At 46.0% G+C, this 144,179-nt stretch overlaps 2 protein-coding genes across 2 annotated transcripts in view; both read right to left on the reverse strand.

The window, feature by feature from the left end:
- Nucleotides 1-25,499: 25,499 nt before the first annotated feature.
- LOC134911112 (cysteine-rich venom protein TEL1-like) lies at nt 25,500-101,081 on the reverse strand. Its single transcript, XM_063919483.1, has 9 exons — nt 101,063-101,081; nt 95,226-95,290; nt 89,020-89,061; nt 79,886-80,002; nt 72,368-72,458; nt 65,331-65,476; nt 36,261-36,355; nt 34,119-34,207; nt 25,500-25,930 (listed from the first exon to the last, which is right to left on the reverse strand). Exons 2-9 carry the CDS (start codon nt 95,286-95,288, stop codon nt 25,788-25,790), a joined length of 786 nt encoding a protein of 261 aa, XP_063775553.1. The 5' UTR covers nt 95,289-95,290; nt 101,063-101,081; the 3' UTR covers nt 25,500-25,787.
- A 36,771-nt stretch (nt 101,082-137,852) lies between these two features.
- The window catches only part of LOC134911113 (allurin-like), a 151,009-nt gene continuing 144,682 nt past the window's right edge, over nt 137,853-144,179 (reverse strand). The window contains exons 8-9 of the mRNA XM_063919484.1: nt 142,622-142,710; nt 137,853-138,443 (exon numbers count right to left, since the gene is read on the reverse strand). Of these exons, the coding sequence (XP_063775554.1) occupies nt 138,433-138,443; nt 142,622-142,710 (100 nt within the window). The 3' untranslated portion in view covers nt 137,853-138,432. The remainder of the gene's footprint in view (nt 138,444-142,621; nt 142,711-144,179) is intronic.

The following is a 144,179-nucleotide window of genomic DNA, read 5'->3' on the forward strand; positions in this document are numbered from 1 at the left end:
AATATTTGGGACACTGTCTAACACAAGGACTGAGACACCTGACCGCTGATAGAATCCAAGCCATTAGAGACATGACACTGCCACAAACCCAGCAACAGATCAGGACGTTTTTAGGAATGTGTGGGTATTGCCGTAATTGGATCCCAGGGTTTTCCATATTGGCGCTACCTTTGCAGGAAATGGTCTCCTCAAACAAACCTGATCGGATTTCGCATACAGACGAATCCGAAACAGCATTTGAGAGACTCAAACAGTGTCTAACGCAGGCACCAGCACTAGGTATGCCAGACTATGGGAAACCCTTTGAACTATACGGAACAGAAAGTGCTGGGTGCGCAGCAGGTGTACTAACACAAAAACACGGTGACGCCAGCAGGTCAATTGCATACTACAGCGCCCAGCTAGACACGGTAGCGCGATCCCTCCCCACATGCTTGCGTAGCGTTGCGGCGATAGCATTGCTAGTGACGAAAAGCGAAGATGTCGTGCTAGGCCACAACCTCACAATCCATACACCGCATGCGGTATCTGCCTTATTGAATTCTGCCCAAACCAGACACGTCTCATCAGCAAGGTTTACAAGATGGGAATTGGCATTAATGGCCCCAGTAAACATCACCATAAGGAGATGCAGCGCATTAAACCCTGCAACATTTCTCCCAGGTGTGCCTGGTCAGGCACAAAGGGTGGGAGGTGAGAGTGATGGGGAAGGAGGATTTAATGCAAAGGAAGATACACATGATTGTATGGAATATTTGACCCAAAATTTTACCGCAAGGCCTGACATCAGTGACAACCCACTGGAAGATGCAGAACTCACGTTCTACACGGACGGTAGTTGTCATAGACAGTCAGACTCGGGAGACTTGTGTACTGGATACGCAGTCGTAGATGACCAAGGCACCATAGAAGCGGAACCGCTAGGCCCACCTCACTCAGCCCAGGTTGCTGAACTGGTCGCCCTAACCAGAGCATGTGAATTGGCTAAGGGTAAGTCAGCCAATATCTACACCGATTCTAGATACGCCTTCGGGGTAGTACATGATTTCGGAGCGCTATGGCGGCTCAGAAATTTCATGACGGCGGCTGGTACACCGATAGCGCATGCAGCTTATATAAAAAGGCTTCTAACAGCGATACAGGAACCCGACAGAGTGGCTGTTATCAAATGTAAAGCACATACATATAGCCAAGACCCAGTATCCCTTGGTAACAGCCGAGCAGACGAGGCCGCAAAGCTTGCAGCTGCTACCCCCATACAGACAGACACCACACAACTGATGGTATTTAATACCATCAACACACAAAAGTTGTGTGAGATGCAGAATTTGTGTTCCACACAGGAAAGAGCAGTCTGGAAGGCAAAGGGATATGGCCAGGAGTCCTCAGGGCTCTGGACGGATGGACATGGTAAACCGGTGGCCCCCAGGGCATACCTTCCATGTCTGGCTGAAGCAGCTCACGGGCTGACTCATCTAGGCAAGGAGGGGATGTGCAAATTGGTAAGAGCATACTGGTGCGCCCCAGGATTCTCCTCTCATGCGGGTAAAAGAGCAATGTCATGCCTTACCTGTCTGAGAAAGAATATTGGAAAAGCAATACCTACAGAACCATCCCATATCCCACCTGCCGGCGGCCCTTTCCAGGTAATACAAATTGACTTCATTCAATTACCCCCATGTCGAAATTTGAAATATGTACTTGTTTGTATAGATGTTTTCTCAAATTGGGTTGAAGCTTTTCCAGCAGCTACAAATACCGCTATGTTTACAGCTAAGAAAATTGTGCAGGAATTTGTATGTAGATATGGTATCCCTAGAATCATTGAAAGTGATAGGGGTACCCATTTTACAGGTGATGTCTTTCAAGGAATGTGTAAGTTGATGGGAATTGATAGTAAGCTGCACACTCCGTACCGTCCACAGGCGAGTGCGAAGGTCGAAAGAGTGAACAGCACTATTAAAAATAAATTGAGTAAAGTAATGACAGAGACAGGATTGACGTGGCCAGAAGCTTTACCCATTGTTTTGTATAGCATCAGAACCACTCCCAGGTCCCCCCTTAATCTGTCTCCTTTTGAAATCTTGTTTGGTCGACAACCGCATGTCATGATTAACCCTCAGGATGATTTGAAATGTAACAATGAAGTAACTGTAAAGTACTTGATTAACATGAGTAAGCAGTTGAGGAGTCAAAATGATAATCTGAAGTTGGTGATTCCTGATTTACCAGATAGTAATTGTCATGACATTGAACCTGGGGATTATGTAATGATACGAAATTTTCTACGCTCAGGTTGTCTTATTGATAGATGGGAAGGACCATACCAGGTCTTATTGACTAGCACCACAGCATTGAAGGTTGCTGAGAGAGAGACTTGGGTCCATTCATCCCACTGCAAAAAGGTTGCCGATCCAGAGAAGTCCCGTGATAAGGAACAGACGGTAGAGGTTGTATCACTGGAGTGTCTGTTCCAGGAGGACTGAGGCGGCACCTGAGCCTTGAAGACCGAAAGCAGTTGTCGACTCCCTTCTCCCTTTTATTGTTTTTCTCCACTTCCCAGCCCCTCTCCCTTAAAATTTCTTTTTCCCCCTTCTCATTCTTCTCTATTTCCTCCTCAAAGATGGACTTGCCCCAAGAGACTGTGATCCGGATTTTGATGTTAACCATGATGTTGACCAGAGCAGTCTGTTCCGGCGAGAGTACCATAGAGGTCGAAAGAGGTTCTGGAATGGGTTCCGATTATGATGATGGAGGCGTAGTTTTCCAAGATCAACCAAACCAACAAGCAAAGGCGAGTATCAGAAAACGATCCGATAGAAGAAATTGTGATGGATTGTTAGCTGAAGAAAATTGTATCTGTAGGCTCTGTGATAATCTGGTTGAAGATGGGTGCATAAAGAAATGCCAATCCAGTTTTAATATCCATATGGACCGGCATCCATTGAGTGACTATCACTCCTTAGTGGGTAACGTGTTAAACCAAACAGATTGTTGGGTATGCTCTCAAGTACCTCAGGGTCACAGCAAATCAGGGCTAGTACCATTTCCTTTAACGTTAGGGGAGGTACTTGAGCTAAGTGGTGGGAGACCGGTGGACCGGAGGTTTAACATCTCCAGCCCTCCTAGTTTGAAGCTCCACCAATACCATGTGGATAGGTCCCTCATATGTTTTAACATCTCCAATCCCAGAAAACCGGGAAATTGGGAAGTGTCATGGAGCAACCTTACCATGACCTTTTCACACAGAGCAGATAGAATGCCAACAGATACAGAGCTCGTACGCCATATAGCCAGTAGAGGTAAATCTTTTCGGTATCGATATACCTTAGGAAATAGGATTACTAGAGTTGGAGAGGTATCACCAGGATACTGTGCACATATCGTACAAACCGATACGTGTGTTAAGCAGATGGAAGAATTAGGGTCAGGAGATTTCACCTGGAAGGTTTGTAACATGGTCATGTCCTTCTCCGTCCCTTATGTTCTCCCCGATGATGCATATTTCATATGCGGGAGAAAGGCGTACAAGTGGCTTGCCCCAAACTCTGAAGGATTGTGTTATATTGGAAAAGTATTGCCTGAAGTGATGACTGTTACACATGACAAAATGAAGGACATACACCGTGGTGCCCAAGCTCCTTATACTCACACTCATTACGAGCACCGAGTTAAACGACAACTGTCAGAAAGGTTAGAGCATCCGGCCTCTGATCTTATCCATGAATCCACCGGGATTCAGGTTCTGGTAGCGTTAGATTTCACTCGCACCGCTCGAGGTGTGATGAATTATAGATACATTTCCGCACTCGCCAATTTGTTAGATAATATCACTGAAATGTATGATGACACGTTTAGATACACTGGAAGAGAACTTCAAGCTTACAAAACAGAACTAGTTCAGCATAGGATGGTTCTTAATTATCTTACAGCAGTAACAGGCGGATATTGTGTTACATTGGCAACACAGTACGGCATAAAGTGTTGCACGTATATCACAAATAGCACCGAGGATCCGGTAGAGGTCATAGACCAAAAGATGGACGATATTCTCCAATTGAAGTGGGAATTTCGTCGAAAACACAATCTCACCCTTGCTGCTGTAGGTAATGAGCTGACTGGTTGGGTGTCATGGTTGAACCCGCGAAATTGGTTCTCCGGTTTAGGAGACTGGGCTCAAGGAGTCATAATGGATGTTGGAAAGTTTCTACTATGTATCTTGGGTGTCGTTATATCGATTGGATTGATATTTAGATGCGGGCAGGCTTTAATGAGGTGCAAACAAAGTACAAAAGTGATGAGCTTGAGGAGCGAGGAAACTGTAATTAACCTGGATTTGATTTATGACCCAATGATAGAAACCAGGATGTGATGAAAATGCGATTATACGGTCCGTTTCTTTCACCTGTTTTTCTGCTTTTCTCCCAGATACAAAGACCCCCTTGGACGAGGAAGCTGACGAGACGAGATGTATACAGACAACAGACAAGCACCAAAGATGAAGTTTTGACAACCTATGATATGGACACTTGATGAACTTTGCCATGGATCCCCAGTTTCCCTAGTACTTTTAAACTCACGCTAGCCCAACATTTTTTGTAAATCCGATGGCTCTGACAAAGCTATTTGCTCATGCCCAAGGAGCAATACAGCGCAAAGAAGACGACTCTCAACAGATACCGAACACAACTTCAACAACAGATGTACATTTCCCTGACATAGAATATCATTGCATTTTTCGTAAGTGTTCTTTATCTTCATCTCTACAACCCCCAGGTAACGACACACATAGACGATAGGGAATACAGGCACAGATAGCAGCAACCACATACCTCCCCCATTCATGTATCATCAACTAAAATGTGCTTCCCCATTTTGTTACAACCACAGCCGAAATGAGCTCGGTAGAGTTTGACAGCCCATCCACAGACCTGTACCACAGGATAAGAAGGAATTCAAATGTATACTTCGCAATACCTCGAAGCTTGATTTACCACACGTACGGCACGATGATACATGACCCTCCAAACATGGACTCATACACACATGCTTCTGCTTTCTCACTAGGTCATACCCTCTTCACACCTACTCCACTCTTCTCCCCTACCCAACCATGGAAATCAATTAACCCCTGACTTACATTTTTCTCCTTAAATATTTTAGAAGGTGGCAGTTATTATTGACTGCCAAAGGGTGGACTGTCAAAGTCAGAAAAATGTCTCTATGCACGTTGCCATATTTGCACCGCACACTGGTCCGCGCTGCGCATGCGTACGCTCTCCCGTGAAGGCGCATACCCGCGATAGCGTGCACTCGCAGGCGCGGTATGCGTATTTACGGTAGAGTTTATGTAGTCGTAGCGTGCGACTCATTCGTTACAAATGTTCACAATTAATGTAGTTTATAGATCATGGTCCCTTTGATAGATTCTGAAAGTTTGGTTAAAATAGAAGGTCCCTGTTTAAAGGAATCCCTCTTTGTATTGTACGAAGGGTCTGACAGGAATCATACAGCAGTGTTTGGTACCCATCGGAAGAGTATTTAATTAGTAATATTCCGGTGTTGGTTTGGAGCGTATTAATCGCTCGTGCGAATAGTTATGGACATAAGAAGTTTATGTCCATTTCTATTATTTACTCATACTCAGGTATGCGGCGGGAAACCTAGTTTCCCACCCACCTGAGCTGTTGGAAATCGTCACAGCCCACCTGTATGAATCACCCTATGACCTTTTGTTGTGATACAGGGTCGAATTCCTTCATCCAATGGACAATGGGATTGTAGGGACTATGAGATTGCATTGTGTGTGTGGCATAAATAGGCAGGCCGACCATATCCAACTCTCACTCTCTCATCAACGGTTATCTGCTGATAGCCGGGAGCTGGATATCGAGGCGCAGGCGATCATACCCTTTGTGCGTAAGTTTCTCTCCGTAATCATTGTCTTACTGTGAGCCAATTTCTCTCATCTCTCTCCGTCTCTCTCTCTCTCTCCTCTTTTCTCTTATATCTCTCATAGTATTATAGTATTGTATTGTATTGCATTTAGGTCAGTGTAGTATTGTCTTTTTGTATTTATTGTTTAGTTCTGTGGTTAGGAAGTCTTTGTTATATTGGAGTGTATCATTTGTACTGTTATCCCCTTTTTACAAGTATATTAGATATAATACAGTTAATAGGCTTCGGACCCTAAACCAGTATCTGTGTATTTTCTATAGTGTTAAGTGTTCACTTGAGCGTCGGTGACGCTCAAGCAGCTTTGTAGTTAGTCAGGTTACACAAGGTTGCACATACACCCTGTATGCACATTAAGGTATTCTGTGTATTTCATTGGTATAAGGTTTAGACATAAAGGTATAGCATTGTGAGCGTCTGCGCCGCTGGTGACCTCCTCGTGGTCTCGAGCGTAAGCTACGCCATAGCGAATCATTACTCTAGTCATAGCCAATAACGTGTCCTGTGATCACTGGGCCGTGAGCGAACGTGACGCTTGAGCGTCTCGCCTACGGCTGAGCGATCGTTACGCAACTAGCGTACCATTACGGTACTTCTTAAGCAAACAGCGTACAGTGTTCTTAGACTTCATAAAGGGTTGTTTATACGACAAAGGAATTTAGCATTGTCATCACACTGACCACCAATGTAATCACACTGACTTCCAATGTAATCACAGTGACCACCAATGTAATCACAGTGACCACCAATGTAATCACACTGACTACACTGACGACCAATGTAATCACACTGACCACCAATGTAATAATCACACTGACTACCAATGTAATCACACTGAACGCCAATGTAATCACACTGTCCACCAATGTAATCACACTGTCCACCAATGTAATCACACTGACTACCAACGTAATCACACTGACCACCAATGTAATCACACTGACTACACTGACCACCAATGTAATCACACTGACGACCAATGTAATCACACTGGCTATGTAATCACACTAACTACCAATTTAATCACACTGACCACCAATGTAATCACACTGAGCACCAATGTAATCACACTGAGCACCAATGTAATCACACTGACTGCCAATGTAATCGCACTGACCACCAATGTAATCACACTGACCACCAATGTAATCACACTGACTATGTAATCACACTGACTACCAATTTAATCACACTGACCACCAATGTAATCACACTGACTGCCAATGTAATCACACTGACCACCAATGTAATCACACTGACCACCAATGTAATCACACTGAGCTCCAATGTAATCACACTGACCACCAATGTAATCACAATGACCACCAATGTAATCACACTGACCACCAATGTAATCACACTGACTACCAATGTAATCACACTGACTACCAATGTAATCACACTAGCCACCAATGTAATCACACTGACCACCAATGTAATCACACTGACCACCAATGTAATCACACTGTCCACCAATGTAATCACATTGAGCACCAATGTATAAAAAATTATTGTTCACATTGTATTATTTTCCTGTGGGCCCGAAGTCATTGAACCCCACTACTGCCCATGTGTTTTCCCCGCCACTGTACCCAAATGGTGTACCATGTGTTTCTATGGGCAAAAAGTCATTTTAATCCCCAAATGGCCATGTGTTTTCACCGCCACTGTACCCCAATGGTGTACCATGTGTTTCAGGGGCCCCAAAGTCATATAAATCCCCTATTTAACCATTAGCACTATTGATGTTTGTGTAATGAGGAAAGTATTTACTTAAAAAAAACCTTAAAAAAAAATATTATTTCACAATAAACACCATGTAAACCAAAAACCATTTACCCATATTAACATTTTAACATAAAAACATTCAAACATATCCCTAAAATAAAACCATTTGTAATGTACTCCACTTTTTTAACATTACAGATATGTCCGCCATCGATTTTATAACTGGACTGTTGGAAATGTATCGCGGACACGAATGCCTCTGGAAGGTGAAGGCCAAGGGGTATTCCGACAAAGTACTACGGAATGTGGCATTGGACAAGCTAGTGGCCTACTGCAGGCCCTTTGTATCCACAGCGGATAAAGAATGGGTTAAAATAAAATAAAAATCCAGAACCTGCGCACAGTGGTGGTCATTCCGAGTTGTTCACTCGCTGCTATTTTTAGCAGAATTGCTAATAGGTTAAAATCCAGCAGTTCTGCGCATGCGTATGCACCGCAGGGCGCACGCGCTAAGTAATTTCACACAAAACTATGCTATTTTACTCACGGGCGAACAAAGCTTTTCAGTCGCACTGCTGATCGGTGAGTGATTGACAGGAAAGGGGAGTTTCTGGGTGGTAACTGAGCGTTTTCTGGGAGTGTGCTAAAAAAACACTGGCGTGCCAGCAGAAAACGTAGGGGTGGCTGGGTAAACGGGGGAGTGGCTGGGGAAACGGGGGAGTGGCTGGCCGGACGTTGGGTGTGTTTGTGACGTCAAACCAGGAACTAAACGGACTGAGGTGATCGCAATCTAGGAGTAGGTCTGGAGCTACTTAGAAACTGCAAGGAAATACTTAATAGCAGAATTGCTAATCTTTCGTTAGCAATTCTGCTATGCTAAGATACACTCCCAGTGGGCGGCGGCTTTGCGTTTGCAATTCTGCTAAAAGTAGCTAGCGAGCGAACAACTTGGAATGACCACCAGTGTTCCTGAAAGAACACAAAAAAATTGAGCAGTCAAAAAGGTCGGGAGCAGGCTCGGACCAAATCTACAAAACCACGCTGTTCATATTGGACATTAGAAGTCTCAGGAGGCCCTCAATGTGTCCTGATACTTGGGGCAGATTCCATTACAGCTCGCGGTGTGCCTCTGTCTGTGATTACAGGCTCACTCACCTCCATAGGCTGTGAACAGAGGGGGTAATTCCAAGTTGATCGCAGCAGGAATTTAGTTAGCAATTGGGCAAAACCATGTGCACTGCAGGGGAGGCCAGATATAACATGTGCAGAGAGAGTTAGATTTGGGTGGGTTATTTTATTTCTGTGCAGGGTAAATACTGGCTGCTTTATTTTTACACTGCAAATTAGATTGCAGATTGAACACACCCCACCCAGATCTAACTCTCTCTGCACATGTTAAATCTGCCTCCCCTGCAGTGCACATGGTTTTGCCCAATTGCTAACTAAATTCCTGCTGCGATCAACTTGGAATTACCCCCAGAATCAGCTCCTGTGAGGTTGCGCTTCTGGTGACTTAATGGAATTTTTTTTTTTTGTAATGTAAGATTTTTCCTTGCAGTGAATGTATTCTGCACTTCTGGTGCAGGTTTATAGTTACGTCTGTAATATTTGCTCTGTTTCCCTGATATTGGGTAATCACAATTTCCAGATTATGCAATAGACAAACAGTGCTGCTGACAAATAACAAACTCTGTTTATTCTAATTCACTGAATACGTTTCCTGTGACCTGTAACACTTTGGTGCCTGGTGACCTGTGCACCTTCACACCTAACCATTCATTGTGTAATAGTCTCTGCTTGTTCAGACATGGCCCTAGTAGAGTAAACTTAATCTACCAGCCCAGTGCTTTAATAATCCCACATCACTTGGATTTGAACATTGAGATGGGGCCCTGCCTTGAATAATGGAGACTACTGTGCACCATTATATGAATTGATATTATTTAGTGGCGACACCCCTTTCCCGTGAAGCCACGCCCCTATATTTTTTGCGCGCGCCTACGGCGTGTACTGCCACCGGTTTTACGTTAAGCGGGGGGGGGGGGGGGGGGGGGGAGGGGGGTGCGCCGATGCCATTTCTTGCACACAGCGCTAAAATGTCTAGTTACGGCACTGTAAATATATACATACTATTGATATTGGTAAATTGTTAATCTGTTGTTGTATGTGTGTTAGATGTTTTCTTTCAGTTTTCGTCCACTTTAAGTCCAGGCTTTGATATTAAAATTATATTTATCTTCACCCTTTGAGCCTACACCAGAGGTTCTCAAACTCGGTCCTCGGGGGCCTACACAGTGCATGTTTTGCAGGTCTCCTCACAGAATCGCAAGTGAAATAATTAGCTCCACCTGTGGACCTTTTAAAATGTGTCAGTGAGTAATTAATACACCTGTGCACCTGCTGGGTTACCTGCAAAACATGCACTGTGTGGGCTCCCGAGGACCGAGTTTGAGAACCTCTGGCCTACACCCTTAGAGTTCTGCAACCTGAAATAATCAGCCAGGCTTAATCAGCCAACTATTTTCTAATATGAACTAATAAAAACATGTGTAAGGTATAGGTTCACTGATATCCCATTCACACCGCCTGAGACAGGTTGCACCCGGGAGCCTGCACGGGAGCGGCCATGGTGCGACCCGCCTCAGGCACCTTTCACACCGCAGTCAGCAGCCTTGGCATATTGTCAGGTTGCTGACGTCAGCGGTGACAAGCGAGGATTGCACTTGGAGATCACAGAGAGTGAACGGGAAAAATGTTGCATTGACCCGACTCCCTTTCACATCACACAGTGAGCCGGGTTGAACACGTGTTCAACCCTGCTCACGACCTGGGTTGAACACTGGGTCACACGACCTGGTATTTCAACCCTGGCACCTTTTACACCGCACATGAACTCGGGTTCACGGGTGGCGGTGTGAAAGGGGTATGATTAAAACCCCAGCCATTGCCCCACACCCACTGGGAGGAGGACAACACAAATCCCCCCAAATATCTAACAATGAAACAGGCTAAAGTCTGCTTATAACAGTAACTCCAGTTTACCTACGCAATAAAGACAGTGCTGTGCAATAGTATCCTAGTTCACTGTGCAGCTTATAGCCCAAATGTAAAGCACAACAGAATATGCCAGCACTTTTGTTATGTAAGCAGTTTACCAGGATAAAGCAGTTTTTGGAGCTCCTTTGAAAAACTCGCTACCATTGAGTGGTTTTCTCTACCTCAACATGCAATGGATGGTATTATTGTAAGCTGACTCTGTGATAGGTACAGTTACAACTGAGCCCAAATATCTTTCTATACATCAGAGCAAATCTAAGATATTGATGTAGATATTGATTGACTCTCTTTCTTTACTATTCTATTTCTTTTTTTTTTTTTGCTTATTACCCTCCTTCACTAGTTTGTCCCCATTTTTATTTTTTTTACTGTCTTCTTCGCCTCTTTCTCCCTCCATTGCCCAGCAAACTCTAACCCAGCTGATCCTCAAAAACACAGGAGATTAAGGGGTCTATTCATGAAACAGTGAAAAGTGTGGAGAAATGAGCCAGTGGAGAAGTTGCCCATGGCAACCAATCAGCATTGATGTAACATTTATAATTTGCATACTATAAAATTATACAGAGCAGCTGATTGGCTGCCATGGGCAACTTCTCCACTGGCTCACTTCTCCACACTTTTCACTGCTTCATGAACAGAACCCTAAGAAAAGGACTTTAGTTTCAGTTGATAAAATCCAAACAGACATCTGGGGCGAAATGTAATCATGGCCCAGAATTATCAAGCCTTGGAGAGTGATAAAGAACCAACCAATCAGCTCTTAACTTCCATGTCACAGGCTGTGTTTGAAAAATGACAGCAGCTGGTTGGCTAGCACTTTGGGGGTCATTCAAATCTGATTGCTGCTGTGCGTTTTTGCACAGCGGGCGATCAGGTACTAACTGTGCATGCGTATGCACCACAATGCACATGTGCGTCGCCCATCAACAACGGGCATCGCTGGTCGGCAACGGGATAGTGCGAAAAATCTGTTTGCACGGGCGTTCGCAAGGTGATTAACAGGAAGAGGCCGTTTGTGGGTGGAAACTGACCGTTTACTGGAAGTGTCCGGAAAAACACAAGCGTTTTCAGGGAGGGTGTGTGACGTCCGCTGCGGCCCCCGATCAGCCTGTTGTGATCGCACTGTAGGAGTAAGTCCTGGGCTGTGCACAGATTGCACAAAGTGGATTTTAGCAGCTCGGCGCACACAGGCAATCACACACTTGCACGGCTAATATACACTCCCCCCTGGAGGCGGCGACTATCTGAACGCAGGTCAGCAAAATTAGCAGCCCAGCGATCAGGTCTGAATGACCCCCTTTATCACCGTACTGTTTAGTCTGAGTTCAGCGGCCATGCGGAATACCGGACAAACTCAGACCTTTTTTTTAATGGGGCAATCATTTACAAAGCTGAACCATGCCTTGTAAATGATTGCCCCTTTAAAGACAGTCAGAGTTCGACCAGGATCCCGCACGCCGCTAAACTCGGACTTCATTGCATTCCGCCCCACACCTCTAAATGAATGAGCACGGCAAACCTAACTTCCAGCTAAATTGTGTTTTTGCACGTGATAAAAGAGCTTCCTGCCCTGCCCTCTGATAAAGCTGCCCTGCTGTGCAGCGACACGTTAGAAGGTTAGAGGTGTACTACGCTATTCCCGGTGGACGCTGAATATACACTTCATTGCCGCATGACATACTGGTGCCGGACCCACGGGTAATAACAACTATAGCCAGACACCACTGCCCTACAGAGCTCGGTTCATTTCAGCTGCCGTGGTCATCAGCTTGAGACGGAAGCGCTCGTACCTTCTAGAGCTCTCATTGCCCGTCACGTCTCCCATTGCCCAACAACTACTTCAAGCCGCAGTGCTGATTACAACACACCAAGGATTAATTTGGAGGCTACTAAGCCACTTATGGGCTCAGCGGTGAGATAACACATTTATATCTGGCTAAATTCATTCACCCAGGTGACATACCAGGGGATCTGGCAGACTGTATAAAAACTAGAGATGAGCGGGTTCGGTTCCCAGAGAACCGAACCCTACCGGACTTCGCTATCCGAGCCCGGATCCGAACTCAAGCCCGGCTTGGGTTTTCCCGCCTGACTCGGAAACCAGAACGAGGCAAAACGTCATCATCCCGCTGTCGGATTCTCACGTGTTTTGGTTTCTATATAAGGAGACGCGCGTCGCCGCCATTTTCACTGCAGCATTGGACAGTGTAGCAAGAGGACGTGTCTCCGTCCTCAGCGTCTGTGCAGGAGGGAAAGTGGGGTGGCAATTCCAGTGCTGTCTTGTGCTGCGCAGTCTAGTGTAATGTCTTAGGCTGCATCAGTCCAGTCACAGTGGTGGTGTCCTCTGCTGCCATATGTCCAGTGTAGTTGTATAAGTCCAGTCCAGTGGTGCTGTGTTGTCCTGCATCAGTACAGTAGTAGTATCTTGTGCTGCATCAGTCCAGTCACAGTGGTGGTGTCCTCTGCTTCCATATGTCCAGTGCTGCTGTATAAATCCAGTCCAGTGGTGCTGTTTTGTGCTGCATCAGTCCAGTGGTGATGTCTTATGCTGCATCAGTCCAGTCACAGAGGTGGTGTCCTCTGCTGCCATATGTCTAGTGCTGCTGCATAAGTCCAGTCCATTGCAGTGGTGCTGTGTTGTCCTGCATCAGTCCAGTGGTGGTGTCCCTGTGCTGCTGTATAAGTCGAATGATACTGCCGTATATGTCCAGTGATACTGCCATATATGTCCAGTGGTAATGCCATATAATTCCAGTGGTACTGCCGTATATGTCTAGTGCTGCTGCCGTATAAATCCAGTGGTACTGGCGTATAAATCCAGTCCAGTGATACTGCCATATATGTTCAGTGATACTGCCGTATATGTCCAGTGGTACTGCCGTATAAATCCAGTCCAATGATACTGCTGTATAAGTCCAGTGGTACTGCCATATAATTCTAGTGATACTGCCGTATATGTCCAGTGGTGCTGCCATATAATTCCAGTGATACTGCCGTATATGTCCAGTGGTGCTGCCATATAATTCCAGTGATACTGCAGTATATGTCCAGTGGTACTGCCATATAATTCCAGTGATACTGCTGTTCAATTCCAGTGGTACTGGCGTATAAATCCAGTGGTACTGGTGTATAAGTCCAGTGATACTGCTGTATAAATCCAGTCCAGTGGTACTGCCATATAATTCCAGTGATACTGCCAAATAATTCCAGTGATACTGCCGTATAAATCCAGTCCAGTGGTACTGCCGTATAAGTCCAGTGGTACTGCCGTATAATTCCAGTGATACTGCCGTATAATTCCAGTGGTTTTGGCATATAAATCTAGTGATACTGCCGTATAAATCCAGTCCATTGGTACTGCCATATAGTTCCAGTGGTACTGCCGTATAATTCCAGTGATACTGTTGTATAATTCCAGTGATACTGTCATATAATTCCAGTGATACTGCCATATATGTGCAGTGGTACTGCTGTATAAATCCAGTGGTACTGGTGTATAAATCCAGTCCAGTGATACTGCCGTATATATGTCCAGTGGTACTGCCATATAATTCCAGTGATACTGCCGTATATGTCCAGTGGTACTGCCATATAAGTCCAGTGGTACTGCTGTATAAATCCAGTGGTACTGGCGTATAAATCCAGTCCAGTGATACTGCAGTATAAGTACAGTGACACTGCCATCCAGTGATACTGCCATATAATTTCAGAGATACTGCCGTATAAATCCAGTGGTACTGCCGTATAAGTCCAATGGTACTGCCATATAAATTCAGTGGTACTGGCATATAAATCCAGTCCAGTGGTACCAGTCCAGTAGTGCTGCCATATAAGTTCAGTAGTGCTGTCCTGTGCTGTATATTATTTACTACAAATAAAGGAGTTATTAATATTTAATCCAAATAATGTTTTCAGGGAATGCCCTGTGTGGTGTAAAGGTACACTCTCCTGTGCTGCATATTGTTATATAACTCCAGAAAAATAATGGAGAACAAAAATTTGGAGTATAAAATAGGAAAAGATCAAGAACCACTTCTTCCTAGTGCCGCTGCTGATGCCGCTGCTGTTGTTGCTGCTGGGAGTTGATCGTCATCCCAGAGGGGAAGTCGGAAGACCACTTGTACTACTTCAACTAAGGAAATGACTGTCCAACAGTCCTTTGCGAGTAAGATGAAATATGACAGCAGTCATCCTATTGCAAAGTGGATAACTGAGGCCTTGACAGCTATGTTGGTGTTAGATGTGAATCTGGTATCTGCCATTAGTGCAGTGGGACTGGAGTGCCAAACCTAGATGGGCCAGGTGTTTGTGCCGCACACTTGTGTCGCTTAGCTTAGTCATACAGCCACCTTGGTGCACCTCTTTTGGCCTAAAAACAATATTGTGAGGTGTTCGGAATAGACTGGAAATGAGTGGAAATGAATGTTATTGAGTGTAATAATTCTGTAGGATCAAAATTACCTCCAAATTCTTTGATTTTAGCTGTTTTTATGTTTTTTTCAAAAATCATCCAGATCCAAAACCAAAACACGAAAGGGTGGTTTTGGCAAAACCAATCCAGATCCAAAACAAAAACATGGAACCAAAACACAAAACACGAAAAGTGCCCACCACACATCTCTAATAAAAACTGAATGCCGCCGCTGTTTCCCTATGGACGGCTGACCAAGCGGTAATATATCCAATACCACTGGACACCTAGTGCACTTAAGTTCTATTCATTTAGCGAATAGGCGGTTTCATTTTATTTAATTCTGTATTTCTTGAATTTATTCTGTGAGATATACCATGGTATTTTTATATGTCTGTTAAATGCATTTTATATTTATATATATATATATATATATATATATATATATAAATGCAGAGGTGCGGCACTCAAACTAAATAACGGACTCTTAGAACTGTGGTAAAGTTTGCATCAACATTTCAATATTTACATATTGTCATCTGGATAAGGTACAAAGAGCATAACAAACCTTTTATACATGTCCACCCCACGTGAAGTGCTGGCGTCAGGGCCGGGACCGCACACCCACCCCGCCGCCGCGCTGATTGGTGACGTCATCCACACTGGACCGTACACCTGTGCAACAAAACTTAACCATTCACCATACAAATGTGTGAGACACAAAGGCTACGAGAACTAGAAACATGAATCACTGACTAAGCGTAACACATTAAAAAGATACAAAGTTAATAAAGTCAAGCAGACATATCGGAACAGGATGCATAATTCATACCAAATGTATAGAGAAAAGAACAAGCCATAGAGAGCATTGCCCCTTTTTTTGTAGTGCAATATGGGCATGGCCACAGCAATGCTCTCTATGGCTTGTTCTTTTCTCTATACGGGGTGGGTGTGCGGTCCCGGCCCTGATGCCAGCACTTCACGTGGGGTGGACATGTATAAAAAGTATGTTATGCAACCCCAGGTGGTTTATACATTTTTATTAAATATCATTCATCTATACTCACTGTGACGGATGCAGCCATGCCGGCGTCACATCACGAATTTTTTGGCCAGCCTGTTCCTGCATTCAGTATGTAAGCCCAAGATGCAGGATATAACTGAGTGTGACCATCTATGGCCCACTACCTGCGTGCTCAATGGAGTGGTGTATCCCCTACTAATGTGGACATTAACAGGACAATATATTGTTAATTGCTGAACCTGTCATCTACTATATGTATTTAGGTAATTGCCCCTCTCTTTCTATAGTTGTGCCCCTCAGGCAATATCTTTCAAGCCCTGATTTGCTCCCTAAAAAATGCCTATGAAATGTATACGTGTGATTGTATTGTATTGCACTAGCGGGTGCAAGTGCTTGTTGTCAGGTTTGTGCCCAGCCAGGTAAGCTGTATAGGACACCTGGCTGTGTGATGTACAGGAAGTGCAGGGCTGACCCCTCTCTGTCACAACCCCCCCTTACAGGAAGCCACAATCAGCTAAAGAGGATGTGACATCACAAATGACTCCAAGGGGTTAACAGTGACTCATTTTATTATCCTCTTATGGTCCACCACCCATCACCATAATTACCTGTCCTTTCTTCTAACAGGGCTCTTTCTAGACTTAGTGACTCCAAAGCCACAGGGGGTCCCTTCGGTGTCCCTGGACACTTTTAAATATTAGGATTGAAAATCCCACCAATCAGGACACCCTGCCACATCACCAGGTGAGCAAAGCAGCATGGGAGTTTAGGAGGTTTCAAAAGAGCCCACAGAGAGATTGGAGAGGGATTCTGACTAGAGAACGCAGGCTGCTGCCAGGAGAATGTCCTGTCAGCCTGTGCGTGGATACCTGAGGCCCAGCAGGCGATAACGTAGCCAAGCGTATTGCTCCCACCGGAGCTATCCTAGGTAACTGGCTTACTGTAAGTGTGCCAGCAGGAGCTGGGTGATTTTTCCAGGTTACCCTACTCGCAAGAGTAGTGGGTTCACACAGGCCATGCGGCCGGGATCAGCAAGACAGACGTCATCACCCCATCCAGGAACCAGTTTCCGCCAGGAGTTGCCAAACGCAAGTATTTCCTGAGGTGGCTAGTGACTGTGTAGGGGCAGGAGTTGATGCTTTTATGTGGTTCTTTCTCTGATATAATCTTAACTATATTTTTTACTAATACTACCTGTAAATAATGTATAAAGTGGGGTTACGGATTTTCCTGTATAATTAGTGTGTATGAAAATAAAGGTGCGTTTTGTACCTTGCTATTGTGTCCTTACTGTGTGATATCAGAACTCGGTAGTGACCCTGGGGCGCCGTGCAGAACTGTAAACGCTGCCTTTCTCAAGGCGGAGATGAGCGATAGGTGAGAATAATGCACACATGAACTCGGGGTCCTCACACTCATTATTGTCATATGTATTATTAAGCGCTACCTTGGTATTATATACATTGTGCTTTTTGTTTTAAGAGATTGACAATACTCTTTCCCAGGTGGCTGCTGATATACATTATTGTATTAGCACTATTCAGTACAACACCTTGGGGGGTGTATTCAATTCCTGTCAGATCCTTTCCGACGGAAAGGATCTGACAGGTCAGTATTCAATCACTCGGCCAAACTCGACAGGTTTTTGCCGTTCCAACAATGGCAACCCGACTTTTTTAAAGTTGGATTGACATTGTTGGAAATAGGGCTAAAACCTGTCGAGTTTGGCTGCGCTTCTGACAAAATACGTGGATTCCGATAATCCATGTGTTTTCTGACAAGTCGGGAATTCCCGACTTGTCGGAAAAAAAACCAAACCAATTGAATAGGTCGGAAACACTTCCGACCTAAAACAGTTGGAAACTGCCGTCTTTCCGACAAGATAGCAGTTTCCGACAGGAACTGAATATACCCCTAAGACTACTTTTTGTTTTTTAATGCAGGGAGTCCCTTGCAACCTTATCACCATTCATCCTTTACTGTTGCTAACTCACTGTGTGCTTTCCTAAGGGTATCCGTATGATAGTCCAGATCACAGGGCAGCACTGCAATAGGGAGGCATTTGCCCAGCATTCTGTGCCCCTGGAGGGCAGCGTGGACCGGCTCTCTGGACTGGTAAGTATATCGGTCTGCTGGGGGGGTCCGAGGAACGTATGGGTAGTCGTGAAGGGGGGGGGGGGGGGGGGTAGTCAACCGGGCGGTAGTGGTTATGTTGGCAGGGGGTGGCACATGCGCACCAGGATATTGTGGTATTTTTTCTGAAAAATACCACAATGATGCTGCGGAGTGTCATCGCAAGGACAGAGCTTGATTGCAAGCTCTGTCCCTGCATGTGATAATTGATACATCCCTGCAATGTAATCAATTATCGAAGTGCCAGTTTGGGACAATTTTATCACCTGTCATCCGCATCCTGGATGCGGATGGTGATAAACAGGCCCCTTATTCTCCATCTACTTGGTGCCAGCCTCTCCTAAAGCTACTAGAGGTGCATAACTATCAGGCATCCTTCCTTATATACCACCGAGCTAATATGCTCAATAAAAACTCAGATTAGAGCCTGTTTAAAGCAACAAATCCCAGGTGGAACTTTCTATCTTTTGCAGCATTCTCTAAAATAACCAATATTGCTAATAATTCACTGATCATGTTTTTACTGTCTCATTGCAAAATCAGTTTGACATTCCCACTGCCTAAAAGCCCATTTTGCTTAGAAAGATACCATTTAGTGAAATGCTTTCTTTCCATGAGGTCTCTTGACCAAAGGCGTAGCGTGGAGACATGACACCTGGAGCAGGGTCATGTCACGGCACCCCCACCCACCACCACACACAAATACATACATAGATTCACACACACACACACACACACACACACACACACACACACACACACACACACACACACACACACACACACACACACAAATATACACACACAGATATACATAAATACACACACAGATATACATAAATACACACATATATACTAGAGATGAGAAGGTTCGTTGAGATCCGACCCCCCCCCCCCCTTCACGAACTTAACCTATTTTACACGGCTCCGAGGCAGCCTCGGATCTTCCCGCCTTGCTCGGTTAACCCGAACGCGGCCGAACATCATCATCCCGCTGTCGGATTCTCACAAGATTCGTATTCTATATAAAGAGCTGCGCGTCGCCGCCATTTTCACTCGTGCATTGGAGATTGAACGGAGAAAACGTGGCTACGTTCTCTCCCTGAAAAGCTCAGTATCTGTGCTCAGTGTGCTGCAAATATCTGTGCTCAGTGTGCTGCATTGTGGGGACCACCAGTATATAATTATAGTAGTAGTACAGTACAGTACAGTAGGCCATTGCTCTATCTTGCAGCTCCGTGTCAGACTCAGTTCTAGACAGTATCCTGACCATCAGTGCTCAATATCTGCTGCATTGTTGTGTGACCAGTATATATATATATATATAGTACAGTGCAGCATTTTGGTGACCAACAGTATATAGTTGTACAGTACAGTAGGCCATTGCTCTATCTTGCAGCTCCGTGTCAGACTCAGTTCTAGACAGTATCCTGACCATCAGTGCTCAATATCTGCTGCATTGTTGTGTGACCAGTATATATATATAGTACAGTGCAGCATTTTGGTGACCACCAGTATAGTAGTACAGTACAGTAGGCCATTGCTGTATCATTCAGCTCTGTGTCACTTCAAGTATACATATCTGTGCTGCATTGTTCTGAGTAGTATATAGTAGGATAGTGCAGCATTTAGGTGACCAACAGTATATAGTTGTACAGTACAGTAGTCCATTGCTGTATCTTGCAGCTCTGTGTCAAGTATACTATCCACATCTGTGCTGCATTGTTGTTGTGAGCAGTATATATTAAGACAGTGCAGCATTGTGGTGACCACCAGTATACATATACAGTAGTACAGTACAGTAGGCCATTGCTGTATCTTGCAGCTCTGTGTCAAGTATACTATCCATATCTGTGCTGCATTGTTGTTGTGAGCAGTATATAGTAAGACAGTGCAGCATTGTGGTGACCACCAGTAGTAGTACAGACAGTACAGTAGGCCATTACTTTTTATATATTACTGGCATATAATTCCACACATTAAAAAATGGAGAACAAAAATGTGGAGGGTAAAATAGGGATAGATCAAGATCCACTTCCACCTCGTGCTGGAGCTGCTGCCACTAGTCATGGCCGAGACGATGAAATGTCATCAACATCGTCTGCCAAGGCTGATGCCCAATGTCATAATAAGGACCATGTAAAATCCAAAAAACTAAAGTTCAGAAAAATGACCCAAAAATCTAAATTAAAAGCGTCTGAGGAGAAGCATAAACTTGCCAATATGCCATTTACGACACAGCTGAGGCCCTGGCCTATGTTCATGGCTAGTGGTTCAGCTTCACATGAGGATGGACGCACTCATCCTCCCGCTAGAAAAATGAAAATACTTAAGCTGGCAAAAGCACAGTGCGTTCTTCTAAATCACAAATCCCCAAGGAGAGTCCAATTGTGTCGGTTGCGATGCCTGACCTTCCCAACACTGGCCGGGAAGAGGTGGCTCCTTCCACCATTTGCACGCCCCCTGCAAGTGTTGGTAGGAGCACCCACAGTCCAGTTCCTGATAGTCAAATTGAAGATGTCACTGTTGAAGTACACCAGGATGAGGATATGGGTGTTGCTGGCGCTGAGGAGGAAATTGACAAGGAGGATTCTGATGGTGAGGTGGTTTGTTTAAGTCAGGCACCCAGGGAGACACCTGTTGTCCGTGGGATGAATATGGCCATTGACATGCCTGGTCAAATTACAAAAAAAATCACCTCTTCGTGTGGAATTATTTTAGCAGGTGTCAAGCCATGTGTTGCCTTTGTCAAGCTCTAATAAGTAGGGGTAAGGACGTTAACCACCTAGGAACATCCTCCCTTATACGTCACCTGGAGCGCATTCATCAGAAGTCATTGACAAGTTCAAAAACTTTGGGTGAAACTAAATCCCTTCCTCTTGTACCCAAGCTCCTGCAAACAACACCACCAACTCCCTCAGTGTCAATTTCCTCCTTAGACAGGAACGCCAATAGTCCTGCAGGCCATGTCACTGGCAAGTCTGACGAGTCCTCTCCTAACTGGGATTCCTCCGATGAATCCTTGAGTGTAACGCCTACTGCTGCTGGCGCTGCTGTTGTTGCTGCTGGGAGTCGATCGTCATCCCAGAGGGGAAGTCGGAAGACCACTTGTACTACTTCCAGTAAGCAATTAACTGTCCAACAGTCCTTTGCGAAGAAGATGAAATATCACAGCAGTCATCCTACTGCAAAGTGGATAACTCAGGCCTTGGCAGCTGTGTTGGTGTTAAACGTGTGTCCGTTATCCACCGTTAATTCACAGGGAATTAGAGAATTTCTTGAGGTAGTGTGTCCCCGGTACCAAATACCATCTAGGTTCCACTTCTCTAGGCAGGCGATACCGAGAATGTACACAGACGTCAGAAAAAGAGTCACCAGTGTCCTAAAAAATGCAGAAAAATGCAGTTGTACCCAATGTCCACTTAACAACAGACATGTGGACAAGTGGAGCAGGGCAGACTCAGGACTATATGACTGTGACAGCCCACTGGGTAGATGTATTGCCTCCCGCAGCAAGAACAGCAGCGGCGGCACCAGTAGAAGCATCTCGCAAACGCCAACTCGTTCCTAGGCAGGCTACACTTTGTATCACCGCTTTCCAGAAGAGGCACACAGCTGAAAACCTCTTACGGAAACTGAGGAAAATCATTGCAAAATGGCTTACCCCAATTGGACTCTCCTGGGGATTTGTGACATCGGACAACGCCAGCAATATTGTGCGTGCATTACATCTGGGCAAATTCCAGCACGTCCCATGTTTTGCACATACATTGAATTTGGTGGTGCAGAATAAAAAAAAAAGACAGGGGCGTGCAGGAGATGCTGTCGGTGCTCCAGTCTTCGGCATTCAGCCACCATGTGCCGAACACTGGAGCACCAGCAAACACTCTTGAACCTGCCTCTCCATCAACTGAAGTAAGAGGCGGTAACGAGGTGGAATTCAACCCTCTATATGCTTCAGAGGATGGAGGAGCAGCAAAAGGCCATTCAAGCCTATACATCTGGCCACGATATAGGCAAAGGAGGGGGAATGCACCTGACTCAAGCGCAGTGGAGAATGATTTCAACATTGTGCAAGGTTCTGCAACCCTTTGAACTTGCCATACGTGAAGTCAGTTCAGACACTGCCAGTCTGAGTCAGGTCATTCCCCTCATCAGGCTTTTGCAGAAGAAGCTGGAGAGATTGAAGGAGGAGCTAAAATGGAGCGATTCCGCTAGGCATGTGGGACTTGTGGATGGAGCCCTTAATTTGCAAGGAAAAGGCTAAGAATTCCGAGCCCACCCGCTGGCAGTGATGCAGGGCAGTCTGGAGCGAATGCTGACATCTGGTCCGGCCTGAAGGACCTGCCAATGATTACTGACATGTCATCTACTGTCACTGCATATGATTCTGTCACCATTGAAAGAATGGTGGAGGATTATATGAGTGACCGCATCCAAGTAGGCACGTCAGACAGTCCGTACGTATACTGGCAGGAAAAAGAGGCAATTTGGAGGCCCTTGCACAAACTGGCTTTATTTTACCTAAGTTGCCCCCCTTCCAGTGTGTACTCTGAAAGAGTGTTTAGTGCAGCCGCTCACCTTGTCAGCAATCGGCGTACGAGGTTACTTCCACAAGATGTGGAGAAGATGATGTTCATCAAAATTAATTATAACCAATTCCTCCATGGAGACATTCACCAGCAATTGCCTCCAGAAAGTACACAGGGACCTGAGATGGTGGATTCCAGTGGGGACGAATTAATACTTTGTGAGGAAGGGGATGTACACAGTGAAAGGGGTGAGGAATTGGAGGATGATGATGAGGTGGACATCTTGCCTCTGTAAAGCCAGTTTGATCAAGGAGAGATTGATTGCTTCTTTTTTTGGTGGGGGCCCAAACCAACCAGTCATTTCAGTCACAGTCGTGTGGCAGACCCTGTCGCTGAAATGATGGGTTTGTTAAAGTGTGCATGTCCTGTTTATACAACATAAGGGTGGGTGGGAGTGCCCAAGGACAATTCCATCTTGCACTTCTTTTTTTTAAATCTTTGCATCATGTGATGTTTGGGGCTAATTTTTTTAAGTGCCATCCTGTCTGACACTGCAGTGCCACTCCTAGATGGGCCAGGTGTTTGTGCCGGCCACTTGGGTCGCTTAGCTTAGTTATCCAGCGACCTCAGTGCAAATTTTAGGACTAAAAATAATATTGTGAGGTGTGAGGTGTTCAGAATAGACTGGAAATGAGTGGAAATTATGGTTATTGAGGTTAATAATACTATGGGATCAAAATTACCCCCAAATTCTATGATTTAAGCTGTTTTTGAGGGGTTTTTGAAAAAAAAACACCCAGAATCCAAAACACACCCGAATCCGACAAAAAAAATTTCAGGGAGGTTTTGCCAAAACACGGCCGCGGAACCGAATCCAAAACCAAAACACAAAATCCAAAAAATTTCCGGTGCACATCTCTAATATATACACACAGACATACATAAACACACACATATACTCACACATACTGTATACAAAGATATATATACACAAACACACACATACACGTATACACATTAGCACACTGACATACTGTATACCCACAAACACATTTACACACATATACACATAAACACACAGTATACACAGCAGTGACGTGCGGTGGGGTGAGGCAGGTGAGGCAGAGCCTTTCCTGCCTTACTAACGTTTGTACCAACGTTTTGAGTGTATAAAGTATATGGAAAATACAAAGAATTTGTTTGAAATATCTTCTTTGCATTATTCTAATAATTTTTATAGCCAAAACTCTGGAGTCAAAAATTTTTGGCAGGTGATTATGTTTTCCGCACATCTCTGATTAACACTAACCAAATTTGCAGGAGTTTATACTGCTGCACCTGTGTATAATGCCCAGATGTACCCTTTGGCTCATATATTGCATGTAAATCTGGCTCTGGTACTAGCCAGTGGCTCCTAAGCCATTTAGCTCACCGCACGTCCCTGATACACAGACATAAACACACAGTATACACAGACATAAACACACAGTATACACACATTAATTCTCACCAAGAGGGCAGCAGCAGGGCAGCAGCTCCTCGTTCCAGCCTGGAGGGGCGGAACTTCTATGTGATTGACAGGCTGGACCTCCGTGGGTAGAAGGAAAGGACAGAGGAGAGGGAAGGGGTGGCCACCACACTGCCTGCATGTTCCAGATCACTGAATGCAGATCACTGACAGCCAGGAAAGTTCTTCTGACAAGCCTTCAAACCTCCCCTCTTCCCTAAATACTAGTGATGAGCGAGGTTCGGTTTTACTCGGTTTTACTCGGTTCTCAAAACGGCATCTTATTGGCTATCCAAAACACGTGACATCCGTGAGCCAACAAGATGCCGTTTTGAGAACCGAGTAAAACCGAGTAAAACCGAATCCGCTCATCACTACTAAATACACACCACACTGCACTGCTCTGCACTGGACTCTCTGCACTTTGGAATCAGTGATATGCAACATGCAGGCAGTGTGGTGGCCACCCCTTCCCTCTCTTCTAGTCATCTCCTCCTACCTCTGCCAGAGATCCCGGCTCTCAGCTGTGCAGTGAGCCGGCGCCTTCCGTCCCCAGCGGCGCCTGGAGCTCAAGCTCCACTTGTTCCACCCTCCGTACGCCCCTGCTCTTGACACTCTCTGGACAATAAGTTTGAGAGATGACAAACTTTCATCCATGGCGGTATGTACAAAACATTTCCTTATATCCCGCCATCATAAAAATATTGCCATCTCCTTTGAGGAACTATGCCTCGGCCCTTGGCCAAAACATCATGGGGGTAGATTTGCTATTCAGCGGTTAGTCAGTGACTTTCACTAAAATAAAGCTGCAACAGAAATAAATTCTAAATCAGCAGCTCATTGGATAATCTGCTGTCCCCCAACCCAGTTTTTCTCTTTTCTCCTTTATAGTTGTTTATTGATATTTATTTATATACTGTAGCGCCAACATGTAGCGCCTTTGCTATGGAGAATAAACATACAGCAACTGCCGTGACGGCGCTTAAAAATAATGACGTCTTCTTCGGTGGGCTCCCAACAATAGGTAATAAATTATCGTTATCATCATCAATATTATTCATTTTGTATTTTCCATTTGTCTATTTAAATATTATTTAGACATTAAATTCAAGGAAAGTGACAGAAAATCACAAATTTAACAAACATGCGCGATAAATGATTTTGTTTTAATCTTTGAAAATCATCTCTTTAAACAAGTCTTTATTTGAAGTGGTCATAAAAGATTTGTGAATCAATTTACTGAAAATCTTACTATTGCATAAAAATTAGGATAATAAATTCAGGGAAGTCCGCTATAGCACACAAATAGTTTTATTTGCACATATTAGTGGCTTTTTATTTTTTTGACGCTATGTAAATTTGAGGGCGATAAGGTCTGCAAACGTTCAGATATATATGTTTTGCTACATGGTTTATCATTGAAACAACCAACCGAAATCATCAAATATGTGCATCGCAGTTGCACGTTTCTGCGCACACATTCTTAATCTTTTCTTCCTCTTCATATCCTTCCTCTTCTGAGTCGCAGAGATCCTTCATTGTTGGACATTCTTCATAATCATCCTCATAGGGGCAAGGGTTAGCTAAAATCAACCAAAGCGGAAGTTAGGTAAATCTGAAACATTTTACAATGAAGGTTATACACTTTTGGATTTTATGGAGGGTAGGTGTAAGAAGACGGATACAACCTTAATGAAAATATTAATTTATTGTTCCTCAGTTTTGGAACTCTGAAAAGTTTTGCCATTTTATACAGTATATCCTAAAAGTTCCTTGGAGACCTTTGCCATGCCCCGTATGTACAGTAGCTGTCACTGGACTGGAAAGTATCACTAGAAAATTGCTGATGGACATGCTGCAGCTGAAGTGCCAAAGGAGAAGATGGATCTTATTGATGTATTAAATAATGTGTTATCCCTAGCACTAGCTGCACTACATAGGTACAAATGTATTACCTACCAGCAACACTCCCCTCCTACCAGACACACATCCCTCCTAACAGACACATATCCCTCCTACCAGACACATCCCACCTACCAGACACACATCCCTCCTGCCAGTAACACATCCCTCCTACCACTAACACATCCCTCCTACCAGACACACATCCCTCCTACCAGACACACATCCCTCCTGCCAGTAACACATCCCTCCTACTGGTAACACACCTTTCCTACCGGTAACACAACCCTCCTACCAGACCCCCCCCCCCCATCCTACCAGTAACTCTTCCCTCCTACAAGATACACATCACTCTTACCAGACACACATCCCTCCTACCAGACACACATCCCTCCTACCAGACACACAACCCTCCCACTAGACACACATCCCTCCTACCAGTAACACATCCCTCCTACCAGTAACACATCCCTCCTACCAGTAACAAATCCCTCCTACCAGTCACACATCCCTACTGCCAGTAACACATCACTCTTACCAGTAACACATCCCTAATACCAGTAACTTATCCCTCCTACCAGACACATATGCCCCCTACCAGACACATATGCCTCCTACCAGTAACACATTCCTCCTACCAGTAACACATCCCTCCTACCAGACACACATCCCGCCTGCACAGTAACACATCCCTCCTACTGGTATCACACCCTTCCTACCGGTAACACAACCCTCCTACCAGACCCCCCCCCCCATCCTACCAGTAACTCTTCCCTCCTACCAGACACGCATCACTCTTACCAAACACACATCCCTCCTACCAGACACACATCCCTACCACTACACACATCCCTACCACTACACACATCCCTCCTACCAGACACACAACCCTCCAACTAGACACACATCCCTCCTGCTAGACACACTTCCCTCCTACCAGTAACACAGCCCTCCTACCAGTATCAAATCCCTCCTAACAGGCACACATCCCTCCTGCCAGTAACACATCCATCCAACCAGACACACGTCCTTCCTACCAGACACACATCCCTCTTACCATTAACACATCCCTAATACCAGTAACTTATCCCTCCTACCAGACACATATCCCCCCTACCAGACACATATCCCTCGCCCCAGTAACACATTCCTCCTAACAGTAACACATCCCTCCTACCAGACACACATCTCTCCTACCAAACACACATCCCGCCTACTAGACACATGTTCCTCCTACCAGGCACACGTCCCTCCTACCAGTAACACATCCCTCCTAGCAGTAACACATCCCTCTTACCAGACACACATCCTTCTACCACACACATCTCTCCTACCAGAAACACATCCCTCCTACCAGACACACATCCCTCCTACCAGTTACACATCCCTCCTACCAATAACACATCCCTCCTACCAGACACACATCCTTCCTACCAGACACACGTCCCTCCTACCAGACACACGTCCCTCCTACCAGACACACGTACCGCGTACCACACACACGTTCCTCCTACCAGACACACGTTCCTCCTACCAGACACACGTCCCGCCTACCAGACACACGTCCCTCCTACCAGACAAACGTCCCTCCTACCAGTAACACGTACCGCCTACCAGACACACGTCCCTCCTACCAGTAACACATCCCTCCTATCAGACACACATCCTTCCTACCAGTAACACATCCCTCCTATCAGACACACATCCCTTCTACCAGACACACATCCCTCCTACCAGACACATCCCTCCTACCAGACACACGTCCCTCCTACCAGACACATGTCCCTCCTACCAGACACACGTCCCTCCTACCAGTAAAACGTCCCTCCTATCAGACACATATCCTTCCTACCAGTAACACATCCCTCCTATCAGACACACATCCCACCTACCAGACACACATCCCTCCTATCAGACACACATCCCTTCTACCAAACACACGTCCCTCCTACCAGACACACGTCCCTCCTACCAGAAAAAGGTCCCTCCTACCAGACACACGTACCGCCTACCAGACACACGTCCTACCAGTAACACATCCCTCCTATCAGACACACATCCTTACTACCAGTAACACATCCCTCCTACCAGACAAACATCCCTTCTACCAGACACACATCCCTCCTATCAGACACACATCCCTTCTAGCAGACACACATCCCTTCTAGCAGACACACATCCCTCCTATCAGACACACATCCCTTCTACCAGACACACATCCCTCCTACCAGTAACACATCCCTTCTACCAGTAACACATCCCTCCTACCAGACACACATCCCTCCTATCAGACACACATCCCTCCTACCAGACACACATCCCTTCTACCAGACACACATCCCTCCTATCAGACACACATCCCTCCTATCAGACACACATCCCTCCTACGAGACACACATCCCTCCTACCAGACACACATCCCTTCTACCAGACACACATCCCTGCTACCAGACACACATCCCTTCTATCAGACACACATCCCTCCTACCAGTAACACATCCCTTCTACCAGTAACACATCCCTCCTACCAGACACACATCCCTTCTAGCAGACACACATCCCTCCTATCAGACACACATCCATCCTATCCAACACACATCCTTCCTACCAGACACACATCCCTTCTAGCAGACACACATCCCTCCTATCAGACACACATCCCTCCTATCAGACACACATCCCTTCTAGCAGACACACATCCCTCCTACCAGACACACGTCCTTCCTATCTGACACACATCCTTCCTATCAGACGCACATCCCTCCTATCCGACACACATCCTTCCTATCAGACACACATCCCTCCTACCAGACACATATCCCTCCTAGCAGACACATATCCCTCCTACCAGACACACGTCCTTCCTATCTGACACACATCCTTCCTATCAGACACACATCCCTCCTATCCGACACACATCCTTCCTATCAGACACACATCCCTCCTACCAGACACACGTCCCTCCTACCAGTAACACATCCCTCCTATCTGACACAAATCCCACCTACCAGACACACATCCCTCCTATCAGTAACACATCCATCCTACCAGTAACACATCCCTCCTATCTGACACACATCCCACCTACCAGACACACATCCTTCCTACCAGTAACACATCACTCCTATCAGTAACACATCCCTCCTATCAGTAACACATCCCTCCTATCAGACACACATCCTTCCTATCAGACACACATCCCTTCTACCAGACACACATCCCTCCTACCAGACACACATCCCTCCTACCAGACACACATCTTTCCTACCAGACACACATCCCTCCTACCAGACACACATCCCTTCTACCAGACACACATCCCTCCTATCAGACACACATCCCTCCTATCAGACACACATCCCTCCTACCAGTAACACATCCCTCCTATCAGACACACATCCTTCCTATCAGACACACATCCCTTCTAGCAGACACACATCCTTCCTGTCAGACACACATCCCTCCTATCAGACACACATCCCTCCTACCAGTAACACATCCCTCCTATCCGACACACATCCTTCCTACCAGTAACACATCCCTCCTATCAGACACACATCCTTCCTATCAGACACACATCCCTCCTACCAGACACACATCCCTCCTACCAGTAACATATCCCTCCTATCTGACACACATCCCTTCTAGCAGACACACATCCCTTCTAGCAGACACACATCCCTCCTACCAGACACACATCCCTTCTACCAGACACACATCCCTCCTATCAGACACACATCCCTTCTACCAGACACACATCCCTCCTATCAGACACACATCCCTCCTATCAGACACACATTCCTCCTACCAGTAACACATCCCTCCTATCAGACACACATCCTTCCTATCAGACACACATCCCTTCTATCAGACACACATCCTTCCTATCAGACACACATCCCTCCTATCAGACACACATCCCTCCTACCAGTAACACATCCCTCCTATCCGACACACATTCTTCCTACCAGTAACACATCCCTCCTATCAGACACACATCCTTCCTATCAGACACACATCCCTCCTACCAGACACACATCCCTCCTACCAGTAACATATCCCTCCTATCTGACACACATCCTTTCTAGCAGACACACATCCCTTCTAGCAGACACACATCCCTCCTACCAGACACACATCCCTTCTACCAGACACACATCCCTCCTATCTGACACACATCCCTCCTATCAGACACACATCCCTTCTATCAGACACACATCCCTCCTACCAGTAACACATCCCTCCTACCAGTAACACATCCCTCCTACCAGACACACATCCTTCCTATCAGACACACATCCCTTCTAGCAGACACACATCCTTCCTATCAGACACACATCCCTCCTATCAGACACACATCCCTCCTACCAGTAACACATCCCTCCTATCCGACACACATCCTTCCTACCAGTAACACATCCCTCCTATCAGACACACATCCTTCCTATCAGACACACATCCCTCCTACCAGACACACATCCCTCCTACCAGTAACATATCCCTCCTATCTGACACACATCCCTCCTATCTGACACACATCCCTCCTATCTGACACACATCCCTCCTACCAGACACACATCCCTCCTAGAGGTAACACATCCCTCCTATCAGACACGCATCCTTCCTATCAGTAACACATCTCTCCTACAAGTAGCACATCCCTCCTATCAGGCACACATCCCACCTACCAGACACACATACCTCCTACCAGACAAACGTCCCTCCTATCAGACACACATCCCTTCTACCAGACACACATCCCTCCTATAAGACACACATCCCTCCTACCAGACACACATCCCTCCTATCAGACACACATCCCTCCTACCAGACACACATCCCTCCTACCCGACACACATCCCTCCTATCAGTAACACATCCCTCCTATCAGACACACATCCCTTCTAGCAGACACACATCCCTTCTACTAGACACACATCCCTCCTACCAGATACACATCCCTCCTACCAGACACACGTCCCTCCTACCAGACACGCATCCCTTCTAGCAGACACACATCCCTCCTACCAGACACATATCCCTCCTATCAGACACACATCCCGCCTACCAGACACACATCCCTCCTACCAGACACACATCCCTCCTATCAGACACACATCCCTCCTACCAGTAACACATCCCTCCTATCCGACACACATCCTTCCTACCAGTAACACATCCCTCCTATCAGACACACATCATTCCTATCAGACACACATCCCTCCTACCAGACACACATCCCTCCTACCAGTAACACATCCCTCCTATCTGACACACATCCCTCCTACCAGACAAACATCCCTCCTATAGGTAACACATCCCTCCTATCAGACACGCATCCTTCCTATCAGTAACACATCCTTCCTATCAGTAACACATCCCTCCTATCAGTAACACATCCCTCCTATCAGACACACATCCCTTCTACCAGACACACGTCCCTCCTATCAGACACACGTCCCTCCTATCAGACACACATCCCTCCTACCAGACACATATCCCTCCTACCAGACACACATCCCTCCTACCAGTAACACATCCCTCCTATCAGACACACATCCCTTCTAGCAGACACACATCCCTTCTACCAGACACACATCCCTCCTACCAGACACACGTCCCTCCTACCAGACACACGTCCCTCCTACCAGACACACATCCCTTCTAGCAGACACACATCCCTCCAACCAGACACACATCCCTTCTAGCAGACACACATCCCTCCTACCAGACACACGTCCCTCCTACCAGTAACACATCCCTCCTATCCGACACACATCCTTCCTACCAGTAACACATCCCTCCTATTAGACACACATCCTTCCTATCAGACACACATCCCTCCTATCTGACACACATCCCTCCTACCAGACACACATCCCTCCTATCTGACACACATCCCTCCTACCAGACACACATCCCTCCTACAGGTAACACATCCCTCCTATCAGACACGCATCCTTCCTATCAGTAACACATCCCTCCTACCAGTAACACATCCCTCCTATCAGACACACATCCCACCTACCAGACACACATCCCTCCTACCAGACACACGTCTCTCCTACCAGACACACATCCCTCCTACCAGACACACATCCCTCCTACCAGACACACATCCCTCCTACCAGTAACACATCCCTCCTATCAGACACACATCCTTCCTATCAGACACACATCCCTCCTACCAGTAACACATCCCTCCTATCTGACACACATCCCTCCTACCAGACAAACATCCCTCCTATAGGTAACACATCCCTCCTATCAGACACGCATCCTTCCTATCAGTAACACATCCTTTCTATCAGTAACACATCCCTCCTACCAGTAACACATCCCTCCTATCAGACACACATCCCTTCTACCAGACACACGTCCCTCCTATCAGACACACGTCCCTCCTATCAGACACACATCCCTCCTACCAGACACATATCCCTCCTACCAGACACACATCCCTCCTACCAATAACACATCCCTCCTATCAGACACACATCCCTTCTAGCAGACACACATCCCTTCTACCAGACACACATCCCTCCTACCAGACACACGTCCCTCCTACCAGACACACGTCCCTCCTACCATACACACGTCCCTCCTACCAGACACACATCCCTTCTAACAGACACACATCCCTCCTACCAGACACACATCCCTTCTAGCAGACACACATCCCTTCTAGCAGACACACATCCCTCCTACCAGACACACGTCCCTCCTACCAGTAACACATCCCTCCTATCTGACACACATCCTTCCTACCAGTAACACATCCCTCCTACCAGACACACATCCCTTCTAACAGACACACATCCCTTCTACCAGACACACATCCCTTCTAACAGACACACATCCCTCCTACCAGACACACATCCCTTCTAGCAGACACACATCCCTCCTACCAGACACACGTCCCTCCTACCAGTAACACATCCCTCCTATCCGACACACATCCTTCCTACCAGTAACACATCCCTCCTATCAGACACACATCCTTCCTATCAGACACACATCCCTCCTACCAGACACACATCCCTCCTACAGGTAACACATCCCTCCTATCAGACACGCATCCTTCCTATCAGTAACACATCCTTCCTATCAGTAACACATCCCTCCTACCAGTAACACATCCCTCCTATCAGACACACATCCCACCTACCAGACACACATCCCTCCTACCAGACACATCCCTCCTACCAGACACACATCCCTCCTACCAGACACATCCCTCCTACCAGACACATCCCTCCTACCAGACACACATCCCTCCTACCAGACACACATCCCTCCTACCAGTAACACATCCCTCCTATCAGATGCACATCCCTCCTACCAGACACACATCCCTCCTACCAGACACACATCCCTCCTACCTGTAACACATCCCTCCTACCAGACACACATCCCTCCTACCAGACACACATCCCTCCTACCAGACACACATCCCTCCTACCAGACATACATCCCTCCTACCAGACACACATCCCTCCTATCTGACACACATCCCTCCTACCAGACACACATCCCTCCTACCTGTAACACATCCCTCCTACCTGTAACACATCCCTCCTATCAGACATACATCCCACCTACCAGACACACATCCCTCCTACCAGTAACATATCTCTCCTACCAGTAACACATCGTTCCCACCTGAAATTATTCCACAATCAAGATAAATAAGGGTGGCGGCCATGTGGGACATTTTTATGGGAAGGTTGTGGCCATGCAAGGGTGCATAAAGAGCATTTGACATTTTTGGTCATTTATTCCTGGATAGGAATGTAACGTAATAGACAAATGTACAATAAGGGTTGGAGTTTTGTAACACCCTTCTAGGTAAACAATAGGAACACTTACTACACAATCCATTACTGCAAGCATGGGTGCAGTTGGCACAAAGTTCTCCCGTTGTGTAGGGAACAAAAAGTGAATTTTTCTCGTTTCCTCTGCAATAAAAAAACATAATGTAAGTAAAGAAACAATTGCCATCTATGTTACATTTGTGATGTTATCAGCATCTTGCATCTGTTTATCTGTCTGAGCATAGCTGGGCAGGTGAAGGCCCCACCACTGTGGGCCAACATTTCTGTGTCTCCTCATTAAAATATTTAGTTATTGTCTGATGGTGTGGAAGATGTCAGTGGTGCGTCTTTGGGGCTAAATCATGTGTGGTTGGAGCTACTATCACTTCCTTGGAAGCAGCAGTGATAGCGCTGTATGGTTATGCAGCAGGAGGAGTCTATTACATGCAGAAACCCGGCCGCTGGAACTGCTCAAACTAGGCCAAGATGTCTGCATCCTAAGTCGCAGACCCTGGGTTCAGCACGTTATCCAGATACCCACTAACTGAAATATTCTGAAAACCGGAATATTTTAGCCCTGTAGTGATATCATAAAGCGGCCAATCACAGACAGATGAGGGAGTGACTATGCAGCCATTCCCTCACCGTCGCTACTCCCAGGATCTGCCGCCGATCTTCTGACTCTGCTAGGGTTACTAGGATTAACGATGACTGCCTGATGGTGATATGATGCTGTGTCACAGGTGCAGCAGCGGATACTAGAAGCCCAGCTGCTGCGTAAGGAAGCAGTGGCTGTGTGATTAGCGGCCAACTCAGGCCTGATATATGTGTGTGTGTGTTTACAATGTGACCAGTCTTGCCACACACAGAGAGCGGGGCTGGCCAATTGGTATACAGTAGCCTCACAGCTCTCTATTCACCCGCCTAGTTTGTGGAGGTTTCAACTGGGCCGATAGTGACTCGGCTACCGGGCAGCTGTAGTACAGTGACAGACTGCAGGCTAATCAGAGTGCAGCCCATTACTGCTAATGGGATGCGGTCAGGTGACCGGTGCCCGGGATTCCTGTTAACTCACTGCTGAAATGCAGAGTCTTGCTACGACTGGAAGACATATCCCTTCTGCCCCAGCATCCTGTGTATATACCCTGCTTACATGTTATGTGCTGCAGAATCCCATATAAGGGGCCTGGATGAATACCAGTCAGCAGAGCATGTTGCATGTTTTCACGCTGCGCATGGACTGGAAATGAGCGTCACCTAGTATTTGGTAGTTACAAGTGGCCACTGAAAATAATGGCTTACAGTATACCAAGCTTACACAGGGGGTAGGTGCACTGCAATATGCAGATCCCACAGTGCTGTACAGCAGATTTCTATCCAACCCTTCATCAGGCCCAATATACTCTCAGAATTAACAGAATAAGACAATTCTTATCACATATTACAAAAATAATGATTCAAATGTATTATATATCTTCACTGCCAGAGCCGGCCCTAACTAATATGATGCCCTAGGCAAGATTTTGGATCGTGCCCCCTAGCACCACCGCTATTTCCACCTCTGACCCAGTACCCCTTTCCCAGCACCATCACCCCTAATGTCGGGGGCCTTTTTTTGCTTTAAATGCATCTTATTAGTGTTGCTATGTGACTAGGATGCACAAGCAGCTTCTGCTGATTAAAATGATATGCTGCATACCTATATTCTGTATGCGACTGTATCTGCATACGAAATGCTATGTTACAGTGATTTCCAGGAATACACTGTAACGTAGCATTTCGTATGCAGATACAGCCACAGTCGCATACAGCATATAGGCATGCTGCATATCATTTTAATCAGCAGAAGCTGCTTGTGCCCCTATGCATTTGCCTAGTTTACCTATGCCTAGGGCCGGCTCTGTTCATGGCAATGGATTATACAGTACATAGATGTATCAGAGAGCATAACACTGAACTGCCAGGCCCCCTCGTAAAATTCAGGTTGGGGAGTCCACTCTGGAGGACTCCACGCATCTTCTTACCAACCCGTGGGGCTGGCCTATGCTCAGTGAGCCTTTCCTTCTGAAAGAGCAGAGTGGGGACATACAGAGTGCCAGGATCGCCTAGGACCCCTCCCCACCTGGGCTGGCCCGGCAGTGGTTAGTGGACACATGATATCAATGCCACAGTATTAAGAAGACATTGGGTTACTTACGCTGGGCAGTATTGACAAACATAATAGTACCGTAAGGCTTTATCCTTACACATGAACGATGCACAGCCTACCATCCACGTTTTATACCAGGATAACTGAAAGAATAAAGAAACAAAATGAGAGGTGATTAAACTGGTGTTTATGGAAGTCAAGTGAATGGCCCTGACTCAGAGATGTATGCGTCAGCTGTAGCTGCTGTGCTACAATCTGTAAAGGCAGCAGGAGGCGTTTGTAGTAGAACGACAGCCGCTGCCAGCTTATGTGATCTGCTGATGCATCCGAAGACGCAGCGTCAGGTCATCCGCTTTAACATCGGTCATCTAAGTAAGCCTCAGGTTCCTTAGGATGGCCATGAATGTCACCCTGCTGAAGCCAGTAAAGCTACACTCGAGGGCACAGCCACTGGCCTTGCCAACCCAGCAAACAGGGCCAGCATGCCGTCGATTTATGCAATGTTGCCCAGTAATTAATTCCTGCGCGGCATTTGGGGCACGGCAAGTAACATTGCAGCCCCATTATCTGTACAATGTGCTGTTCGGCTTCTGAACACATCAGGTCTGTGTACATCTCTGAATCAGGCCCCAATGTCAATGCAAAACTCACAATTTCAGTTAAAAGAGATGGCGACTATCAATAAACACTGCGCTTAAGTATTTAAACACTCAGATTACAGATTACAAATGGCAGGGCTAAGCTGGATGGAGACACGTCCGTGTCTGCTACTATTGGCGCTCGTACGTCTGCGACGTTATGCAGATTCCACTACAAAGCCTTTTCCTGGTGGAAATCCATAAGTCGGAACGTGCAAGGAATGTCAGCGCCCGAAAGCGCTTTGGCTGCACCATTGGTCGTCACCAGCCCTGTGGTAGTTGCAGTCTCTTTGTCCGAGTATGGCCTTCTATGTGTATGGTTGAGTGGGTGAGTGTCTATGTATGCAACCTCTTTCACCGACACACCCACGCTACTTCCATAATTACAGTATCTCCATGCGTGCACTAAGCCACCTGACTGTCCCCACCCAGGAACACCCTCACACGTGTCTGGGACCATGCGATACCCACGTGCCTTGATTGCCGCTCCTACTCTGTGTGCACAATGGCCCTCATTCTGAGTTGTTCGCTCGTTATTTTTCTTTGCATCGGAGCGATTAGTTGCAAACTGCGCATGCGCAATGTTCGCAGTGCGGCTGCGCCAAGTAAATTTACACAAAAGTTTGGTATTTCTCTAACGTCCTAGTGGATGCTGGGAACTCCGAAAGGACCATGGGGAATAGCGGGCTCCGAAGGAGGCTGGGCACTCTAGAAAGATTTAGGACTACCTGGTGTGCACTGGCTCCTCCCACTATGACCCTCCTCCAAGCCTCAGTTAGATTTTGTGCCCGGCCGAGGTTGGATGCACACTAGGGGCTCTCCTGAGCTCTTAGAAGAAAGATAGTCTTAGGTTTTTTATTTTCAGTGAGACCTGCTGGCAACAGGCTCACTGCAGCGAGGGACTAAGGGGAGAAGAAGCGAACTCGCCTGCTTGCAGCCGGATTGGGCTTCTTAGGCTACTGGACACCATTAGCTCCAGAGGGATCGACCGCAGGCCCAGCCTTGATGTTCGGTCCCGGAGCCGCGCCGCCGTCCCCCTTACAGAGCCAGAAGCAAGAAGATGGTCCGGAAAATCGGCGGCATGAAGACATCAGTCTCCACCAAGGTAGCGCACAGCACTGCAGCTGTGCGCCATTGCTCCTCTCACACTTCACACTCCGGTCACTGAGGGTGCAGGGCGCTGGGGGGGGCGCCCTGAGGCAGCAATAAAAACACCTTGGCTGGCAAAAATACCTCAATATATAGCCCCAGGGGCTATATATGAGGTAAATACCCCTGCCAGAATCCAGAAAAAGCGGGAGAATAGGCCGCGGAAAAGGGGCGGAGCTATCTCCCTCAGCACACTGGGCGCCATTTTTCCCTCACAGTTCCGCTGGAAGGAAGCTCCCTGGCTCTCCCCTGCAGACTACTCTACAGAAAAGGGTAAAAAAGAGAGAGGGGGGGCATTTAATTTGGCGCAGTATATAGTTTATATTAAAAAGCAGCTATAAGGGACATAACTCAGTTAGTCCCTGCCTTATATAGCGCTCTGGTGTGTGCTGGCATACTCTCACTCTGTCCCCCCAAAGGGCTTTTGTTGGTCCTGTCCTCTATATTGAGCATTCCCTGTGTGTGTGGAGTGTGTCGGTACGGCTGTGTCGACAGGTTTGATGAGGATAATGAGGTGGAGGCGGAGCAGATGCCTTTAGATGGGATGTCACCCCCTGGGGGGCAGACACCTGAGTGGATGTGCTTATGGAAAGAAATGAGTGCACGTATAGACTCATTACATAAGAAATTTGACGACATGCCGACTGCGGGACAGCCGAGTTCTCAGCTCGTGCCTGTCCAGGTGTCTCAAAAGTCATCAGGGGCTCTGAAACGCCCGCTATCTCAGATGGCACAAGTAGATGTCGACACGGATACTGACACCAGTGTCGACGACGAGGAGTCAAATTTAATGCCCATTAAGGCCATTCACTGTATGATTGAGGCAATGAAAGAGGTGTTAAATATCTCTGATTTACATCCAGGTACCACAAAAAAGGGTATTATGTTTGGGGAGAAAAAACTACCTGTAGTTTTTCCCCCGTCAGATGAATTAAATGAAGTGTGTGAAGAAGCGTGGGCTTCCCCTGATAAGAAATTGCTAATTCCTAAGAAAGTACTAATGGCGTTCCCTTTCCCGCCAGAGGATAGGTTACGTTGGGAAACACCTCCTAGAGTGGATAAAGCGCTCACACGTTTGTCTAAAAAGGTGGCACTACCGTCTCCGGATACGGCCGCCCTTAAGGAACCTGCTGATAGAAAGCAGGAGGCGATCCTGAAGTCTGTATATACACACTCAGGCATTATACTTAGACCAGCTATTGCGTCAGCATGGATGTGCAGTGTTGCCGCTGCGTGGTCGGATAAACTGTCAGAAAATATTGACACACTAGACAGAGACACGATTCTGCTAACAATTGACCATATCAAAGACTCAGTCTTATATGAGAGATGCACAGAGGGAAGTCTGCCGGCTGGCATCTAAAATAAGTGCATTGTCCATCTCTGCTAGGAGATGCTTATGGACTCGCCAGTGGACTGGAGATGCAGATTCCAAAAGGCACATGGAAGTTTTGCCTTATAAGGGGGAGGAATTATTTGGGGATGGTCTCTCCGACCTAGTTTCCACAGCAACGTCTGGGAAGTCAGCATTTTTACCCCATGTCCCCTCACAGCCTAAGAAGGCGCCATTTTATCAGGTTCAGTCCTTTCGGACCCAGAAAAACAAGCGGGGAAAAGGAGGGTCTTTTCTCTCTAGAGGCAGAGGTAGGGGAAAAAGGCTGCAACAAACAGCAGGTTCCCAGGAGCAAAAGTCCTCCCCCGCTTCCTCTTCCAAGTCCGCCGCATGACGGTGGGGCTCCACAGGCGGAGCCAGGTACGGTGGGGGCCCGCCTCATGAAATTCAGCGATCAGTGGGCTCGCTCACAGGTGGATCCCTGGATCCTTCAAATAGTATCTCAGGGGTACAAGCTGGAATTCAAGGCGGCTCCACCCCACCGGTTCCTAAAATCTGCCTTGCCGATTGCTCCCTCAGACAGGGAGGCGGTGCTAGCAGCGATTCACAAGCTGTATTCCCAGCAGGTGATAATTAAGGTACCCCTACTTCAACAAGGCCGGGGTTACTATTCCACACTATTTGTGGTGCCGAAACCGGACGGTTCGGTGAGACCCATTTTTAATTTGAAATCCTTGAACACATACATAAAAAAATTCAAGTTCAAGATGGAATCGCTCAGGGCGGTTATTGCAAGCCTGGAGGAGGGGGATTACATGGTATCCCTGGACATCAAGGATGCTTACCTGCATGTCCCCATTTACCATCCTCACCAGGAGTACCTCAGATTTGTGGTACAGGATTGCCATTACCAATTCCAGACGCTGCCGTTTGGACTCTCCACGGCACCGAGGGTATTTACCAAGGTTATGGCGGAAATGACGATACTCCTTCGAAAAAAGGGAGTTTTAATTATCCCATACTTGGACGATCTCCTAATAAAGGCACGATCCAAGGAACAGTTGTTAGTGGGAGTAGCACTATCTCAGGAAGTGCTGCGCCAGCACGGCTGGATTCTGAATATCCCAAAGTCACAGCTGGTCCCGACGACACGTCTAATGTTCCTGGGAATGATTCTGGACACAGTCCAGAAAAAAGTGTTTCTCCCGGAGGAGAAAGACAGGGAGTTGTCTTCTCTAGTCAGAGACCTCCTAAAACCAAAACAGGTATCGGTGCATCACTGCACACGGGTCCTGGGAAAGATGGTAGCTTCTTACGAAGCAATTCCATTCGGCAGGTTCCATGCCAGGATTTTTCAGTGGGACCTGTTGGACAAGTGGTCCGGATCGCATCTTCAGATGCATCGCTTGATAACCCTGTCCCCAAGAACCAGGGTGTCTCTTCTGTGGTGGCTGCAGAGTGCTCATCTTTTGGAGGGCCGCAGAGTCGGCCTACAGGACTGGGTCCTGGTGACCACGGATGCCAGCCTACGAGGCTGGGGGGCAGTCACAAAGGGAAGAAACTTCCAAGGACTATGGTCAAGTCAGGAGACTTCCCTTCACATAAATATTCTGGAACTAAGGGCCATTTACAATGCCCTAAGTCAAGCAAAATCCCTGCTCCTACACCAGTCGGTGCTGATCCAGTCAGACAACATCACGGCAGTCGCCCATGTGAATCGACAGGGCGGCACAAGAAGCAGGATGGCAATGGCAGAAGCCACAAGAATTCTCCGATGGGCGGAAAATCATGTACTAGCACTGTCAGCAGTGTTCATCCCGGGAGTGGACAACTGGGAAGCAGACTTTCTCAGCAGGCACGACCTCCACCCGGGAGAGTGGGGACTTCATCCAGAAGTCTTCCAAATGATTGTAAATCAGTGGGGTCGTCCACAGGTGGACATGATGGCGTCCCGCCTAAACAAAAAACTAGAGAGGTATTGCGCCAGGTCAAGAGACCCTCAGGCGATAGCTGTGGACGCTCTAGTGACACAGTGGGTGTACCAGTCAGTTTATGTGTTCCCTCCTCTACCTCTCATACCAAAGGTATTGAGAATAATAAGAAAGCGAGGTGTAAACACAATTCTCGTGGTTCCGGATTGGCCAAGAAGAGCGTGGTACCCGGAACTTCAAGAGATGATCTCAGAGGACCCATGGTCTCTGCCGCTCAGACAAGACCTGCTACAGCAGGGGCCCTGTCTGTTCCAAGACTTACCGCGGCTGCGTTTGATGGCAAGGCGGTTGAACGCCGGATCCTGAAGGAAAAGGGCATTCCGGAGGAAGTCATTCCTACGCTTATTAAAGCTAGAAAAGAGGTTACAGCAAATCATTATCACCGCATATGGCGGAAGTATGTTGCATGGTGTGAGGCCGAAAAGGCCCCAACAGAGGAATTTCAACTAGGTCGTTTTCTGCATTTCCTGCAAGCAGGAGTTAATATGGGCCTAAAACTAGGCTCCATTAAAGTACAGATCTCGGCTCTGTCGATTTTCTTTCAAAAAGAACTAGCTTCAGTACCTGAAGTTCAGACATTTGTGAAAGGAGTGCTGCATATTCAGCGCCCATTTGTGCCTCCTGTGGCACCTTGGGATCTCAACGTGATGTTGAGTTTCTTAAAATCACATTGGTTTGAGCCACTAAAAACCGTGGATCTGAAATATCTCACGTGGAAAGTGGTCATGTTATTGGCTTTGGCTTCAGCCAGGCGTGTGTCAGAATTGGCGGCTTTATCATGTAAAAGCCCTTATCTGATTTTCCATATGGATAGGGCAGAATTGAGGACTCGTCCCCAATTTCTCCCAAAGGTGGTGTCAGCGTTTCACCTGAACCAGCCTATTGTGGTGCCTGCGGCTACTAGGGACTTGGAGGACTCCAAGTTGCTAGACGTTGTCAGGGCCCTGAAAATATATGTTTCCAGGACGGCTGGAGTCAGAAAATCTGACTCGCTGTTTATCCTGTATGCACCCAACAAGCTGGGTGCTCCTGCTTCTAAGCAGACTATTGCTCGCTGGATTTGTAGTACAATTCAGCTTGCTCATTCTGTGGCAGGCCTGCCACAGCCAAAATCTGTAAATGCCCATTCCACTAGGAAGGTGGGCTCATCTTGGGCGGCTGCCCGAGGGGTCTCGGCTTTACAACTTTGCCGAGCAGCTACTTGGTCAGGGGCAAACACGTTTGCAAAATTCTACAAATTTGATACCCTGGCTGAGGAGGACCTGGAGTTCTCTCATTCGGTGCTGCAGAGTCATCCGCACTCTCCCGCCCGTTTGGGAGCTTTGGTATAATCCCCATGGTCCTTTCGGAGTTCCCAGCATCCACTAGGACGTTAAAGAAAATAAGAATTTACTCACCGGTAATTCTATTTCTCGTAGTCCGTAGTGGATGCTGGGCGCCCATCCCAAGTGCGGTTTATCTGCAATACTTGTACATAGTTATTGTTAACTAAATCGGGTTATTGTTGAGCCATCTGTTGAGAGGCTCAGTTGTTTCATACTGTTAACTGGGATTCATATCACGAGTTGTACGGTGTGATTGGTGTGGCTGGTATGAGTCTTACCCGGGATTCAAAATCCTTCCTTATTGTGTACGCTCGTCCGGGCACAGTGTCCTAACTGAGGCTTGGAGGAGGGTCATAGTGGGAGGAGCCAGTGCACACCAGGTAGTCCTAAATCTTTCTAGAGTGCCCAGCCTCCTTCGGAGCCCGCTATTCCCCATGGTCCTTTCGGAGTTCCCAGCATCCACTACGGACTACGAGAAATAGAATTACCGGTGAGTAAATTCTTATTTTTACTCACGGCGTAATGAGGTTTTTTCATCGTTCTGGTGATCGTAGTGTGATTGACAGGAAGTGGGTGTTTCTGGGCGGAAACTGGCCGTTTTATGGGAGTGTGCGAAAAAACGCAGGCGTTTCGGGAAAAAACGCGGGAGTGGCTGGAGAAACGGGGGCGTGTCTGGACGAACGCTGGGTGTGTTTGTGACGTCAAACCAGGAACGAAAAGGACTGAACTGATCGCAGTGGAGGAGTAAGTCTCGAGCTACTCAGAAACTGCTAAGAAATTTCTATTCGCAATTCTGCTAATGTTTCGTTCGCAATTCTGCAAAGCTAAGATTCACTCCCAGTAGGCGGCGGTTTAGCGTGTGCATTTCTGCAAAAAGTAGCTAGCGAGCGAACAACTCGGAATGAGAGCCAATATCTGGACGCATGTGCAGTACAACATGCGCACGCATGCACTGCATTTGACGCCGGCAGGGCATGTCGGCAGCGCTTGTAAGCTGAGCATGTCGGCAGTGCCTGTGATTTAGAATCAGGCTCAGAGGCGGATTGGGATGGAAAACCGGCCCGAGAAATCTATGAAAGCAGCCATAATGGGGGTGGGGTCTTTTGTGGGGGCGGGGTCTGTTGAGGGGGTGGGATTCCTCCTCATAGGGTCTGATTCTGAGTTGGATACAGTTGTGGGCTTCCTTGCATCTTTTGCTGCAGTTGCGTCTGTGACTTTATGCTAATAACGCTACAGTGCACTTTCCTGGTGGACGTCAACATCTATAAAGTCATTTATTTATTACATTTATTTAGTGCTAGCTTACAGTATTCCTCGGTTCTCAAAACGGCATCTTATTGGCTATCCAAAACACGTGACATCCGTGAGCCAATAAGATGCCGTTTTAAGAACCGAGTAAAACCGAGTAAAACCGAATCCGCTCATCACTAATTCCTTTGCACTTTCTTTCCACACCAGAGATATACCGTGTAACCATGGTGACAGCACCACTCCTCACACGTCAACAAACAAAATAGGACCCACTTGCCTGTCGGCCCTTCCTTGTGGGGCCGATTGACAATCCACCCCTGATCAGGCCCATTGATTTAGCTACAACAAACAAGCGCAATTATAAATGGTCTGTTTATTCATGTATGCCTATTAATTACCCACTTGATATGATAGTAAATACATTTTGGGGTAAATTTACAATCCATCAATTTTGGATTTTTGGGTGATTTTCCCTCAGTTTTGCAAATCGGAGATTTAATATATGGCCTAATTCTGAGTTGATCGCAGCAGCAAGTTGGTTAGCAATTTGGCAAAACCATGTGCACTGCAGGGGGGCAGATATAACATGTGCAGAGAGAGTTAGATTTGGGTGTGGTGTGTTCAAACTGAAATCTAAATTGCAGTGTAAAAATAAAGCAGCCAGTATTTACCCTGCACAGAAACTATATAACTCACCCAAATCTAACTCTCTCTGCACATGTTACATCTGTCACACCTGCAGTGCACATGGTTTTGCCCACTTGCTAACAAACTTGCTGCTGCGATCAACTTGGAATTACCCCCATAGTCAAAACCGGCATACAATTAACCAAAAAAAACAGCTTTAGAACAAGTAAGATGTCTTTAGAAACCGGAGATTTACTAATGGTCGGTTTCAAAGAATCAATCAAAAGCTGATAGGAAACACGACCAAACATGTTACATCTGCCCCACCTGCAGTGCACATTGGGGGTAATTCCAAGTTGATCGCAGCAGGAAATTTTTTAGCAGTTGGGCAAAACCATGTGCATTGCAGGGGAGGCAGATGTAACATGTGCAGAGAGAGTTAGATTTGGGTGGGTTATTTTGTTTCTGTGCAGGGTAAATACTAGTGATGTGCACCGGAAATTTTTCGGGTTTTGGTTTTTGGTTTTGGATTCGGACGCGTTTTGGCAAAACCTCCCTGAAAATTTTTTGTCGGATTCGGGTGTGTTTTGGATTCGGGTGTTTTTTTACAAAAACCCTCAAAAACAGCTTAAATCATAGAATTTGGGGGTCATTTTGTTCCCATAGTATTATTAACCTCAATAACCATAATTTCCACTCATTTCCAGTCTATTCTGAACACCTCACACCTCACAATATTATTTTTAGTCCTAAAATTTGCACCAAGGTCGCTGGATGACTAAGCTAAGCGACCCAAGTGGGTGGCACAAACACCTGGCCCATCTAGGAGTGTCACTGCAGTGTCAGACAGGATGGCAGATTTAAAAAAAATAGTCCCCAAACAGCACATGATGCAAAGAAAAAAAGAGGTGCACCAAGGTTGCTGTGTGACTAAGCTAAGCGACCCAAGTGGCCGACACAAACACCTGGCCCATCTAGGAGTGTCACTGCAGTGTCAGACAGGATGGCAGATTTTAAAAAATAGTACCCAAACAGCATAGTATAGTACTGCGCACAACTAAAATGCACCACAGGTATGGATGGATAATATACTTGACATCACAGAGGTAGAGCAGCGGACTACTGTACCGTACTGCTATATATTATATACTGGTGGTCAGCAAAATTATGCACTGTCCTACTACTATATATATACTGCGCACAACTTAAATGCACCACAGGTATGGATGGATAGTATACTTGACAACACAGAGGTAGGTAGAGCAGTGGCCTACTGTACCGTACTGCTATATATTATATACTGGTGGTCAGCAAAATTATGCACTGTACTCCTACTATATATACTACAATGCAGCACAGATATGGAGCGTTTTTCAGGCAGAGAACGTATAATACTGGTGGTCACTGGTCACTGGTCAGCAAAACTCTGCACTGTACTCCTCCTATATAATACTGCTGGTCCCCAGTCCCCACAATAAAGCAGTGTGAGCACAGATATTTGCAGCACACTGAGCACAGATATGGAGCGTTTTTCAGGCAGAGAAAGTATAATACTGGTGGTCACTGGTCACTGGTCAGCATAACTCTGCACTGTACTCCTCCTATATAATACTGCTGGTCCCCAGTCCCCACAATAAAGCAGTGTGAGCACAGATATTTGTAGCACACTGAGCACAGATATGGAGCGTTTTTCAGGCGGAGAACGTATAATACTGGTGGTCACTGGTCACTGGTCAGCAAAACTCTGCACTGTACTCCTCCTATATAATACTGCTGGTCCCCAGACCCCACAATAAAGCAATTAGCACACTGAGCACAGATATTTGCAGCACACTGAGCAGATATGGAGCATTTTTCAGTAGTGATGAGCGGGTTCGGTTTCTCGGAAACCGAACCCCCCCGAACTTCACCCTTTTTACACGGGTCCGAGCCATACTCGGATTCTCCCGTATGGCTCGGGTAACCCGAGCGCGCCCGAACGTCATCATCCCGCTGTCGGATTCTCGCGAGATTCGGATTCTATATAAGCAGCCGCGCGTCGCCGCCATTTTCACTCGTGCATTGGAAATGTTAGGGAGAGGACGTGGCTGGCGTCCTCTCCGTTATTGTTGAACTTGATTGTGCTGTGCACTATTGCTTAATTGTGGGGAGGATTGGGGAGCAGCTGTATAATATAGGAGGAGTACAGTGCAGAGTTTTGCTGATCAGTGACCACCAGTTATCCGTTCTCTGCCTGAAAAAAACACTCCATATCTGTGCTCAGTGTGCTCCATATATCTGTGCTCACACTGCTTAATTGTGGGGACAGGGGAGCAGCTGTATTATATAGCAGGAGTACAGTGCAGAGTTTTGCTGACAGTGACCACCAGTATACGTTGTCTGCTTGAAAAACACTCCATATCTGTGCTCAGTGTGCTGCTTTATTGTGGGGACTGGGGACCACCAGTATAATATTATATAGGAGGAGTACAGTGCAGAGTTTTGCTGACCAGTGACCACTAGTATATAATATATAGCATTACGGTACAGTAGGCCAATGCTGTACCTACCTCTGTGTCGTCATTAAGTATACTATCCATCTACATTCTATACCTGTGGTGCATTTTAGTTTTGCAGTTTGCTGACACAGTGACCACCAGTATACTATATATAATAGCAGTACGGTACGGAAGGCCACTGCTGTACCTACCTCTGTGTCGTCATTAAGTATACTATCCATCTACATTCTATACCTGTGGTGCATTTTAGTTTTGCAGTTTGCTGACACAGTGACCACCAGTATACTATATATAGCAGTACGGAAGGCCACTGCTGTACCTACCTCTGTGTCGTCATTAAGTATACTAACCATCTACATTCTATACCTGTGGTGCATTTTAGTTTTGCAGTTTGCTGACACAGTGACCACCAGTATACTATATATAGCAGTACGGAAGGCCACTGCTGTACCTACCTCTGTGTCGTCATTAAGTATACTATCCATCTACATTCTATACCTGTGGTGCATTTTAGTTTTGCAGTTTGCTGACACAGTGACCACCAGTATACTATATATAGCAGTACGGAAGGCCACTGCTGTACCTACCTCTGTGTCGTCATTAAGTATACTATCCATCTACATTCTATACCCGTGGTGCATTTTAGTTTTGCAGTTTGCTGACACAGTGACCACCAGTATACTATATATAATAGCAGTACGGTACGGAAGGCCACTGTGCCTACCTCTGTGTCGTCATTAAGTATACTATCCATCTACATTCTATACCTGTGGTGCATTTTAGTTTTGCAGTTTGCTGACACAGTGACCACCAGTATACTATATATAGCAGTACGGAAGGCCACTGCTGTACCTACCTCTGTGTCGTCATTAAGTATACTATCCATCTACATTCTATACCGGTGGTGCATTTTAGTTTTGCAGTTTGCTGACACAGTGACCACCAGTATACTATATATAGCAGTACGGAAGGCCACTGCTGTACCTACCTCTGTGTCGTCATTAAGTATGCTATCCATCTACATTCTATACCTGTGGTGCATTTTAGTTTTGCAGTTTGCTGACACAGTGACCACCAGTATATATAGCAGTACGGTACGGAAGGCCACTGCTCTACCTACCTCTGTGTCGTCAAGTATACTATCCATCCATACCTGTGGTGCATTTCAGTTGTGCGCAGTATATATAGTAGTAGGCCATTGCTATTGATACTGGCATATAATTCCACACATTAAAAAATGGAGAACAAAAATGTGGAGGTTAAAATAGGGAAAGATCAAGATCCACTTCCACCTCGTGCTGAAGCTGCTGCCACTAGTCATGGCCGAGACGATGAAATGCCACCAACGTCGTCTGCCAAGGCCGATGCCCAATGTCATAGTAGAGAGCATGTAAAATCCAAAAAAACAAAAGTTCAGTAAAATTACCCAAAAATCAAAATTAAAAGCGTCTGAGGAGAAGCGTAAACTTGCCAATATGCCATTTACGACACGGAGTGGCAAGGAACGGCTGAGGCCCTAGCCTATGTTCATGGCTAGTGGTTTAGATTCACATGAGGATGGAAGCACTCATCCTCTCGCTAGAAAAATGAAAAGACTTAAGCTGGCAAAAGCACAGCAAAGAACTGTGCGTTCTTCTAAATCACAAATACCCAAGGAGAGTCCAATTGTGTCGGTTGCGATGCCTGACCTTCCCAACACTGGACGAGAAGAGGTGGCACCTTCCACCATTTGCACGCCCCCTGCAAGTGCTGGAAGGAGCACCCGCAGTCCAGTTCCTGATAGTCAAATTGAAGATGTCACTGTTGAAGTACACCAGGATGAGGATATGGGTGTTGCTAGCACTGGGGAGGAAATTGACAAGGAGGATTCTGATGGTGAGGTGGTTTGTTTAAGTCAGGCACCCGGGGAGACACCTGTTTTCCGTGGGACGAATATGGCCATTGACATGCCTGGTCAAAATACAAAAAAAATCAGCTCTTCGGTGTGGAATTATTTAAACACAAATGCGGACAACAGGTGTCAAGCCGTGTGTTGCCTTTGTCAAGCTGTAATAAGTAGGGGTAAGGACGTTAACCACCTCGGAACATCCTCCCATATACGTCACCTGCAGCGCATTCATCATAAGTCAGTGACAAGTTCAAAAACTTTGGGTGACAGCGGAAGCAGTCCACTGACCACTAAATCCCTTCCTCTTGTAACAAAGCTCCTGCAAACCACACCACCAACTCCCTCAGTGATAATTTCCTCCTTACCCAGGAAAGCCAATAGTCCTGCAGGCCATGTCACTGGCAAGTCTGACGAGTCCTCTCCTGCCTGGGATTCCTCCGATGCATCCTTGAGTGTAACGCCTACTGCTGCTGGTGCTGCTGTTGTAGCTGCTGGGAGTCGATCGTCATCCCAGAGGGGAAGTCGGAAGACCACTTGTACTACTTCCAGTAAGCAATTGACTGTCCAACAGTCCTTTGCGAGGAAGATGAAATTTCACAGCAGTCATCCTGCTGCAAAGCAGATAACTCAGGCCTTGGCAGCCTGGGCGGTGAGAAACGTGGTTCCGGTATCCACCGTTAATTCAGAGCCAACTAGAGACTTGATTGAGGTACTGTGTCCCCGGTACCAAATACCATCTAGGTTCCATTTCTCTAGGCAGGCGATACCGAAAATGTATACAGACCTCAGAAAAAGACTCACCAGTGTCCTAAAAAATGCAGTTGTACCCAATGTCCACTTAACCACGGACATGTGGACAAGTGGAGCAGGGCAGACTCAGGACTATATGACTGTGACAGCCCACTGGGTAGATGTATTGCCTCCCGCAGCAAGAACAGCAGCGGCGGCACCAGTAGCAGCATCTCGCAAACGCCAACTCGTTCCTAGGCAGGCTACGCTTTGTATCACCGCTTTCCATAAGAGGCACACAGCTAACAACCTCTTACGGGAACTGAGGAACATCATCGCAGAATGGCTTACCCCAATTGGACTCTCCTGGGGATTTGTGACATCGGACAACGCCAGCAATATTGTGCGTGCATTACATCTGGGCAAATTCCAGCACGTCCCATGTTTTGCACATACATTGAATTTGGTGGTGCAGAATTAATTAAAAAACGACAGGGGCGTGCAAGAAATGCTGTCGGTGGCCCGAAGAATTGCGGGCCACTTTCGGCATTCAGCCACCGCGTACAGAAGACTGGAGCACCACCAAACATTCCTGAACCTGCCCTGCCATCATCTGTAGCAAGAGGTGGTAACGAGGTGGAATTCAACCCTCTATATGCTTCAGAGGATGGAGGAGCAGCAAAAGGCCATTCAAGCCTATACATCTGCCCACGATATAGGCAAAGGAGGGGGAATGCACCTGACTCAAGCGCAGTGGAGAATGATTTCAACGTTGTGCAAGGTTCTGCAACCCTTTGAACTTGCCACACGTGAAGTCAGTTCAGACACTGCCAGCCTGAGTCAGGTCATTCCCCTCATCAGGCTTTTGCAGAAGAAGCTGGAGACATTGAAGGAGGAGCTAAAACAGAGCGATTCCGCTAGGCATGTGGGACTTGTGGATGGAGCCCTTAATTCGCTTAACCAGGATTCACGGGTGGTCAATCTGTTGAAATCAGAGCACTACATTTTGGCCACCGTGCTCGATCCTAGATTTAAAACCTACGTTGTATCTCTCTTTCCGGCAGACACAAGTCTGCAGAGGTTCAAAGACCTGCTGGTGAGAAAATTGTCAAGTCAAGCGGAACGTGGCCCGTCAACATCTCCTCCTTCACATTCTCCCGCAACTGGGGGTGCGAGGAAAAGGCTAAGAATTCCGAGCCCACCCGCTGGCGGTGATGCAGGGCAGTCTGGAGCGAGTGCTGACATCTGGTCCGGACTGAAGGACCTGACAACGATTACTGACATGTCGTCTACTGTCACTGCATATGATTCTCTCACCATTGAAAGAATGGTGGAGGATTATATTAGTGACCGCATCCAAGTAGGCACGTCAGACAGTCCGTACGTATACTGGCAGGAAAAAGAGGCAATTTGGAGGCCCTTGCACAAACTGGCTTTATTCTACCTAAGTTGCCCTCCCTCCAGTGTGTACTCCGAAAGAGTGTTTAGTGCAGCCGCTCACCTTGTCAGCAATCGGCGTACGAGGTTACTTCCAGAAAATGTGGAGAAGATGATGTTCATCAAAATGAATTATAATCAATTCCACCGTGGAGACATTCACCAGCAGCAATTGCCTCCACAAAGTACACAGGGACCTGAGATGGTGGATTCCAGTGGGGACGAATTAATAATCTGTGAGGAGGGGGATGTACACAGTGAAAGGGGTGAGGAATCGGAGGATGATGATGAGGTGGACATCTTGCCTCTGTAGAGCCAGTTTGTGCAAGGAGAGATTGATTGCTTCTTTTTTTGGTGGGGGCCCAAACCAACCAGTCATTTCAGTCACAGTCGTGTGGCAAACCCTGTCGCTGAAATGATGGGTTCGTTAAAGTGTGCATGTCCTGTTTATATACAACATAAGGGTGGGTGGGAGGGCCCAAGGACAATTCCATCTTACACCTCTTTTTTCTTTAATTTTTCTTTGCATCATGTGCTGTTTGGGGACAATTTTTTTGAAGTGCCATCCTGCCTGACACTGCAGTGCCACTCCTAGATGGGCCAGGTGTTTGTGTCGGCCACTTGTGTCACTTAGCTTAGTCACACAGCGACCTTGGTGCGCCTCTTTTTTTCTTTGCATCATGTGCTGTTTGTGGACAATTTTTTTGAAGTGCCATCCTGCCTGACACTGCAGTGCCACTCCTAGATGGGCCAGGTGTTTGTGTCGGCCACTTGTGTCGCTTAGCTTAGTCACACAGCGACCTTGGTGCGCCTCTTTTTTTCTTTGCATCATGTGCTGTTTGGGGACAATTTTTTTGAAGTGCCATTCTGCTTGACACTGCAGTGCCACTCCTAGATGGGCCAGGTGTTTGTGTCGGCCACTTGTGTCGCTTAGCTTAGTCACACAGCGACCTTGGTGCTCCTCTTTTTTTCTTTGCATCATGTGCTGTTTGGGGACAATTTTTTTGAAGTGCCATCCTGCCTGACACTGCAGTGCCACTCCTAGATGGGCCAGGTGTTTGTGTCGGCCACTTGTGTCGCTTAGCTTAGCCATCCAGTGACCTCGGTGCAAATTTTAGGACTAAAAATAATATTGTGAGGTGTGAGGTGTTCAGAATAGACTGGAAATGAGTGGAAATTATGGTTATTGACCCCCAAAGTCTATGATTTAAGCTGTTTTTTAGGGTTTTTTGTAAAAAACACCCGAATCCAAAACACACCCGAATCCGACAAAAAAATTTCGGTGAGGTTTTGCCAAAACGCGTCCGAATCCAAAACACGGCTGCGGAACCGAATCCAAAACCAAAACACAAAACCCGAAAAATGTCCGGTGCACATCTCCATTTTTCAGGCAGAGAACGTAGATATTTGCAGCACACTGAGCACAGATATTTGCAGTACACTGAGCACAGATATTTGCAGCACACTGAGCACAGATATTTGCAGCACACTGAACACAACTGAGAGAACGCTGCACACGTCCTCTCCCTATCATCTCCAATGCACGAGTGAAAATGGCGGCGAGGCGCGGCTCCTTATATAGAATACGAATCTCGCGAGAATCCGACAGCGGGATGATGACGTTCGGGCGCGCTCGGGTTAACCGAGCAAGGCGGGAGGATCCGAGTCTGCCTCGGACCCGTGTAAAATGGGTGAAGTTCGGGGGGTTCGGATCTCGACTAACTGAACCCGCTCATCTCTAATATATATATATAATATATATTTACACACACACATATATATATATATATATATATATATATACACACACACACATTTATATATATACATATATACACATAGGGCTCAGCTGTGGAAGAACCAGGAGGCGGAGCTTATAATGGCCCAGAGACACAGCTTGGGATGGCATGGGAGGGGACCTTTTGCCAATCGTGAGCACAGCTGTAGATGGACAAGTAGGCGGGGCTTATTGTGATCTCGGGGAGGAGCCTATATCAAACCTGGGTATGATCTCCAGGTGACAGGGGGGAGAGAGAGCTTGTGCACAGCTGCTGGCGGCTTGGATGAGGATAGGTAAAGCTTTATCTCTCTGAGACATGGGTCGAATGAGTATATACTATTGGTTGTTGTGCGCAGTATATATAGTAGGAGGACAGTGCATAATTTTGCTGGCAACCAGTATATAATATATAGCAGTACGGTACAGTAGGCCACTGCTCTACCTACCTCTGTGTCGTCAAGTATACTATCCATCCATACCTGTGGTGCATTTCAATTTTGCACAGTTTGCTGACCGCCAGTATATAATATATAGCAGTACGGTACAGAAGGCCACTGCTCTACCTACCTCTGTTTCGTCAAGTATACTATCCATCCATACCTGTGGTGCATTTCAGTTTTGCAGTTTGCTGACCACCAGTATATAATATATAGCAGTACGGTACAGTAGGTACAGTAGGCCACTGCTCTACCTACCTCTGTGTCGTCAAGTATACTATCCATCCATACCTGTGGTGCATTTTAGTTGTTGTGCGCAGTATATATAGTAGGAGGACAGTGCATAATTTTGCTGACCACCAGTATATAATATATAGCAGTACGGTACAGTAGGCCACTGCTCTACCTACCTCTGTGTCGTCAAGTATACTATCCATCCATACCTGTGGTGCATTTTAGTTGTTGTGCGCAGTATATATAGTAGGAGGACAGTGCATAATTTTGCTGACCACCAGTATATAATATATAGCAGTACGGTACAGTAGGTCACTGCTATACCTACCTCTGTGTCGTCAAGTATACTATCCATCCATACCTGTGGTGCATTTAAGTTGTGCGCAGTATATATAGTAGTAGGACAGTGCATAATTTTGCTGACCACCAGTATATAATATATAGCAGTACGGTACAGTAGTCCACCTGCTCTACCTCCACCAGTGCTCTACCTCATGTGCTGTTTGGGGACTATTTTTTAAATCTGCCATCCTGTCTGACACTGCAGTGCCACTCCTAGATGGGCCAGGTGTTTGTGTCGGCCACTTGTGTCGCTTAGCTTAGCCATCCAGCGACCTTGGTGCAAATTTTAGGACTAAAAATTATATTGTAGGTGTGAGGTGTTCAGAATAGACTGGAAATGAGTGGAAATTATGGTTATTGAGGTTAATAATACTATGGGATCAAAATGACCCCCAAATTCTATGATTTAAGCTGTTTTTGAGGGTTTTTTGTAAAAAAACACCCGAATCTAAAACACACCCGAATCCGACAAATAAATTTCAGGGAGGTTTTGCCAAAACGCGTCCGAATCCAAAACACGGCCGCGGAACCGAATCCAAAATTAAAAACACAAAACCAAAAAAAGTCCGGTGCACATCACTAATATATATATATATATATATATATATATATATATATATATACACACAATATTATTCATCTATCGTGCATGATAATCAATAAAATTCCAGCCAGTATGTATTACAGACGCTACCGTGCGGTGTAATGTAACAAGCGGACACTGCCGTGAGGTGCAGTGGCGTCAGAAGGCGGGTGCGGGGGGATGCGGCCTGCATCTGGGTGTCACCCTCGGAAAGGGGTGACACCAAAGTGCCAGCTCTTCTGCAGTGACAGGAGCCGAGTGCTGCAGTTGGATAATCTCCTGCAGCACTCGGCTCTTGTCACAGATAAGAGCCGGCACTGCATGCTGCCCAGTCTCCGGGGGCAGCAAGCATCTTCCAGGAAGCTGGACATGCCCCGGAGTGAAGGAGAAAAGACATGTGAGGCACGCCATTTTAAATTAGGCCATGCCCCCTTTCCGGACGCCCGCGGCTCCGGCGGGCTGAGGCGGGGTGTGTGTGTTTGTGTGTAATAGTACAGAGTGCGCTCCGGGTGTCACCACACCCGGTGATGCCTCTGGGGAAGTGTAATGTGACTCGGACTTTACCATGTGGTGTAATGTAACGGACACTGCTGTGCAGTGTAATGTGACTAACGGATGCTACTGTGCTGCGTAATGTGACTAATGGACGCTGCCGTACGGTGTAATGTGACTCGGACACTACCGTGTAGTGTAATGTACCTAATGGACGCTTCTGTGCGGTGTAATGTGATTAACGGATGTTGCCGTCCAGTGTAATGTGACTTGGACACTACTGTGCAGTGTAATGTACAGTAACTAACGAATGCTGCTGTGTGGTGTAATGTGAAATGTGACTAACGGACGTTGCTGTGCGGCGTAATGTGACTAACGGACGCTACCGTGCGGCGTAATATGACTCAGATACTACCGTGTGGTGTAATGTAACTAACGGATGCTGCTTAGCGGTGTAATGTGACTAGTGACTAACGGATGCTGCCGTGCAGTGAAATGTGACTAACGGACACTTCTAGCGGTTTAATAAGACTAACGGATGCTGCTGTGCGGTGTAATGTGAGTAACGGACACTACACACTACTGTGTGGTATAATGTGACTGTCGTACACTAGCGTACAGTGTAATGTGACTAACAGACGCTGCCGCATGGTGTAATGTGACTAACAGACACTGCTAGTGGTATAATGTGACTAATGGACGCTACACACTACCGTGCTGTGTAATGTGACTGTCGGACACTACACACTACCGCGCAGTGTAATGTGACTGTCGACACTATTGCGCAGTGTAATGTGACTAACGGATGCCGTGCGGCATAATATGACTAACGGACGCTACCGTGTGGTGTAATGTGACTAACGGATGCTGTTGTGTAGTGTAATGTGACTAACGGATGCTACCGTGTGGTGTAATGTGACTAACGGACGCTACCGTGTGGTGTAATGTGACTAACGGATGCTGTTGTGTAGTGTAATGTGACTAACGGATGCTACCGTGTGGTGTAATGTGACTAACGGACGCTACCGTGTGGTGTAATGTGACTAACGGATGCTGTGTGCAGTGTAATGTGACTAACGGACACTACTGTGTGGTGTAATGTGACAAATAGATTCTGCCATGTGGTGTAATGTGACTAATGGATGCTGCCGTGCCCTTTATAAAATATAGAGGGTGGCACCAATGGACTTTCTGGCACAGGCACCAAAATGTTTAGTTATGGCTCTAGTGGTCATTGATGCTCTCTGTAGTATATGGGGGTCACTGATGCTCTCTGTAACATATGGTGGGCACTGATGCTCACTGTAATATACAGTGCTCACTGATGTTCTCTAATATATGGTGGTCACTGATGCTCTCTGTAGTAAACAGGGGTCACTGATGCTCTATGTAATATATCATGGTCACTGATGCTCTCTGTAATATATGGTGGTCACTGATTTTCTCTGTAATATATGGTGGTCACTGATGCTCTCTGTAGTATACAGTGGTCACTAATGCTCTCTGTAATATATAGTAGTCACTGATAGTCTCTGTAGTATACAGTGGTCACTGTTATGCACACCAAGCCTGCAGGAATGTACTGGTGTCTGAACTGTTATGCACACCAGTGCCTGCAGGAATGTACTGGTGTCTGAACTGTTATGCACACCAGTGCCTGCAGGAATGTACTGGTGTCTGAACGGATAGGGATGCAAAACAAATGAACTCACAGACAGACTGGGGAATATGACATTACGTACACAGAAGGTGATAGGGTAACAAAATAAACACAAAGTGAACAGAGAAGCCCAGAGGCTAAGAAACTGGGTGTCTCCCTAGTATTAGTAATGCTCAGATGGAAAAAGCAAGATGTTGTGTTTTAATACGTAGAGAACCCGAAATGCTGTTGCTAAGGGCAACAGCAAAACCCTAAAGGGTTACCAACGGGTGTGGCAGTAAACTCCTTGGTCAGAGATGGAATGATAGACACAAGGAGAGTCTCCACAATCCTAATCCTCACTTGCAGTGCACAGGTTCAGCTTACTGCCACTAAACTGACACCTGAACACCTTGCACAGTGAGACAGGATTTAGGCAGGCAAGTCTGAGAATACAGCCGCAAACTTGCTAAGTTCACAGAGTAGCAAAAGAACCCCAGCAAGTTAAACAACTGACTCCAGTCTTACTGCTAGGTCTGGATTGGCAGGGTGTAGTACCAAATCCCCAGGCCTATTTGCAGTAAGCAACAACAAATACAAAGCTACACAGTACTGGCTAACTTTCAGGAACTGACTAACCAACAAAGATTCAGCAGCATCTGCTTAACCTGAGAAGAGGCCTTATATAGCAGGTGCTGTCCACGCCCCACTCAGACCTCACAGACTGTGAGCACAAAAACCAGCACCGGATCCCCTGCCGTGCACAGAGCCTGTGTAACCACTGCACAGCAAAAGACCCGAACCGGAGTATCAGCTGCGCTCAGGTTACTCCGCTAGCACTTGTCTCCCGGTTGCCATGACGACGTGGCAGCACAGGGCAGGAGACCCTAACAGTACCCCCCCCCTCTGACGAGGGGTCAAAGAACCCCTACCACCGGGTTTATCGGGGAACTGCGAGAAGAAAGAGCGTATCAGTCTGGGGGCATGAAGATCACAACTGCGCACCCATGACCGCTCCTCCGGGCCATACCCCTTCCAGTGCACCAAAAATGACAGCCGACCCCGAACCATCTTGGAGTCAAGAATCCTTTCAACAACAAACTCCCTCTGGCCACGTATCAGAAGAGGGGAAGGTCTTCCACTGGAAGAAGGATTACTAATCGCCCGTTTTAAAAGGGAACAATGAAATGTTTTATTGATACCCAAAGAACGGGGCAGATCTAACTGAAATGCCACCGGATTGATAACCCTGGTGATCTTATAAGGGCCGATGAACTGGGGGCCTAACTTATGAGATGGCTGTCTCAACTTCAAATTCTTGGTAGACAACCAGACGAAGTCTCCTAATTTGAAGCTGCAGGGTCTTTTCCGCTTATCAAAAACCCTTTTGGTCACTAATGACACAGACACAAGGGCTTTCTTCACTTTCCTCCAAATACCTCTAAGGACCGAAACCACAGAGGAACCACCAGGCGTGGAGTCCAGGGGGTCAAAAGAATTGGCCTTAGGATGATGCCCATACACACAAAGGAAGGGAGAGATCCCTGTAGCAGAGTGAGCCGCGTTGTTATAGGCAAACTCCGCCATGGACAGATGAGCAACCCAGTCAGTCTGACACTTGGAGACATAACACCTGAGGAACTGCTCCAAGGACTGGTTCACCCTTTCAGTCTGCCCATTAGACTGCGGATGGTAGCCTGACGACAAGCTGACAGAAATCTGGAGATCTGAACAAAATGCCCTCCAGAATTTGGCCACAAACTGGGATCCGCGGTCAGAGACCACATCAAGTGGCAACCCGTGGAGACGCACAACATGCAGCATAAATAATTCAGACAGGCGTCTGGCCGATGGCAGCCCAACCAGTGGAACGAAGTGCGCCATCTTCGAAAACCTGTCAACGACAACCCAGATGGCTGTCATCCCCGAGGATTTGGGCAAGTCCACCACAAAATCCACTGAAATGTGGGTCCATGGCTTAGATGGGATAGAGAGTGGATGTAATGGGCCAACAGGAACCCCTCTAGGAGTCTTATTTCGGGCACAGATGTCACATGCCCGAACCCACTGATCCACATCCTTAGCCACCGAGGGCCACCACACCGCCCTAGATAGCAACTCCCGAGTTCTGGCAATACCCGTGTGACCTGCCGACTTCTTGGCATGGAATTCCAGGAACACTCGCTGTCTTAACCTAGGAGGCACAAACAAAAGACCTACCGGAAGGTCTGGAGGAGCCTGCTCCTGTGCTCTAAGGACTAATGATAAGAGGTCCTGGGTAATGCCCACTTTAATACATGATGGGGACACAATGGGCAACGGCTCCTCGGTGGTCTCCTGGATTGGAGCAAAACTCTGCGAGAGCGCATCAGCCTTGATGTTTTTTGACCCAGGGCGATATGTTATCAAAAAATTAAAGCGAGTAAAAAACAAAGCCCATTGTGCCTGCCTGGCATTGAGACGCTTCGCTGACTCTAAATATGCCAGATTCTTATGGTCGGTGAGAATTGAGACCACAAACTTAGCCCCCTCAAGCCAGTGTCTCCACTCCTCGAGTGCATCCTTAATAGCCAACAATTCCCGGTTACCCACGTCATAATTCATCTCGGCAGGCGAAAATTTATGGGAAAAGTAAGCACAGGGATGAAGGCGATTATAAGACACTCCCATCTGAGAGAGCACTGCCCCAATACCCATCTCAGAGGCATCCACCTCCACCACAAAAGGACGCTCTGGATCTGGGTGTCGCAGTACCTTGGCCGATACAAATGCCCTTTTGAGACGGGCAAAAGCCGCTTTAGCCTCACAAGACCAGTGAGCAACATCCGCCCCTTTCTTAGTGAGTGCCACCAAGGGCGCCACTATAAACGAAAATCCAGCGATAAATCGTCTATAAAAATTCGCAAAGCCCAGGAAACGCTGAAGCGCCTTCAAACAAGTGGGCTGCACCCAATCCAGGACTGCCTGTACCTTGGAACCCTCCATTTGGAAACCTTCTGGGGAGATAATATATCCTAGAAATGCGATTTGCTGAACTTCAAATTCGCACTTCTCCAGCTTCGCCCCAAGCCGGTGGTCTCTGAGTTTCTGGAGGACTAAGCGTACATGCTTCCGATGTTCCTCCAGGGAATGGGAGAAGATTAGGATGTCATCTAAGTATACAACTAAGAATCTATCCAAATATTCCCTGAGTACATCATTCATGAAATCCTGGAAGACTGCCGGGGCATTACAGAGCCCAAAAGGCATCACCAAATATTCATAATGCCCTGAGTGGGTATTAAAGGCAGTCTTCCATTCATCCCCCTCTCTTATTCGGATTAGATTGTACGCACCGCGTAGGTCAATCTTAGATAAATGGTGGCAGTACGAAGCTGGTCAAACAAGACCGAAATGAGAGGCAGTGGGTATGAGTCTTTAATCGTGATACGGTTCAATTCCCTGAAGTCGATGCAGGGTCACAACGAACCGTCCTTTTTACCCACGAAGAAGAACCCCGACCCAACTGGAGACTGTGAAGGTCTGATAAATCCCTTAGCCAAGTTCTCCTGAATGTACTCTGCCATAGCCTGAGTCTCAGGACGTGACAGGGAGTACAACCTGCTCTTGGGAAGCTTAGCATTTGGCAACAAATCAATGGCACAGTCATAGGGGCGATGGGGAGGTAGTACCTCTGCAACTTTTTTAGAGAACACGTCCGCAAAATCTGCATAACACCCTGGCAATCCTGGCAAACTTAGCTGCGAGAGCCTGACTGGAAGGCTCAAGCAACTCCTGAAACAATCAGTACCCCAACTAAGAATCTCCCCAGAGACCCAGTCAAATTGAGGATTGTGGGCCCTTAACCAGGGTAACCCCAACACCAATGGGGCAAAAGTACAGACAGTCACATAAAAGGACAATTTTTCAGAGTGTGTGGCTCCAATAAACAAAGAAATCTGGCTAGTGCAAGAGGTAATTTTACCTTGGGATAATGGTTCCCCGTTTAGCCCACAAATCTCAATTTCCGATGCCAAGGGTACTAAGGGAACAGAGTGTTTCAGGGCGAATTGGCGGTCCATAAAAACCCCGTCGGCCCCACTGTCCACAAAGGCCTCAGTCTTGACAGTTTGACCGAGGATCTTCAAGGTCACCGGAATGATAAAAGTCTTCTTGGGAAATTCTGACTTCTGGCCTGACAGGATATTTCCCATCACCCTCAGGCCCTGAAGTTTTCCGGCTTTTCTGGGCATGATACTACCACATGACCTTTATTCCCACAGTACAAACACAACCCCTGCTGTCTCCTCCGCGTCTTCTCACGCGAGGAGAGGCGGGTAGCCCCAATCTGCATAGGCTCCTCGGAAAATTCATCAGAGTCTGAGGTTCCCTTGGGAAAGAAGGAAACCTCGGTCTCCCTTTCAAGCCTACGCTCTCTCAGCCGTCTATCCACCCGGATGGATAACTGCATGAGCTGATCCAAGCTATCAGGCAAGGGATATTGTACCAGTTGGTCTTTTATCTGGTTAGAAAGACCTCTTCGGTACTGGTGTCTCAGGGCTGAGTCATTCCACTGGGTATCATGGGCCAACCTCCGAAACTCCGTACAGTAATCCTCAACTGGCCTTCGCCCTTGCTTAAGGATCGAAATCTGAGCCTCGGCTGAGGCCGTCTTGTCAGGGTCATCATACAACATGCCCAGTGCCGTAAAAAAAGCATCAACACTTTTAAGCGACGGACAGTCAGGCTGCAACCCATATGCCCAGACCTGTGGGTCTCCTTGTAGCAAGGAAATCACTATGCCCACCCGCTGAATCTCCGACCCAGAAGACTGAGGCCTAAGCCGGAAGTATAGCTTGCAGCTCTCCTTGAAACAAAAGAACTGCGAGCGATCTCCAGAAAAACGATCCGGGAGATTTACTTTCGGCTCCTTAACCCCTGAAGGTGCTGCTGCTGCGGGAGCTCCGCCAGCGGCCTGGGAGGTGTGCATTTTAATGGACAAATCATTAAATTGTCGAGTCAGGACCTGCACCTGATCGACGACCTGTTGCAACGTATTTTGAGGGGTATGCTCCATATTCCCACAAAATTTCAACAGGAGTATTAGGCTGCTGAATATGTTATGCACACCAGTGCCTGCAGGAATGTACTGGTGTCTGAACTGTTATGCACACCAGTGCCTGCAGGAATGTACTGGTGTCTGAACTGTTATGCACACCAGTGCCTGCAGGAATGTACTGGTGTCTGAACGGATAGGGATGCAAAACAAATGAACTCACAGACAGACTGGGGAATATGACATTACGTACACAGAAGGTGATAGGGTAACAAAATAAACACAAAGTGAACAGAGAAGCCCAGAGGCTAAGAAACTGGGTGTCTCCCTAGTATTAGTAATGCTCAGATGGAAAAAGCAAGATGTTGTGTTTTAATACGTAGAGAACCCGAAATGCTGTTGCTAAGGGCAACAGCAAAACCCTAAAGGGTTACCAACGGGTGTGGCAGTAAACTCCTTGGTCAGAGATGGAATGATAGACACAAGGAGAGTCTCCACAATCCTAATCCTCACTTGCAGTGCACAGGTTCAGCTTACTGCCACTAAACTGACACCTGAACACCTTGCACAGTGAGACAGGATTTAGGCAGGCAAGTCTGAGAATACAGCCGCAAACTTGCTAAGTTCACAGAGTAGCAAAAGAACCCCAGCAAGTTAAATGACTGACTCCAGTCTTACTGCTAGGTCTGGATTGGCAGAGTGTAGTACCAAATCCCCAGGCCTATTTGCAGTAAGCAACAACAAATACAAAGCTACACAGTACTGGCTAACTTTCAGGAACTGACTAACCAACAAAGATTCAGCAGCATCTGCTTAACCTGAGAAGAGGCCTTATATAGCAGGTGCTGTCCACGCCCCACTCAGACCTCACAGACTGTGAGCACAAAAACCAGCACCGGATCCCCTGCCGTGCACAGAGCCTGTAACCACTGCACAGCAAAAGACCCGTACCGGAGTATCAGCTGCGCTCAGGTTACTCCGCTAGCACTTGTCTCCCGGTTGCCATGACGACGTGGCAGCACAGGGCAGGAGACCCTAACAGTCACTGATGCTCTCTGTTATATATGGTGGTCACTGATGCTCTCTGTAGTATACAGTGGTCACTAATGCTCTCTGTAATATATAGTAGTCACTGATAGTCTCTGTAGTATACAGTGGTCACTGATGCTCTCTGTAATATATGGTGGTCACTGATGCTCTCTGTAGTATACAGTGCTCACTGATGCTCTCTGTTGTATATAGTTGTCACTTATGCTCTCTGTAGTATATAGTGGTCACTGATGCTCTCTGTAATATATAGTGGTCACTTATGCTCTCTGTAATATATGGTGGTCACTGATGCTCTCTGTAGTATACAGTGGTCACTGATGCTCTCTGTAATATATGGTGGTCACTGATGCTCTCTGTAGTATACAGTGGTCACTGATGCTCTCTGTAATATATGGTGGTCACTGATGCTCTCTGTAATATATAGTGGCCACTGATGCTCTCTGTTGTATGTGGTGGTCACTGATGCTCTCTGTGTCGTTTTCTGTAAAGTGACGGGGAACCCAAATTAGTGCACCGTGTCCCCTCGCATGGCTCGCCTCACTCGCCATGCTTCGGGCAAGGTGCCTCGCTCCGCTGCCACTGCACTCGGTACAGGTTACTATTCCAATTGTAGTCCACGTGGATCGTTAAGTATGAAAAAATCCAAAAATGTAAAAAAATGTGAAAAACTTATGTCGACCTTTTGACCCGTCGACCTAGTGCATGTAGACCTAGCGGCCCTGTTGACCTAATGGCAATATCAACCCTTCAGTGGTCGACCTAATGAGTGCCGACCTAAGTTGGGTCGACCTAATGACCGTATCCCGTTAATTTTATCATTTACTGCAGCGACTAGAAATGGGGTCTGAACACTTAAATAAATATGGCAATAACGAGTGAACATTTTGTATTTTTTTTTTATTTAAACTATTTTAGCGCCAAAGTAAAGGCAGACAATACAGTTCTCACCCTTTCACACACACCAAAAACCTTTTTCTTGATATACAGTAGCTACACCATAAAGTGGTTGTAGGTAGGTACCATCTATGCCCTAAAAATGTATCTAATATATTATATAAGCACAACGCTTTTCAGCAACTACTCCGCAGTCTTCCTTTTAATTCAAATTGGGTCTGATAAAGCCGATATTTGAAGTCCTCTGCTGCTCAACAGAGACGAAACGGAGCTGCAGCCATCTTTCCCTGCTCCTTCTATGTGATGCCTCCTCTAATGCCAAATGTAAATCAGCGCCCACCGCTGATGTGAGCTGACCATGTTGGGTACTGAGCTACAAGGTGCATGGTGGGAGTATTAGAGGAAACCACTGAACACATAGGGGAGGGGCTCTCCCACAGCTGAACTTCTTCATACAAAAAATTAAAATATGTGCAATCAGATAGTGGTTGACGGCAGGCATGGTGGGGCCCTTAGAGAGGGGGCCCCAGGATAACATATCCCCTGCTCCCCCCCCCCTCCTTAATCCGATCTGCTGCAGCGGTACACAATAGGCCTTTCATAAATTTCAGCTCCAGGCCCATGTGGACGTTAATCTGGCACTGCCACTCTCCCTCTTCGGCAACTAAGGGGGGACATGTACTAAGCAGTGATAAAAGTGGAGAAGTGAGCCAGAGGAGAAGTTGCCCATGGCAACCAATCAGCTGCTCTGTATATGTTTATAGTATGCAAATTATAAATGTTACGGCAATGCTTCTCCACTGGCTCACTTCCCCACTTTTATCACTGCTTAGTACATGTCCCCCTAAGTTTATGATACATCCAGGTACTAACTGACTCTGACTATTCCTCTACTCAATAATGGTCGAAGCAGGGCAAGACAACTTAGGATCGCTATGATCATTAATAATACATCTTCCCCCCCAGACTCAAACCTCCCACAGGTAACTCTCAAAAGGAAAAAGGTCTGCGTAAAACACCAGGAAAATGGCCGCCACACAATTTACCTGAAGATTTGTGCAGCTCTGCTGCCACCAATGCAGGACTCCAAAGTGGTAAATAATCAAGAAATGGGTGCAGGGTGTGCAGTGTGGTCCCCCTTGGACCCAGGGGCCCGTGTGCACCGCACACCTTACACCCATTATATATACGCCACTGATAGTAGGGTCTCATTTTTGCTAATCTTTTCTCAGCGCAGTTTTTGAAACTATAGTGTACAAACAAACTTTGGATCACAGTACTACTAGCCCAACCATATTTGTTTGGGATCCGGTCTTTAGGTCGGCACTGTCTAGCTCGACCACTATTGGACGACAGTAAGTAGGTCGACATGGTTTCTAGGTCGACAGGGACTCTAGGTCGACATGACAAAAGGTCGACATGATTTTTTAAATTTTTTTTAAAATATATTCATACTTTACAATCCACATGGACTACAATTGGGAATGGTAACCTGTGCCGAGTGTGGCGAGCGAAGCGAGTCGTGCATGGGGACACGGTGCACTAATTGGGGTTCCTGGTCACTCTACGAAGAAAACAACACCAAAACCTATTTAAAAACTCATGTCAACCTTTTTTCATGTCGACCTAGAGTCCCTGTAGACCTAGAAACCATGTCGACCTACTTACTGTCGACCAACAGTGGTTGACCTAGACACGGTCAACCTAAGTCTAGCCTATCTAACATACCACACCCATTTGTTGCTAAAAACATATATAATACATACCTGGGTGTAATGTCCAATAACTTTTCCTTTTGCTTTTGCTCCTACTCCGTATTCAAAGTCGTTACATTCATCATACCAACCTTGGATAACTTTGATCCAGTTGTGGGGTTTGTTAGACATGTATAAGTTTTCTCCACAATGGAATTCTGAAAATAAAGTTATGTAACATAGTATGAAATTATACATTATTAGCATTAGCCTATGATAATGTTTTAGAAATAGCTTACACATGTTGAGCTCTATTTATTTATGCTGTATGACCTCGGGATAGTACAGTGGTAAAAAATAGTGCCCCTCAGTTTTTCCATTGGAAAGGCAGGTCAGTAGTGTTCAAAGATCAGTGCCGTATGGGTGTGGAAATTATTTTAATTTACCTTTGTATGTAAGTTAATGTATGTCTTCTGAGAGGCGACTCTACATTTAACGTACAGATGTGTCCTTATATTGTTGCTCAAGTTGCACCAAATTGCCTCTCTCGGTGTTCCAGGGTCCGTGCAACTCAACCGTGCAGAGGGGACTATTTACTAAGCCTTGGGTGGAGATAAAGTACCAGCCAATCAGCATCTGACATGTTACAGGCTGTGTTTGAAAAAGGGCAATTATGAGCTGGTTGGTTGGTGGTACTTTATCTCTGTCCAAATGATCTCCACCCAAGGTTTAGTAAATAGACCCCAGAATGTCTTATTCACTCAAAAGGTAGGTCTTATTTGCACTGGTAAAACAACCAAAAGTGACAAAACTACATTGCTAGCATACACAGACCACTGGGACTTGGGGTACCTGTACATCTATGTACGAATGAGTCTCTAATATATGTAAAAGGGGTACTGATACGAGGGGCCACAGCCATTCCTCCCGATACGTTTCATTATGCTCTATCTGCAACTTAGTGTTTGTCTTATAGCAATTCCAATACCAAAATCACAGCCTATCATCTCTGGTTGACTGTGCGCGGTTTGGTCTACGGCTGCGATGAGACTAGGATGCAAAATTTTAAAAAAGGAACTCTAGCTAGGTGTCTTGCGCAAGACGTTAGGTAAGACAGGACACATCTGTAGACTTGGTGCAAGTTTCTGAGTTTATAATGATGTTGGCTCCTTGTTGGTGCTAGACATTGCTAGACATTTGATTTAAAGTTGCCCTTATCTTAAAATATGGGCAACTAAAAATCCAACTGTGGAAACGTATGTGTACATTTTATCTTGGTTTTATTTGTTGAAGAGCAAAGAGGTGGGGAAATATAAAGGAGAAATCTAAAGACCACATGCTATCCTGTTATCCTGTTATAACTTTCCCTTAGACATTTGAACGTTGACAGCTATATTTCAGGCTTGGCTTTGCAAACAGTATAATTTCAACAAAATGTCATAGAAACCTAATAGGTAAAAAAAAATGTAGGTCTGAAAATTTCCTAAAGAAAGCCATTGCGATGCCTCGGCATAAGACCAAAAAAGCCACCTCATGTGGAATTATTTTTACCCAAATTCTGACAACATTTCTGAAGGCATCTGCTCCATTTGTGAGGGCAAAGTTAGTAGAGGCAGGGACGTTAGCCATCTAGGCACCTCCTCCCTGTTACGTCAATTGCAGTGAGTTCAGTCAACTTATTTAACAAAATTATAATTATTTCAAAAATAATAACAAGTAATCCAGTATCAGCTACCAGCAGTTTGGACCAGCAAATACAATTTCCACAACCAAAACTGTCATCATCAACCTCCTCATTTCTGATCGGAGGTAGTCCTTCCAAAAAACTGTTTTATTGCAGCTCAAACAAAGCAAGCACTTCAGCCACAAATGGACAATTCCAACCTGCACCATTTATGAGCCTACATTTTGGAGAAAAAACATGGTATTATCCCTCAGACTCTCTGGTGAACCTCATAAATGTACTAAAGCAGTGGCAGAACTTGCAGCGGTGCAGCCAGTGCATTACACTGAAGGGGCCCACAACTGTCGGCATTACAGTGAGTCACTCTGACTCATTGTATACCGCCATTGCTGCCACAAGCACTGTGCCCGCTGCTAGTGCCCCTCCTGTTCTTCCTTTTAACAATAATGCAGCGGCAGCATGACTGGAGATGGAGAAGAGGTCCCGGGCCGGAGAGGGAGGAGGGCTGTTCTTCCCTCTCCTCCACTCTTGGGTGCCTCCTCCTCCCAGACGCCATGCTGCTGCTGCTGACAGATGCTAAGGGCCCCTCCAATGAGGAAGGAGGACCCCAGTTTCCGGCATCAGCGTGTCTGGCATATGAATCGCCAGTTCGTGAGCCAATCAGAGCTCGCAGACCGGCAGCCAATAAGGAGCCGCAACTGCTGGTCCACGAGCTCTGATTGGCTCATGAACTGGCGCTTCATTTGACAAGAGCGCCGCCGCAGCCAGAGACACAGGACGGACACAGAAGAGGCGTGCGCTGTGCCCTCCTTCCCGGACTCACACACAGCACAGCAGCACAGCAGTGAGCGGGGGCAACGTGTAGCTGGCACTGGAATTACAAGAATTACCCCCTGATAACAAACACGACACCCAGCTCATGAAATCCCTGGCAACAAGCATTACCCCCTAGCAACGAGCATGACACCCAGTGCATGAAACCCCTGGCAATGATTATTACCCCCTAGCAACGAGCTTAACACCCAGCACATGAAACCCCTGGCAACAAGCATAACACCCAGTGCATGAAACCCCTGGCAGCGGGCATGACACCCGGAGCATGAAAACCCCTGGCACCGTGCATGAAACCAAGAGCATGAAACCCCTGGCAATGAGCAGGTAATTTAAAAGTAATCAGAAGCCTTACTGTAGGGCTTAGTGTGTAATTGGAATTGCGGTGTGTGGCATAAAGTATAACGGACATTGCGGTGTGTGTCATAATGTGTCAGTAGCATTACGGTGTGTGGTATACTATATCACGGGCATTGTGGTATGTGGTATAATGTCTCAGGGGCATAGCAGTGTGTGGCATAATGTATAATGGGCATTGCGGCCTATGGCCTAATGTGTCGCAGGCATGACAGTGTTTGGTGTACTGTATCACAGGCATTGCATGTGCTATAATGTCTCAGGGTCATTGCAGTGAGTAGCATAATGTATAATGGGCACTGTGATGCGTGGCATAATGTGTCACAGGCATTACAGTGTGTGGCATAATGTGTCAGGGGCATTATGGTGTGTGGCATATTGTGTAATGGGCATTATGGTGTGTGGCATAGTGTCTAAGGGCCATTGCAGTATGTGACATAATGTATACTGGGCATTAGTATAAGGAGGAAAAATTACAGATAATGTAAGGGGCAAAGCAACACCCATTTCAGCAAGGCTACGCCCCATTTTTACGGCGCGCACAGATTCATCACTTTTCTAGTGTCAATTATGGGTCGGGGGCGCCAGAGAATGTTTTGGCTTAGGGGAGAAAAATTTCTAGTCACGCCACTGGCACTGGGGGTCTGACAGTGTCACACCAAGATCTTGTGACCATCCCAGTCACCTACTGTCGTAATGGGGGGTGGGGGCCCAAAACATATAGCTGCACCTCGGCCCACCACTCTCTATTTCCACCACTGTACTAAAGGGATGTGTTACACAATTAGGAAGGACATGGGGCAGTATGACCAACAGGCCAGCCTACTAATATTTGTTAGTGTAAGGCTAATTTGGAGTTTGCAGCTCTGCAGTGCAACTATGCATTTTCTTAGCTAGTTTTAGCAAATGTCAGGAATCCTTTACTATGAACAGTTTACTCTTTTATCAGGAATTTTGTCAGTGGCTGACAAACAGATTGTATTTTTTTTTAAATGATAAATTAATCAATTAAATTAACCCATAAATGAATCAGTTTTTTTCAACCCTTGTCAGGAATCCTTGTCTGTTAACAGTGTACTCTTTTATGGCCTTTTGTCAGTGGCTGCAAAACAGATTGTGATTTTTTTTTATAATTCTAAATTAATCAGTTAAACTAATCAATAAATTATTCAATCAATCAATCAATCAATCAATCAATAAATCAGTTCTTTCAACCCTTGTCAGGAATCCTTGGCTGTTAAGGTGCCCATACACTAGATGATATTATGAGCGATTTGGCCATTTCCGACGGATTGGAAATACAAATCGTTCATAATAGTGCAGATCGTTAAGTGTCTGTGAACGATAACGATCACGATACACGGTCCCGCTGGTCGTTGGTCAGATCTTCTGATCTTCCCTGCTGCAGGGAAGATCTGAAGTTATTGTCAATGACAGCATGCCCCTGGATGTAGCCACTCCCAGATCCTAAGTTATATCTTTAACCACTTAACTGACGATTTTTTGCTGGCAAAACCGGCCAGAAATTGTCTGGGTTTTTTTATGTAATATAGTTTAAAAAGTATTTTTAAAGCTATATTTAATTTAATTTGAATTTTTTTTATATGCTAAGATGGTGTCTTGCACCACCTTGTGTCTATTAGCCCCCATAAGAAAATTACTGGTCATTCCGTTTTTTTTTTTACCCCCCTCCTCCTCCTGTGGCTAGTGTATTTTTAAAAACATTTTCACTCCCCTCCCCACAGCATCATATTACTATTTTCCCATCCACACCACCTCCATAGGCATTACTCTCCCCCTTCCCCCAATATGCAGAGCGCAGCACAGCGTGTTCCCAGCGGCTGCTACTCCCACCGGTTACATTCGGCCGAGCAGCGCTTACATCCCGGCGACTGCTGCTCTCTGGTGCCTGTGTCAGAGCCTGGGGGTGGCAGCGTGTACCTGCCCACAACACAATGGGAGCAACCAATAACAGGTGCTTACTGATGGTGAGTGGGAATCCCACAGAGTGGTGAAGTACGCCCACTCAGGTAAATCAGGGAAGAGTAACCTCCTCTATTTCATAGGTAGAGTGAGGCCATACGGTCACACAGGCAAAGCTGATTTTCACACAAATAGTCAATGTTTTTCATCTAAGTCCCTAAAAAGTCACACGGCACATTCTTACCATTGTGTAGATGCCAAAAGATGCAGTTACAAGTGAGATGCATGGTATGTGAAATGTATTGGGCGTTTCCTGAGCAGTGACTGTAAGTTGATTATGCGGACATTTGCTGTCTCGATATTGGGTCAACTACAGGTGACTTACCTACCCCAATTAGCAAAGAGTGTATCCCGAGTTGACCGACAAAGACTCTTGCACCGCTTCTGTCCTTACCAGGACACCTTTCAGCCTACCTCATAATGTGGACCTTTGAGATTACATTCATGCCAGGCATTAACGTGATCTTTGGATGTTACATGGGGTGTAGTATGGCTGACCGGCGGTCTCCTGACCGCCGGTCAGCTTACCAACGCCGGGATCCCGGCAGCACACCGACGCCGGGATCCCGGCGGGGAGGGGCGAGTGCAGCAAGCCCCTTGCGGGCTCGCTGCGCTCGCCACGCTGCGGGCTCGATGGCGACCTGCGGTCGCCACGGGTTCTAGTCCCACTCTATGGGTGTCGTGGACACCCACGAGTGGAAATAGTCCCTGTTGGTCGGCATGCTGATAATCGGGATACTGAGCCGGCGGGATGGTGGAGGAGGTCATGTGACTGTCGGTCAGCAGACCGCCGGTCACATGAATACCACCCGTTACATGAAATCACAAGAGCCATACAGATTGAGTAGAAATTTGCAGTCCCTCTTTGGGGCTTTTGAACCTTGTCATTAGCTAAAATCTCTATCCAATCTTTTCTGCAAGACTGTAAACTCTCTAGATTTCTTGAGTGGCCCTGAGGTCTATGGCCACAGCTCTGGGCAAAGGGAGGGAGCTAACCATTCTGACTATCTGATTAGTGACCCTTACGTCACAGTGGCTGGACAGTGATCCTGATCCTTCCTCTCTGTTTCTCCTGGGACCTATTGACTGTGGCGATGACTGGTGATGAAGTTAGCTGTGGTAGCTTACCTGTATGTTCCCCTTACAGTCTTGTTGTGAGATCTAGACTCACTGGCATTTACAGTGGATGTTAGTTGGCCATTCTTGAACTTAGCACTAGTGACAACAAGAGCTGACACTTTCCATACTTTAGGCGTAGTATGCAGTTGAGCTTATCCAGTGTGGCTATGGCTCTTTCAGTTGTAATTTGTCATTCAATATTCACAACATATATTAATACATAACTGGGTAAAACCCAACTGGCTACTGATAGGAGAGGATGTCCCTGGTGGTCTTGACCTTGATTGAAAATGCCTAGTACCCCAGCTCTGTTGAACACAGGTAAAAAGTATCTGTGCCACAGTCCATTCATTGTGGAAAATAATTTACATCCAAGGTACAGTAGGTCCTGTTACAATCAGCAACACAGAAACAAAATCAATACAAATCTTATTTATGAATAGTGCTATAAGGATCAGTAATGAGCCTTTTTGTGCCACAGTAGTGTGTATGATGCAATAAATAAATGTTACACTCTATCAGTAATCTAGAAAACAAGGGTGTGTCAGTCCCACTCTCTGGCTTTGCCAAAGCAAGCGAGGACGCAGAGTCACTGGCCCCGGCAGCGTGATTTCACCAGATATCCTGAGGCTTCTGAGGGTTAGTCAGATGTCTGATGTTCACGCAGTTGATCCAATGCTGCGTCTTCGGTCACAGCAGCAAAACACAGAACCCGGCAGGGGACGTCTTTTTTACTTAAGATACCTCCTGCGGCTTTTGCATAATTTTGCACAGCAGCTCCACACAAAGACGCAGTGGCTGCATGCACAGCGTCCATGACTAAAAAGACCCCTCTAACCCTATAACAAGGCATTATTCAGCAGACAGAGTAAAGTGAGTATGAAATAAGAAAAAAGAATAGTAACACTACCAACGCGCGTTTCACCAAAGCAGCCTTTTCAAGACTACACTCATCTTTCAGATTTCTGAATTCTAAGATTATAAGGACTTGTTCTATTTGTAAATAACTTAATGTAGCAAACAATGTATTTATGAATTTAACTAATATTTTAGTAATATTAAGTCTTCTAATCTCATGCTGTCCTTCAGCAGGTCCTGGTACTCTATGGTAGAAGAGAAAATAAGAAATACATACCAGGCACTACCCTTTGTTCTGGTTTGCTGTGGACTTGTGCACATACTGCCGCCCATTTCGCTGCATTTGCTGCTGCTTCTGCACTCCATTGCTTGAAGAAACAAACACAGTCATGGGTGGTTATTTTTTGGGAACACTAGCTAAAGAGCAAGTAACGGTTGCTTGCAAAATAATGTTTGCAAATTTTTACAATGGTGTTATTTTTTAATGAAATACAGTAAGACTATTGCTGAGTTTGCAGACTGCCCATACAATCAGTGTGGCAAGGTCATGATATTGCGAAATGCGTAACCACCTGCATCGCCTGCCATGTTGAAGGATTAAAAACTTTGTCAGAGGCACACGAGGCCTTTAATACTTCTAGTACAATAGACTATAAAATGCTATTATAAACTATAAACCTTTCCTAGGCACGCCTACAAGTGCCCCGAGGCACCCCAGGCTGTCTAGAAAAGGAGAGTTATGGTAGACTTACCATGGTTAACTCTCTTTCTGTGAAGTACATTGGGTTCCACAGGGAAACATCGGAGTGTAGAGTGGATCTTGATCCAGAGGCACCAACAGGCTAAAGCTTTAGGCTGTCCCAGGATGCATTGGTGCCTCCTCTATAAACCCGCCTCCAGGCACTGAGAGCTCAGTTTCGTTAACCAGTCCAATGTAGGAGCAGGTAAAAGAGAATGCAGATGTTAGTCACATTCTCACGACAGGAGAAGGGAACAGCGGCCAATGCCATATAAACCCATAGAGGCTAGGTGCGTCAGGGTGGGCACCCTGTGGAACCCAATGTACTTTGCAGAAAGAGATTTAACATGGTAAGTCTACCACAAATCTCCTTTTCTGCAGCAGGGTACATTGGTTTCCACAGGGAAACATCGGGTGGTGTCCTAAAGCAGTTCCTCAAGGGAGGGGACGCACCTTAGCGGGTATGACAACCCGGCATCCAAAGGAAGCATCCTGGGAGGCAGGAGTATCAAAGGCATAGAACCTAATGAACGTGTTCACTGAGGACCACGTAGTTGCTTTGCACAATTGTTCTATGGGCGTGTCATAGCGGGCCGCCCAAGAAGGTCCAATAGACCGAGTCGAATGAGCTTTAATAGCAGCAGGAGCTGGGAGACCAGCCTGCACATAGGTTTGTGCAAACACCATTCTTACCCATCTGGCCAAGGTTTGCTTATTCGCAGGCCATGCACGTTTGTGAAACCAAACAGTACAAAAAGGGTATCTGACCTCCTGATAGAGGCAGTCCTCTCCACATATATACGGAGAGCCCTCACCACATCCAAAGACCGCTCTTTGGGGACAAGTCAGAAGAGAAAAAGGCCAGGACCACAATATCTTGGTTTAGGTGAAAAGATGACACCACCTTAGGTAAATAACCCGGGCAAGTTCTAAGAACTGCCTGGTCACGCTGAAAAATCAGAAAGGGTGGACGACAGGACAATGCACTTAAGTACAACACCCTTCTAGCAGAGGCAATAGCCAGTAGCAATAGGACCTCGGCCGTGAGCCATTTAAGGTCCACCGACTCAAGAGGTTCAAATGGTGACTCTTGCAGGGCATACAGGACAACATACATATCCCATGGAGCCACAGGAGGGACATAGGGAGGCTGAATCCTTAATACACCCTGAGTGAATGTATGAACGTCAGGGATAGACGCAAACTTTCTCTGAAACCATACCGACAAGGCAGATATGTGAACTTTGAGGGAGGCCAGACAAAGGCCTAAGTCCAGGCCTTGGTACAGAAAAGCCAGAATTCTGGAAGTTCCGAATCTGTATGCATCATAATTCTTATCAGCACACCAGGTGAAGTAAGAATTTCAGACCCTGAAATAAATCCGGGCAGATGCCGGCTTACGGAATTTCAACATAGTTTGTATAACCACCTCAGAGAATCCTTTGGCCCTCAGGAGAGAGGCTTCAAGAGACACGCCGTCAAAGCCAGTCTGGCCAGGTCTGGATAGAGACAAGGGCCCTGTATGAGGAGGTCTAGGAATTGAGAAAGTAGAAGAACACGCTCTGTTGATAGACCCTGCAGGTCTGAGAACCAATGCCGTCTGGGCCACGCAGGAGTGACTAGAAGTAGTATTCCTCCTTCTTGCTTGAACTTCCACAGGACCCTGGGCAGGAGTGACACTGGAGGTAACAACGTAAGGCAGCCGAAAGTTCCATTGAATGGCTAGTGCATCCATTAATGCTACTTGAGGATCCCTGGTCCTTGAAACAAAGACCGGAACTTTGTGAGTTTGTCGAAACGCCATCAGGTCTACATCTGGTAGGCCCCACATGTCCACTAGGAGTTGAAAGACTTCTGTATGAAGACTCCACTCTCCGGCGTGTAGATGGCGTTCCGCCCAACGAAGGATTTTTGACACTTCCAACATTGCCATGCAGCTTCGAATGCGCCTTGATGGTTTATGTATGCCACCGTGGTGGCGCTGTCTAACCGTACTTGAACAAGCCTGTTCTGTATCAGAGGCAGGGCGAGAGTTAATGCATTGAACACCGCCCGCAGCTGTAGAATGTTTATCGGGAGGTGTGACTCCTCCTTGGTCCAACAACCCTGGAAAGAGTGTTGCTCCAATCTTTCCAGGGTCGTTGGACCAAGGAGGAGTCACACATCCCGATAAACATTCTACAGCTGCGGGCGGTGTTCAATGCATTAACTCTCGCCCTGCCTCTGGTACATCATCCACGCAAACTGGCATCCATTATCAGCAGGACCCAGTCGGGGATCCAGAAGGGACTGCCCCTGCTCAATTGCTGGTCCTGTAGCCACCAGGTCAGTGACAGATGAACCTCCAGTGTCAAAGTAATCACGTGAGATCTGATCCGATGAGGTAGGCCATCCCACTTGGAAAGGATTAACCTCTGCAGGGAGCGGGAATTAAATTGAGCGTACTCTACCATGTCGATTGCCGACACCGTTAGGCCAAGTACTTGCATCGCCGAGTGTATTGACACTCTGGGGTGACAAAGGAAGCACCTTATTCTGCCCTGTCCGGAGACAGGAACAGACATTGACTGTGTGTGTCCAGGAGTGCCCCCAGGTGCACCATGCTCTGAGCTGGGACCAGTGAGGATTTCTTCCAATTGATGAGCCGCACGTGGGCTTTTAGTAAGCTTACCTTCAGTTGTAGGTGACTGATGAGGACATCGTGGGAGTTTGCCAGGATCAGCAAGTCATCCAGATAAGGCAGGATCCTGACTCCCTGGCGACGGAGATGTGCCATCATTACGGCCATGACCTCGGTGAAGAACTGAGGAGCCACAGCCAGTCCAAATGGCAGAGCCTGGAACTGATAGTGTAGGTTGCCAACAGCAACCATATAGTCCCCAGGTTCCATCGCCAGTACAATTGAGCACGGCATTTCCATATGGAACTTGGACACTCTCACAAACCTGTTTAGTGATTTGAGGTTGAGAATAGGCTGGAAAGACCTATTAGGTTTCGGAACTAGAAACAGGGTCGAGTAGTAACCACTGCCTCTCTGGGGCACTACGACTCCTGTATCCAGGCGAGAACTCACAATCTTCTGCAGCGTTTGCGCCTTTAACGGATTTTCAAAGGGATGGGCATGGTGCAAAACTGGCGAGGAGGACGTCTCTTGAAAGAGACTCGTACCCGTGAGAGACAACTCCTCGCACCCATGCATCTGCAGTGGTCTTTAACCAGATCTGGGTGAACTGCAGAAGTCGTTCTCCCACCCTGGGGTCCCCCAGGGGTAGGCCCGCACCGTCATGCAGCAGGCTTGTCTTGATTAGAAGCAGGCTGATGGTCCGCCCAGGACTGCTTTGCCTTGGGCTTCATGGTTTTGGGAGCACGAGATTGTCTCGGGTATGCCTGAACTTTTGCTTTCCCTTGAGGCCGAAAGAAACAAAGAGTGGTACCTCTTACCTTCTGTGCAGAAGGATTAGTATTTGGGAGAAAGGCAGTCTTAGCGGCCACCAGTTCAGACACAATTTTAGGAAAGTCTTCCCCAAACAAACCGACCCCTTCAAAAGGGAGAACCTCCTAGGTCTTTTTGGAGTCTAGGTCCACCTTCCATGACCTCAACCACAGAATACGGCGAACCAAGACAGACATATTCAATGCCTTGGCCGCCAACACAGCCGCCTCAGAGGACACCTCCTGAATGTAGTAGGTGGTGGTGGTGGTAATGTGAGACAGGTAATGTCTGGCATTGTGAGATACATCCTCAGGCGACTCATCCTCTAACGCCTGAACCCATGCTTCAATACCTTTAGCAGCCTAAGAGGCTGCAATAGTGGGTCTATGTACAGCACCTACAAGGCAGTAAACAGATTTCAGGCATGAAGTGACAGTGCTGACAGGCAGAGTAGATGACACCACTAGGCGGGTGACATGAGAGTCCACCGGCGGTTAATTTTCTCACAAGCTACATAACACTGCAGGGAGAGGATAGCGAGCTAAGGCCCGTTTAGACAGGGGGAATTTCTTCCCTGGATTAGACCAGGGTTCCTTCCTGATGTCCAGCAGATGGTCAGAATGGGGTATAGGTTTTTAACCACCTTCTGCTGTTTAAACATATCAGCTTTTTTAACTACAGTAGTGGGGGCCTCATCATCAGTGACATGTAGGATCTGCTTAATAGCTCTCACTAGAGCAGGGACATCAATTTGCACTGGAGAATCCTCATCAGAAACACCTGATTCAGTGTCTGATAGGACAGTACCCTCCTCTTCAGATGAAACATCTAAGAGATTTGTGGATTGTGAGGAGAAAGCAGCCCGCTTAGATGACCCAGAGACATGTGAGTGACCTGGAATAGATTTTTGTCTGACCAAGGAATGGTTTAACTGCTGCAACTGGTTAGGCAAGTTTTCCGCCAAAGGCCGATTGACCATAGGAACTATTTGTGTCTGTAATGGCACCAGTGGTCCCATAGGGGGCTATAGGCGTTCCACCAGAGTACCCAGTAGGTTTGAGAACGCGCCCCAGGGTGGCTCCTGATTGGTTACAGGAGCTGTGGACTGACTGGGAGATGTATGACACATAGTACACAGACCATCATACACAGCTTCCCCCTCTGGTAAATCCTTGGTGCATATTCTGCATGATGCAGGAGCGTCCACAGACTTACTGCCCTTCTTGTTAGACATTGTACGCAAAAGCAACAATAAAGCTGTTTGGTACATTAAATCCAGACATATATAAGAATAATACCTGCGAATAAATCCGGTATTATGTGACTGAGTACACAGTAGAATACACGTAATGGGTAAATACTGCAACGCATTATTTATACGACCCAGACGCACCTGGGCCCTCATTCCGAGTTGATCGCTCGCTAGCTGCTTTTAGCAGTAGTGCAAACACTAAGCCGCCGCCCTCTGGGAGTGTATCTTAGCTTAGCAGAAGTGCGAACGAAAGGTTAGCAGAATAGTGCTGAAATTTTTTCAAGCAGTTTCAGAGTAGCTGCAGACCTACTCCTTCCTTGCGATCACTTCAGACTGTTGGGTTCCTGGTTTGACGTCACAAACACGCCATGCGTTAGGCCAGCCACTCCCCCGTTTCCACAGGCACGCCTGCGTTTTTACCAGACACGACTGCGTTTTTAGCAAACTCCCGGAAAATGTCCAGTTACCACCCAGAAACACCCACTTCCTGTCAATCATTCAACGATCAACAATGCGACTGAAAAGCGTCGCTAGACCTTGTGTGAAATTGCATAGTTTTTTGTGAAAATACGTTGTGCGTGCGCACTGCGGCCCGTATGCATGCGCAAAAATGCCGATTTTTAGCCTGAACGCTGCGCTGCGAACAACGGCAGCTAGCGACCAACTCGGAATGACCCCCCTAGTCCCTTAGGGTACAGAATATAGTGATAGATATATCTGGGAAACACTGAAAGTGAAATCCACACAGCAGATACGGGCACACACAGTCACATTGGCAATGCAGATATTTATTATTATGACAATAAAACTGCAGTGAAATAATATATGTACATATATATATATATATATATATATATAAAAAACACAGCGCAGTCCTAGACTGGAGGTATATATCAGAATACTCGTACAACATATTCTGTAATTGGTACACTTTTTCTTAACTAACGCTGTCTGTATAAAGACATGTAGAATACTCAAGTGTTTGTAAAGTCACAGTGCTGTATAAAGGCGCTTTACAAGGGAGACCTTGCCCTGTAGTCCCAGAGACCAGCCGCAACTATACATATAAGATGGTGCCCAGCGTCTCAGTCAGGGAGTGAGGGAGAGTGTGAGGCAGCTCCAGGGCAGGAAAAACCTGCCGCAGAGGTCGCCCTGGGCTGGGGAGGGGCTACAGGTCAAGTGCCGACTCCCCTATGCTGGTCTCCCACCCCAGATACTAGTGAGCCTTATTAAATGGGGCGTTAGTACACCCGACCTGTGCTCTATTGCCCTGTTGGTCTAATGGGGTCCCTGCTTGGTGACAGTGTCCACGCCAGCGTCGCGACCCATCTTCCTAGGTCGCGGACGGAACGCAATTTAATGGCAGGTCCTGCCTGGGGGATCCTCTTACCCCCTCCCCGTAGCAGCCACGTGAACCAGGAGAGCGACTGCGACTTTGTGCCTAAAGCCGGAGCGTCTCCGCCGCAAGTACCCGGGAACAGGCTGCGGGAGTATGCAACCTCGTTTGGGAGGTGATGGAGCTGCAGCGCTGAAGTGTCACCATGACATACAGCGCTGACAGACCAATTTTGAAGAAATTTTCTGTCAGAAAAAGCTTTTTCAGAGCTGCCCAGTGCAGCCCTCCTGTTATTGTGACCTGCTGCTGCAGCACCAACTGAAAAACTGAGCTCACAGTGCCTGGAGGTGGGGTTATAGAGGAGGCCCCAGTGCATCCTGGGAGAGTCTAAAGCTTTAGCCTGTTGGTGCCTCTGGATCAAGATCCACTCTACACCCCGATGTTTCCCTGTGGAAACCAATGTACCCTGCTACAGAAAATAAGAACGGCAATTTGTTTATGACTGCAATCCTGTTTGTGGCTGGTTTCTTCTAAAGTCACCTTTTCACAAGAGATAAAGCATCCTTTGAGGAGGTATAAACATAAATGCGTATTAATGATCGCATGCTCACTCTGCATTCCCTAACCAACTCTGAATGTGCTTACTGGTTCAGCATCTACAGCGAGTAGACAATTTAAATAATGCTTAAGGCAGATTAGCAGGAATTACTAAACAGGGCTAATGGGGAACACAGCCTCATTCAGAGATGTTCACAGTTCATCTGAAGCCATTTTCTGTACTGCTTGCCCTGCATGCCCATTCCCCCGGCACCAAATGGCCGCAGAGAGACAATGATGCTGGGGCTTAGGGAGTACTGCGACCGTCGTATCCAGCGCAAGGGCAGGTCTACGCAAGAGATGTACTATACACTGAGCTACTGCCTGGAAAACCATGATCCATCACGTACGCAGCCATGTTGTTTCAATGTAAAGTGCCAGTAAGGAAAAAAATTTAAGCAACTTTTTTTTATCATTAATTTTTGAGGTAATCTTTACCATTTTCAACATGTTGCTGGGACGAGGAAACACTTGGGACCTTAGTTCATTGTGCCTGTCCACAATCAGTTGTTGTATCTCGGCTTTGTCACAGGAATGCTTTGCAAATATGTCATCCTGCAAAACAAAGAGAAATTAATATTAATATCGTCAAACAGTTCAGTGATACATTATCCGCCAATGTCCATTTCCAAATTGATATAAATGTAATGGCACAATGCATAGGTTTTGCTGAAAGGCGTATGAGCGTCCAGTATGCGCAGACTGTGACTGTCGCCTTTCCTCCGCCTTGATCACCGTCTCTCCCTCCCGCATCCTACGCTGACCCCTTCATTTGAAACTTGCTCCCCTACCCTATAAGACTCTCCGCCATCCTTCAAGGCTTCAAAGCGACGTGGAATTGTACCTGCGTATGACATACTACCAGCTCTCCTCATAATCTTATCTCAAGCCCTCAGCCCTTCCTCCTACCAGTTTACCCCCACTTACCTAGACTGTAAGCTGTTTATGGGCAGGGCCCTCCGCCTATTTGGAACTCACCCTGCACTATCCTTGTATACTTTTGACCCCCCTCCCCGCTTTGTTTAGTGTGTTGCTTTTGTACATTTTAATGTTTCATTATAATGGCTTTTGCATGAATAGACTAAGTTAATATAACATGCAAAATGTTCAGTGCGTATACCACGTATTTACCGCTATTTCTGTATTTATTTTTGCATCTTGTTACATTTTATATGTATTTAAATGAAAAGAAAATTAGTTTATCCAAAAACTCTTTCCACTGATAGACACAAAATACTCTATGGGGCAGATTCAATGAGCTGCGGGACTTACAACATGGCTGTATGGATGTATCCTCCTTTATTTTACACCCGATGCGTACGTACGTAAGTAAGTGCATAGGCATCGCGTGTAAGATTATCTGTGCCGAGCTGCATATAGTCACACCCGCGGTTATACAATTCTGTGCGCATGGGTTGCGGTTGCGAGCGTACGTACGCACCCGTTCACTCTTGCCGCGACTGCATTACCACGATGCACACACATTGCAAGTAAGACCAACGTGGACACAACTGCAGCTCCCAGGTTTAATTCCATGAGCTATTTAGTGACTTGCCGAATGCCATGTGCGGTATACTCGCTGCTAATGTGCGTTAACTTATAGCACCTAGATTTATAGATTCAGAGCCCAGAGTTATGGAATTACCCACGCGGTAAGCCCCAGGGAGTGCACTTAATACGGATTTTTCTCCACAGCGCCCCCAGAGGTTGCAAGGAGAAATACACTTGAAGTGCACCCTCTGCACTTGTGTGGATCATTAGATCGACAGTGTCTAGGTCGACAATGTTTAGGTCGACAGGGTTGGAAGGTTGACAGGGTTTCTAGGTCGACATGTGCTAGGTCGACAGGTCAAAAGATCGACATGAGTTTTTTTGGGGGGTTTTGTGTAGTTTTCTGCGTACAGTGACCGGGATGCCAAATTAGTACACCAGGGCCAATATTTACTAAAAAATCGAGTTTGTCCGATTTGTGTTTTTTTTTTTTCCAAAGTCCAATCCGGGAATTCACTAAGCACAGATCTCGGCAGTGTCTGGTCTATTCGTAATGGATTTAACGGCAAAGTTCTGAAATATGAATGAATAGACCATCGGTCAAACGCGGCTGTTATTTCATACAACACGGGTATTCACTATTCATTCGTATTTGGGTGTTAGTCTCTGAGGGCTCAAGTGCGGGTCTATTTTTTTGCGAATCGTTAAAAAAAGCAGCAAAAAAATAGACCTGCTTTTTCCAGTCGAGTTTGGATAACCATGCACGGATCAGTGAGATCTGTGCATGGTTATCTATGGGAAAGGGTCTGTTTAGTGTAAAAACAGAAAAAAAAATTGCGTGGGGTCCCCCCTCCTAAGCATAACCAGCCTCGGGCTCTTTGAGCCGGTCCTGGTTGAAAAAATATGGAGAAAAAATGACAGGGGTTCCCCCATATTTAATCAACCAGCACCGGGCTCTGCACCTGGTCCTGGTTCCAAAAATACGGGGGACAAAAAGCGTAGGGGTCCCCTGTATTTTTAAAACCAGCACCGGGCTCCACTAGCCAGGTACATAATGCCACAGCCGGGGGACACTTTTATAGTGGTCCCTGCGGCCCTGGCATTACATACCCAACTAGTCACCCCTGGTCGGGGTACCCTGGTGGAGTGGGAACCCCTTAAATAAAGGGGTCCCCCCCTCCAGCCACCCAAGGGCCAGGGGTGAAGCCCGAGGCTGTCCCCCCATCCAAGGGCGGCGGATGGGGGGCTGATAGCCAAGTGTAAAAAATGTGAATATTGTTTTTAGTAGCAGTACTACAAGTCCCAGCAAGCCTCCCCCGCAAGCTAGTACTTCGAGAACCACAAGTACCAGCATGCGGTGGAAAACCTGGGCCGCTGGTACCTGTAGTACTACTACTAAAAAAATACCCCCAAAAAAACAGGACACACACACCGTGAAAGTATAAGTTTATTACATACATGCACACCTCCAAACATACATACTTACCTATGTTCACACGAGGGTCGGTCCTCTTCTCCATGTAGAATCCTCGGGGTACCTGTGAAAAAAATTATACTCACATAATCCAGTGTAGCTTCTGTCCTTTGTATAATCCACGTACTTGGCAAAACAAAAAAACGAAAACCCGACCACGCACTGAAAGGGGTCCCATGTTTACACATGGGACTCCTGTCCCCGTCTGCCAGGACCCCCCCCTCACTCCTGTCAAAGAGGGTCCCTTCAGCCAATCAGGGAGCGCCACATCATGGCACTCTCCTGATTGTCTGTGTGTTCCTGTAGTGTCTGTGAGGCAGCACACGGCAGAGATACAATGTAGCGCCTATGCGCTCCATTGTATCCAGTGGTGGGAACTTTGCGGTCAGCGGTTGACTGAAAGTAACCTCACCGCTGACCGCAAAGTTCCCACCATTGGATACAATGGAGCGCATAGGCGCTACATTGTATCTCTGCCGTGTGCTGCCTCACAGACACTACAGGAACACACAGCCAATCAGGAGAGTGCCACGACGTGGCGCTCCCTGATTGGCTGAAGGGACCCTCTTTGACAGGAGTGAGGGGGGGTAATGGCAGACGGGGAAAGGAGTCCCATGTGTAAACATGGGACCCCTTTCAGTGCGTGGTCGGGTTTTCGTTTTTTTGTTTTGCCAAGTACGTGGATCATACAAAGGACAGAAGCTACACTGGATTATGTGAATATAATTTTTTTCACAGGTACCCCGAGGATTCTACATGGAGAAGAGGACCGAGCCTCGTGTGAACATAGGTAAGTATGTATGTTTGGAGGTGTGCATGTATGTAATAAACGTATACTTTCACGGTGTGTGTGTCCTGTTTTTTTTTAGTAGTAGTACTACAGGTACCAGCGGCCCAGGTTTTCCACCGCATGCTGGTACTTGTGGTTCTCCAAGTACCAGCTTGCGGGGAGGCTTGCTGGGACTTGTAGTAGTACTGCTACTTAAAACAATATTCACATTTTTTACACTTGGCTATCAGCCCCTCATCCGCCGCCCTTGGATGGGGGGGACAGCCTCGGGCTTCACCCCTGGCCCTTGGGTGGCTGGGGGGGGGGGACCCCTTGATTTAAGGGGTTCCCACTCCTCCAGGGTACCCCGGACAGGGGTGACTAGTTGGGTATGTAATGCCAGGGCCGCAGGGACCACTATAAAAGTGTCCCCCGGCTGTGGCATTATGTACCTGGCTAGTGGAGCCTGGTGCTGGTTTTAAAAATACGGGGGACCCCTACGCTTTTTGTCCCCCGTATTTTTGGAACCAGGACCAGGCGCAGAGGTGCTGGTTGATGAAATATGGGGGAACCCCTGTCATTTTTTCCCCCATATTTTGTCAACCAGGAATGGCTCAAAGAGCCCGAGGCTGGTTATGCTTAGGAGGGGGGACCCCACGCATTTTTTTTCAGAATTTTAAAGACTTTAAACAACTTTTTAAGGTACACAATGAAGCCCTGCATGGATCTCACAGATCCGGCCGGGATTCCTTGTGTTTTGTCAGGCAGTGTTTTACTCATCACTCCCGTAAAACACTGCCTGACATTACGAATCACATCGACATCGGAAAAAACGAATGTGCAAAACTCGGCAGCTTAGTAACTGACCGTATCAGGATTCAAAAAGTTGCAGTAAAATGCACCCGATACCATTCGAGTTCAAACACCCTTATAAAACGGCTAAAACACGAATATTAGTAAATATACCCCCATGTCCCCTCGCATGGCTCGTTCCAATCATAGTCCACGTGGATCATTAAGTATGAAAAAGTTTAAAAAAATAAAAAAAATGTGAAAAACTCATGTCGACCTTTTGACCTGTCGACCTAGCACTTGTCGAACTAGAAACCCTGTCGACCTTCCAACCCTGTCGACCTAGTGACTGTCTACCTATAGTAATCAACCTAAACATTGTCGACCTAGACAGTGTCGATCTTCCGACCGGATCCCCCCCTGCACAGCTGAATGTACTGTGATGTAAAACAGTGTTTTGTCTTAATCAGCTACATATAAAGGGAAAAAAGACAATTATATTTATCTCCATTATTTTAATACTTGCTTTAGCAACAGTCTGTAATCTATAAATCTCTGCCAGCTTTGTAAATATGGACACATCAATATTATTATTATTATTATTATTATTATTATTATTATTATTTGGCACTCCAATGGAGCTTTTGTTGTGTGTTTTTGCCCATTGTTCTGTTGAAACTTAAATCTTCTTGCAAGTCTTAGATCTTGTGCAGACTGCAGCAGGTATCTCCTAGAGATGAGCGGGTTCGGTTTCTCTGAAACCGAACCCGCACGAACTTCATGTTTTTTTCACGGGTCCGAGCAGACTCGGATCCTCCCGCCTTGCTCGGTTAACCCGAGCGCGCCCGAACGTCATCATGACGCTGTCGGATTCTCGCGAGACTCGGATTCTATATAAGGAGCCGCGCGTCGCCGCCATTTTCACACGTGCATTGAGATTGATAGGGAGAGGACGTGGCTGGCGTCCTCTCCATTAGAAATTAGATTAGAAGAGAGAGAGAGATTGTGCAGAGTCAGACAGAGTTTACCACAGTGACCAGTGCAGTTGTTGTTAGTTAACTTTTATTTATTTTAATATATCCGTTCTCTGCTATATCCGTTCTCTGCCTGAAAAAAAACGATACACAGCAGCAGCCAGTCACACAGTGTGACTCAGTCTGTGTGCACTCAGCTCAGCCCAGTGTGCTGCACATCAATGTATAAAAGGCAAAGCTTATAATAATTGTGGGGGAGACTGGGGAGCACTGCAGGTTGTTATAGCAGGAGCCCCCAGGAGTACATAATATTATATTAATTTAAAATTAAACAGTGCACACTTTTGCTGCAGGAGTGCCACTGCCAGTGTGACTAGTGGTGACCAGTGCCTGACCACCAGTATAGTAGTATATTGTTGTATGTATTGTATACTATCTCTTTATCAACCAGTCTATATTAGCAGCAGACACAGTACAGTGCGGTAGTTCACGGCTGTGGCTACCTCTGTGTCGGCAGTCGGAACTCGGCAGGCAGTCCGTCCATCCATAATTGTATTACAATATATACCACCTAACCGTGGTATTTTTTTTTCTTTCTTTATACCGTCGTCATAGTGTCATACTAGTTGTTACGAGTATACTACTATCTCTTTATCAACCAGTGTACAGTGCGGTAGTTCACGGCTGTGGCTACCTCTGTGTCGGCAGTCGGCAGGCAGTCCGTCCATCCATAATTGTATTATTATTATAATATATACCACCTAACCGTGGTTTTTTTTTCATTCTTTATACCGTCATAGTGTCATACTAGTTGTTACGAGTATACTACTATCTCTTTATCAACCAGTGTACAGTGCGGTAGTTCACGGCTGTGGCTACCTCTGTGTCGGCAGTCGGCAGGCAGTCCGTCCATCCATAATTGTATTATTATTATAATATATACCACCTAACCGTGGTTTTTTTTTCATTCTTTATACCGTCATAGTGTCATACTAGTTGTTACGAGTATACTACTATCTCTTTATCAACCAGTGTACAGTGCGGTAGTTCACGGCTGTGGCTACCTCTGTGTCGGCAGTCGGCAGGCAGTCCGTCCATCCATAATTGTATTATTATTATAATATATACCACCTAACCGTGGTTTTTTTTTCATTCTTTATACCGTCGTCATAGTGTCATACTAGTTGTTACGAGTATACTACTATCTCTTTATCAACCAGTGTACAGTGCGGTAGTTCACGGCTGTGGCTACCTCTGTGTCGGCAGTCGGCAGGCAGTCCGTCCATCCATAATTGTATTATTATTATAATATATACCACCTAACCGTGGTTTTTTTTTCATTCTTTATACCGTCGTCATAGTGTCATACTAGTTGTTACGAGTATACTACTATCTCTTTATCAACCAGTGTACAGTGCGGTAGTTCACGGCTGTGGCTACCTCTGTGTCGGCAGTCGGCAGGCAGTCCGTCCATCCATAATTGTATTATTATTATAATATATACCACCTAACCGTGGTTTTTTTTTCATTCTTTATACCGTCGTCATAGTGTCATACTAGTTGTTACGAGTATACTACTATCTCTTTATCAACCAGTGTACAGTGCGGTAGTTCACGGCTGTGGCTACCTCTGTGTCGGCAGTCGGCAGGCAGTCCGTCCATCCATAATTGTATTATTATTATAATATATACCACCTAACCGTGGTTTTTTTTTCATTCTTTATACCGTCGTCATAGTGTCATACTAGTTGTTACGAGTATACTACTATCTCTTTATCAACCAGTGTACAGTGCGGTAGTTCACGGCTGTGGCTACCTCTGTGTCGGCAGTCGGCAGGCAGTCCGTCCATCCATAATTGTATTATTATTATAATATATACCACCTAACCGTGGTTTTTTTTTCATTCTTTATACCGTCGTCATAGTGTCATACTAGTTGTTACGAGTATACTACTATCTCTTTATCAACCAGTGTACAGTGCGGTAGTTCACGGCTGTGGCTACCTCTGTGTCGGCAGTCGGCAGGCAGTCCGTCCATCCATAATTGTATTATTATTATAATATATACCACCTAACCGTGGTTTTTTTTTCATTCTTTATACCGTCGTCATAGTGTCATACTAGTTGTTACGAGTATACTACTATCTCTTTATCAACCAGTGTACAGTGCGGTAGTTCACGGCTGTGGCTACCTCTGTGTCGGCAGTCGGCAGGCAGTCCGTCCATCCATAATTGTATTATTATTATAATATATACCACCTAACCGTGGTTTTTTTTTCATTCTTTATACCGTCGTCATAGTGTCATACTAGTTGTTACGAGTATACTACTATCTCTTTATCAACCAGTGTACAGTGCGGTAGTTCACGGCTGTGGCTACCTCTGTGTCGGCAGTCGGCAGGCAGTCGCTAATCTTACTCACACAGCTACCTCATTGCGCCTCTTTTTTTCTTTGCGTCATGTGCTGTTTGGGGAGGGTTTTTTGGAAGGGACATCCTGCGTGACACTGCAGTGCCACTCCTAGATGGGCCCGGTGTTTGTGTCGGCCACTAGGGTCGCTTATCTTACTCACACAGCGACCTCGGTGCAAATTTTAGGACTAAAAATAATATTGTGAGGTGTGATGTGTTCAGAATAGGCTGAAAATGAGTGTAAATTATGTTTTTTGAGGTTAATAATACTTTGGGATCAAAATTACCCCCAAATTCTATGATTTAAGCTGTTTTTTAGGGTTTTTTGAAAAAAACACCCGAATCCAAAACACACCCGAATCCGACAAAAATAATTCGGTGAGGTTTTGCCAAAACGCGTTCGAACCCAAAACACGGCCGCGGAACCGAACCCAAAACCAAAACACAAAACCCGAAAAATTTCAGGCGCTCATCTCAAGTATCTCCAAGGTTTGCCTATGTCCATCAATTGCTCCCTCTTTGAAGCAGTGAAGCCTCCACGTAGCATGTAGCATTGCACTCCCTTGATAATGCTTCAAAGTAGACATGATGCCTGATTCTGAGTCTATCGCAATGCTGATATAATGGCCGATGTTTTTCAAGTTGCTAAAAGAGCATGCGTATGCATAGAGTGGCAATAGCGACTGAGACGCATGGTCTCAGAAATGTATTGGAAATATACTGGGCATATATTGCACTGTGGCTGGAGACCCGGGCCACATGGCCAAAATGGCGCCGCAGCCTGAGGGTTAACCCTTTCTTTGCCATGGCTAGCATCTTTGGCACATCTCTGACCAGACTCCTCCTTCACGCCCATGAAGGCCGCCAGCGGGCCATGTACCAAAGATTTGGCTCCTGGTCCTTCAGTCTCTTGGGGTTAAAGATAGGTACCCGGGTGGGCTCTGGCTCCAGCCTAGACAGTTCATCCATATTGCAGTGAGCCTTTCTTTGTTGGTAAACATTATGCAAATAGTAAGCCTGAAGTCCAAGGCTCCACCATAACAGTTTCCCCCCATAGTATGTTGCAGCCACTCAAAAGGAGAGTGGTCATATACCACTGTGGAGGGCCAGTTGCAGAAACCTGGTTGAGGTTGCCAAACACTCCATTTCAATTGTAACATATCCCACCCCCCGACAATAGCAGTTTCCTGCTCAATCAGGCTACAGGGTGCTCCTGTCTATGTGGCCCCTCCTGGCTCAGTGCTTTTTCCAGACCCATGCATCAGTTTGTAGCACAATGTCCCACTCATGAATTTGCACCATCAGCACTGGAGCTGGTAGCAGAGCACCCTTCAATGACTGGAATGAGAACTCACAAGTGGATGTCCACTAACTTGGGATGATCATTCCTAGTCAAATCTCTAAGGGATGTCATTACAGAACTAAAGTCAGGGACAACTTCATTGTGGGCTTCTACAGTTTCTAAGGTCTTTACCTGTCTCAGAGTTCTGGACTGGATGCAGTTTCTGGTTGCCTCTACCCTTGCTGGCAATACCCTGCCTTCTCCCACTCTATGCCCCAGGCACTGCACCTCTGTCGTTTCTACCCTGCATCCATCTGCCCTAACTGTAAGATGTGCCCTCCAATTCTCCTCTAAACAACTAATGACCCATGCAACCTACCTTGTTGAGACCTGCATCTTCTGGTGCCGTCAACTCTTCTTCCTGCAATAGCAAAAAATGCCAGAATTGGGTGCCAGTCTGAAACTAAAACGGTGCTGTTGTCTAAAAAGGAGGTATGTTCAGTATTCCACAGATATGTAGAGAAGGGGACAATATAGACTGTACAACTGTTTGAACATCAGATATGGTCTCAAATAGTCTCGTAAAATTAAATACATTTATTATACTACAAAAACACTTCAGAAAATGATTAGGCCCACATACAGAAAATGTAGGAACATTTGAACATGCCGTTGGTCACCATAACATCTAGCTCTCATGGTTCACCTCCTTCTTGGTCTCTACATCTGCCTTCTCTATGTAATCATGTAATTTGTGCTCATTGCCATTTTTCAGGGGGTGTAACAGCCGGAGGTGTATCAGCTGGAGGTGATCTGCAGGAGGTGAGTGTGGTCAGCAGCAGGGCCGGCAACAGGGTTGGTCAAAGGGGACACCTGTACCGGGCCTCAAGGAACAGAGGGGCCCCAAGAATACGCCCAGCAGGGATGCAAGCCGTTTTGTCCAAATAGGGCAGCGAGCTGTAGGAAATGTGGACACAGCCTCAAAGTGACAGGATCCTCTCACACATAGGGGGTAATTCTGAGTTGATCGCTGCAGGAACTTTGTTAGCAGTTGGACAAAACCATGGCCCTCATTCCGAGTTGTTCGCTCGTTGCAGAGTTTCGCTGTATTGCGATTAGTCGCTTACTTCGCATGCGCAAGATTCGCAGAGCGCATGCGCTTAGTTATATTACTCAAAAGTTAGGTATTTTACTCACGGCATAACGAGGATTTTTCATCGTTCTGGTGATCGGAGTGTGATTGACAGGAGGTGGGTGTTTCTGGCCGGAAACTGGCCGTTTTATGGGAGTGTGCGAAAAAACACTGGCGTTTCTGGAAAAAACGCAGGAGTGTCTGAAGAAACGGGGGAGTGTCTGGGCTAACACTGGGTGTGTTTGTGACGTCAAACCAGGAACGAAACTGACTGAACTGATCGCAGTGGCAGAGTAAGTGTGGAGCTACTCAGAAACTGCTAAGAATTTTCTATTCGCAAATCTGCTAATCTTTCGTTCGCAAGTCTGCTATGCTAAGATACACTCCCAGAGGGCGGCGGCCTAGCGTGTGCAATGCTGCTAAAAGCAGCTAGCGAGCGAACAACTCGGAATGAGGGCCATGGGCACTGCAGGGGAGGCAGATATAACATGTGCAGAGAGAGATAGATTTGGGTGTGGCGAGTTAAATCTGCAATCTAAATTGCAGTGTAAAAATAAAGCAGCCAGTATTTACCCTGCACAGAAACAAAATAACCCACACAAATCTAACTCTCTCTGCAAATGTTATATCTGCCCCCCTGCAGTGAACATGGTTTTGCCCAACTGCTAAAAAATTTCCTGCTGCGATCAACTTGGAAGTGTTCATCCTCTCTTCCAGGTCCAGCTCTGCTGCAGGCAGTTACGGGACATGGCGGTAGCTCCGCTGGCCAGGATTTCTGTGCCCTGCGCCTGCCTCTTCTGGTGGGGTGTGAGGGCCACATGGTATCTGGCCCCAAAACTTCTGTTGCCGGCCCTGGTCAGCACTGCCAAAGGGAGTCTTGATGTCAAGGAGGATGAGAATAGAGTACTGACTTCTGGATGTAACAGTGAGAAGATCGCTGGTGACCATGTTTAAAATAATGTAGGGTGCTTTTAGCCTGATGCAATATAAACATCCAAGTTGAGGAGTACTGTAAATCGGGCAAATTAACATTGCATGTTAGGTTGGATTGTACAGTACCCAGGGTGAGTGGATGCTTTGAATGCAAAGGGGAGAGAGTTCCTGTTACAAGCTAAACACATCAATTATGGCCACACGGCGTATACTCACACACATGTAAATATTGCATATAGTACTCTGGACCTCTTTCACGGCTTTAATTTTCCATTTGGCTTCTTTGGCACTGTACTCACCTGGTTCTCCTGCCTCACCAACTGCTCATTCTCTGTTTATGCCTCGCCCCCTTCTGTCCTTCCCATTGGCATCCCGCAGGTTTCTCCCTCTACACCTCTTCCCTGAGAGGACTCATCACTCACCTCCAATACCACCTCTATGCCAACAACTCGCAACTGTACCTCCCTTCTCCTAACCTCTCCCCTTCCATCCTCTCTCAGGTTTCCAGCTGCCTTTCCACCATCTCCTCCTAGATAATAATAATAATAATAATAATAATTTTATTTATATAGCGCTCTTTCTCCAACAGTGCTCTCTGAAGGTCAATGTGGGCAAAACCAAACTAATCATTTTTCCTGAATTCAGGCTCTCCATTCACCCAAATATTTATATCACTGTTGACAGCACCATCATTGCTCCTTTCCCCCAACTCCAGTGCTTAGGTGTCACCCTTGACTCCCTATACTCTACGCCCCATTCAATCTCTGGCCCATTCCTGTCGGTTCCAGCTTTGCAACATTGTTCATATCAGGCCATCCTCTCACAGAACGCCACTAAACTTATTATCTACTTACTAGTCTACGACTGAAACCTTCTCCTCACTTATCTCCCATGTTCTCACACCCTTCCAGTCTGTTCTTAACACTGTAGCGCCAGACTCATCTTTCTCTCCCACTGCTCCACATCCGCCGCTACCTTCTGCCATAATCTTTACTAGCTCCCCTTCCCCTACAGAATCCTCTTTAAACTCCTCACCCTGACATACAAGGCCCTCTCGAACTCCACTACTTGTTACATCTCCAGTCTCATCCCAATATGCTCCTTCTGGCCTTCTCTGGTCAGTCAATGACCGTCGCCTCTCCTCTTTCCTGGTTACTGTATCTCATGCATGAATCGAAGATTTCTCCAGTGTACTTCCCCGCTCCATCAGACTCTCCCTGACCTTGCATAGTCTCGGACACTTAAAACCCTTCTGTTCATCACAGCGTACCGTCCAGCTCATAACCAATTCACCTAGTGGCTCACCTCATCCTCCTGACCTAGCGATCTCAATCTCACTACCTTCCCTCTTCCCTAGCCATTGCTATCTCCTGCAGTCAGGTCCCCATTGACTTGCTCACGCCTTAAGCCTTCTGTCTGTCTACCCTCCCCTTAGACTGTAAGCTCCTAGGCCACCCACACACTGTCCGTCTTCTGGAGTTCCACCCACTTGTAGCCACTCATCCCCTCAGAGCCGGCCTTAGGCATAGGCAAACTAGGCAATTGCCTAGGGCATCTGGTATGCCTAGGGGCACAAGCAGCTTCTGCTGATTAAAATGATATGCGGCATGCCTATATTCTGTGTGCAGCATTTCATATGCAGATACAGCCACAGTCACACACAGTATTTAGGCATGCCGCCTATCATTTTAATCAGCAGAAGCTGCTTGTGCATCCTAGCCACATAGCAATGCAAATAAGATGCATTTTTATAAAAAATAGGCACCCAACATTAGCAGAGCTGCCAGTTGACTCACGCCAGGAGCTATATGTGTCCTTATTTGTATAAGGGCATTAATAATGTGTAACATATGTGTAAGGGGCACTATGTGTGTCATTATGTGTATAAGGGCACTAATAATGTGCAGCATATGTGTAAGGGACATTGTGTGTGTCGTTAATGTCCTTATACACATAATAATGTGCGGCATATGTGTAAGGGAAATTATGTGTATAAGGACATTAATAAGGGTTGGCATAATGTGTAAGGTGCACTATGTTTATAAGGACATTAATAATGTGTGTCATATGTGTAAGGGGCATTACTGTGTGGTATTATGTGTATAAATGCATTACCAATGTGTGGCATTATGTGTCTAAGGTGCTCTACTGTGTGGCGTAACATATAGAAAGGGCACTACTGTGTGGTGTAATCTGAATAAAGAGCAATATGGTATGGTGTAATGTGAATAAGGAGCAATATGGTGTGGTGTAATGAGAATAAAGAGCAATATGGTGTGGTATAATGTAAATAAGGAGCAATTCAGTATGATGTTATGTGAATGAGGGGCACTACTGTGAGAAGTAACGTATATAAGGTAAATTGGTACTACTATGTGATGTAATGTGAATAAGGGACACTATCATATGATAAATTGTGAATAAAGTTGCACTACTGTGTGGCATAATTTGAATTGGGGGTACTATTGTGTGGCCATGCCCCTTGCCAGCAAAAACACATACCTTTTTGGGATGTGCGCCAAATGTGCACACTGTTCTTATTTAAATTACAGGGGGTAGGAAAACAAAAAAAAGGACTGCTATGGTGCTAGGGGGCACCAGCCAAAATCTTGCCTAGGGCATCATATTGGTTAGGGCCGGCTCTGCATCCCCTCCTCCAGCTCTTAAATTACTAGTGTTGCCATCATTATTGATGTCATGTCCCTACCTTAGCCACTGACCTGCTTATCAGCGGTATTGTGTACTAAGATGTGTGGTGCTAGTTGCTTATTATGTCTGGTTTATGTTTTGGCTACTGTAGTGTTCTCTTTTACCCTGTTCTGTCTGGTTTTCTAAAAAGTTACATTCCCAGGTATGTAGGGACTGTACTTCTAAAGGGTCCACAAACATTTGCTCATTATCGACATTATTTTAATACAGTTTGTATGAGTGCGCAAGATAGAAGAGCCACACCCACTTATAAACGAGGTCTACAATATTCCACGGTATACTAAATTCTCTTGAATGTATCCGCACAGGTTAATGTATCCTGTGTATGAGGTGCAGGATCCAGGCCAATAGACAGTATGAAAATCATGCAGACACAGACGGACTGGGGATGCAGGACAGGCCTAGCATAGCTCTGTGCGCATGGTCCTACGGTGCGTTCATCCACAGAAAAGGGGAGTGACTGTGCGTCATAGGCGTCATGGGGCAAGGACTGGCAGCATATCCCTGTCTCGCTGCAGCCTTCGGTGGCGGAGCTGCTTAGCTTGCAGAACATATGAAGTAACTGATGAGACTACTGTATAGTTACCATTGCCGGATCTGTTCAACTCCTGCCGTCAATGCATTTATGACCATAGATTTGGGCATCTTGACTTGAAATTCTTTTTTTTATCTATAAAACATTTGCGCCTAATGTAGGCATGTGATGCCACAGAAACATCAATTATACTGTGTTTTTGCACTTTCATAAATGACCGTTCCTGGCTCTTGGCTTATCGACACATATACAGTATGCTGTAACATGTCAGTGACGTTCCACCCATTTAATCTGTTTGGCCAGAACCACTTGGCACAGTTGACTAAAGTAGCAACAGTGTCTTCCTGACGTTTTGAAGTGCCCATCATTTAAAAGGCAAAAACGACCTGGTTTTACCCCAAGAACTGTTAATGTTTTTTGTTTTTTTTTCTGTGCTTTATTAACTTAATGCATTTTAGTAGATCATGACCTAATGACCTAGACAGTACAGATGGTGTAATGGTTAGCATTACTGCCTCACAGCACTGAGGTCAGGGGTAAGATTCCCACCATGGCTCTAACTGTGTGGAGTTTGTATATTCTCCCCATACTTGTGTGGATTTCCTCCGGGTACTCCAGCTTCCTCCCACAGTCCAAAAATATACTGATAGGTTAATTGGATCCCAACAAAGTGTGAATGTGTGCATGTACATGTGGTAGGGAATATAGATTGTATGCTCCACTGGGGCAGGGACTGATGTGAATGGCAAAAATTCTCTATACAGCGCTGCAGAATATGTGTGCGCTATATAAATAACTGGTAATAATGTTTCAAGCAATGCTGCAAAGATAATTGTGCTTTCTAATATCTCTGCATACGGGATTCGGTTACGTGTCCGGCTTGTGTGATCCGGCGGTCAGCATACCGACCCCGAAGACTGGCAATACCGGCTAACAGGGGCTATTCCCACTCATGGGTGTCCACGATACCCGTAGAGTGGGAACAGAACCGCGGGAAGCGCAGTGAGCCACCAAGCCCGCTGCATGGTGAGCGCAACGAGCCCGCAACGGGCTTTGTTGCGCTCGCCCCTCCCTGCCGGCATTCTGCTGCCGGGATCATGGCGTCGTTATGCTGTCCGTCGTGATCCCGTGCGCTGTATTTTATTTCAGGCTTGCTGTTACCAGGTCCTAGTGGCAGAGCTTTAGCTTTGCTCTGAGTATCCGTGCGCTGCATTAAATCCCAGCTGCAAAACGTCCCGTAGACATTTGCGAGAAATGATTCTGCGTGTAAGATTACCTGACTAATAGCTTGATGAAACAATATCGTCAGGAAAAGTACCGGAAAAGCCCCCAAATTCATTTCTAGGAGAGAAGATAGAACCAGAAAAATGTGTGAGAAACAAATAGATATTCCTATAAACAGAAAGCATTATCGCCCTATTATAATCAAATATATGGGACTTTGGCGATTTCAAATTCATCGTATGAAACTGTTATTGGTCTTTATGTGAGCATTAGCGGTGTGCGGCAATTCTAATCATACATATGGTTTTAAAGCAACTTTTTTTTATAGAAAAAAAAATCTGAGCCCATTATAATGATCAGACAATCACCACAAATACTGTAAATATTTAACTTATTATGAAGCTTACTGCAAGGCAAGGCGAGCCGTGTGACATTTTGGCTGGATTAGATATGCCATACAGACGTAATCCGCTGGTGTTTTATGATGATTAACTAAGAAGATCCTTGCAGAGTTATTTATCAGGCTGAAGGGTTGGCTGCCAAGTACAATACAGGGCGTACTCTGATCGGCTAATGATGGCAATGACATTTAAGGGCAAAATAATTATGCCATGTTCAGAATTGTGGCTGCATTGTGATATGGCCGACCTGCGCTGGTCTGGTCTCTGTCCACACAGCTGTCATTTACCAACTGCACAACTAAAAATATTGCAGCACAACTTCAGAGTGAGAGAGAGTGTGTGGGGAGACAGGTGAGAAGGGAGAGACTGAGGGGTAAATGTATGATACCATCTCATATCTTCCCTATTCATCTCTTTACCGAGGTCACTAGGCATGCGCGACAACTCGCAAATCTTCCAAGATCTCACATATCCCTGCTGTGGAGATAGGGCATCGACACCTGCAGCTGCCGAAGTGGTTAGCTGCAGTTGTCGGAACGACCAGTGCCATTGACTGTTCATACATTGCCCCGCACATAGGATGCTATCTTTTAGATAGCAGCACTGATATAGACAGGGGCACACTTCTCCTTCATACATGGGGGTAAAGTGGTATCAGCGCACATCACATACTCTGATACCGTTTCTCCCCCATAATGACAGTTCTTACATCTACCCCTGAATGTATAAGGAGGAAGAGAGAGAATGAAAGTGAATTATTAACAAGTAGATAGAGACAGAGTGAGAGGGACAGAAAAAGGGGAGAGAGAGAAAGCGTAGGGGGGAGAGAGAGAAAAAGTAGGGGGGAGAGAGAAAGAGTAAGGTGGGGAAGGAGGGAAAAAAAGTATGGGGAGAGAGAGATAGAGTAAGGGAGAGAGAGAGAGAGAGAGAGAGAGAGAGAGAGAGAGAGAGAGAGAGAGAGAGAGAGAAAGAGTAAGGAGAGAGAAAGAAAAAGTAAGGAAAGAGTAGGGGGAGAGAGAGAAAGAGTAAGGTGGGGAAGGAGGGAGTAAAAGTATGGGGGGAGAGTGATAAAGTAAGGAGAGAGAGAGAAAGAGTAGGGGCAGAGAGAAAAAGAGTAGGGGAGGGAAAAGAGGGAGAAAAAGTAGGGGGAAAGAGTGATAGAGTATGGTGGGGAGAGTGAGAGAGTAAGGGGAGAGAGAGAAGGAGTAAGGGGGAGATAGAGGAAGAGTAGGGGGAGAGAGAGAGAGAGTAAGTTGGAGAGAGAGAATAGGAGAGAGAGAAAGAGTAGGAGGGAGAGAGAGAAAGAGTAAGTTGGAGAGAGAGAGTAGGGGGAGAGGAGAGTAGGGGGAGAGAGAAATAATAGGGGGGAGAGAGAGAAAGAGTAAGTTGGAGAGAGAGAGAGAGAGAGAGAGAGAGAGAGAGTAGGGGGGAGAGAAAGTAGGGGGAGAGAGAGAGTAAGTTGGAGAGAGAGAGTAAGTTGGAGAGAGAAAGACTAGGGGGGAAGACACAGAAAGAATGAATAACGGTGACAGTATGAATAAGGGAAAAGAGTGAGAAAGAATTAATAAGGGGACAGATAGAGAGTGAATGAGTAAATGGGATGGTGAGAAAATAAAGACAATAGAGGGAGACAGTGAGACAGACAGACAGACAGAATGAATAATGTTGACAGAAGATAAGGGTTGATTTTGCCCAATTTTAATTTATTTCAAATCAATGAAATTGATTAAAATAGATCTCATTTGGTGTTGGATTTCAGGGCCTGACACATATTTGCTAACGTGTTTTTTTTTATAATTACTTTTAAATATTAATATATGTGTGGTTTGACCCTGGAAGTACAACATCGATTTTGATTGATTTTAAATCGATCAAAATCAACCTTTAATAAATTCTCCCCTCCCAGAGAGAAAGGTTGGAGATACGGAGATTGAGTGGTGATAGTGAATTAATTAGGAGCGGGGAGAGAGAGAGAGAGAGAGTGAGAAAGAGAGAGACAGAGAGAGAGTAGGGGAGACATGTAGGGAGATAGACTGAATAAGGAGGAGACAGAGTGAATAAGATAAGGGGTAGAAAAGAAAAAGAGCGAGAGTAGAGGGAGAGAGAGAATGAATAAATGGAGATAAGACAATAAACACTTTCAAAAACACAAAAGTACTATACAGTATGTAACAAAGACTTCCCAATGAAACTGAACTCTCTTAATTAATTTAAGACATACTGTAAGGCAAGATGTAATAGCGTCTGATATTCCCGGAGTTGTGGGATGTCTGCTGATCTCTGACGTTTTCTTAAAGTGGCAATCATTTACAAGGCATGGTTTTGCCTTGTAAATGACTTCCGCTTTAAAAAAAAAATTCGAGATCGGCCGGTATTCCACAGCTTCGGCAATCTGGGACACAATTACATCTTGCCTATAGGGGCAGATGAACTAAGCCTTGAAGAGTGAAGAGGTGGAGAGAGATGGGTCTATTTACTAAGCATAGGACAGAGATAAAGTGGAGGGAGATAAAGTATCCTGGGTCAATCCTGCCATGTTACAGGCGATGTTTGAAAAATGTCAGTTAGTACCTGATTGGCTGATACTTAATCTCTCTCCACGTTATCTCTCTCCAAGACTTGGGTATCTATTTACTAAGCCTTTAATGGAGATAAACAGAATGGAGATAAAGTCAGACAATCAGCTCCTAACTGCCATGTCTAAGGCTGGATTTGAAAAATGACAGTTAGGAACTGATTGACTGGTACTTTATCTCCATCCACTTTATCTCCACCCAAGGCGTAGTAAATAGACCCCTTAGTAAATAGACTCCAAAGTACCAACCAACCAGTTCCTAACGGTCGTTTTTCAAATTGTCCCCAACGCCAGCAATCAATAACCAGCCCTGTCAGGCCATCCCCCTTTTTTTTTTTCTCGCATAAGTCTGAGAACTTATCCTGGATCCTAGTGGGTAAATTTACTAAGGTGGGAGTTTTTTTATAGAACTGCTGATGTTGCTCATAGCAAACAATCATAGTCTATCTATTATCTTCTAGAATCAGCTAGATAAATGTTAAGTACAGTAGAATCTGATTGGTTGCTTTGAGCAACATGACCAGTTCTAAAAAACGTCCACCTTAGTAAATTTACCCCAATATTTGTTTTTTTAACCAAAAAAATAGAGAATAATTGAACTGGCAAAAAAAATATATGTAAAAATGCTTGCAAAAAAAAATAAAAAATAAATTTCTAATATCGGCAAAATTTGAGTGCCCTTTTTCAATTTCCCCCTAAAACTTGTGAGTAGGAAGGATCGCAGCAGATAATATATCTCCAATATCTGCTGCGATTCCTCCATTCTTGTCAACAGCTGCAGCCCCCACATTTTTCTATGGGGACTGTGATGCTGTCAGACTTACCAGGTACCAGAATGCAAAGCATTCCAGAGATTGGCCCCGGCAGCTACATTAGCCTGTTGTAGCTTATGGCTACAATTTGTAGAAAGCATCGGTAGAGGGTTCCTCCGGGACCCTTCCTCGAAAATGGCCGCAGCATACGCGTGGTCAGTGAATTGCACATGAGCAGACGTCATCCTGGTAGTGCAGTGAACACATTGCGGGGACAGGCTCCCTGCAGATGCACCTTCATACAATTTTTTGTTATATTTACCAACAACTTGAAACTTGAAGTACAGTACTGTTTATGCTGTATCAGCAGTCTGCCTGCCGATATATACTTAGGGGGGTATTCAATTCATGCCTAGTTTTCCGACAGTCAGAAAACCGGCACATATTCGACCAGAAGGTGACGCTACTGATTTACGGTATTGGGTATTTTTGGTACCCTATACTATTACCACCTACTGTACTATTTGGAAAAGAGAACACGTTTGGAAAATTGTGAGACTATTCTAATATCTGTTTTTTAGGCTACAGAATCAGTTTAATAGGTCAACGGAAAGCGGTTTCCCATAAACTGTCATTTAAACATTGAAACTTGATTTTTGAGAAACAGATAAAAGTATATAAAACAAATGCAGCAACGTCACATAATAAACAATATACTCTTTATAATATTGTGACCTGGAGAGTGCCACGTTTTGCAGCAACAATCACCTGTCGGCAGCAGTGTTATCATTGTGTTACCATCTGGTGTGTTGGTCCTTGCTTAGTGCATGTCTGTGGGCCAATGATCCTGATATGTTTTATAGTGTAATATAGTTTTATAGTGTGACAGCAATTGCGTTCTTAGGGGATGATACTGAGTTTGGAGTAAAACCCCCCAAAAAAGTAAGTAACTTTGCACCTTGGCAAAAACCTTGGATGAGATTTATATTTGGGAGGGGCACATCCAAATGCAAATCTAAATTGCAGTGTAACATTATAGGTGCCCAGCATGTGTGGGCTACATGCAAAAGCAGCCAGTATTTATCGTGCATGCAAAAAAATGAATGGATTTGCACCCCTTGCAGTTCAACATGGTTTGTTCCAAATACAATGTTACTTTTTTTGCTTTTCTCCCAATTTATAATCAGTCCTTTAGCTGATAACAGTATGTTAAAACACCTACAGCATAAACTGCATTGCATTTGTGAACTCAGTAGAGATATGTTGTATATGTCCATAAGGCTCTTCAATTAAGGTTTTCGAAACAAGAAGATGCTATCTTCTGGCAAGACGCATATGGAAATATATATTCAAAATGATTCTCTTTCACATCACGATGTGCAATGTATCTTATAACCACAACCAAGTCTATGTTTTTAAGATTTCTGTTCATATTCAACAAAATTGATACATTTAAACTTTAATTCTATCATTTACTGTACTGTTCATATAAACCTCCATTATACTATAGCGACTTTGTATAAATACAGTATTAACATTTTTATCATCTCAGCATCCCGCGTGGTTAAAGCCAACTACAACACAACAGCATTAAGCCACAAATGCACAAACAGGAATATTAAAACAACATACAGTACATTCTTCTCAACAGAACAACATAGTTTGTCCAGGAAATGACTATAAAAGGCTCAGTTATCTAACACATGCAATGGCAATCTACAACGTACCAAATAGTATAGTTGTAATTGCCCTTCAAATAAGTAGAAACACTGATTTATGTACTGTATAGTAAGTGCATATTCTTGAAACGTAACTAAAAAAGTACAAGCAAAAACTCAAAAAGTTTAACGGACAGAGACCTGGTTTAAGTTCAAGGACATTCCACAAACTGATAGGACACATGGACTAAACCATCCAGCTTCAAAGAATCAGTGGAGACCTCAGGGTCAGGTTTTGCAATGTCTAGAAAAAGGTCTACTTGTATAAGCCAGTGTTGGCCTCCTTCATGATGATCACCAAACATGAAATGATAAAGACTGGTTTTCAAGCCACTGTGGACATACTGTAACTTCACATTTGTTGAGCGCTCATTGGTATCTAGTGACCTATTCATATACAGCTCTTCAAATGCAAAATCATCTATTACAATGTCTACCCTCACCTGCCTCCTCTGATCTGCCACAGTACACCAGAGAAGAACATCATGCAAGTATGGTTTATATACCACAGCCAGGTTCCAGCGATTGGGACCTAAAAACCAATGAACCCATTCACAGTAAAGAATTACTTTTTGTACAGACAACTTTTCCTTTCATGTGTAATGACATGTGTGTTAACATAGGAGATTAAGTTTAAATCATTGCCGAAACACAAAGATTACTATTTAATCCTTATAGTAACTAAGACATTTTGTAAGGACAAAATTTACAGACTTCATTAGGACTGAAGCGGTAAAAAAAAAAAAAAAAAAAAGTTTTTTGGCAGGCCTGTTTTTATGATGATATTAGACTTCTGCCCTACTATTTAATATTGTGCTGTCCTGATTAGGGGATTTTTTTAATCAATTATCAGTTTTTAAACCCTAATAATTGTAATTTCTTATCACCTTTAATCACAGCACTAAGAAATTAAATAAAACCCATATGTATCAATATATACCAGCAGGAACGGGCTCCTTTTGAATATGTTGATGTAGTCTCTTGCCACCTCTATAGCTACCCATGCACACGCGCAGCCTACTGACCACGCATGTGTGGCGGCATTACCGGGATGGTTCCGGATGAACCCTCCCAGTAATTTTTGCAAAATATAGCCCATAGGCTTCAATGGGCTAACACCAGTGGTGGCACAGACTATTCATTGCATGGGGTAGGGGGGCAGTTAGAATGTATAAACATGCAGGGGCGTAAGTTCATCCCAGTTGCACCGAGGCAGGTTGGAGTTTGGTGCCCCTCCTTAAAAAAAGGGGAAAAAATGTGGTGTGTCTGAATGTGTTGGTGTTTGTTTGTTTGTATGTATGTGTAATGTATGTATGTATGTATGTATGTATGTATGTATGTATGTATAGTATAGATAACAAACACAACCTACAGAATTATATAGATAGCATTCTCAGCCTGTCTGCAGGGACCGGAGTCTGCAGTGAATTGGCAGAGCTCCAGCTACACTGTGTGATTACATCCTGTAGGACAGGCTCAGACTCATGAGGTCCAGCTGTTTGCAGCATGCAGAATCAGTTCCATCTTACAGTCCAGCAGCATTGATGGGTGCACCGTTAGCTGCTGCAGCACAGGCTGAGCGGTATCAGGCGGGTATTTGTATTCCAAAATAGGCAAATGTAATAGTATTAGCAACTAATGCTGGTCTTGGTTGATTTCAGAGAACAATAGCTTTGACTTTCCAGTGATATAGCAGAATAAACACAATTCCAGTTTTAGTAGCACAGTTATCTTCAGCATTTAATAGTATCAGTAGCTCAGTCCCACAGTGGACTACAATCAGTTTATAAATCTCACACAAAATGGCTTCCTCTCTTTTGACTAATGATTTCGGTCACTGTTCAGTAGCAACTCAAGCAGGACATATATCACGCTGTCAGTATATTCATCTCTAGATCAATCTCTTGTAAATGTAATAGTTACTCAGTAATTTCAATATACATTTTGGGTGGTATTCAAATGATATATCACGCCCAATCTCCAGTGATCCCTGTTATCGTGCATATTGCGGCCATAGTAATCTAGTTTAGCTGCGTAAAGGGTTACGGCACCTTGCTTCCCCGGGGTTAGCGAGCTGAAATTATAATACCACGCCCATCAGCAGAAACAGAGCGGGTGTGAGAGGTGGGTGAAAAGAATTGGGCAGTACAGATGGTGTAATGGGTAGCATTACTGCTTCACAGCACTGAGATCACGGGTTTGATTCCCACCATGGCCCTAACTGTGTGGAGTTTGTATATTCTCCCCGTACTTGCGTGGGTTTCCTCCGGGTACTCCGGTTTCCTCCCACAATCCAAAAATATACTGATAGGTTAATTGGCTCCCAACAAAATTAACCCTTGCGTGAATGTGTCTGTGTGTACATGTGATAGGGAATATAGATTGTAAGCTCCACTGGGGCAGGGACTGGTGTGAATGGCCAAATATTCTCTGTAAAGCGCTGCGGAATATGTGTGCGCTATATAAATAAAATAACTGGTAATAATAATACCGCCCTATATATGCTTTCTATATGTTTGCATTAGGCTTTCAATAGGGATGTCTCCCTGTATCACCTTTAACAAACTAAGGGGCAGAGGTATTAAGCCTGGAGAAGTGATAAAGTGGAAGGTGATAACACAATAGCCAGTCATCTAACTGTCATTTTTTAAACTCAGCCTGTAACTTGACAGTTAGGAGCTGATTGGCTGGTGTGTTATCACTTTCCACTTTATCCCTTCTCCAGGCTTACTGTATCTGCCCCACAGTCTCCACGGATCTCATCTGTAGCTCCCAGTTCTGATACACTGTCTATGGCTTTCAGCAGCCTCACTCTGGTGGCGTTCCTACAGCGAGCAGTCACTCAGCTCACCATCAGCGGGTATTCAGTGAATCCTGGCACTTGGCACCCCTTCAACGTTGTCGCTTGTCCAGTCCTTACTCCACTCCTTAGTGTCTCCAGGTCTCTTCTGTGTATGTGCAACCAGTGAATTTCTTTGCTGTTGCCAGTTTGTCCCTTCTTGGTGCTTTGTGGCTTCACTAATACCCCTTTCACACCGCTGAAGGCGGGTTGCACCCGCTAGCCTGACGTGGGAGCTCCCATGGTGCGACCCGCCTCAGGCACCTTTCACACCGCAGTCAGCAGCCCCGCATATTGCGAGGTTGCTGACGTCACCTGTGACGCAGTGGGGGCGGCTCTTGGAGATCACGTGAACTCCAAGCACCACCCGTACATAGAGAGTGAACGGGAAATGGGTCGCATCGACCCGGCTCTCGTTCACACCTCAAAGTGAGCCGGGTTGAACACGCGTTCAAGAGCACATGAATCCGGTATTTCAAACCTGGAACTTTTCACACCGCACATAAACACGGGTTATGCGCTTTCATGTGCCAATAACCCTTGTTCAGAGGTGCTGGTGTGAAAGGGGTATAAGTGACGGGCTCCTAAATTACATTGTCCACTGGCTCCTATGAAAAAAATGTCAGTTAGGAGCTGATTGGTTGATACGTTATCACCGTTGATAAATCTGGGCCTAAGGGTTCTATTTACAGATGGAGACACGCTAATCGTGGCTCCGTCTGTAACCAGGCACGCCTGGACGCTGTGAGCATCTCCGTCTGGACGGGTGCACTCGCCCGGACGGAGACGCGCCCCATTCACTTGAATGGAGACCGTCTCCGTCCGGGGGGGTGCACTCGCCCAGACAGAGACGCTTACAATGGGTAGCGGTTCCGTGCACTCGTCACGGCGGAAGTGCACGCCTGCGACTAGCAGGGAAAGACAAGGGAGGCTCCTTCTGTACTAAGCCTTGGACGTAGGTAAAGTTTGCAGAGATAAAGTACCAGCCAATCAGCTCCCAATTGTCTTTTTTTTTAAACACCCTGTAACATGTCAGTTAGTAGCTGATTGGCTGGGACTTTATCTCCATCCACTGTACCGTCTTCCATGGCTTAGTAAATAGACCCCTAAATCGTAACAGACGAAAATATGGCTCAAATGGAGCTTAAATATTAGAAGTAAGTATTAATTCTCCTATTGATGTAAAAGTACTGTAGTGCTCAGCTATGCTCACCTATTATAATACAGTATAATGGATGCACAGAGATGGGTTATGTATATATAGGCATTCTGATCAGTTTTCAATCATATAAAGTGAGTGTTTAGGGCCTCATTCAGGTTGGATCGCAAATCGTGATGCTATCAGTATTTTTGCGTTTGGCCCAGAAAATGCACACTCCCCTGTCAGTCAGAGGCGGTCACGCTCGCGGGATCGGGGCAATGTTCCGTTTCCAGGGAGGAGATGGAGCATTGTGAGGGCGGGGCAACACAAATTGTGGGCGGTGCAGCGCCAACAAGGAAGTGCCAGGGGCATGATCATGGCGGCTGCGTGATCAGGAAGATGGCGCCGGATCTCCTGCGGCAGCAGTAGGCATGAATAATTTTTACGATGAAGCAGAAATTGCGAGGTGAACGCAATTTCTGCTTCATTAAGGGGGGGAGGCTCCGGTCAGCATGCTGGGCGGCCTTGCCCAGCGATGGGCGGCCCACAGCATGCTAGGGAAGTGATAGCAAATTCTGCTGATTAGCAGAATTTGCTAACCAACCTGAATGAGGCCCATAGTTCGTTTTCAATGCAATAGACAAAAATGGCGGGATGTACTATAAAGACGATATGTGGTAAAAACCCAGTTTTCTGGCTTTTACCGCATAAAAATGGACCCCCAGACCGACTCCTGGGGCTGATACCCAGGAAGACCAATGACCAGCGCGCTTCACGAATGACAGCCCTTATCAGGGACGGATCTAGACTTTTCTTTTAGGGGGTGCGGTTTACTGTTTAATCTTGACTCCTCCCCTCTCCAGTCCCAACTCCTCCCATCCTCCTCTCTCAATTCTGACTGAACTTTTTGAGTGAGACTGAGATAGAGCTTTGTGATTGTTCTATGTACATGTGACTGTGCTGAGGGGTAATTGTATTTATTAGCCACCAGCAAGTGAGGGGCAAATGCTCTGTAACCCTTGCTCTCCTGACTCCTCTGTGCTGCTGTGGTATGGGCTGCAGCACATCATTCTGCCTCAGGCTCTCCCCGGAGAGCTCTCTTCTGCTCAAAAGTGGGCGTGGCTATGACTGTGTTAGGGGGGCGGTCGCCCCCTTCGCCCCCCCCCTAAATCCGGCCCTGGCCCTTATCACAAGAGCTGTCCTCTGCAATGCTAATCACGTATGTTAGTATGTGATGCGTGGCGTAGTGTACACCGTAAGGTTAGTACATCTTGCCAAAAAAATCTTTGTTTGGTATGACATATACAGTATAAGCTCTAAATCAGCTTGCAGCCATGTATAGTGAGTGTTAGCTCAGTGAACAACAGGCACAGTTTACTTATACAAATACAGTATATATTGAAACAAGCTCCCAAGTGAGCTATCTGGCAACATTATTAAATATCTCGTATAAGAAAATTTTTGCACAGATACTGTACAGTATATCTAAATTGCTTTATTCATAATGAATGTCTATGAAAAGTAAGATAATACTAATAAGCGTTTTGTCAGAGGGCACCGCTCCCTATTTGATCCAAATAGTAAACAATACATTGGTAAAATTACCAGGGTACTTATCTTGGCAACAGATAAATAATTTGGCAACAGATAAATCGTGTAAACATACAGTACAGTAGGTCTTTTTTCTCCTTTCAGGTTTCAAAAAGTGCATAAAATTGCTTTGAATGTATATTTGTCCCCTTGTATAGACAGTATAACATAAACAACTTCAATTCATTATTGGCTATAGATAGAATAGTTGGGAGAGAGGGAAAGGAAATCCTTTTCCTGATGGGAGTGACACTTCTACTGCTAACTTGTGTGCTAGGAACCAGTGAACGGGATAATGAGAGGGTGAACCAACCGGCGTGCATTGGAAAAGATGAGTGCCAGTTGGGTCACCTTGATGGACTACCTTCCTTGAGTATACTTGTACTCCACTCCATGGTGCAATAGTTGTATCATACTTGCCTAACATCTGTATGAATGTGCAAGGACTGAGATGCCCACTTTGAGTGTCTGTAGATGCTGTAATACCACCTGGTGCATCTGTAGACACTACCATTAAAACTTGTATCACCCCTATGGCAGGTGCTGATTATTTGTCTGAGTATGGCCTTCCATGTGAACGATGAAGCTCCGGTGGCTGCAAAAGGGGCATGGCTTAGCGTGATGGGGCATGGCTTTGTGGGAGGGGGCGTGGCTAAGCATCCCGACCCCTGTTTTCATCACTCTGGGGGTCCAGGAGATGCAGGCTGCCCCCGGAAACTGGCGTGCCTACAGTGGTGGCTTCTAGAGGGTGACAGGAGCCGGGTTGCTGCACGTAATGTTACAGAGCAGCACCTGGCTCCTGTCACTGAGCAGGAGTCGGCACTTTGGTGTCACCCCTTGGCGAGTGATGCCTGGGTGCGGGCCGCACCCCCTTTGAGATGCCACTGGGGCAGAGCACCCTGCTTGTGATAACTCGCAATGAAAACCTTAAAGTGCCACACCCATAGATATTCTCCTCACCCACCACTACACCTCACCCACTGATATACCCATTGCTCAGTCACTACCTCTCCTTGGCATGATGACTTATATACTGTTATTTCTCTTACCATTCATTCCTGACACTACAGGTATATCGCACCCGCTGAATACCCCTCACACGCCAACACTCCCTGGCACCATAGCTAACCCAGAAAAAGACCTGACAAGAAAACACCTGTTGCTTTTTGGTCGTACTCCTGCTGTCTGCATTTCAATCACGCTTCTCTTTCAGATTGCCGATGTTCAGTATTCCAACACTGGCCTAGACACAGGAGAAGGTTGCTTTAGAGGAGGGTTCCAAATATTGAAAATAGAAATATTGGTAAACGGGTGTGCAGTAAGAAAAGATCATTGAAATGCGATAATTTTAAATGATCTATTCTGACCTCAGACCCCATTTACCTTCTCAATAGAATGGAAACACTGGCAATGGTACATTATCTTGCCACCATTGTGGCCTAAACTCTCACCAAACTCGCATTTGTTTGTAAAAAGTTAACAAATCCCGAACGACCATAGGTGAAGCATATAGAGTGATGAGGACTATCCAGAAGCCAGCCTATAAGGTAAGAAGGACTCAGGGAGGGGTGACTACCTGTATGTATGCATGTGTATAAGACAAGTGTGTGACTATGTATGTGTGTGTGCGTGTGAATTACTGTATGGATGTGTGTGACTGGATGTGTAAAATATGCAGGGACAGATTAACCATGGAAAGGATGGAGTTGCAGCTCTAGGCCACCCATTGAAATAATTCCACAACATTTCATGTGCTGCTGAGGACAGGAACATTTATTCCTGCTACAGCGTCCTACCATAAGTCCAGTGGGCAATGTCAGAAAGCTCTTTACAGACTTCCCCGGTGAGCTCTGATGCTTTAGGCGGGCCTTTTATGAAGGCAGTGCCCTTATCTCCTGACAGGCAAACATGTAGCGTGCTACAGAGAGTTGTACAGTAGATCTATCTTGTCCATTTCCATCTTTATTGTACAATTTAGTCTTGAGCAGATTGGCCCTATCAATATGACTGATGTCCTCTAAGGCTTTATCTAATATTGCTATCAAATCTTTACTTGATTCCGAAGTGTTTAAGTTGTCAAACAATTCCGCCTCATTCGCACGAAATGTCCCTTACGGACATTATCTTTCCATTTCTTACGGTGACTACTGGTATAATTTAAATATTTGTTATGATCTATCTTTTTAATGAATGTCTCAGTAACCAGCTCACTATTTAAAACCAAAAATGTGATATCAGGAAAATTGATCTGTGCATGGTGAAGAGTACTTGCAAACTTCAAACCATAAGTATTGTGACTCAGACTGTTGAGAAATAAGTGAATAGAATCAAGACACCCTTCCCCACCAAAAATAAATCATCTAGTATGTACAGACATATAGGATCAGGTTTCCCCCAATTTCCATTCCCCATATGTACTCCTCTTCAAATCTACCCATGAGGAGGGTGGCAAAACTTGGGGCAAACCTGGTCCCCATAGCTGTCCCTCATATCTGTAAATAATATTGTGAATTGAATTTCGAATAATTGGGATATACTGTATATCTAATCGGTGCAACAAAAAAATGGTTGAGTGACATCAGTGATAGTATATTCTTGTGATAAGGAATTTTGGACAGCCTGTATACCCAATATGTGTGTGCCATATTTGAATACATATGTGAAGAAATGAGAGGTCTGTGACAATTAATATGCAGTAGCTATGACTCATTTCCAACGCCAACACAACCTGTTGAATATGTACTTTTTATCCCCATGTCCCCCTATATAACTATCCACATTCAGTATTTGCTCATTCTCCATAGCATGCTGCTGCTTACCCCAAGCTGTTTTTGAACCAGCCTTAATACTGGTAATACTGTATATGCAATTTTGTTATGTTATCTGTTACACTGTAAGTGGGTTTTTCCTGTTAGCATCAGATCTTCCTTTTCTTTACTTAAACCACAGGAGACACTCAAGGGTTCAGTCATTTAAGTTACCATTGTCACTTTTGTTTACTCTCTATTGTCAAACCAGACCACCAGGAATCCCGGAAAGGTAGCACCTGAGAGATGACACTTGAGGGGAGGTAGTGGAGGGCTGGATATTGCAAAGAGCCCACCAATTTGAACCATTTGTGACTACCCTGGGCACAGCGTTCCCATGGGGGAATTAGGAGTGTGATAAGGGTGGGCTATTGTGAGGGCTGGATAGTTGAGTCACATACTCTAGGATAAGCGGTGATGCTTTGCTAGGGATTGATTGTCGGGGAAGTAGTGTGGAATTGGATTACAGAGGTGTGCTGAGCTGTCTATCACCCATTCTGTTCAATAAACAACTGTTAGTTGTCATCTACCACCATGCCTGAGTGATCTAGAACCCTGTATCTTCACAACAAAGATTCAACATCACAGGTGGTAAAGTTATATGTGGCATTCCACTTCATATTTCTAACCAGATTAAAAAAATGAATAGTGTCTTTAGTAAAATATTGTAAAGATCTAACATGTTTCAAAGGTATCTACAAAAGCAGAAAGATTATTGGTCATATAGCCTACCCAATAGTATGTGATTACCTGGTTGGGAGCAAAGAGATTTGTGTATTTTTGGTAAATAGAAAAAGGTTGGTACTACGGGATGCTTCAAAAATAGTAAGTGGTAAGTATCCCTTGAAATCACATTCTCGATCAAAGCTTCATCCAACATGTCTTTTAATTCCCATTGGTATGTGTTTGATATGTGGAGGTAAGAGGACAGTGTTTACCCCAAAATTGGTGGGAACTATACCAGCAATACACTGAATGTGAACTGTGTGACTATAATTATTACATCAAGACATTAAAGAGCATTATTGAGGCTGTGGCCGATATGAGGCTTTGCACATCTATCCTAAGCAGGGACGTGCGGTGAGCTAAATGGCTCAGGGGGCACTGGCTAACCCCAGAGCCAGATTTACATGCAATATATGAGCCAAAGAGTACACACAAGTGCAGCAGTATAAACTCCTGGAAATCTGGTGAATTTTGATTACAGATGTGTGGAAAGGATACACAGGTGAGGCACTGCCTCACCTGCCATTGGCTTTTTACTCCAGAGTTTGGGCTATAAAAATTATTAGAATAATGCAAAGAAGATATTTCAAACAAATTATCAGTATTTTTCATATATTTTATTCAGTCAAAACTCTGGTTTAAACATAAGTATGACAGGAAAGGATCTGCCTCACCTGCCTCACCCCACCGCACGTCACTGATCCTAAGTGCACATCTTCCAAAGTGTAGTTAGAAATAAATATTATTAGGCATACTGTACCATCGGCTAATATCGATCGACTGCTCCAGTCTTCTGTACTTCAGCAGGTAATCATATTTAGAACACCACTGCAGATTATCTCTACTGTTTGTACTGAAATATTATCTAGGTAATTGAGTGATGAAAAATTATAACATTGCCATTGGGATAAGGCATCTGTTTTTGGACTAGATTGCCTTATGATGGTTTGTTATAAATAAATAAATAAATAAATAGGAATGATTGCTATCTTCTGACTATAAGCTGAGTGAGGGAATTGCTTTTTGTTAAATCCTATATGGTTGGTATGTTAGTTTGTTTATTGAAGCCAATTTATTACTAGTCATTTCAGTGGGAGTGTATTGTAGCTTGGTAGTAATCATTGCAAACGTGTAACACACCCACATTTTCATTAAACTGTAATTGCCACACTCTTGACCATTCCTCTAGTCTACCTAGATCCTCAGTCATTTGTTTCACCCCACCTGGTGTGTCTACTCTGTTGCATACCTTTGTGTCATCTGCAAAAAGGCATACTTTCCCTTTAATGCCATTTGCAATGTCACCAATAAAGATATTAAAAAGCACTGGTCCAAGTACAGATCCCTGGGGTACTCCACTGGTAACATTTCCCTCCTGTGAATGCACTCCATTTACCACAACTCTCTGTTTTCCATCCTGCAACCAAGATCTTATCCATTCAATAATCCTAGTATCCAATCCCAAGCTTCCAAGTTTATTTAGCAGTCTGCGATGTGGAACAGTGTCAAAAGCCTTACTAAAGTCTAGATAAGCTATATCCATGGCTCCACCTTTATCCATCACTTTAGTCACACAGTCAAAAAAGTCAATAAGATTTGTTTGAGATGATCTCCCCCCAGTGAATCCATGCTGTCTGGGATCCTGTAAATTGCTGGATTTGAGATAATCTACAACTCTTTCTTTTAAGAGTGTTTCCATCAAATTCCCTACTACTGATGTAAGACTCACTGATCTGTAGTTGTTTGCCTCTTCCTTGCTTCCACTTTTGTGCAGTGGGACTACGTTCCCTCTTTTCCAGTCCTCTGGAATTACTCCTGTAGCTAATGACTAGTTGAATAATTCTGTCAATGGTGCTACCACCACCTCTTTAAGTTCTTTTAGTATCCTTTGATGTATCCCATCTGGCACCATAGATTTGTCCACGTTCAGCTTTGAGAGTTCTGTTAGGACCTTCTCCTCTGTAAATGTACTTGTTTCATTTTCTTGAATATCCCTGAAACTTAACTGTTGCCACTTCCCCTCTCTTTCAGAAGTGAATACTAAGCAAAAAGAGTTATTAAGATGATCTGCTATTACATTGTCTGCCTCAACAAGACTCCCAGTCTCTGTCTTTAGCTTTATAATTCCACCTTTTGCTTTTCTCCTTTCGCTTAAATACCTATAAAAAAAAAAATGTGTTTACAATCTTCTTCATATGAAAAATGTCAGACTTTTTGCTTATTGCGGATGTTTAATCTGAATCATTGTGCTATATCAGTAATTGGTGTTAGCATCCTGCAGTGGTATTTGAAGTCAAAAGTTTCAGATCTTAATGGTACAGAAAGTCACTTAGAACATGAAACATGGAAACAGTATTTATTTATTTTATTTACTAACAGGTTCTTATATAGCGCAGCAAATTCTGTTGCGCTTTGCAATTGGAAACAAGAGTGATAGTACAAAACTGGGTAATGACAGACAGACATAGAGGTAGGAAGGCCCTGCTTACAATCTATAGGGAATCTATAGGGAAATAGGCATAATGGTCCAACCAGATTGCAAAGGTTCTTAATGCGCTCTATGATATGGTCACCCAGCAATGTTGGCCAAGAGTCAGGAGGGCGTAAAAGTGAAGAAGGACAACATACCTGTATTACACTGGAAGCCGGCACCTTACTGATGGAGCTATTTGCTCCTGTATAGTTAGAATTCTCATGCTTCCTATGCAGGAGCAAATAGCTCCATTAGTAAGGTGCCTGCTTCCAGTGTATTAGGTTGTGGGCTCTAATCCTGGCTCTGACACTTTTAAAATGTGCCACTATCGTAAAGAGGGTGTGACTTGTAAGGTGCAGGGACTAATGGGGGAGGGGAGTCGGCCACGGAAGAGATAGCGGCGACTGTCAATTAACTTAATAGAATGGTGTCGCTGAACATGGAATGGGAGGAGAGGTGCCCCCCTACAGAGCAGGAGCCCGTTGGCAGCCGACTCCGTTGCCTCCCACAGTTATGCCTCTGCTAGAATCTGATATCATTCTCGGTTCTGAGATCGAACGGACACAGTAACTGCCCTTAGAGCAACACAACAAATACATGGATAACCAAACTCATTAAAACAATAAAAACAAGTCAACAACACTCATCAAAACAAAATAACATTAACCAAAACCAACACGTCTTAAAAAAAACTTTTATGTGTCTCCCCTACTATAGCTTTCACCTGCTGTACCGACAGAGATTGGCGATTGCAGATAGCGGAAGGTTCAAATCAGAACCAAACGGTTCCGTAGTAAAATATTTTGAATATTAAATTTGTCTAGATGCACACAAATTACATTGAACTTGGTCCAAAAATAATTTCTGGGTTCCCATACACCCCCTATTGTGGATTAAGCATTTCCTTGGGATTTCTGCGGCACCAACGGACAGATACCTGTAGATACGTCTATGAGTGAAGGGTGTGCAATGTGGGTCTCCGTGATCCCAGGGGCCCATGTGTACTGTACACCCTGATCCTATTATAGATACACCAATGGTAAGAGCTAATTGGATATGAACCTTTAGAAGATACATACTGCATAGTTTTATCACTTTCAGACAGAAAAATATCAAATTCCGGGTTTTTTTCCGTTTTTATGAAGCCGGGAAAAACCCAGGTTACAGTTCCTAACCCCCTTTCACACACAGAGGTGTAGCAAGGTGTCATGGTGCCTGGAGCAAGGTATGTTTCGGCACCCCCCCCCCCCCCCCGTTCTGAATTGGGGGCATGGCCACCAGGGCCAGTTCTAGACCTTGTGGCGTCCATGGCGAAAGTTTCCTTTTGCACCCCCCACACACACACACCCCCTTAGGTCAAACAGAGTGAGCGCCGAAGGTGCGCGGCAAAAAATAGGAGCGTGGCTTCATAGGAAAGGGGCGTGGCCACAGTTATGCCCCTGTAGTTATGGACCCAGTAGTTGTGTCCCCTGAGCTGTGCCCCCTGTAGATTTGTCACCAGTAGTTGTGCCCCCTGTAGATTTGCCCCCAGTATATGTGCCCCCTGTAGCTGTGCCCCCAGTAGTTGTGTCCCCTGTAGCTGTGCCCCCAGTAGCTGTGCCCGGAGTAGTTGTGCCCGCTGTAGATGTGCCCCCTGTGTCACGATCCGGGTATCTGGACGCCATTTCTTACCCATCAGATGCCTCCTAAGGCTGGCTCAGCGCTCCAGGACCGGATCCCATCTGTTATCCTAATGTTTACATTCCTGTATCCTCTCCTGTCACTCTGAGACGCTGTCACAGTAAACGCCATATTACACCTGGCATGGCGTCTCCCGCGGCCTCCGCCGCCGTCCCTGAGCTTCTGCATGCAGAGTGTCTGAGTGGCGATTACGTCAGCCGCGGCCTCCGCTGTGTCCGCGTGGTTGGATGTGCACTTGTCAGCCTGGCGTCTCCTGTCTCCAGTGGCCGGCGCCGCCATTACTGTTTTCATTACCACATGGATTACAAACCAAACTTTCCTCCAAGTGTCTGCATGGGCGCAGCCATCTTGGATTCTGTCAGCTGATCATTTCCTCCAATCTGTTGTCAGTATTGTTAATCTGCATAATTGCCTAGCCAATCCCTTCCTTGCTGCAGGTATAAATACACTGTGCCTGAGCAAGGAAGGCGTCAGTGCTTTGGTTGTCAAACCTAGTTCCTGTTTGTCTCTCTCCTGTGATTGTCTTCCAGGTTCCAGCTCCTGTCTCAAGACTTCCACCATAGAGACCCGCACCAGCATTCCACCTGCGGTGTAGCCTGACTCTCCAATCCATTGTGGATTCATCTGTTTCCAGCTACAACATTACCTGCTTCCAGCCCAGCTCCCAGCAGAGTACAGCTTCTCTTAAAGGGCCGGTGTCCTTTCTACACTTTACCACTCTCCACCGGTATTATTATTTCTCCGCTCTCAAGTTCTACATTTCAGCTCATATTTCATCGCTCCCAAGTTCATTTATTATTTAACTGGTTCCAGCCAGTATCCACTCCGTGCTAACAACAGTCTGGTTCCAGCCAGTATCCACAGCAGCCGTTTTATCTTCAGCAACCCAGCTTTTCCTGGAACACCAGCTGGTACAATCCTGGGTTATCTCCATTGCTACAGTTTGGCCTGGTAAGGACTTTCCATCTAGAAGATTATAAGAACTATCTCACACTACCAGTGCTCTGTGGCTCCTGCCATCCTGTAGTACCCAGGAACTGTATTTATTCTTTGCTGACTTTTACGTTTTCTTTTACTGCTGCTGTGTTGCGGAGTTGTCATAATAAACATCATTGACTTTTATCCAAGTTGTCGTGGTCACGCCTTCGGGCAGTTATTATTCATGTTACTTACATGTCCAGGGGTCTGATACAACCTCCCAGGTTCCGGTACATCTCAGCCCCTACAACTGAGGCTGCCTCCCGTCAGCTCAGGCCCTCAGTTGTGACAGTAAGCACTGACCTAATGAATCCAGCCGGAGACCAGGATCAAGCGGCCAGGCCGATGCAAGAACTGGCAGCCCGACTAGAACATCAGGAGGCTGCACAGGGCCACATCATCCGCTGTCTCCAGGATTTCTCTACTCGGCTGGATGGGATTCAGACAACTCTCCGTGGATCAGGCGCGTCTGGTGCGTCAACCACAGTGACTCCAGCTATAACCCCACCCACCTTACCCATTTCTGCTCCACGTCTTCATCTTCCAACGCCAGCAAAATTTGACGGATCTCCAAGATTCTGCAGGGGATTTCTCAACCAGTGTGAGATTCAGTTTGAGCTACAACCTGGCAATTTTCCTAGTGACCGTACAAAAATTGCCTACATTATTTCTCTTCTCAGTGGCTCAGCCCTTGATTGGGCGTCACCGTTATGGGAGAGGTCCGACACCCTGCTATCTTCTTACACTGCATTCGTCTCAACATTCAGGCGCATCTTCGACGAGCCAGGCCGGGTAACCTCAGCTTCATCCGAGATTCTCCGTTTACGCCAGGGGTCATGTACTGTAGGACAATATCTGATACAGTTCCAGATCCTGGCATCCGAACTGGCATGGAACGACGAGGCCCTGTATGCTGCATTCTGGCATGGCTTATCTGGGCGTATTAAAGATGAGTTAGCTACCAGAGACTTACCCTCTAAGTTAGATGAGCTAATCTCACTCTGCACGAAAGTTGATTTACGTTTCAGAGAGAGAGCAACTGAGCGTGGAAGATCATCTGCTCCAAAATCTTCTGCTCCTCCTCCTCGCCAACTGTCACCAACTAAAGATGAGCCCATGCAAATTGGCCGTTCCCGTTTAACTCCTGCTGAGCGCCGAAGACGTCTCTCCGAGTCTCTCTGTCTGTATTGTGCAGCTCCGTCTCACACCATTAATGCCTGTCCCAAACGTCCGGGAAACTCCAAATCCTAGCTCGCCAAGGAGAGGGCCGGCTAGGAGTAATGATTTCCTCTCCATCTCCTCAAGATTGTAATCTCCCAGTCTCGCTTCAAGTTGCTCAACGTTATCGGAACGTCATTGCCCTCCTTGATTCCGGAGCAGCTGGGAACTTTATTACCGAAGCCTATGTTAAACGGTGGTCCCTACCCACCGAGAGACTTCCTTCGTCCATTTCTTTAACTGCCGTGGATGGCAGCAAAATTTTTGATGCAGTTATTTCTTTAAGGACTCTACCAGTTCGTCTGAGAGTGGGAGTTCTTCATTCCGAACTTATTTCTTTTTTAGTGATTCCAAGAGCCACACATCCTGTGGTCCTGGGCCTTCCATGGCTCCGTCTTCACAATCCATCTATTGATTGGACGACTACGCAGATTCTGGCATGGGGTCCCTCCTGAGACATGTTTGTTTAAAGTATTGCCTGTCTGTTCTTCCTCCCCCAGGTCGTCTGATGTTCCACCTCCTCCATATCAAGATTTCACGGATGTGTTCAGTAAGGCTTCTGCTGATATCCTTCCTCCTCATAGAGAATGGGACTGCCCGATTGATCTCGTTCCAGGGAAGGTTCAACCTCGAGGCCGAACTTACCCGTTGTCTCTGCCTGAGACGCATTCTATGGAGGAATACATTAAAGAGAACCTAGCAAAAGGGTTCATTCGACCTTCCTCTTCTCCAGCCGGCGCAGGCTTCTTTTTTGTAAAAAAGAAAGATGGTGGTCTGCGGCCGTGCATCGACTACAGAGGTTTGAACGACATTACCATCAAGAACCGTTATCCTTTACCCCTGATTACTGAGCTCTTTGACAGAGTTAGCGGAGCTACCATCTTTACAAAGCAGGACTTGAGAGGTGCATACAATCTCATCCGGATCCGTGAGGGTGACGAGCGGAAGACCGCCTTTAACACCCGTGACGGACATTATGAGTACCTCGTCATGCCCTTCGGATTGAGCAATGCTCCAGCTGTCTTCCAGCATTTTGTCAATGAGATCTTCAGAGACATTCTATACCGTCATGTCGTGGTCTATCTAGACGATATCCTAATTTTTGCCAACGATTTAGAGGAACATCGTTTTTGGGTTAAAGAGGTTCTGTCCCATCTCCGTGTCAATCATCTCTATTGCAAATTAGAGAAATGCGTCTTTGAAGTCAAGTCCATTCCGTTTCTAGGGTACATAGTGTCCGGTTCCGGACTAGAGATGGATCCTGAGAAACTACAAGCAATCCAAAATTGGCCGATACCCTTAACCCTCAAAGGGGTCCAGAGGTTCTTGGGGTTCGCCAACTATTACCGAAAGTTTATACGAGACTTTTCCACCATTGTGGCGCCTATTACTGCTTTCACTAAGAAGGGTGCTAACCCGTCCAAGTGGTCTGAAGAAGCCATGCAAGCTTTTCATCTTTTAAAACAAAGGTTCATCTCTGCGCCTGTTCTGAAACAGCCTGACATCGACTCTCCTTTCATCTTAGAGGTGGATGCCTCCTCCGTTGGAGTAGGAGCGGTGTTATCTCAGAGGGCTAAAGATGGCCATTTACACCCTTGCAGTTTCTTCTCTCGGAAGTTCTCCCCAGCTGAGCGCAACTATGCCATTGGCGACCAGGAGTTGCTAGCCATCAAGCTCGCTCTAGAAGAGTGGAGGTATCTGTTGGAGGGAGCTTCTCATTCAATCACCATACTTACAGACCACAAGAACCTTTTATATCTGAAAGGCGCACAATGTCTCAACCCTCGTCAGGCCAGATGGGCACTTTTCTTTTCCAGGTTCGAATTTAAACTCCAGTTCTGTCCGGGCTCTCAGAATCGCAAGGCCGATGCCCTTTCCCGCTCATGGGAGCAAGAAAATGAGTCAGAGTCTTCAGACAAGCATCCTATTATAAATCCGTTGGCATTCTCCACGGTAGGGATGGACTCTACGCCCCCATCAGGTAAAAGTTTTGTGAAACCGATGCTAAGGAAGAAGCTCATGCATTGGGCCCATGCTTCCCGTTTTGCCGGACATACAGGTATCCAAAAAATCCTGGAGTTTATCTCTAGGTCCTATTGGTGGCCAACTCTGAAAAAGGACGTCTTGGAGTTTATTGCATCTTGCCCAAAGTGTGCTCAACATAAGGTATCCCGCCAGTCGCCTGCGGGGCAACTGGTTCCACTATCTGTTCCCCGTCGACCTTGGACCCATTTGTCGATGGATTTTATTACAGATTTACCTATGTGCAACAAGTTCAATACCATCTGGGTGGTAGTTGACCGGTTCACCAAGATGGCACACTTCATTCCTCTCACCGGTCTTCTGTCAGCTTCCAAGTTGGCTCAAGTATTCATACAAGAGATCTTCCGACTCCACGGTATTCCTGAAGAAATTATCTCAGATCGAGGAGTTCAATTCACAGCCAAATTCTGGCGAAGTTTATGTCAAGTCCTCCAAGTCAAGCTAAAGTTTTCCACGGCTTACCATCCTCTGACCAATGGTCAAACCGAGAGGGTGAATCAGGACTTGGAGGCCTTCCTCCGCATCTATGTGTCCTCCTCTCAAGATGACTGGGTTCAATTACTTCCCTGGGCCGAGTTCTGTCATAACAACCAGTATCATTCTTCATCTGCTTCAACACCATTTTTCACTAACTTTGGATTCCACCCTAAAGTCCCTGAGTTCCAACCGCTTCCAGCAACTTCTGTTCCCGCAGTGGATATCACCTTGCATCAGTTTGCCAATATCTGGAAGAGCGTACGATCAGCTCTGCTCAAGGCATCGTTCAGGTACAAGAAGTTTGCGGATAAGAAGCGTCGAGCAGTTCCTGCTCTCAAGGTGGGTGATCGGGTATGGTTATCCACGAAGAATTTGAGGTTAAGAGTTCCCAGTATGAAGTTTGCACCTCGCTATATCGGTCCTTTCAAGATTGAACAAGTCATCAATCCTGTTGCTTACAGACTTCAGTTGCCTCCCTTCTTAAAAATACCCAGGACATTCCATGTTTCCCTGTTGAAACCGCTGATCTTGAATCGGTTTCATTCCTCACTTCCTCCAACTCCGAAAGTCCAAACTCAACGAGGCGTTGAGTATGAAGTAGCCAAGATCCTGGACTCACGTCACCGTTACGGTCAACTACAATATCTTATTGACTGGAAGGGTTATGGCCCTGAGGAACGTTCATGGACCAATGCTTCTGATGTCCATGCTCCTGCCTTGGTCCGGAGATTCCATTCCAAGTTTCCTCAAAAGCCAAAGAAGTGTCCTGGGGCCACTCCTAAAGGGGGGGGTGCTGTCACGATCCGGGTATCTGGACGCCATTTCTTACCCATCAGATGCCTCCTAAGGCTGGCTCAGCGCTCCAGGACCGGATCCCATCTGTTATCCTAATGTTTACATTCCTGTATCCTCTCCTGTCACTCTGAGACGCTGTCACAGTAAACGCCATATTACACCTGGCATGGCGTCTCCCGCGGCCTCCGCCGCCGTCCCTGAGCTTCTGCATGCAGAGTGTCTGAGTGGCGATTACGTCAGCCGCGGCCTCCGCTGTGTCCGCGTGGTTGGATGTGCACTTGTCAGCCTGGCGTCTCCTGTCTCCAGTGGCCGGCGCCGCCATTACTGTTTTCATTACCTCATGGATTACAAACCAAACTTTCCTCCAAGTGTCTGCATGGGCGCAGCCATCTTGGATTCTGTCAGCTGATCATTTCCTCCAATCTGTTGTCAGTATTGTTAATCTGCATAATTGCCTAGCCAATCCCTTCCTTGCTGCAGGTATAAATACACTGTGCCTGAGCAAGGAAGGCGTCAGTGCTTTGGTTGTCAAACCTAGTTCCTGTTTGTCTCTCTCCTGTGATTGTCTTCCAGGTTCCAGCTCCTGTCTCAAGACTTCCACCATAGAGACCCGCACCAGCATTCCACCTGCGGTGTAGCCTGACTCTCCAATCCATTGTGGATTCATCTGTTTCCAGCTACAACATTACCTGCTTCCAGCCCAGCTCCCAGCAGAGTACAGCTTCTCTTAAAGGGCCGGTGTCCTTTCTACACTTTACCACTCTCCACCGGTATTATTATTTCTCCGCTCTCAAGTTCTACATTTCAGCTCATATTTCATCGCTCCCAAGTTAATTTATTATTTAACTGGTTCCAGCCAGTATCCACTCCGTGCTAACAACAGTCTGGTTCCAGCCAGTATCCACAGCAGCCGTTTTATCTTCAGCAACCCAGCTTTTCCTGGAACACCAGCTGGTACAATCCTGGGTTATCTCCATTGCTACAGTTTGGCCTGGTAAGGACTTTCCATCTAGAAGATTATAAGAACTATCTCACACTACCAGTGCTCTGTGGCTCCTGCCACCCTGTAGTACCCAGGAACTGTATTTATTCTTTGCTGACTTTTACGTTTTCTTTTACTGCTGCTGTGTTGCGGAGTTGTCATAATAAACATCATTGACTTTTATCCAAGTTGTCGTGGTCACGCCTTCGGGCAGTTATTATTCATGTTACTTACATGTCCAGGGGTCTGATACAACCTCCCAGGTTCCGGTACATCTCAGCCCCTACAACTGAGGCTGCCTCCCGTCAGCTCAGGCCCTCAGTTGTGACACCCTGTAGATGTGCCCCCTGTAGATATACCAAGAGTAGTTGTGCCCCCTGTAGATTTGCCCCCAGTATATGTGCCCCCTGTAGCTGTGCCCCCAGTAGTTGTGTCCCCTGTAGCTGTGCCCCCAGTAGCTGTGCCCGGAGTAGTTGTGCCCGCTGTAGATGTGCCCCCTGTAGATGTGCCCCCTGTAGATATGCCCAGAGTAGTTGTGCCCCCTGTAGCTGTGCCTACTGTATATTTGCCCTCTGTAGCTGTGCCCCCTGTAGCTGTGCCCAGAGTAATTGTGCCCCCTGTAGATGTGTCCCCTGGTAGTGCCGCTTACAAACATTAAAGAAAAACGACAACAAAAAAACCATACTCACCTGCCCCGCTCCTGCTTCTCGACTGCTGCTGCTCTGTCTCCACAGTCCCTGGCCGCGTCTCCGCCCATCTGACCGTGCGTGTTTGGTCATGACATCACACGCAAGCCACGGAGCACGGAGGGGCGGAGGGAGGTAGAGAGCTGACGACAGCTGCGGCTGTGAGCTACGTGTGGCCAGGCGAAGGTTCCGGTGGAGTCGAGCTGCGGCGTCCTGTACTGTCTTGAGCACCTGGAGCTCGAGCTCCACCTGAACCGCCCTCCCTACGCCCCTGTTCACACAGCACATTTAACCCGGATAATTCCCGGGTCGACCCCGTTCAGACAGAACCCGTGTCAGCCCTGCAATAGACTTGTGTGTCATAAGAAATGGACTGTTTTTATGGCACACAGAGATGAGGTCATGAAAAGTGGGTGGTGACTGCTCACTGCATTGCATTAACCTTGGCCGACGAGTTACTGCTGAATAGGCCGGAGTTCCTGAGTTCTTGCTGTTTTTTGCTGTTTCACCAAGCAAATGAGAGCCTGATGCAGCTGCCTGCACTGTGCTAGCTGGCACAGTCTTATGCCAAGAGGAGAAGAGAGCAATGATCTGCTTCCGGATCTCCTTCTCCCCTCTAATAGCAAGCAGCTCCCTGATCTCCTCCTTCCAGTGCGCCATGCTGTCTCTCTACGTCTCCCCTGCAGCACAATTATGACCTCAGACACCAGCGTCAGTGCCGCACCCATTCAGCCAATCAGAGAGACCCTGCTGCTCAGCCAATCACCAGCGCCCCGCCAGCTCAGCCAATAAGCGATATTAATCGCGCCCCGTTTTGAAAATACCGGGTTAGAACCTTTCAGACAGCCGGCAACCCGTGTACGATCCGGGAAAAACCCAGGTAGAAACCTGAGTCGAAGTCCCGGGAATTCAGTCTCGGGTTGACCCTTTCAGACAGAAAAAAATCCCGTGTCGACCCTTCCCGAGCCGGGAAATCCTGGTTCTTTTCTCTGTCTGAAAGGGCTATAACTCAGACCTTTTCTCAAAATGTGAAACTACGTGAGAATTGGTGATAAAAATAATTGTGTGTTTGTCTATTAATTCACATTTAGGAATATGGGTCACTGGACATCGTCTTTATATAAATCGTCAGCTACATAAGGTACGCTATTCATTACAGCAACAGGACTGTCCACATCAAACAAACATATCCGTATTTGGACTGAGATTACCTGAGAAGTTTAGCTTCATGTGCAGAATATCCCTCATGACAGCCTAGCTTAGGTTACAATGTACGGATCAATGCACTCTGAAAATAGTTAAAATAAAACAAACAGCACTTATTCATTTATTAGGTAACATCAGCTAGATCTCTGTGACAGACAAGCATTTAACTATTTATTGGCATAGGTTGCAGCACAAAGTTGCCAATTTGTCCTTTCCCAGGTCAGACAAGGGGATGAAGAGAATGATGGTTTCCTTAAATAATACTTGCCTACTTCCAGGATAGTCCAAATTTCGGGACTGTCTACCAAGAGAGTAGATTACCCTACCTACCATATCATCATCTTATCCTTCTCTGACTGCTGAGTCATCCTGGATACTTCCCTGCCGGTAGAATTCCTTTACTGTGTAATGTTCCGTGTAAAACACATTTTATATTATAATGGCCCTCATTCCGAGTTGTTCGCTCGGTATTTTTCATCGCATCGCAGTGAAAATCCGCTTAGTACGCATGCGCAATGTTCGCACTGCGACTGCGCCAAGTAACTTTACTATGATGAAAGTATTTTTACTCACGGCTTTTTCTTCGCTCCGGCGATCGTAATGTGATTGACAGGAAATGGGTGTTACTGGGCGGAAACACGGCGTTTCAGGGGCGTGTGGCTGAAAACGCTACCGTTTCCGGAAAAAACGCAGGAGTGGCCGGGGAAACGGTGGGAGTGCCTGGGCGAACGCTGGGTGTGTTTGTGACGTCAACCAGGAACGACAAGCACTGAAATGATCGCACAGGCAGAGTAAGTCTGGAGCTACTCTGAAACTGCTAAGTAGTTAGTAATCGCAATATTGCGAATACATCGGTCGCAATTTTAAGAAGCTAAGATTCACTCCCAGTAGGCGGCGGCTTAGCGTGTGTAACTCTGCTAAAATCGCCTTGCGACCGATCAACTCGGAATGAGGGCCAATATCTTTAATATATACAATGTAAATTTTTGTTACTGGATCTTTTTTTCTTTTTTTGCGACCCAATAATTCCCTTTTTTTTGGGATCTTCACTGATATCCAGCACTGTAGGTGTTTTATTATGTTAAATAATTTTTGTAGACTTATACTGTACAAGATATACAGTCTTACTTACATGTAGAGACATAAAAGTAAACATCAGGGCCTGATGAGGAAAAGAATATTAACCTGTCTGTGGAGCATAGTTTGCATGTTCTCGCACTGTGCATGCTCCAGAATCATGTACAGTAAATGCTAGTGCAGGCGATGCAGAGTTGGACGGAAGTACAAATTCTCCTGTTTCCAGACATCATTTGCCCCATGTCAGTGGCACACTTAGGGGGGGGGGGTTTCAGGTGCTTAGAAATTACACTTTGGTGGCACGAAAACACCCCTTACCAACAGACCAAAATTCAATTCTCTGTTTCTACTGCAACATTATGGAGAGAAGCACTGAGGACGGGTTTCTCTTCACTGTGGTATCTAACTGGTCACCGGGGTGCTGGGTGGTTCCACAGTGGGCCCCACCATCTGGCTGCCTGTTACACTAGGTGATTGGTGCCACACTGATGATGCAGAGGTGCTCGATTAATTTAAGCCATTGAGATTTCAGTTTAGTTTTATTGTGTTTTAATTTACTGTTTTGGATCATGTTATTAACTAAAAATCTGGCTGTTTATTAAATTGTTTTATGTCTGGGGTTTTTTTTTGGTGTGATAGGTGTATTTACGAATTATGAAAAGTATTAATTTAATGCCATGGCATGTTTGGAGTGAATTCTGCTGATTTATTCTGAAATCTCTTTAATGTCAGGGTTGGTTGTAGGAAGCAAAGACATTTGTAAGAAATGTGGGTGCTATTGGTTTAAAGTTGGGGTTGGTTTGAAGGATGGAATTCTAGAGGGTTCTGTCAATGTTAGAAGTTCCATATTTCATGTACCAATCCCTTTTTTTCAAACTATGTCCCACTATTTCAGGATCCAGTCCAGCAGCAAGTAGAGGCACCTACAAGAATAGGTAGGAGAGAGCTGCACAGTCAGCAACTGTCCTGACTCCGGTGGACCAGGCCTGATTTTGGGTCACTGTACCACTTAGTCAGGACTGTTGGCATACCAATATGTCCCATTTCCCAATGCTCTGGAAAGTGTGCACCACACTTTAGTGATATTGTGGGCCAGTTTTGGCTTTGCCTTGTGTACTAGCGTACGCCTGATTGTCCAAGCCCTGTCACGCCCATTATCTGTGTCCCTGCACGCAGTAGCATCACCGGTGGTTCTAGGTAGTCCACTATTAGTGCACCGTCTCACTCACCATTAACACTTGCACCAGCCTACAGTCTCTAGATCTTAACATGGCCTCTGTGGAAGAAGCTATGACAGTCCCAGGTTCCGTATGCAACAGAGCTTTTGTGCATACACTCAGGATAATGCATAGGGGTTTTCTGAATAATTTGCACATGCTCAGTAGCAAATAATCGCTCAACTGCGCTAACATCGGCATTATGTGCAATTAGCATTCATTTCTGAATCAAGAACAGTGTTTTTGACGTTGACTAGTAAAAGTTGGACGGTGGCTCTTGCTTAAATAATAGCCACGCCATTTGAATGATGATCACAGACACTTTAGCTTTGGGATGTAGAAACCACCCTGTATAAATCCTGTGTTTGCCCTGCAAGCATAGGTGGGCCACACAACAAAAAAAGAAAATGCAGGTGCACACTCCAAGCACTTAGAACAATGGTAATCAGAACAATTACAATAGACTCTACAATTTAGTATGGTGTAACGCTGAGGTTCTTAGCACAATTTTTGACTACAAATGCGAGCCCACCTGCCTCGTCATGGTGACTTCATCGGATGATCCCTAACAACCCTAATACTGCCATATTATATACATTTATCAGGGTCTCATCTAGTGTCCATTCTAAAATATAGGCAGCAAATGCAAGGACTCATACTAATTAAAAACACCTAAGGTGGGTAGGGTGCTAGTCAAGGTAGAAGGCGCCTCTGTCTATGTTAGTATTAGGGCTGTTAGGGACCCATCTGATGAGGTCACCATGACAAGGTACGTGGGTTTGCATTTTTGACCAAAAACTGTGCTAAGAACCTAAATGTAACTCCATGCTAAACTGTAGTTTATTATAATTGTTCTGATTGCCAGTGCTCTTAGTGCTTAGAGTGTGCATCTGCATTTTCTTTTTTTCCTGTGTGGGGCTGCCACACCCCCACTGCTTCCAATAGGTAAGCAATGGGGGCGAGGGAGCATTTGCCTTCTGTAGATGTAGCTTCTAAAATATTGTATTTTCGGAGCTTGATAAATGAAGTCTCCATACTAGTATATGGTGACCTCGAGCTAGATCGTAAGTGGAAGGTAAGCAGGAGATATCTGTGATATCTCCTGCACTACCTTCATGATGACTAGCCCCAAAACTTAATTTTTACAAAAGTAAGTGAAAATGTTTAGGTCTCATCTACTTTTGTAGAAATTAAGTGATGATGAATATGCCCCAAGGTCTCTAGACATTGTCAAAACATCATGGGTAACTCTTTTGGCCCATCCTGTTAAAGGAAAGATACAATAATCTACATCATATAAGTTGTGACAGACATTTTTGTCATCTATTTGATAATGTGTCTGTGTAAAATACTTTGGGGTCTATTCATGAAGCAGTGAAAAGTGTGTAGAAGTGAGACAGTGGAGAAGTTGTCCATGGGGCACCCTTGATTAACCCAGGCGTCCGGTCAGTAATGCAGTCCTGACAGGGTGCAGCACAGAGGGGACAGTAATCAGCCTGCTTGGAGATCGCTGCATCAGGCATGTGAGATCGGGGTGCTGGACATTAGGGGGTGCCTGTGCGCACCAGGCACCCCCCCTGCGCACACCTATGATGGGTGGTATTAACTACCTGGGTCCGGGCTTGTTAGAGCTAGCCTGGGTCATCTACTAAGAAGGACATGGCCCCCCTGTGTGGCTGACTGTGCCTCTGAACAACTGCAAGGAGTGGTAAGGATGGCCATCGCGACCATCGCTGATTTGAAATCATCGATGGTATATGACCGATGGTAACTACTTTTACCATCAATGGGGGAGAACCAGATGTTTTCCCATCATCATTGATAAAGAGCTATAAAATCTTTTTTTTATTTTTTTCTCCAGGGTGTCAGGGACACGGAGCATAGCTCTGCCCCCTTAATCCCACGAAGCCACGCCCCTGGGCCCTGATTGGCCCACGGCTATCTTAATACTAAAGTAATGGTGACCATCGATGGGCAAAACCATCGATGGTTCCCTTACAGATTGTTCTCCACCATTGAGGTTATCTACTGATGGTACCATCGATGGTAACCATCGATGGATAACCAACCAATGGCCATCCCTAAGGAGAGGGGAAGGTGCAGTTACAGGGAAGTCTCTCCTCATGGGAGGGGTTGTGGGAGTGGCTCTGCCTCCTGCAGTTCACATTCTTCCTCCCCCCTCTACATTCACTGCCACCACCCCAGCAGCACCCAGACAGGGAGAGGGAGGACCGCGGCACATGTCCCCTGGGCTTCCTGCTTATTCCTGCTCTGGGGCACATAAAGCAGAACATGGAGCAATGGTGGACGTCAGCATGTCTCCTTGTCTCCTGTATTTATGCCCCTGTTTGAATAACTCATATCAGTGGTGCAAGTAGAAAAAATGTCTTACAGGTACTGTGTGCGCGCGCCAAAGGCGCGCACGCGTAAAATGGGTGTGACCAAATGTCATATGGGGTGTGGCCAATGAAAATGTGTGTGTGTGATACACATATTGGGGAGGGGCAGATACACATATGACCCCAATAGTGCCAGATACACGTTGCCCCACAGTGCCAGATACACATTGCCCCTGAGTGCCAGATACACATTGCCCCACAGTGCCAGATACACATTGCCTCACTGTGCCAGATACACAAATGCCCCCAGAGTGCCAGATATACATTGCCTCACAGTGTCAGATATACATTGCCTCACAGTGCCAGATATACAAATGCCCCCAGAGTGCCAGATATACATTGCCTCACAGTGCCAGATACACAAATTCCCCACAGTGCCAGATACACAAATGCCCCCATAGTGCCAGATACACAAATGCCCCCACTGTGTCAGATATACATTGCCCCCCAGTGCCAGATACACATGTCCCCCCAGTGCCAAATATACCCCAGTGCCAGGTACACAAGTCCCCCTAGTGCCAGATATGCCCCCAGTGCCAGGTACACATGTCCCCCCAGTGCCAGATATGCCCTCAGTGCCAGATATGCCCCCAGTGCCAGATACACATTGCCTCACTGTGCCAGATACACAAATGCCCCCAGAGTGCCAGATATACATTGCCTCACAGTGTCAGATATACATTGCCTCACAGTGCCAGATATACAAATGCCCCCAGAGTGCCAGATATACATTGCCTCACAGTGCCAGATACACAAATTCCCCACAGTGCCAGATACACAAATGCCCCCATAGTGCCAGATACACAAATGCCCCCACTGTGTCAGATATACATTGCCCCCCAGTGCCAGATACACATGTCCCCCCAGTGCCAAATATACCCCAGTGCCAGGTACACAAGTCCCCCTAGTGCCAGATATGCCCCCAGTGCCAGGTACACATGTCCCCCCAGTGCCAGATATGCCCTCAGTGCCAGATATGCCCCCAGTGCCAGATATGCTCCCAGTGCCAGGTATACATGCCCCCCCCCCCCCCCCAGTGCCAGATATGCTCCCAGTGCCAGGTATACCTGCCCCCCCAGTGCCAGATGTGCTCCCAGTGCCAGGTATACATGCCCCCCCCCCAGTGCCAGATATGCTCCCAGTGCCAGGTATACATGCCCCCCCAGTGCCAGGTATACATGCCCCCCCCCCCGCCCCAGTGCCAGATATGCTCCCAGTGCCAGGTATACATGCCCCCCCAGTGCCAGGTATACATGCCCCCCCCAGTTCCAGATATGCTCCCAGTGCCAGGTATACATGCCCCCCCCAGTGCCAGGTATACATGCCCCCCCGCCCCAGTGCCAGATATGCTCCCAGTGCCAGGTATACATGCCCCCCCCAGTGCCAGGTATACATGCCCCCCCCCCAGTGCCAGATATGCTCCCAGTGCCAGGTATACATGCCCCCCCCCCCCAGTGCCAGGTATACATGCCCCCCCCAGTGCCAGATATGCCCCCAGTGCCAGGTATTCATGAAGCATCCCCCCCCCCTTCCCCTGCTCACCGCTGCTGCTGTCCTGTCTCCCGTGTGTGAGGGGAAAAGAGCGAAGCCTGCGCCTCTCCTTCCCCTCAGTATCCGGCGGGTGCGGGTGAGTTCAATTCAGCGCCGATCCATGAGCCAATCAAAGCTCTGCGAGCTCTGATTGGCTGACGGGCGGCGCTGATTTGAACAAAGACATTGAGGGGCAGGAGAGGGGCAGGCTGCGCTCTCCTCCCCTCACATCAGCGGTAGCGAGCGGCGGCCCGTCAGTGTGGGTACGGCGTACCCACGGCAAAATTCTTAAGAGTACGCCGTACCCACCCGTACCCGCATACTTGCACCGCTGACTCATATGCACCTGAGAGCGATCTTACGGTTTTGCCCTGTTTTCAATATATCAGCATACTTTTTTATACTGCTGGTTTACTATTAAACTAGTTGTGTTACGATGACGATGCCGTGTTATTTCTTGTAGTGGATACTGTGTGCCCAGGTGTTTTATGTCGTGTTGTACTAGTAACTATGCAAGGAGAAAAATCACAAATCGGTACAGGAAGTTACCAATTGTGATAAACCGGTGCTATAGTTAGTATAATATTTATTAAAAATGATTGCTTCAGCAGCTGAGTAAAGACAACTTGCCAGGTTGCAACAAAATACTCTGCGCTTGAAACAAAGTATCTAAAAAGTATATGTGCAGTCCGACACAGGAGAAAGATTGACTCAGTGAGGCTTGGATCTATTATAAAACAATTTATATAGTATCTCTTAAGAAAAACATTTATAACACACAATTCAACAGACAGTTAATGACAATTAATACGTTCTCTCACACATACTGTAATGAATGAGAATTAGGATAGCATGCAACATGCAATAAAAATAATTAATATAAACTCTTTCAAGTGGTGATAATAAAAGTCAGAACACTGGCGTCCCAGTGTGTTATTATATATTTGTAGCTCCCGCAATGACATTTTCACAGTCTCAATTTTTATATGAATAACTGAAGAAAAGATGCAACCTGTAATCAATGCTCCCGTGCTGTTTCCTGTGTTAGTATGCAGTCAGGGTCCTTTATAAAGGTAGAATACACGTAGAGCAGAAATATATCATTCAGTCACTGTTTTAGTAACAACGGATGACTGCCGCCTTTCCCAGAGTAACATTTGTTGGTTTGAATGCAAATAGCACTGTTCATAGACGGTAAGTGTAGCCGCCGTAAGAGTGGCTCCTAGTAACAGGTGTTAGGCCCCACAGCGGGGGTCAGACGGAAATGTTGGATCCGAGAGTGGACGCCCACTCTCTGCTACGCTCTCCATTTGGTGATACCCGCCGTACTGACACAGTCTACGGCTCAGCACAGCCGTGACAGCCTTAGCCGCAGCCCATTGCCGCACGTCGGATCCAACATTGCCGCACGTCTCTTCAATACTGGTCGGGTGAGTTCCTTCTACCTTTATAAAGGACCCTGACTGCATACTAACACAGGAACCAGCACGGGAGCATTGATTACAGGTTGCATCTTTTCTTCAGTTATTCATATAAAAATTGAGACTGTGAAAATTTCATTGCGGGAGTTACAAATATATACAGTGGGGATCGAAAGTTTGGGCACCCGAGGCAAAAAATCATTTTAATGTGCAAAAAGAAGCCAAGGGAAGATGGAAAAATCTCCGAAAGGCATCAAATTACAGATTAGACATTCTTATAACATGTCAAAAAAGGTTTGATTTTATTTCCATCATTTACACTATCAAAAGAACAGAAAACAAAAAATGGCATCTGCAAAAGTTTGGGCACCCTGCAGAGTTAATACCTTGTACTGCCCCCTCAGGACAGCTGAGACCTGGCAGTGTCATGGATTTTTCTCAATCATCGTCTGGAAAGACCAGGTGATGTCAATCTCAAAGGTTTTAAAAGCCCAGACTCATCTGACCTTGCTCCAACAATCAGCACCATGGGTTCCTCTAAGCAGTTGTGTAGAACACTGAAACTGAGAATAGTTCAGTGGCGTAACAACTGCCCCCGCAGTCCTCGCGGTGGCTTGGGGGCGAGGGGCTGCGGGGGCGCCACTGATTACAGCAGACTGACATGCGGACGAGCGTCCGCATGTCAGTCTGCTTTCTCCTTCCCTCCGCCGCTTGTTGGAGGGACACGGAGGGCACAGCGTCTCCTGTGTCCCTCCTGCTGCATCATCTCCGGCGGCCGCGGGTCTGATAGGGAGAAGTGCCGTCCGTGAGCTCTAATTGGCTCACGAACCGGCACTTCCCCCTATTAGACCCGCGGCCGCCGGAGATGATGCAGCAGGAGGGACACAGGAGAGGTGAGCTGTACCCTCCGTGTCCCTCCAAAAAGCGGCGGCGGCGGTGGCGGGGGGGGGGGTGATGATATCTGGCACTGGGGGGAATATCTGGCACAGGGGGGAATAACTGGCAGGGGGGGATATCTGGCACTGGGGCATTATCTGGCACTGGGGGCATATATGGCACTGGGGGGGAATATCTGGCAGGGGGGGGGATATCTGGCACTGGGGCATTATCTGGCACTGGGGGGGAATATCTGGCGGGGGGGTGGATATCTGGCACTGGGGCATTATCTGGCACTGGGGGGAATAACTGGCAGGGGGGGGATATCTGAAACTGGGGCATTATCTGGCACTGGGGGCATATATGACACAGGGGGGGAATAACTGGCAGGGGGGGGGATATCTGGCACTGGGGCATTATCTGGCACTGGGGGCATATATGACACTGGGGGGGGAATAACTGGCAGGGGGGGGATATCTGGCACTGGGGCATTATCTGGCACTGGGGGCATATATGGCACTGGGGAGGGAATATCTGGCAGGGGGGGGGATATCTGGCACTGGGGCATTATCTGGCACTGGGGGCATATATGGCACTGGGGGGGAATATCTGGCACTAGGGGCATATATGGCACTGGAGGGGGGGGAATATCTGGCACCGGGGGCATATATGGCACTGGGGGGGGGAATATCTGGCACTGGGGGCATATATGGCACTGGGGGGGGGCATATCTGGCACTGGGGGCATATATGGCACTGGGGGGGGGAATATCTGGCACTGGGGGCATATTTGGCACTGGGGGGGAATATATGGCACTGGGGGCATATCTGGCACTGGGGGCATATGTGGCACTGGGGGGGAATATCTGGCACTGGGGGCATATGTGGCACTGGGGGGGTATATGTGTACCTGGCACATGGGGGGGGGGCTATATTTGGCACTGGGGCATGTGAGTACCTGGCACCGTGGGGGAATATCTGGCACTGGGGACATATGTGGCACTGGGAGCACAGCCCTAGCAACGAGCATGACACCCAGTGCATGAAACACCTGGCAACGAGCATGACACACAGTGCATGAAACACCTGGCAACGAGCATGACACCCAGTGCATGAAACCCCTGGCAACGAGCATGACACCCTGAGCATGAAAACCCCTGGCACCGTGCATGGAACCAAGAGCGTGAAACCCCTGGCAACGAGCATGACACCCAGTGCATGAAACCCCTGACAATGAGCAGGTAATTGAAAAGTAATTAGAAGCCTTACTGTAGGACTTAATGTGTAATGGGCATTACGGTGTGTGGCATAATGTATCACGGACATTGCGGTGTGTGTCATAATGTGTCACAGGCATTACGGTGTATGGTATACTATATCGCGGGCATTGTGATATGTGGTATAATGTCTCAGGGTCATTGCAGTGTGTGGCATAATGTATCACGGTCATTGCGGTGTGTGTCATAATGTGTCAGGCATTACGGTGTGTGGTATACTATATCACGGGCATTGTGGTATGTGGTATAATGTCTCAGGGTCATTGCAGTGTGGCATAATACATAACGGGCATTGCGGTGTGTGGCATAGGGTGTAACGGGCAGGGCATTGCGGTATGTGTCACAGGCATTACGGTGTATGGTATACTATATCACGGGCATTGTGGTATAATGTATCACGGACATTGCGGTGTGTGTCATAATGTGTCACAGACATTGTATGTGCTATAATGTATCAGGGGCATAGCAGTGTGTAGCATAATGTATAACGGGCATTGCGATTCCTGTCATAATGTGTCACAGGCATTACGGTGTGTGGCATAATGTGTCACGGGCATTACGGTGTGTGGCATAATGTGTCGGGGGCATTACAGTGTGTGCATATTGTGTTGTGCTTTATTGTGTGTGGAATAATGTCTAAGGGCATTGCAGTATGTGGCATAATGTATACTGGGCATTACTATAATGAGGAAAAATGACAAATAATGTAAGGGGCATGAATCAGGATTATTTTTCTTTCCTGTGGTGGCCAACGTATGGGTGTGCAGGTTGCAGAACTGGGGTATAAGGTAGTCTTTTCCTGCAATACCACGCCCCTTTATGCGAAACCACGCCCATTCCAACGAAACCACACCCCTTATTTTGCCGCGCGCGCCTTCGGCGCGCGCATATTTATCCCTTTCTTGCTCCCAATTATGTAGCATGAAGGAGGGGGAGGGGGCGCCGAAGAATTTTTTGGCTTGGGGGAGAAAAATTTCTAGTTACGCCACTGGAATAGTTGATGTTCACAAAGCAGGAGAAGGCTATAAGAAGATAGCAAAGTGTTATCAGATGCCCATATCCTCTGTTTGGAATGTAATTAAGAAATGGCAGTCATCAGGAACAGTGGAAGTTAAAGCAAGATCTGGAAGACCAAGAAAAATATCAGACAGAACAGCTCGCAGGATTGTGAGAAAAGCAAGTCAAAATCCACGTTTGACTGCACGATCCCTCCAGGAAGATCTGGCAGACACTGAAGTTGTGGTACACTATTCCACTATAAAGAGATACTTGTACAAATATGGTCTTCATGGAAGAGTCATCAGAAGAAAACCTCTTCTACGTCCTCACCACAAAAATCAGCGTTTAAAGTTTGCAAATGAACATATAGGCAAGCCTGATGCATTTTGGAATAAAGTTCTGTGGACCAATGAGGTTAAAATAGAACTTTTTGGCCGGAATGAGCAAAGGTACGTTTGGAAAAGGAAGGGCACAGAATTTAATGAAAAGAACCTCTGTCCAACTGTTAAGCATTGGGGTGGATCAATCATGCTTTGGGGTTGTATTGCAGCCAGTGGCACAGGGAACATTTCACGAGTAGAAGGAAAAATGGATTCAATAAGATTCCAGCAAATTTTGGACGCTAACTTGTATGCCATCTGTGAAAAAGCTGAAGTTAAAGAAAGGCTTGCTTCTACAAATGGATAATGATCCTAAACACACCTCAAAATACACAGTGGATTACATCAAGAGGCGTAAACTGAAGGTTTTGCCATGGCCTTCACAATCTCCTGACCTCAACATAATTGAAAATCTATCGATAGACCTTAAAAGAGCAGTGCATCACAGAAAGCCCAGAAATCTCAAATAACTGGAAGACTTTTGTAGAAGAAAAACAAGAATTGAAAGACTCTTGGCTGGCTACAAAAAGCGTTTACAAGCTGAGATACTTGCCAAAGGGGGCAGTACAAGGTATTAACTCTGCAGGGTGCCCAAACTTTTGCAGACGCCATTTTTTGTTTTCTGTTCTATTGAAAGTGTAAATGATGGAAATAAAATCAAACTTTTTTGACATGTTATAAGAATGTCTAATCTGTAATTTGATGCCTTTTGGAGATTTTTCCGTCTTTCCTTGGCTTCTTTTTGCACATTAAAATGAATTTTTGCCTGGGGTGCCCAAACTTTCGATCCCCACTGTAATAACACACTGGGACGCCAGTGTTCTGACTTTTATTATCACCACTTGAAAGAGTTTATATTAATTATTTTTATTGCATGTTGCATGCTATCCTAATTCTCATTCATTACAGTATGTGTGAGAGAACGTATTAATTGTCATTAACTGTCTGTTGAATTGTGTGTTATAAATGTTTTTCTTAAGAGATACTATATAAATTGTTTTATAATAGATCCAAGCCTCACTGAGTCAATCTTTCTCCTGTGTCGGACTGCACATATACTTTTTAGATACATTGTTTCAAGCGCAGAGTATTTTTCTTTTTTCCTGTACTGGTAACTATGACACTTCTGGTTTTCTGGTGGGTGACAGAGTGACTGTAATTACCTAAATTGTGCTACACGTTCTGCTATATATACTGCATACTTCCCAGCTTCTGTGACAGCCGAGGATGGACACTAATAAGCGCTGAAGGCGAGCGCCCGAAATTGGGGGTGTGAGCCCATGGTAAGGGGGCGTGGCCTCACGGTAAGTGGCGCGGCCTCACAGCAAGCCACGCACCTGTTTTTGTCACTATGGGGGCATGGATAGCGCTCAGTGAGATGCTGGCCCATGCCCCCTGTCTCCTCTTTGTCTGGGAATAGACGCTCTGCTCAGAGCAGCCAGTAATGGGGGGATCTCCTAACTGCCCCCCATCTCCCACCATGGGACACTGCGACCCGCGGGTGGGACAGCGGGACAGAACGTGTAAAACGGGACTGTCTCGCCAAAATCGGGACAGTTGGGAGGTATATATACTGGTCCCTGACTTTGGAGTCTATGGAGGGAATGCAATTAGCTCTGAACATTTCGGAGCTAATGAATTCGCCCCCCTAAGTAATCAATTAGGGCCGTTTTCCATCTGTGTTGAAGGCATTTTCGCCAATGCCTCTTCACTTCTTTTTTTAAGTGAAAAGGCATTGATGGAAAATGTCTCAAAAGCATCGAAAATGGCCCGCGTGTTTCCCGCCGATCCACGTGTTTCCCACCACTGCCGCATTTTTCATCTAGGGAGAAAAAACGGCCCTGCTATTACATAGGGCGAATCCCCATTTGCCCTAAATATAGCAAAAAGCTCAGTTCCGCTACATTAGGAGGCTGCTGGGCCCCTGGTCCTTCTTCTGCGCTGTGACCCTCTGTGCTGTAAAGTGAGCTGCCGCTTTGCAGCGTCACTTTACTGCACCGGGGTTACAGCACAGCATATGGGGGACCCGGCACCTGGCAGCACTCACCGGAGCAACGGACACCGGCTCCTTGGGCTGGTAAGTATGATTTTTTTTTTTTTAACACTGTTATCAGCTTGTGTGTCCATCGGACACATAGAGCTGATCACACTGCTGAGTCCCCGCTCACCTTTCTCTGCCGGGGGGCAGAGAAAGTTGGACAAAGGCTGCAGATCGCAGTGCTGCCCTGTGTATTCTCCAGCCTGAGCTGGTAAGATTATCACAGGGCACACTGCGGTATTTTTCAAACAAAAATTTTTTTTTGTAATTTCGCCCACATCGCATTTCCCATTTTAAGTATGGTGAATGCGATCTGGGTTACAAAAAATAAATAAATATGACAATTAAAGGGTTTGTAGCAGTTTTTCATGAAAATAATGTGAAAAGGGTGTGAAAACACCCCTTTTCATATTATTTTAGTAAAAATAATGTTACTAAATGGGCCCCTAAAGCTGAAACATGTCTCTGGCCAAAAAGCTTAACTTTTCCCTTACAAACACATGTTTTAAGAAGTATAAATTCCTGCAAGGACCTAGTGTTGAGCACTTTCTCTCTCTATCAGGAAGAACCATGAATTGACAAGAGTCAACTTTATGCAAATGTTGGAACACTGAAGGATTCTGGGTACAACATAATCCAGATTAAAAACACAAAAGAATTATAAAAGCAGTCTTTGCAGAATAAGAACACTGGAGACTTCTGGGTACAGTATAGGCAGATTACTGTTGGTGCACTGGATTAATCTGTGATAGCTCAACCTCTGAGACTGTCTTCTTTTCCACCCTGTTTAATCAGCAAACAAAGTTTACTGGCAGGCATCATTAATCAGGTACAGTAGCTTCTTCTAATCAGCAGAGCATAGCCCTTACAACCTCTGGGCAGTAACTAATATAGCATTAGGGTCATTAAAATATAGTTCTGGCAATATCTCAATTTATACAGCAAAAGGCTGAGCCACACATTCAGTCAACTGGCCAGGACACAATGGAACTTTATTACTAGGAATGTCCATTGGTATGTTCTCCATCAATGGCTGCCATTAATGACAGTGTAGGCCATCAATGTACCTTCCATCTTTGTCTACTATTGATGGTGATGTGGCAGGTATCCATCGTTGGCTGCATACTACGCAATTGATGACCATCAATGGTTTCACGAAGTGATGGTCATCCCTGTACTTTTACTAACTGGACTGTGGGCCAATCAGAACCTGGGAGGTGGGGCTTCATGGGTGTCAGTGGGCAGAGCTATGCTCCGTGGCCCAGCACTCTGTAGAGAAAAAAAAGAGAACTATTGGGTGGTTCTATAAATCAATGGCAGGAAAACATCTGGTTCTCCCCCATCGATAGCAAAAGTGTTCAACAATGACCATAAACCATCGATGATTTGGACTCACAACCCCCTTCTCCCCACAGCACACTGCCACACAACATCAGTAATTGAAATGTGAGGCTAGCTGCTGACAGTATGCTACTCAGAGTACCCACACTTCAACTGAATCAAGTGGCTAGTGACAGCCATGACAAGACGAATAGATGACACACCCACAGGGGCAGGGCAATGCGTGACTACCCGCCAATGAGTATGTAGAGACTGGGAGAGTGGGCGGGGCAGTTCTGCTGAGCCTGTCAAGTCAGGGAGGTGGGTGGGCCAGCCATACCCGGCAGCAAACTGTGACCAAGATTTGTCAAGCCTTGGAGAGTGATAAATAGCACGGTGATAAAGTGCCAGCCAATCAGCTCCTAGCTGTCATTTTTCAAACAAAGCCTGTAACGTGGCAGTTTGGTGATGATTGGTTGGTGCTTTATCAGCGTGAAATTTATCACTCTCCAAAGCTTGATAAATCTGGTCTTGCATTTGTAAGAGCAGGGGGTGGTGCAGAGGGCCGCTGGCTGATAGCCTACCTCTCTGTGAAACAGCAGCAGCACTCTTAACAAAAGAAAGAAGAAGAAAAACATCGGCCAAACGGCTACCATTGATGGTGGGGAACCATATGGGTCTCTGCCATTGATGGTAAAATTAGTTAACATCAGCTATCAACCATTGATGTTTGTAAACATCGATGGTCAATGGCCAACCCCATTTGTTACTTTGATTAGTAACCCTGAGGGGATAGAGCTGAGGACTGCATACTGTATATATTTATTTATTTATGTATAACCTGGGAACATAATATGTGTGTGTGTGTGTGTGTGTGTGTGTGTGTGTGTGTGTGTGTGTGTGTGTGTGTGTGTGTGTGTGTGTGTGTGTGTTTCTCGCTTATGGGTTTGTGAATACCTGATACTGAACCTGTGGTACGGTTTCATTATTGGAGACCCCCATAGTTTGTATCTGAGGATTAAAGATCACACTGTGTTTTTCTCATATAAGTCGGTTTATTTATTGATTCAAGTCAGTGACTTGACATGTGGTATCTAGTTTCAGAGAAATCTGGCAGCCTAGTGAAGAGAAGTGAGACGATACAATTCATCCTCCCCTATTTTAGGTTCAGCTTCTCCATCAAACCAACACTAAATGAAATGACCAGACTATAACTGCACATGAATGCTTTTAAAAATGAACTACAGTATAAGCAAAATCTATTATTTCCTTGATCTATCCACCTCCAGTTAGTAAAGCTATAGAGGTCCTATGCATGGTACCCCATTGTGTGTGAGATACTCTCTCGCAGGTTCCATCTCAGAGCCTCATATAGTGAAACAAGAATTTGCTAACACCATAGAGAAGGACCACTTGCATGTGGGGCTGAGGAAGAAGTATTAGCCCAAACTGCAGGGGGTACTGAGCATAAGACTCTTGCGAATATACTAGTGGAAATTTAAGGAAGTTGAAGAGTAAAAAAAATCAACTATAGCATGAACGTCTCCTTTAAACTGATATATATATTTAGAATAGCAAAGTAAGATGTGCAACAAGGGCCAAGGTCAGCGCGCTTCATCTGTTTTCTTTACTTCTGTCCTTAACGTTTAACTGAAACACAAAAGAAAGAGCATTATGAGCTCCTAAATGTTTATAGAAGGTACTACAGCATTCTGTGATAAAGAAGCTAATGTAAAAAAAAAAAAAAAATACAATTAAATAATAGTATTTGTTACCTCCATAGAATAATGGGGGTAATTCTGAGTTGATCGCAGCATGAACTTTGGGGGTCATTCCGAGTTGTTCGCTCGTTGCCGATTTTCGCTATGCTGCGATTTGTTGCTAATTGCGCATGCGCAAGGCGCATGCGCTAAGTTATTTAACACAAAACAGCAGTTTTGCTGTGGCTTCAGCAACGCTTTTCAGTCGCACTGCTGTTCGGTAAATAATTGACAGGAAAGGGGCGTTTCTGGGTAGTAACTCAGCGTTTTCCCAGTGTTTGCAAAAAAACGCAGGCGTGTCAGGGAAAAACGCGGGAGTGTCTGGGAAAAACGCAGGAGTGTCTGGGAAAAACGGGGGAGTGGCTGGCCGAACGCAGGGCGTGTTTGTGACGTCAAACCAGGAACTAAACGGATTGAGCTGATCGCAATTTGTGAGTAGGTCTGGAGCTACTCAGAAACTGCAAAGAATTATTTAGTAGCAGTTCTGCTAATCTTTCGTTCGCAATTCTGCTAAGCTAAGATACACTCCCAGAGGGCGGCGGCCTAGCGTGTGCAATGCTGCTAAAAGCAGCTAGCGAGCGAACAACTCGGAATGACCCCCTTTGTTAGCAGTTGGGCAAAACCATGTGCACTGCAGGGGGGGAGGGGCAGATGTAACATGTGCAGAGAGAGTTAGATTTGGGTGTGGTGTGTTCAATCTGCAATCTAAATTGCAGTGTAAAAATAAAGCAGCCAGTATTTACCCTGCACAGAAACAAAATAACCCACCAAATCTAACTCTCTCTGCACATGTTATTTCTGCCCACCCCCCTCCCCCTGCAGTGCACATGGTTTTGCCCAACTGCTAACAAAGTTCCTGCTGCGATCAACTCAGAATTACCCCCAAGGTCCATATTGTACAACTTTTGCCTATGAAATGATTACTGCTGTTACAGTAGGTTACTTACCTACCGGAGCTTCTAATAAACGTGTTTCTAATGTGCGAGAAGCATTAAACATATAATTTCCTTTAACAACAGATAAGTGTTTCTGTTGTTACCATACTGATTGGCATCACGAGTCATTGGAGATATTGGAATGTTACTTGTCCCGTTTCCATGCATTGCTGTGCTTAAATGCATTGGGAAGTGTACAGATACTGGCATATGACAGGGTCTACAAAATTATTGTAAAATATCCCTGTATGTGTGGCATCATGGTCTCACTGGGCAATGTACAGTGCATATGCCAGATTTTCTTATCTGTTATGTCCTTATACCAGAGGTTCTCAAACGCAGTCCTCAAGGCACCCCACTGGTCCAAGTTTTAGGTATACCACACTTGGCTACTCTATTGAAATGTCTGGGAACCTCCTGAATGTTGGATAGTACCCCAGACTCTCAGAGGAGTAGGTCACCCTCCAGTACCTTATACACTTGCTAGCGAAATGGGCAGGATGGAGGCATAATGATGCGCTTGTAGGTGAATTGTGTCATCATGGCCCTACTCCTTGAGTCCCTACACCTTCCTTCTACTCCTTGAGTCCCCACACCTTCTGTCTCCTGCTGGAGTCTCCACACCTTAATTCTCCTTGAGTCCCCACACCTTCTCTCTCCTCTTTGAGTCGCGCTGTGCTGAAGTTTCTCTATGAAATGTCAGTGCAACAGGATGGTGGCATAATGATGCGCTTGTAGGTGAAATGTGTCATCATGGCTTTACTCCTTGAGTCCCCACACCTTCCTTCTACTCCTTGAGTCCCCACACCTTCCTTCTACTCCTTGAGTCCCCACACCTTCCTTCTATTCAATGAGACCATACACCTTCCTTCTACTCCTTAAGTCCCCATACTTTCCTTCTACTCCTTGAGTCCCCACACCTTCCTTCTACTCCTTGAGTCCCCACACCTTCCTTCTATTCCATGAGACCATACACCTTCCTTCTACTCCTTGAGTCCCCATACTTTCCTTCTACTCCTTGAGTCCCCACACCTTCCTTCTACTCCTTGAGTCCCCACACCTTCCTTCTATTCCATGAGACCATACACCTTCCTACTCCTCCTTGAGTCCCCACACCTTCCTTCTCCTCCTTGAGTCCCCACACCTTCCTTCTATTCCATGAGACCATACACCTTCCTACTCCTCCTTGAGTCCCCATACTTTCCTTTAACTCCTTGAGTACCCACACCTTCCTTCTACTCCTTGAGTCCCCACACCTTCCTTCTACTCCTTGAGTCCCCACACCTTCCTTCTATTCTATGAGACCATACACCTTCCTTCTACTCCTTGAGTCCCCATACTTTCCTTCTACTCCTTGAGTCCCCACACCTTCCTTCTACTCCTTGAGTCCCCAACACCTTCCTTCTATTCCATGAGACCATACACCTTCCTTCTACTCCTTGAGTCCCCATACTTTCCTTCTACTCCTTGAGTCCCCACACCTTCCTTCTACTCCTTGAGTCCCCGCACCTTCCTTCTATTACATGAGACCATACACCTTCCTACTCCTCCTTGAGTCCCCACACCTTCCTTCTCCTCTTTGAGTCCCCACACCTTCCTTCTATTCCATGAGACCATACACCTTCCTACTCCTCCTTGAGTCCCCATACTTTCCTTCTACTCCTTGAGTCCCCACTCCTTCCTTCTACTCCTTGAGTCTCCACACCTTCCTTCTCCTCTTTGAGTCACGCTGCGCTGAAGTTTCTATATGAAATGTCAGTGCAACATGATGTTCAGTTAAGTCACAGTGCCAGGGACATTTTGCAAGACGGACTGCAGCTCATGGAGCGCAGCGGTAGCCATGACAGCTACAGCCAAGTCTGAGCCACAGCCTTGTAAGATGTAATCATCTCACAAGACAACAGGGCAGTGAGCTCAGTGGCGGCCGCCGAATACTGAACACAGCTGAGCCACGAGGAGAACCCTCCCCTTATGTGTGGGTGCCCCGGGGCAACCGCATCTGCCATTCTGCCTATAAGCTAGCCCTGAACATGCCTTGAAAGTGCACCTGTTTTTGGATGCCTACAAGTTCTCCTCACATTCTTAGTATGCCCTCTGCTCATCTCTTCCTAGTTTATGACATGGTTTCTAGGTCGACAGGGACTCTAATGTTGACCTTTTGTCATGTCGACCTAATTTTTCCCAATTTTTTCTTCTTCATTTTTTGGACTTTTTCATACTTTACGATCCACGTGGAATACAATTGGGAACAGTCACCTTGACCGATGCGAGGGGACACTGTGCACTAATTGGGGATCCCGGTCACATTACGGAGAAATCGACACCAAAAAAGGTGCAAAAACTCAGGTCGACCTTTTGTTATGTTGACCTAGTACATATCGACCTAGAAACCATGTTGGCCTACTTACTGTCGACCAATAGTGGTCGACCTAGACACTGTTGACCTAAGTGTGGTCAACCCTCCATACCACACCCCTCTGCCCGCCCCTCACAGGGGGCATTGTACTACTGTTAATAATGTTACTTACCTAGCTGTCTTATTATTTTTACTATTTGTTTATTACCCCTACACTAACTGTTTGACCTTTGCATATAGCAATAATTAATGATGTGCATTTTTGTCAGCATCATGGACAGTTGGCATTACAGTATATAAAAGATAATGATATTAATACAGGTTGAGTATCCCTTATCCAAAATGCTTAGGACCAGAGGTATTTTAGATATCGGATTTTTCCGTATTTTGGAATAATTGCATACCATAATGAGATATCATGGTGATGGGACCTAAGTCTAAGCACAGAATGCATTTATGCTACATATACACCTTATACACACAGCCTGAAGTCAATTTTAGCCAATATTTTTTATAACTTTGTGCATTAAACAAAGTGTGTGTACATTCACACAATTTATTTATGTTTCATATACACCTTATACACACAGCCTGAAGGTCATTTAATACAATATTTTTAATAACTTTGTGTATTAAACAAAGTTTGTGTACATTGAGCTATCAGAAAACAAAGGTTTCACTATTTCACTCTCACTCAAAAAAGTCCGTATTTCAGAATATTTGGATATGGGATACTCAACCTGTAATACAAAATCAAATACAAAATAGTGTTCTTACTGCATAAATTGTCTTCACATTTTCCTTTGCAAGCTGAGCAAGGCTTTCCTTTGCAGTATGGCGTAGCCATCATTCTTGCATCATTTCCACTAGTAATATTCAATAGAAATTGTATTAGATTTCACATTTACAGCAGAGTATTATTTAATTAGTTATATAATCAACTAATAATTTAATGGTGTACAAAACCGTACATTCAATCTTTAGAGGACCTCTTCTGCCAGATACACATAGCAAATCAAAAGGACTATATCACTAGGTGGAGGGATTAAGTAAAAGCCTAGAAAAAGGGTTTTGTTCCTATCCTAGTGTATGTTGATGTAACAGTTTTAGACCTGTATCTCCAAAGTGCCGCAGTACAGCAGACAGATGAGTTTTCCTATAACTGAATCATTTAGGTATGAATACTTGCAACATTTACAAAATGTACCAAGTGTCAAATTATTTATTTTGCACCCATGTATTTCACACGTGTACAGTATGTCTCTATAATACCCACTTTCAGAGAAAACCTGCAGACCAAGTTGATTCATACTGTACAGTATGATTCCAATAGTGATCATCACTATTCGAATAATACTGTATGAACCAACTTGGTCTGCAGGTTTTCTCTGAAAGTGGCCACTATAGAGAAATACTGTACATGTGTGAAACACATGGGTGCAAAACAAAAAATTTGACACTAAGTGATGTGAGTTACTCTCTAACTTTGGGGGTCATTCAGATGTGGTTTAATTGGCACCTTGGGCTGTACAGTACTGACTATCTGCATGTGTGTGAACGTGTCCTGCAAAGCAAATCAGTGCTTGACAGTCTGCTGCTGTTTAGGGTGTGGGGAGCTGGGGTGGCTACGGCCTCCATTTCCCAAAACGGAGGTGTGATGCTGCCTTTGCGGATGGGGGGGGGGAGAAAAGAGGCCTGGGATCTCTGTGATTGCACAGAGATTTCCTGGCCTCCGCGACGGGGGCGGCTTGCAGCTTTCATGGGGCTGAGTGAGTGATTCGATGGGGGAAATTGATGTCATCTTTGTTATAACCACTTACACGCAGGAGATAAAACTCACCTTCGTCCAGTTTTAATTCCATGGACATCTACATATGCTTTTAGCTCATGGTAAAGTCTTAAATAGTCTTCATTCCTTGGCAAGTGAATGTCATCCATTGAAGTAGTAGAAACACAGGTCTCTTGAGAACAGCTGCTCCACGTGAAATAATTTCTCCATTTTGTGAGTTTACCAGAAACATCTACTGAAGCTCCTCACAGATGCCACTTTGTCCTGCTAAAAATGTACTGACTATTCCCATCTAGGAAAACCTTAATATTATTGCATCAAGCCAATGTATCTATATTGGGTGACTTTGCCACAGTAGCAGACTTCCGGACCAGCGTTTCATCACCGGTTAGAAGGATTCTGGACAAGGGTGCTTGTACTCACGGGGTCATAGGGCATATTCATGTGGAACAGGCTCACACTGAAGTACGAAACTAGTAAAGTAGCTTTTCTCTGAGCAGGAACATTCCAGAGTTACAGCGCCTCAACTGTCAACTGAATAATAGA

This window comes from Pseudophryne corroboree, chromosome 4, assembly GCF_028390025.1.
Source record: "Pseudophryne corroboree isolate aPseCor3 chromosome 4, aPseCor3.hap2, whole genome shotgun sequence".
Lineage (NCBI taxonomy): Eukaryota > Metazoa > Chordata > Amphibia > Anura > Myobatrachidae > Pseudophryne > Pseudophryne corroboree.

Bases quoted from the DNA above. Each gene is read 5' to 3' on its own strand.
- LOC134911112 (XM_063919483.1), bottom strand. From the start codon at position 95,288: ATGAATTTGGGGGCTTTTCCGGTACTTTTCCTGACGATATTGTTTCAT. The intron at 89,062-95,225 runs GTAATCTTACAC...TTGCTATTGCAG, and splicing joins TTCATCAAGCTATTAGTCAG to GAAGAAGAGTTGACGGCACC. The intron at 25,931-34,118 runs GTAAGTGTTCCT...GGTTGATTTTAG, and splicing joins TTGCAGTAATGGATTGTGTA to CTAACCCTTGCCCCTATGAG.